Genomic DNA, 144,179 nt, shown 5'->3' with positions numbered 1-144,179 from the left:
AAATAGAAACTTTTCCCATGTCTTATCGAATCAATTACAGTAATGGGCAAGAAGCCGTTTTATATCTTGGATTTTAGTGCTGTCTTGACATTCGGGACCGGTCTGCTATTGCACGAAAGTTCAACTAATAAATTTCTTACATCATAATTCAAGTCTTCGTAGAATAAAGAATCCGTAATCAAATACATTTCTTGTATAATTTATGCATAAATATAAAGAATTAATGGAGCGACTTTCACAATACCACAAAATATAAAACTTTTCATAGGTATATGATTTATTTCTAAGATAAACTTTACTTTTACAAAAAAAAGTATTCTCTGACTACATATCCTTTAAAATGATATCTATCAGATGCGACCACACCAGATTTAATAATCAGTCAAATCTGTGCATCATTTTCTCTGTAACAAACTACTATGTGTTTGCCAAATTACATTACCAGTAGTTGATACACTAATCGTTAACAAATTTTGCAGCAATTTCACTTTATAGGTTATTGGAAAATATATGGTAATTAAGTTAGAGACACGTATTATTTATAAATTAAAAAATATTTTAAAACATTTTACAACATATACTCATAACTAATAACCAGACTTATTTGCGGGTTGTATTAGTCACACATTAATCACTTTTTTTACTATTAACATTGTTATTGAGCCAAATGAGCTTACAGTCCACGTACTGAATCCATATCCTTATATATAGAATACTTCAGATTAAAGACAATAGACAGCTACTTACAAGAACTGAAAAATTCAAAATTGATGGAATAACTATGAAACACATAAAGATGTCGCCATATATTGTTTAATAATAAGGTAACATTAAGCCTAATCGTGTACGACCTTTAGCAAATAACGTTTGGTATATGAGTCCAAATAGGTAGGTATAAATAATATATAGTACGTTACCCTCAACGATACACTCTCAATCTTAATTATGTTGTAGATGAGAAACCTTCGGACAATAAACCCAACACTACCCACTAAAACAGAAATACTAGGCTATATATAAGTTTAGTATAGTTAATAATACAACGGTATTATAATTACAGTAATTTTAACTTATTAGCTTTTAATAGCACAAGTATAATAATATTTACTATGAAATAAAGAAAAGGATTATGTTTAGTCGTAAGTGGTTCTCGTTATAAATATATTTAATCATTATATATTAATACCCTATGTTTATTATTTTAATTTATCATTATTATATACTTAAATCAGATTTTTTAATAAAGACCAAGCAAACAGCGATACTGTGATGCTGTTTATTCCTTTTAATTAAAATAATTATCAAAATTAAATTATCGAAATTGTTAGAATAAAATATGGATAGTAGAATTACCACTTTTGAGAAAACTTTAAAAATTACATCAGCATGTGTGGGTAGCACATTTCAAACATTTTCAGACTTGTGGTAGAATATTATGATCTACCAAACGTACAGTCGACCGCCCAAATCCAGAAACGCATAACCAAGTTCACTTAATTAAAAGCTTATTAACAATAATTGCCAAGTCATTCAAGAATAGACAATTACTGTAATGTCGAATAATGAATAGTCGGCGTCTGAAATATAACTTCAAGGACTTATAATGTCTCTACTTAAATGAAATAATTTAAGTAGAGTTATCATAAGTCCTTTATGATATAGCCTGTTTAATAATGTACATACCTACTTACTCAATTTTGCCGCCTTGTTTTGTAATGTCTTCACTCACACATTTATTGACATCAATCAATCTTGATGGGCAGCTGCCAGAAAGGCAAAGAAAAATATAAAATGCGAAGCCAGAGATATATCTCAGTAGGAACACTAGTACATCTTTACAAATCACCGAATAGGGACGAATACGTGAAGGTTCGGCCCTACCTCGCGCAGGCTTATGTCTCAAGAATCGTAAAATATTTCACGGATGTCGCACACCCCACGGCTTGTATTCAGATAGAGATAACTAAATGCGACTGAGGAATATTTTAAATATAATTTTATTGAAATATAGAAAAAAACTTTATTAAATAAACAGCATTTATTTATTTATTCATGAACATTTGAATGTTGATGATGGTTGATAAAATTAGTAAATTTACATATTGTCATAAGAATGTCATTAATAACAAACATGTTTGGATGAACAAGCATGTTTGGATCAAAACCATTTACAACATTGTCTAGCGATAGAATTAAGTTTTCCAGTTAGACAGACACACAAGACATCCATTATAGTGAAAATCACTAGGTATCAATTGTATGGACAATGGACTGTTTAGTATCTAGATACTATAATATATTATATATATTTTATTTTGTAACTTTAATATTATGTATACTTAAAGGAAGAACATATGCATATAATAAATAATGATAATGTATTTAGGTATGTACAAATATATTCCATATTTTAAGGCCACTTCTAGAACATCTGCAGTTCTTATTCTGAGTAGCACAGAAACTCCTTCAAAACGGAGGAAGCGCCCAATTTAGTCGGTAACTGCAACTGAATGTTACCATATCCGAGGAACAAGTGAAGATTGAGCTGCAAATGGTTTTCTTGTCGTAAACTGCGTGTCTTGTTATGTTCCCAAGCGCGCGAAGATGGATTTTATGGGACTATCTAGTTTTTACGTAAGTGAATATTTTTTATATAAAAAAACTATGATTATATTTTTAACAATAAAAAAATATTCAATTTATAACAGCAATAATTTCTAAATCTTTATTTATTTGAGTTCTCATGTTTCACTAAAACCTAGGTATTTATAAAGCATCATGTTTCATGTTAATATTACAGAAATTGAACCCGCGAGATCACTTTGCTATTAATTTTTTCCATTTAGATGTAGATTCATGAAAATTATTTTTTTATCGCCACTATTTTTTTCTTTTCAACATTTTTTTAAAGTATTAATAAATTTATGAGAATAAAGAAATAAATAGTATTAACTTAATTATGTTTCACTTGAAGATATAATTTCAAATATGTAATCGGTATTTTGTTATTGCTGTTGTAGCGAATATTGCATCATATCAAAATAGAAATTCAAAGTTTTTTATACATTAGACCAAAATAGTGGCACTTCTTGATGAAGATGAAAATATAAATCTATGTTAGAATACCAAATCGAGCGTAGGGCCAAAACGCCAAACAAGATTATTTGCAGTAACACATTATCACCCCACATAGTCCTGTATTAATAGACTCAATTTGTTATGAAATTTAAGTTTCACTGAATATTTTGTTAAATAATTATCTAATGTAACATTAGTACGTAAGTACTCATCATACTTTCAATAATAATAAAAAACCGTGAATATATATGTTAAAACCAAATTTATTACTGTCGCTTAGAATGTTGTTAATCTGAATGCATACTTTAAAAATACTAAAATCGAAATTATATAATTATATCATGTTTCGATTTCTTATATATCAATGCATAATAACAAATATAGTAATAGTGATATCAACAAAATGCATAAATGGTTTAGTGAAACCTCATAATTCAAAAAGAAAGCAGTGGTTTTATCTTGACTTCTTCCAGGCGTTAAGATTATCATATATTTAGATTTTTCCAAATTGTGCTATGAAAAATGTTAAACAATAGAAGTATGCACTGAAAAACATGTTATGAACTCTTTCAAACAAGTCTCCTAAAAATAACATAATTATAGTATATACTTTAATTATGTTATTTTTTATTACTGTAAATGAAAATTATACTTTTGACATGCTAACTAAAAGTTTTACGTTATTCTATTTATACTACATCTAGATTAGCGTCCTCAAGCTTTTTCGTTTGTTAAAATAAGTTATTAATATCACATATACCTTGCATAGGTATATGTGATATTGCATAGGCATACAATAGCTATCTATATACCAATATATGTACATGATAATATTATAAATTATATAATAAATATATTACCTGAATAGCTTACTTTTTATACAAAGAAACTACTTAAACGAATACAAAAATATTACATTAATGAAAAGAATAATCAAAAGCAGGTTCAAAATGAAACACTACCAAATACAATAATTTGATGGATAACAGATGCTAATGTATTTATGCGAATAATCTCCCAACAATTTCTAACAAAAATATTAAAATTTTCGAAGCGTTAAACGAACTACAGAGTACTACCAGTACTAGGATAAATCCGTTCTATCATAGCTGCTAGTATACAACCACCACAATAAAATCTTATTAGGATACGACGGATCTTGATTTTCGAAGTAAACCTTGTAAGAATTTACACCGTAGGCATATAATTTATTTATCTTGCATAATTAACTTAATCTTGTAAACAAATACATATAATATAGGCATTTATGAAAACACACGCTTAGTCTCACAATTATAGTATTGAATTATCTTGCGGTATGTCTAATTAAAATTATACCTACGCCCAATAACATTGTTTTCTTTCGTTTTATACTATTTTATATATTCTCTCTTAAAAGTTTTCATTAAAATCATGTGCATTGCGTAGTATAGACAATAAAACTACAGTACACAAAATGTCAGTCGGAAGCAGCGGAACATAAAAGTTTTACAATCAGATATATTTACACGCCTGCCTTTCATAAATTTTCAAAAGTGTTTCTACATGTTTTGATTTGGTATAAATTATATGCTTATCTAAATGACGAGAAAACTTTTGACGCACCCAAAAGATAGCTAAAGTCAGAGTTTGTTGAACACTTTAGTCAATAGAATGTTTATATTACGCTCGAACATAAAATCATTTGCGTGGGTATTTATATGTATAGATGAAACTTCAAAAGAAAACTTCGGCATCCTAACGGAAGAGGAAAACTTGTTCGAAATGGTTGTTTTAATAGTCATTTCAAATATGAGCATCACAAGTCTCGGGGAATTTTAAAACTTTAATGGGTATATAAACAATAACTTCCTTCAATCCTTTGTTATTGTAGATATACCGCAAAATTTAGTTATGTACATACCTACTGATATTATATTTTAAAGTACATATAACGCAAATATATAACAATGCAAGTCTGAAGTAGGAATTGTTGAAATAGGATTTGTTATATAAAAAACCGTCAAATAATATGGAATAACTCGCATCTCTCATTATACGATATGATAGTGCAGCACTGTACTGCTGCTACTTCATATTTGAAGAGACAGATACCCTAATAGTAGTGGTAGAAAAAATGCGTAGTGTTCAATGCTATACTCTTCCAATATTCTGCCGCATGCTTGACTAGACGAATATTCAACCAATCTTTCAGAATCAGAAGGATATAGATTAGACCCCGTTAATTGCCTATGGAGCCTAACATAGTTATTCCGGCATGTACACAAGTACCAATTAAAATTTGGATCTCTTCCTCTTTACTGCTACTGATACTTGTAGCATTAGAAAATTCGAAACATTGATTTGCGCTAAATGCTGACTATCATCGATTAAAATATTTTTGTAAATTATAATCTGAACTAATTAAATAGCAATGCTTCATTATTACATAGTATAAAATAAAGTCGCTGTCGCTCTCTGTCCCTATGTATGCTTAAATCTTTAAAACTACGCAACGGATTTTGAAGTGTTTTTTTTTTAATAGATAGAATGATTCAAGAGAAAGGTTTATTTATATAATACAGATACAACCGTGCGAAGCCGGGGCGAGTAGCTAGTATTACAAAAAATTCTAATTTCGGCAAGTTTAATAAATAAATCATTTACACGATAATACTTATAATACATAATGATATAAACGTACGTGTTCATGCAGTATGATGTTCATGGGTTTCTGGTTAATTTCCTTCAATTTCCGTCACAATTTGTGATATTAAAATTACATTAATTATTATTTCAATGACTCATGATGCTAGAATATTTAAGTAATTTATGAGCAACTGAAAAAAGCTTATAATAGTATAAATCGTGACAAGGTTAAAAGAAAATATAGAATACTTTCATAAATGTTATTTTGTTAATAGCATATAAAAATAACTTTGGATTTTGGTAATTGACTATTTTCTGAATAGTTTTAAACTCATTTCGTTCTATTTGAACTATAAATATCAACAATCATTTTGATCTTGACGACAACGCATTCAACGACTTCCATGCAATATACTTCAAACAATAAATATAACGTACCTAAAACAACAGTCAAAGTACATAAAGATTTTTGGATATTTATTATTCAATTACTCTTTAACGGTTGACGGATTTAGACAAAATTTTACATATTTAACAAATCGTATTCTATGTTAATAAGGAAACTATTTTTAGCCCTAAGATAGGTACATGCGTAAACCAAGCGTTTTAAAATGGTAACAAAATTAAAGAAATCGTTACTTATCACTGCGCTGTGTTATTAACTATTTTCCTGACCACTGTATCTTTTCTTATTTTGATCAGGTACCGCACAAAAAAGACTATATGGACACTAACTGCACGCCAGGTTTTCCGTGTTCTGGTTGTCCATTAAAAACACTGCATATTTTTCGTACATATATCATTTTTTCAAATAGTTTCCATGACATAAAATAAATGTTATATAATAAATACTTACAGTAGTCCATCAATCAAGATATTATGGAGAAACCTCATTAAAAGGTATTTTACTCAAAAAAACGTCAACCAAAATAGATTTAATTGCTTATGGATAGAGTTGTGATCCTGTCGAAATATTATTAAAACAAAATATGTGAACATTCATCAATTTTAACTAGGTCGTACTTTATAAAACACACACATAGATTGTTAATTTGGGTCACGTGAACACGCCACACATTTAACCCTTTTAATAGTTCATACTTATCGGGTTCAGAGCATAATATTAAAAATTATTTTAAGCTTTCAGTTAACGTCACGCATAAAATACCCTGTTGACATGAACCCGAAACCAATTTTGAAGGTCCAACAAATCTTTACCATAACAATTGGTTGATATAAATCATTTTGGTGGTATAATTAACCAGCCCTAAAACAGGCTCACGACCAACAAACGTCGATAGTGTAGGGTCAACAACTGAAAAACAATAAGAAATAGAAGAAAACTCATTAGTCACGCGAACTAGGCAAGGCTGTTACGTCCACTACGATCATTGTATTCGATATTAATTTTACATAAAAACTACATTTTTGCCGTAAAAAAACAATTTCACTAGTAACATAAAGTACTTTTGAATAAAATTTTATGACAAAAAATTGAGAACTCCTTATTCAAATTGGTGATAATATTAATGTTCTGGTGATATGGTAAGTAGAATCTTAGTGTAAATATATTTTTTAATCTTGACTAGACTAGTTTGACTAATGAATATAACACAAGTTTTGTACTAAAGATATTAATCTTCTGTAAGAATATTAACTATTACCAAAAATTGTAACAAAGTCCTTTTTTCTAGTTTAAAGAAGTAAGAAAAGAAACTGATTTACTTTATATTTTACTACACTTTATTAGTAGGATATATCAGGAATTTTTCTATAATGCATTACAGAAAAATATGACTTAATCAACAACATGAAATATACATAACCATTTTTGATACGACCTTCTTCCTTACCATATACACAGTCCGTATCGAGAATAACGCTTGCTAAGGGAAACATTAAAGTTGGTAAATCTGAGGGTAACTTATTATATAAATATGACCCTTATTTATAGTCCAAACTCTAGATTTGTTTCTGATTATACACCCTGATAAATATCAACTGTACACAGTTATTAAAGTAACTTCTTAAAATAAAATTTTATTGCGGTTTGCATTAACTTTTTATGCAGTTGGGGATTTTATTCATAGAATCAAATAAGTGTAATCAAAACATGTAATGCAACCGTTTCATTTATTTATATAATCCAACCATATATTTAAATAACTCTGGCTGATTGCCTATACGAATTTGCTACAGATTTTACTAAATTTCGATACAGTTTAACCTTGATTGAGAACATAAACTAATATCTTGTCACGCAAATAAAACTTGACAAAAAATGAGGGATAAAATTAAGATTGGGGCACTCATGTAATAAATTTGTTGATTTACAAATTTAGGTCTTTGATTACAAATAAAAGATACTATTTTAGCAATATTTTGACATTCTCTGACTATATCTATATTACTATAAGAAATAATATTAATATATGAATGTACAAAAATATTGTTATCTGTGGTAGGATGAAAATAATTTTTAAAGTTACAAATATAAAAATATTTAGTAAATTTTATGTTAAAACATAATCATTGCGTTTTATCATTTTTTCGCAATTTATTCCATCATTATTTACTTTGAACATTACTTCCGATTTAATATGAATAATTACCTACCCGGACGCCAGCCTATCTGTTAGAAACCGAACAATAGTAAAAGGTACTAATGCTAACGAGGTTTTAATGCTGAGCAGAGCCGAGTCCTGGCCTTATCATTATCTCGCCTAGTATAACTCATACGATAGCCTTATAGAGTGAGTGGTTTGCACTGACCGGGAGAATTCTTATGTATGTTACAAATGTAAAATCTACTTGCTGACTGCACTTGAAACTGTTTAAAAAAATTCTTCCACTTTGTTTTAATTTCCTTTTGGGTTGTGTTTTTTTTATTTTTCATGCATAAAAATGGAATGTGCAAAGTGCAAGGTCCTTTAACCGGAGGAACAATCGTCCAGGACATTTTATTATATTGAATAAAGTAACCGATTGCTAACGACTGCGTTTGATGTCTAAGAAATACTTTAAATCATGCTAGTTAATCAAAATTAAAAAAATTCTCGGATCATAGACATACAGTATTTTATATTTTTTGGAGACTGAAGCTGATTTTACAAAAATATAAAATTAAGAAAGAAATATACCAGTTCAGTTTCTTGCCAGTTCTGCTTTACTTAACAAGCTAGCTGAACTGGACAATAGAGATAGTGATAGTAACTTGACAATATAAATGGTTGAAAGTGACATATGATTGATAATATTAAATTAAAATTAAAATCTATACCATTCTCTTCATGAACAAGCAAGGAAAGTGACCGATGATGACTATTGAGTATAACGTTTGGTTCTTGAATCTCTAATTCGCAAGAGTTGAGAATTGTAACCACTTTTACTAAACTGTTTTTTTCCATATGTATTAAGAATTTTCTAGAATTAATTTTCAGTATTTATACTTTCTTTCACTGTTAACATTTTTGAAGATAGGGTTGAAAAATTATGGCTTCTAAATTGATTTTCGTAATTGGAAATTCATTAGGTTGAATTAAAAAATACATAAAAATAAAGATCTTTAGCCATATTTGCAAATATTAATTTAAAGTTTTTTAACCACATTTATTTATTATTATAGTTATATAATAATTAATTAATTAATTAATGCATGATAAATGCATTTCTTTTTGTATATATCTTTAGTAGTGAAATGAACTTCCGCAAAATAACACCTAATTCGATAAAATTTTTTTGTTAAAGCTTAAGTTAGCGTGTTATATTTTTCGAAAATATAGCTTATGAAATTGTAATAATACATAAGTTCAAAACCTATTAACTAGTATTATAGACTTATGAATTTGACACACAACTAAATAAATATCGCATTTTAAAGAAATTTTATGTTCACATAGTTATTCTAAATGAACATAGGGTTGATCTAGAATCATCTGAAAAGAATGTTTGATTCCAATGTATGCTAATTTAATAGCATAGCTTATTTACAGCCAAAAGTTAAGTATTTATTACATTAAGTACCTAAGTAGCTTGTTCATAAATAAAATTATTGTATAGTCTCTAATTGCTTGGTCCGCAAGCTAGACGTATATACCCCGTGAGGATTCTTGTACTCTTAGTATAAAGAGCCTTCATATAAGTAACAAATTTCAAGTATTGTATCTACTTCCGCTTTATGGTTCTGGAGATTTCATAATTAGTCGCAAGTGAGTGTGAAGCATTTGCACTGATTTAGTATATAAGTTATAATTTATTTATTTGTCAATTTAAAGCTTATTCGAAATCAGTTTCACTAGCTTCATTTTTAGAATATGCAAGTTTAATTAGATCTACTTAAAAATATTCTATTGAAATATTAGCGAACGAACATTATATTAATTTTATGTATTATTAATTATTTTGTTTATTTTAAGAAAGCTTGGGATATAACGATATTGTTTAAAAACTGCAATAGCTCAATATCTCTTCATGTTTCTAAGAAAACTCTAACCTTAACTTTATAGATGCATTAAATAGATGTAGAAACTTTAGTAAGGTACTTTATAACTTGAATTTACGCACGATAAGGACATATAGCCTCTTTTACATAAGAAAGTTCCACGCAATACTCATATAGGTAAATGTATCCAAAGCCAATATCGAATATTGATCATTTTACTGCATATAAATAAAGCGAAAGTGAGGTTTTATAGGCCAATACGAAATTGTTACAGCAATATCTTAACGTTCTGAATCTCTCTGATATTGGAGTGGATGAGTTACGCCGAAAACATTGGCCATCACACTTACGGCGGGGAATCCTCGCGTTTGTGGTGAATACTAATACGTTTTATTAGGAACGATGTCATATTTTACTATAAAAAAGATAACGTATGTAACCACCAATCCATAGTCATTATAATATTTAACAATAGTATTTTATATGATCTCTATATTTAAACTAACGTACCCTAGCTATCTTTATCATCATTGTCATCATAGCCACTCTTCAAACATTCCAGTGCCTAGTACTATAATCTCGCTAGCCGATAGGTAATGTAAAATTAATACAAAGTTTTCCTGTTCCTGCGTTAGTATTTGTGTTCCTTAAATCACCTCTTGCAAGAAGATGCGAAATATGAAAATAATTTTACATTAGACCCTTTATTTTAAAACAATCATTCTGAGGTATACTCCATTCCATTGCTTTTTATTCTTTTGTTTTCCACAATACATATATAGGTACATAGTATATTTTTGTAAGAACCTATTTTTTGCAGTTCTAGCGAAAGTATATATATATATATATATATATATATAAAAAAGTGTATTAACAATGAGAGTAAGCATAATATTTATATTTGTTTCATACAATTTTAACAGTGAAACTTATTAACATTTGGATCATATCAATATCTCTATTATTTAATAATTATCACATTTTATTTTTATGTGAGAATTATGTAAGACGCTGAAATTGCTACCAACCAATTTTACTTCGACAACTTATAGATGTTGTACAGAAAATATTGTAAACAACAAAATAATAAAAACAAAAATAAGCAAATGGTAAAACAAAACCTCGTAGATCTCCCAAATCCTCAAGGTGAGTCTCGAAAAAGTCTGTTACGGAAAATTTGTTTAACTTGAGTTGAAAAGGGGCAGATTCCCCCAGAACAAAAGTAAAAGATTTGAGAGACAGCTTTGAAGGAAAACAGCGTGGAAATCTTATTTTACAGCACTTATGTTTCAATTAACATTTGGCAGTTTTTCCGTCCTTTTACACGTTTTCAACGTAAAAGTCGTCTTGTTTCATTTTTATTTATGGTGTATTAAAAATTTTGGCATATTTTTTAAGTGTCAAACTTGAGGTAACAATTTATAGCTTTGAACTTGTTCAGTCCACAAATTCTAACTTCAATTCCTCTAATGACAAAAGTATCTATTCAAAACTATAAGTTATCGCGAAGTGTGGACAAGTTTCTGAACTGTGACGCGCGCTAATCGATTAATAAGATTTCACCCGCAACTTTCATTTTATACTACTACGAATTACGTAATAAACAAGGCAAAAATCATATTGCTTTAATGTACTATCTGATTTACTTACCTAATCACACCATAAATCGTTTTGTAGTACCTCGGTAGTACAGACGAAATCAACTTTATGTATAATACGGACGTATGTTTCAAGCACAGCTATATAACATAGAAAGAAGTTTTTTTTGCGTGAATAATTTCACCCGGACAGTGCACTATATGGACCCTTATCAAAGGCAATATCTTGTTACAAAACTAGAGGCATCATGTATTTAGGCAAGTTATATAAACGTTTATTTTCTCAACCATATTTTTAACCGATTTCAAGAAGAGAGGTTGCCTCATTTTTATTTCTATATTAAGAAATATATTTCTTGGGAATACAATACAAATTTATTTATAAATTTTATATCGAAATTATATAAAGAATAATACGGTAAAATGTAATAGTTCGTGATAAATAACGTATACTACTAAATACATGCTGACATTTAGTTTGGAAAAGTTGCTGCATAAACGAAAAATATAATAATATACTTCAAAAAGGTCAGGGATTTTTCTCGATATTCGTATAGACAAAGACATTATTTATATCTATACAATATAGTTACTCGTGGATAATGATATAAGTGTGTAGTTTCTTTTGAGCGATTTATAACTATTTGAACTATGTATGCAATTAGAAAAGACTGCGCGATCGAAATAGATCGAGGAAGATTCACCTATTTCTGCAGTCAAACAGCTTGCTGTGTATGTTTTATTTTCGTGTAATGTGACACGTTGATCTTAAATAAAAGCAACAGAGCAAATGCAAAGCAACGAGCTTATGTTTGATTTATTAATAATTTGTTATGGAACGTAAAGTCCTCTATTAATTGCTGAAAATTTAAATTACATGAAATTTTGCACAGAGGTTCCATGTACAATATATGTATATAAATAGTACGGCAAACTTTCACAAAAGATCTTGTAGGAAGGGGAATTATTTCGTGCAAGCAATGTTATAGAAGTAACTAGAGTAGCAGCTGATAGCGACTTAAGATACTTTTCAATAAGTAATCTAATCATTATACAAAATTATTATACTCTAAACGTACAGTATGATTAATGATTAATATAATACCAGACATTTACAATATATATGATCATTAGGTTAGTTTACTTCGTAAATATTCTCTATTTAAATTTTTTAAGCTCGTGATATACCCATCCAAGCTTAAATTAAGATACGCGTTAAGCTGGAGTGGATGATACAAGTCTAGAAACCAGCTTTAAGTGCACATAAAGCGGGTTATCCGTCGCCCGACTAGCCAGCGGTAATACTAGATCGTGTTCTTTTTAACGAGTCTCTTGTCGGCCATAATTCATGGCGCAGAAATAAAAACTCAACTTGCGAGTAGCAAGTCAACCGCAATGCCACGTTTCATGGAACGCATTGAATTCATAATCAGTCCTCAAAAATGTCAATGCTAAGAATTGTTTAAATCAACCCTATTAACTTGAATTGACATATTTTAAAATAAGTTAGTAATAACAGAAATTTATAATAGTTATAACATTTATTCTGCCCGTTTTTCATCTTTCAGTTATGATACAAGATTAGGTGTGTGTTTCAATACATAGTAGTTATTATCTGTTTCGATAACTAGGTTATGGGTCACTCCTCAACGAAAGTAAATTTACACGTTAGAACCGATTGATCACCCGTAGCCACTTTAATTGAAATAAATCTAGGAGTTATGTAAAATCTACCTCAAATTATTATACACTAAAGACATATTTAAAAAATAATATAAGTAATTAATATGTGAGAATTAAGATTTTCAATGCTGCCTTTAACGTATTTATAACAAAAGACTGTTTATAAAGTTATGAAAAGGGGAAAATGTGATATACAGAAATAAGTTTTCTACATTTCTCGTGCGTGTGTATCTTTGTTACGGATCCACAAGGAAATCTATGTAACCATAAAACATACTTAAACTTATAATATCCATGGGCTCAGTAAATAGAGTCGGTTTGGCTTCAGCCCAGACCAGTTTCAAGCAAGTCCAAAGGCTAAAAGGTGAACAGTATTATGCAAATTACCGTACTCTTTGTTCTGGCCGTAATGCTATTTACATTTTATTTATTTGCAACAATATAATGGTTGGGTTATTCCAGGCAAGTTCAACGTTATTGTTTAGAGCTATCAAGAGGATTACGTTCTGTCAAAATAATTACAGTGAGCCCATGTCAACATTTTTGCTTTAAATTCAATGAGTGGCTTTATTTTTGTTTCGAATAAATTATGTAATGGAAAACTGTGTGCTAGCTTTTTACTTTTTGTTGTGCAAGAAAACAGATTGTACACACGTAAAATGTACATCTCGACGTAGTAAATTCGTCTTGAGATTTACGAGCGAGTGCATGGCGAGACTGCAGTCCGCCACGTGCCAGATGGTCACCATGTTCCAAGTTGATATAAAATCTTATGTTAATGTTATTAGTGATATTGTAGAAATATAAGACGTTTTAATATTTCTCTACGGTATTTAGAAAGTATAAATTTTATTTACCATATAATAACGTAATATAATTTTGTAATATGTGTCTGTAGATGTAAATATTTGTATCTGTCATCTTAGGTCTTAAGGTTACAATATACTAGCTGTACACGACTTCGTCCGCGTGGAATTTAACTTTATTTGTCAATTTTTTTTTCTAAAATAAAGGTAGCAAATGTTATTACATCAGCTGCCTACCAATAAAAGTTCTATCAAAAGCCATTTCAGAGATTAGAGGAAACAAACAGATAGATAAACAAAAATTGTTATTTTTACATTTTTTGTCATATTTAATTGCAATTTTTGTCGAATTTTGTTTATAAATGTCAAAATAATTAAATAGGTAAATATTAAATGTTGAACATTAATTAAGTAATTATAAACAATTCATCATTTATTATCTGTCATTAGTATAAACAAGTTTGTTAACACGCAGCCGAAAGGGATCCGGCTTCTCTGAACTCCAAATCCTGGGGGATAGAGTACCTACACTCAATCTTATCGACCGATCAATTCATCTTACCCTATCTTCCGGCATCTTAACACCTCATACTTATATTTGTCTTGATTTTGTTAGAGTTTAATGATTCATAGGGCAACATATCCTATTACAAAAGTTATTTTGCCAACTTGACAACTTTATAACTATTATACATATATGTATATGTATGTATCATCAACTTTATTATCACAACAGTCGATTGTCGTTCCACTACTAAAGTTGGGCGTCCACACTTTTTTAATCTCGACACCTATGTCTAGTCCATTATTAAAAGAAAATTCAATTCTCTAGTAATCTATTCTTGTACCGGCAAGCTTCTATGTTCTACCTCATCTTTTCCTCTTTAGATGGGACTGAGGCTAGCTAGCTTCTAATACATTTGATCTGAAAAGCAATTTTATGTAACTGTTAAGTGTTTTATTAATGCTCTTACTTTTACTAGAAAGGAAGACGTTCGCATATTTTAGTTAAGCTAAAAATTCTTCTATTTTCCCGTTCCTTACTAGCCTTTGTTAGTCTCGCGTTGAAGCATAAAATGCAAATTGCATGCTCTCGTAGACCGCCGCTTTATACGTGGTCTCTAACATTATGTTCATATTCACAAATTATGACTTGCTTACACAATAGATTAGTGATTTTTATTTTGAAAAAAATAAAATATTATTATTCTTATTTTAGTATTGATTTGTTACGGAGTGTTTATAGTGTTCGTATCCTTATCTATAAATATAGTTAAAAAATATTTTTATTACAAGTCCATAGACTTTATGAAACTTCACGTAAATCTCTGTCATATCAGTGTGAGGTAATCAAACATACGGCTCATCTGTTGTTAAACGGCTAGCGTATCCTATGGACTCTTGATCTTCTCAAATCGACTACTATTAATAATATTATAAATGATAAATAAAGTTGATATCACTGTAGTCCGATCTACTTATGATCTCTGCCATCACAGTATGTCATTTAAGGTTAAATGGAGGCAGCAAAGATTGTAAATATATGGGGAACAATCACGATACAAACTGCATTGACTTATTAGTACCATCAACATTGAGGCTGTATAATAAAATTTATAATTCAGTAATTTAATATATAATCATACGGAAATATGTCAATGTCATAACAAAATACTAAAATATTTAGTCGTTTAAAGATCAGTAGTAGGAATATTCACACTTGAATTCACAAACGAGCGAACGAGCTGAGAAATCCGCGCGCCCTCACGTGGCGTACTCAAAACCTACAATTGCATAACAAAAACAAACACAAGTGCAGAAACGAGTCTTCGCTTTGTGTAGAATCCGTCTTGTCAGGTGAAGGAAGCTAAACAATGGTTTGAACAGTCTAACACTGCGGCTCAGGCCCCTAAAGTCTACCGAGCGAGACAATAGCAGTGCGAATATGGGCTCGAGAGAAACGTTCTTGTCTTGTTACCGTAGCAATATTGTTAGTTTTATGAAGGTTCTAAAAGAACCTTTTGTGCTATGTTTTTATAGGACTCCATCAGTACACAAACTACTTAAATTTGCTTTGGTATTCTAATACGCGTATCTATTACTAAATGCAAAATTATAAGCCATGTTTATATTGAAGTCTTCGTATAATCTTGTATAAAGCGATACACTGCATATTTTGTACGATGTCACTATATCTTCATAATCAAAAGTGGTATAATATGGAATAGATTTAGAAAAGTAAAGTACAATACCCTATGAGGCATAAAGCTTTCGATCAGCAATATGATTGAAAGGGACGTAACCAAACAAACACGAGAGTCGCGGACAATAGACCGAGCGGTCGTTTGCGCTAACGATTCGATACACTTTTGCTATTATCATAACAATGGTCAACTGTAAAGCATGCGCTTCAACATGCATATTTTGTGAGAAAAATTTCTAATAACGATTCACTTAATGTACAACCGAACTATATTATATATATCTGGTAGTATTTTATAACTCCACTTGAAAAAAAAACATTAGATTTTAATCAGTTTCAAATACATACCCATAGAGTGAAATACTCGTGTGTTATAATTGTCACTAGGTAAGCCTACCAAATAATTATAACAAAATGTCACTAAACTTGCATTGAATTATTGAGGCCATGTATAAACATTAGTAAATCTTTTTTTTGTAAATAATAGTATTTATTTTTACAGTAAATATTAAAAAAGTAGTAGTTAGTAAAATAGTAAGTACAACAAAAAAATACGTAAGTTGAAGTCAATAAAAGATTTCAAATGTAATGTGAAGAGAAAATTCTGGTAGGTATTTATTTATATCTCAATAAAGGCAATCATTACGGCCATTCTGATGGTAAATGATTAACGTAGCTTGAAACATCAAGGGCTTGAACCACACACACATGCCCATATCAGACCCATAAGAAATCTTTAAGTGTTGTTTTTTAAATCCTATGCTGTAGTTCCTAGAGACAAACTCCATATGTAGTTCACTAAGTGTATGTATGGAGGAGGAAAAACTCCTGATATCACACTATCCGTCATTGCTTAAATATCATGATGTGAGGATGAATTTTCTATTGATGGTGAGCGGTGCAATGGTAGACGTTAGCTGCTTCTCTATATCAAATAATTTCTCAGAATAGAATGCGTTATATTCTCGTATTCGTATTATACACAAATCGGGGCGCAATATCGTCTCTACCTAAGGAGTTCGATATTGCTTGTGAGTTCAGGATCAGTTACAATTCTCATAGCACAACTCGGAATCGAGGTAAAAGGAGCTGGAATTTAGATGCATCTGTCCATAGATGGAAGTACTCCAAGTGGCCGGAATTGCGACTTATATAAAACTAGTTTCTATTTCGCCATGTAAAGCCGTTTTTGTCTTTTAACTAACTGTTTATGTAACGGCCTTCATAAAGACTGTCATAAAATCTTAAGGCATCCGAATTATCCTTTCATAATTCCTAAATATATGATACTTTTCTGTAAATCAAAATGTTTTTATAATTATAACCGTACCTATGCATATTTAGTACTCTACTGTATTAATTAATGAAAACAAACCAGACACGTATCGTCTCCAGAGAATAATAAGTAATTCTAAAAACTATAAAATGGGACACTCCCGAAGGTGGGGTAGGTCCCGACACTGATGGTATACAGTTGAGTTGTTACGTGGCTGTTAAAACTTTAGCTGGCAATCCGATGCACAGCACGCGACCTAAACTAGGCATGATCGACATAGATAGGTATCAGATAACTGAAAATAATCGAGTGATACAGTCTTTACTTAGTCTATAGACAGAATTATAATAAATGTTAAATTTATATAAATTTAACATTGTCCTATGTTACAACGAATATCACTACCATAATTAATTAATATCAATATGAAACTCCCTAACTTCTGTATCACAGGTAAACATAAACATGTACACTAGTTGTTCATGTTATTACAGCGATTTCACTTAATTCTTTCAGGCATAAACCTTTAGATATTTGCTTATCATACGTTTCTAATACTAGGTTGAATGTGCACACTCGTCACGCTAGTGGGGGAGCAAAAGTGGATATAATTTTCAGACTGAATTGCCAAGGAAATGAACAAAGCAATTTCTGTATTGTTGTAGAGTTATTCGATAATAAACTGCAAGCAAGTAATTTACAAAAAAATTGCTTATAAGTAGTTCTTTACGAAGATAACTTGCACCTTAAAAATATTGATGTAATGTCAACTAGACATTGTTCATTAATTAGTAGAATATAGTATAGATACTTATATAGCAATATAAATTATTTATTATTATTTTATATATTTATTATTTATACTATTCTGTTATTGGTCAGAACGAGTAAAAATTAAAAAATATATATGACAAGGGTGCGGTCATTTTTCTATAAATATGTGAATTAGACAATTGTCATCATTTTTTTATGTACACTCTAGTACATACCTACATACATTACTAAGAGAAAATTAGGCAAGGGATAATAATTAAGAGGCTTTGACTCAACTCGCCTATATCTTAATATAATATCCAATGTCTTACTATTCTGTCGACATTTTGTTTTAACTGTAATAGGTCTAAACAGCAAATTATCATTACTAATTTCGCATAATATTAGGGGAATAATAGCATTATTATAGTCAGTAATTATAGTACACTAGAAGATCGATATGATTTCACTTCCAAGTTTCATACTGACGAATGACGTCCATAACTACACGTGTGCGTGACGCATAAACATGTGATTTAATAATACACCCAACATTACAACTTTTGAGTATTTTCATAATATGGAAAAAGACATCGTATGTTCCCACGCTTACATGGTAGTTAAGTAACAAAAGCCCACATATTAAGAAATAAAATATTTTTATTTTATATTTCCATGACAATATTATAAGTTCACCAATAATTCATAAAGACGATGTCAGGCTACAGCCAAGTAAATATTACTATTTAAGTTTCCAAATGCTTACAGCCTTGAAACGTTGTACTTTTTCATCGAATAGGTATTTAAATTACCGGTTATTTTGGAACCACTTCATTATTTTGCCTCATTAAGGGGCAATGTTATGTTTGATGTGGGCATGTAACAGTAACTTTTGTAACTATAAATATTTACTCATATTACATAGCTTTTAATTATGAACTTTCGTATTAGAATAAATAACGAAAACATTGAAGAGCATTGTGCTTTCCATTAACATATTTATATATCTAGGTATTGTTCACTTTAATTATGTAAATGTAATTAATTTAGTAATTCAGTCCTCTTAATTAAAATCTAATAAAAACTGATTTAATTAACAAAAAACCCATAGTTAAAACTTTATTTCATACTTTAAAAAACGAAAATTTTGCGTGAAAGTGGAGGTATTGCCTCCACTTCCACTTTAGAATATTTCAATAACACAGCCTTCAAAATGACCTTATGTGTTTAATTAAACAACCTTTGCGTGAGAATGGATTGGGCTAAATCTATAGATAGCTTGTTAAAGAAAATATATATTTTATATTTAACTTTCCATACGAGTATTCCTTGGTGAAACAATAAATAAATTCCAAATTAGTTTAATTATTTAAAATAAAACAAATTGAGATGCTACAATCAGATAGTTATTAGCACTTGAAATATTTTATTTAAACAATTGTTAGCGTTATAAATTTGATCTTAATTCTGATATAAAAAAATATTCAAATTTAGTAGTCGATACAGTTATGCACGTGACTAGTTTTATATCCTATTATTATGCTTTTTATCTAAATACACATAACCGACGCGATTCTTTGTTATTTTATTTGGTTATTGCTATATATATGTACATAGTTATAAATTACATAATTAAAATAAATATTATAGTTGTATAGTTTTAGAATTGTTATACTTTACTTAATATTTCTTTGCTGGTTTACGAATTCCGTAAAACTTACGGTCCATACAACGTTCATAATCATAAAGTACGTCAGTATTTCACTAACAAAAATACATTGTTACTTTAGTTACAAAGTAACATAACCCTGCTGAAAACTACTAAGCTAAAAGTTGCCAAAAATTGTCGACTTTACTGGTTATTTATTTACGTATGTGTCTACCTGATCATTTGCATAGCATTTGTACAATGTTAACATAGACGCTATTAATCAACTGACTAATAAAACAGATGTTTCCTTTTTAATTTGTTATTGTGACCGAGTGATTTCATACCACGATTTACAACCAAAAGGTTGTCGTGAGTATGAATCTGGCCGACACGAAAACATACTTTATGTGTCAATTTATATTTCTGACCGACTCTCCAATACAGGTAACACCATCGTCGCTCAGGCTCGTCCTTGCCACGTTGTATTCAAATATACAGTTCAACAAAATATCTAGTGTTGCGTTTCACCACGACGCGGCGACGTCGATAATTCAAAACAGTCGTAACGCTAACAGTATATTTGTAATTTTTTTTTCAGGATATACAAAGTTAATTGAATAAATATCTACAAAGTATACAAGAATAGTGATAGTATTTAAATTTGTCTAATAAAATCTTTAATTCTTTCACCGTTAAATAGTGAAAACAGTCATGATGAACTATGCAGACACTTTAAGTATAAAAAATTTACGTGATTGAAACAAATTTACCTGAGATAAGTAATAATAAGTAATATTCATACAAACCACTGTCTCAAGATATATGTCATGAAATCATATATATTGTATATTTATTATAGTTTAATATTATATTTAAATTGTATGATAATTATTAAGCTTATATATTTCGCTTTATTTATGTAATTATATAATTTTAGAAGTATATTTGTACGTTTATATATATATATATATATATATATATATATACACCTATATACATATTTTTTCTGTATTAATCTATTTAATACTTGTAAAATTGCACCGCCTTATTATCGCTGATCAACGCGACGGTTGACCGGTAGAGAATGCCATCAGGCATTAAGTCCGCCATGTATACAATTTTGTGTGCAAAAGAATAAATAAATAAATAAATAAGTACTTCAAGAATAAAGCAACAGAAAATGTCATCGTTAAAGCTTGTTATCTGATATCTTGATTATAAGGAACTCCAACGCGTCCTCTATGATTGATAGTGACACGGAAGTACTCTGTACCTTTCAGCTTAGGCACCATTAGTATCTGTTAAATTCTCAAATAAATGTGCCTAATACTATTTATATGTTATATTTGATATTAATCTAATATTAGAGAACACTTCATTTTTTAAGGTGTAATGTTTCTTAATGGTATTTACACTTTGTCTATAAAAAAAAATACTGGATACTAATCAAAATATTCCATTGTATAATATACTGTATACTATATACTATATACTGTATATATAACTGTTTTTGGCAATAACTAAATTGTTTACTAAGTTTAATAGAATTACAGAAAATTTCTTTTCATTAATGAATGCATTGTTTTACCTGAATGTTAACGTAAAGAAAACTTATTATACAATTTGCTTATTATATTGTTAGGTTATAGTATAATATAGGTTATAAATATAAGTGATATTGGTATAATAACAAATACGATTCTCTAAATGTACCTAAATGTATGTTATATGTTACAACATATACTTGTAACACATATAGACTGACATTTAAAATAGGTGAGTATTTTCCTACCGTTTACATTCCGGCGCAAAGCGTCGACGTGAGACTTCGTAAGTTAACGATATCTCTTGACACACCTCAAAAGAGTGTCACATCTTGCCAGGATACAAATAAGTGCGTATAAAAGTTATTTTTAACATGTTTCAACAACTGTCACTGTAGTTGTAGAGGAGTTTATTTATTGTATTTATATAGTTATAATTACATTTATATACTTTAGATAATGTATTCTTATTACACGTATCTTTAGCCTTACACATACATGTCAACAAACCAAACCAATACCTATGCACATTTTTCACACATTTTTCACAGTTTCTATTATAGTAAAATCTTGAACAAAAGAAAACCGCAGCCGAAAAATGCCATCAAGTACTCATTTTAAATATTTAATAGATTAAATAATTTCTTGCAGTTACAACTCTTAAAGAAAGTAATGATAAAATCAAGTAGTGTTCAACTATAATCCGAAAACCCGATTAGGTTAGTCGACTTAGGTGCTCAATGTTTATCATACATATTTAAATCAAAGCCGCCAGTAAAAGAGCTTAAGACGTCTCTTAGATTAGTGTTTCTTCAAGTTAGTTGAAATTTAAATTGACAAAAAATATATTTCTAATAGATAGCTGTGCCTTAAATAAGCCGTAACATTATACAGAGCTATTTTCCTCTTTTTAAAAATTATGAGTACAGCGTGAACATATACAACGTATTAATATATAAGCAACTTAAGTCTCTTATAAGTACGTACTATCCATATCGTATTTAGAATTTATCTGGTAGCTACATATTTCACTGTTATTTGTATACAGACCCACATCTTGACTTACTCCTTTGCTATGCACATTCGCGCTACATACTCTTTGAACTACAAGTAAATATCTGAATAAGAACCTCTGGGATTACTTTTTCCAGACGAATCCGCGAAATAAATTCCAAACTTCTATGAAATAATATCCTTGGAAGTAATAAACCAGAAAGTTTGAATATAAACGTTCTGGATAAATAAAACCAATTTTTCAATACAAGTCGTAAGATATAAGTACATGAAATCTAGATGTTGAATAAATAACTGGTTAATAACGAGTTGTAATACACTCAAACTGTACCGCAATAAAAAAAGCTATTTATTAGAGGAATAATTGTTTCTTAGCAAACTCTTTCATGATACTAATTATGATTTAATTATTAATGCAGTAATTATTAGAAGACTAAAGAAAGTTTCTAAATCGATTATATTACTTTTTGTATATGTTACGTGATATCTTTACATGATTAACCCGCGTGTTAGTCCCATAATAATTTTGTCGCAACACAATCGTCGGCTTCTTTTGTGGAACAAAATTTTAAATAATTCTATGCTCAAAATATAATGAAAACATAGTTTTCTTGGGTACTTACGTACACCAAAAAATTTAATTTGATAATTTAACATGATACCTAATTAACATTAGTTTGAATGAATAAGGTGGTGTTTTATGAATGCTTTTATAGAGGAATATTTATTCTTCTTATCATTAACACAAAAATACACAAATGTATCGTAGCATCTATATACAATAATTTGGAAACGATGAAACAGCGAACCGCCGCACGTTGACAAATTGCGACCAGCCCAACTGATATTCTACTCTACACCGTAGATTGGTGATAAGCGACCAATTTGAGGAGGCGCCACGACGGGGTACGGAAGTCGTTATTACAGTAGGCGGTGCGACCAAGTAAATTGCGCCCGAACACGCCATCTGAACGTGACAGCGCTGTCGAACACATTCCTTATTTGAAACGTCTCAGTTTGACATCCGAAATGTATAAGTATCGCGAATATTGGATACAACTACTACTAGATACGAATACAGATAATAATTTACTGTATTATTTACCTCGTAGCATTGAGTACAGTGCAATCTCTAGGTCTACGAGTCTACTGCGTTAGCTATGTTCAGTTTATTTCGTTTTTATTACTCTTTATTTTAACAGTCTCTATTTTTTTCACTATTGCCTTGAGTGGAAGTAGACCGCTGACGATGCCGCATTGTTGATACATTTTTCCGTTACGTAATACCCAATTAAAAATAGTACCGTCCCTGTTTTGTGTTCGGCATATAAGACATTATATTCAGTATATTTTCATGTACTCATGTACTAGGACAATGTCCATAAAACATATTTTTTTACGTACAACGTATTGATGTGAAGCTACTAAATGGTTTAGTAGCTACTTTCTGAAAAAATTTAAAATAACCATTTATTTAGTAAAGATTATTATTGAAATCTCTGGTGGTCGTAAAATACCTTCACTATACTATTAAACCAATATTGTAAAAGAAAACAGTACTGGTATAATATCATCTACAGGCAACGTTTTTCATAAATTGATCGAATACTGTTGTTTATAAATCACAATAATAACACATATAAATTTCCATTTAGAACGCAGTAATATCGGATCCATTCGAAAGAATTCTTAAATGGCGTCCATATATTTTAATTAGGGGCCTGTGCTCATGCTGACGTAGATAAGGCGAGTGGTGCGGTAACGATATACGAGTAGTACAGTTGCCCAGTCTCGTTGTGGCCACTTTTATTTCACATAATAACATATTAGGAAAGCCCCGCGGCACGCGGTCCGCTCGTCGCGTACTTTCGTTGCCCGTGCAAATAAAACTTTAACTAACGGCAGCACGAAACGCCAGCATGCCGACTTTTACATGAGTACAATATGTTTTTGTGAACAAAGCTTTTTCATATCAAATTTTTAAACAAATTTTTAACAACCATGATAAATAACTGGGAATGTTTACACTTGAAACTGTCTCTCAAAAGCTAATTTGTTAAACTTAGCAACACTGAATAATAGCTACCAGGCAAAAGAAATAATCTATTTTATTTTAACATTAACATATATAGCATAGTAGCAAAATCAAATCAATGAGGAATAGAATAAAAAGGTGAGAGATTATACATTTAAATGTGTAGGTATCTGTGTCTGAAATTGCGCCGTAAGTCCTAAGTGAATGGTCCGAACGCGGTTATTTTTTTTTTGTTTGAAAGCCAATGTAGTCAAGAAGAATCTTAGCTGCAATAATAAATATTTATCTATCCAGGCTATTATATTTATCTAAAAAAGAGGTCTTGATGGTAATACACCATCATGAGCTCTTTTTGTTAGACTCCATATGCATGAAGTTTAACTAAAATAGCTCATGATGGTAAAACGCCTGGATAGATAAATATTTATTTTTTATAATATCCTTTTTTGTGTCGGTTATTGAACACCTTTCGATGAGGACTGTCTGATACGCTAAATTACATGCTATTATTTCTCAATATTTTGATATACATTTTACATATTACTTATGCTTAATTTTCTGTTTCTGAAGCAATAGTTAGGATTATGATATAACTTCACTAGTTACGGAACTATGAAGAAATCAGTCAAACTTTTCTCTTTACAAATAAAATACAATTTTACTTGCCATTCATTCAAATATTCAGTAGATAATTCTATTCGTTTTGAGCATGTCCTTAAGTGTATTATAACATAAATATATTTACATTTACCACTACAGAACTAAACAAATTACATTTTATGATAAAATTAGCAGTCCCTAAATAAACTAAGGTACTAGAAAAATACAACTTGCTATTTGCACGTAAATGGATATCCATTTTAAGATCTGTTCTTAGAAATCTTACTAATTACATTTTCCTAATAAATAAGACTTCTAAACCAAATATAAACATTTTGTACCAACATTCACAATAATGAAATTAGATAAGAATATGCGGAACAGTGACTTACTCAATTACGGATTTTTTTTCCACTTCTTGTCTTTCTCTCTTGCCACAAATAAGCCCTAACTTTATCATTATTAACACTTTTGCAATTGTTACCCACTGGAGAACAAGGTTTTCTTGAAATTTCTTCCTACAGATTTAATAATTATTAGCTAAATATTGTATATGTATATATATACACGTATAGAAAAGACACATTTATATCTAAATGTAATAATAAAAGTATAAATTTTCCAGAAAATATTTCACATTAAATAATTCCAGCATGATTGCCTCACGTGTTGACAACAGACTTCACAAAGTTTCTTTCGAAGAATTGTCATGTCATATCCAATCAAAGTTTACGACACACATACAATTTTGAATAGGAAAGTTATACCGACGTATTTATAATTGATTAAGAAAAAAGAGAAGCGAGTATATATCATTTTAATGGTAATTACTTTTAACTAAAAAATACTAAAACTATGAACAATCTACTAACAGACTGAAAAAATAAAAGTCGTGTTAATACTGTTAGAATTCACTTCATTATTGTAGAAAAAATCCGATATTTTAAAAATATATTAAAAGAAGGTAGTTTGTTTTTAGTACTAATGAAGTACCCGATGTAAGGATTATTACGAATATTGTAAATAGCGCCATCTAGTATTTATAGACCAACCTACTACACTGACTTTGGTCTATAAATACGGAGGTCGGTAGTTGAATAATCCTCTTATATAATAAGCCGCGGCATTCAGTCGACGAGCGTGCCAGTTGTTTTGGATATTAAAGTGAATTGTATTAGCAATGGGTTTATCCCGGTCTTAGTTGGGGCTGGGGGGAAGCTGCAAGTAGTGAAGGTGAGTGTTAATGCATTCTAAAAGGGCCTTTTAAACCTACACCCGTGTCACAAGTCACGGGCGCTACTTGGGGTTTCCCTTGCGGTAGCCGGCTTCAAAGCCTCAGTCGTCCATCATAATTAGTGCTTCTTACAATACCTACTTTGCCAGTCAAGTGTTACCATTACGCACTATCTATAATAACACTATATAGAAACACAGTTATAGATGGCAAATTCCGTGAATGTATCGTAATGGCTTAAACCGTCATCCTAGTATTCACCCCAGAAGTCGTGAATTCAAATCAAATCGACACCAAAAAAACTTTTGATAAAACTCTCCCCCTGCCACATTGGATTCATATATGCTCAGCGAAATGTAGGCCGGTCGTGTTCACCTCGTCATCGACAGTTGACCATGCATCTGACTACCCCAGCTAGATTAACAGTCGTAATGATATTTTTAACGTTGGGAGTATTTTTAGGAAAATTAAAATTAATAAAAGTATAATATGTATAGTAAACTGGTGATAGTATATTTAACAAGACTTTAATCTTGTCTTAAAAAGCCCCCAAATATGTATGAAAAAGAAGCAACCATATGTTTAGACGGAATTAATGGTAATACCACAGATAACATAATATTACATAGTAATACGAAATTTTATTACATTAGAGGAGCAACGTATTAACATTAGATGCACACTGCACCCGCCACTTCTATCGTTGTTACGGTTATACTCGTACGTAGTAGAGTATACAGAGTACAGAGCACACAGCCCTTCACTCTCGTATCATCTACGGATGGGCGGCCGCGGTAATGAGGGTGAGTCCCGAGTATTACGACTAGGGGAGGTTACGAACTCGGGCGCAACTGTTTGAAGTTTTTACGCGTGTTTGCTCCTTCACAGTCGGGTGACTAACCTGTTTAACTATAGAAATATATATTTCACTTACTAAATAGAATCAAACAAAAAAACTTATGGTCTCTTACAATATTCAAAAGACATTTTGTCTTTCTATAATGCTATAGTTATTTTAATGAAACTGATTTACTGACACCGTACATCGGTGTCAGTAAATCAGTTTCATTAAACCTATAGTTCCATCGTAACTGTCTTCATCATATTCTTACCCAGTTTTCAGACATTTCTATACGACTAAACGAAGGATCATTACACGACCATTACATTAAGCACACGAAAATATGTAAAAAAACTGCAGTCATTTATTCATGGTATACATTGCTATCAAATTATAGTTAAGGTATTGATTTATTAGGACCAATGACTATATTAAACAATCAATAAAAATCATTAAAACAAAACAACTTGTAGCGCATTCTAAATTTAACCTCAGCGATGATACAAATTTTCGGCCGATGGAAATGTTTGACGAAATTAGTCTCTGGCTCAGGGACTATTAGCATGTGATACCTGTGATATCCTATCCTAGTAGTCATACCCATTGTCCTGTAATTGAGCCACTTCCTAATTTCACCCTACAAACGATATTTCGTTTGTAGGGTGCAGCTAATTGCTTCTTAGCAGAAATAAGTATTATTTTTAACAAAAAACTATTTCATACTCTATAGCCGATTAGAAGATTAGAAGATCTAAGTAATTGAAATTACTAAGGTCTTATACTAGCACCAGTTCAAGCATTTAGCGACATTATCAATTCTATGGTCATGATATGCAATAGATAAATAAGTAGAATGTATGCATGCAATAAACAAAGGACATAAAGAATATATTAAGAACATATGCAGGTATTGTTCCAGAATAAGGCCCTTATTGCTGAAATCCATCTTATCAAGACAACCTTAGGGAAACGGATTTAAATAACGAACAGGTAAGTAATATGCGAACATGAGAAAATTAAAAAAAATAACAATTATATAAATCTGACGGAATATAAAAATGTATGTAAAATAATAATAATAATACATTAAACTAGATACACTTACATATAGATTATAAACTACATACATACATATTTATTATAGTAAAATAAAATAAACTGAATTAAAAAGCCGTACTGAATGAAATTTAAATATTGAGGACGAAATCATTTACTTGTCATTTAAAAATATCAATGGACTTTACAGTAATAGTCATAGTTAACGAGTTCTATAACTTGATATCAGTTACAGTAAAGGTATTGCGATAGAATTCAGTGGAATGGGAAGGAATGGTAATCTTTTGTGAATACCATTCTCACACATACCATTAAAAATTTCAAATACTAAACATTACGATTTTGTAGTTAGTAGATTTCGTAATTTCAAACAATTAAGTAATTCAATAATAAACAATCTTGAATGCATTAAACAGTCTTCGCCTTAGTACCTAATTTGTCGAAATAACGTCGACCATTAGAATTGATGGAAAAAAATTCTCGGTTGAATAGCGTACATTAAACGACGACTTCCGAATTCACCTACGTCGATGTTATCGTTATGAAATATAAGTATTGTAAAGAAAAAATATGAATAAAAAGATTTTTGAGATTGCGTTTACTTTTATAACAATTAAAAATAAAAACAGATACCATTAATTTACAATATAAAATAAATCAATAAAATCATTACAAACATCCATATCTAATTGTATGACACGTTACATACATAGTTTAAGGCCTTTGACATAGTTTAATTATGGTTTAAAAATAGCAAATACACTGTGCGACTGTGTGGACTGCTGCGAGTAAAATTTCTTTCAAGCGAAGATTGCGGAACCATTATCTTAACATATAATTTTGTATACTATCATATATTATCTTTTATATATTTTTCTCTTTAGCATTAAGTTTCTTCATTTTTACTACAAGGCGAATCATATATATATTTTTGTATCTATTGTAATATACTTACACTGTCGGCTGTAATCACTATTTCATTGTCAATCTGACAATGGTCATATAATTATTTGTATGGTATATTTTTGTATATATATATGTATATATATATTTTTGTGTATATTTGTAGGAATATTTATGTATTTACATGTGTATATATATATATTTATTCATGTATATTCTATAAAATATTATAATATTGTTTGCACCGCCAACAACTTATCTCTGCACAACTCATGGTTGACTGGTAGTAAATGCCATTAGGTGTTAAGTCCGCCACATGTACTTTTTACCTGTGTATTATGTGCATTAAAGTTATTTAAATAAATAAATGCAAATGAAATGAGATGAACCTAATATTAACTAAGAACCGAACACTTCCAGTTATTCTGTATGTAAATTTAACCTTATATCTCCTGAATATTATTTATAGTTGTGACAAAATTAACCGAAGACAAACTTCACCGACGTCGTCCAAGTTTAACTACATCTTTTAATCACCTAATAGCTACCGAACCGTTAGATGTAGATTAGGTTATTTGATGTTTCATATCTACTCAACATTATCGAATGTCCCTAGCCCAGAACAGAAGCCCCAAGTGAATATAAAGCTTAACCCTGCGTTCACCGATATTGACATGTGTGGTCCTAACTCACAAACCAACAGGTACCTATATTTTACCAGTCCAACGCCTCCGTATCTCATCCACATCGTATAGACGCCACACCCTTCTCATTTGTCAAATCAACAGAAATATATGCGTGAGAACTCACAGATTGATGGGGTGGCCTAGATTGAATTACATCTCAGTATAACCTGACGAGGGTCTAACATTCCATACGGATGTATCAACTAACAAGAATAACACGAGAATGAAGTTGGATATCTGATAAGGAGTGAAGATGTTCCATTTTGCCACAAATAATCCGCACTAGGCCCATCAATCATCACATACCTTTCTCAGGTATTGAGTGGCATGCTTTTAAGAAGGTTTTTAATTTTGATGAATTTTTTAAGTAAACGTAACTAGTATTCAAGCATATTCCCAGCATAGCAATATGCTTGAATATTAGTATCCACACAGATACTACTAATATGAAATTTGTGTAAATGAGTATAAGTATACAAGAATAAAATCATAAAAATATATATACCAATTCGAATATATGTATAATATGTTATCTATGAAATAGACAAATAAACAATGTCATTTAGCCTGTAACCTGCAAACGGGATTGTAATCCGACATCCTATCTGATGGTAAGTGACAACCGTCAACAATACCGTGGACATAACTCATCATGTGATGCCCGTCGTGCGTTTCCATTTCGTAGGATTAAGGTGTTATGCCTCCGTAATCTATAATTTCACTGTCATATCTCACTCTTCAACCGAAATATATAATATCTTACAAAGCAAGAGCTTGGCAGGAATAGGTGAGACGGAGGTAACACGCAGCGGATTTGTACAAAGTCTACCTTGATAAAAATATATAATTATATTTCTCATAGATATTTTATGATTTCATGTAACGGTACTGTTTGGAACGTTTAGCTCACGCCAGTTCGTTCATCCCTGATTTAATCTTTACCAATATTTAGGCGCAAATATAGCAAATAGTTACTGCAAGAACAATCTCTCGTTTCGTAGTAGGTATTGTAATCTACTAAGTTGTGTCGATATGTATGTATACGCGCGAGTCCGCATCTGATGGTATTATGCACGCATATGATAAAATAATCCTGAATAATTTTTAGTTTTTATTTAATTTTGTAAGTAATATTGAATAATGTTTAGATATATATATTAAGTTTGCTATTGTAATTATAGAATTTATAATTATAGATTTTAATTTTATACAAACAGCGTTTAGCGTAAAACTACAATATTTGTGGTAAAATTTAAATGTTGTATGCATTTAATTTACCTGTATTACTTTTTTTTATCATAACGATAGGCATTATATAGAAATAAGTCTGTAAGACAGTCTTTCCGACTGTAACAAAAGTATTGTAATAAATTGCAAATTATACAAGGGTGCGATTATTAAACAAATAATGGATGAGTAAAACAATTAAAACACGAACCTAATATCGACATATTCAATCTTCAATAAGTAAATAGAGATTATCTCAAGTGTACCTATAGTTTAATCGGATGTTTATCCAACTAATTGGATTTTCCTTAGCCCCTCCCCACTTCCCTTTCCACAGTATCTGCTCTGAAACTGCGCTTATACACCAAAGTACAAAAGTTATATGCTAACTAGGAGTTCAAGTTCATACGATATTAATGTTCCTTCAAATAGAAAACAGCAAACTCCCATAGCATAGCGTGTATAATATGATAACAATTTTTATGTCGGTATAGGTAGATATATATTTGTTTAAATATTTATATATTATGTGTATAAAAAAGAAGACAAACTAACATTACCTAAGTATTATATTACACTATTTGTTCTCTTTTGAACTATATTACACATTATGATTCTTAAACGTTTTTAATTACATGACACATATGTGTATATGACACACACAAAAATATACCACCTACTCAGAAGGCTATAAATACCAGACAAGTAGATTTCTACTCTACCAATACCACAACATTATTCAATTAATTCCTAGAATACACTAGGGATATATTATGCTTTCAACAGATTTAAATAATCTCGCATATCGGTATTGGAAGGATTAAGGATATGTACTAGGATGAAAATATACAGAGACGAAGGAACTTAATAGTCTAAGCATGTGCTTAGTGAGTTCCTAAACTAGTCGTTGCATATTCAACGAGTGATTTGCGTACGTAAGCAATCGCTTATGTACATAACTCGATATTCGAGCCACTGGTTCTATATTACACAACTATGTAAAGAAACATGTAGGTAGATTTCCATTGTAATACAACGATAACTGCGATATATACTCTCAAGTCAAGTTGCCAAAAGAGAAATTTTATTTCTGTAAGAATATGATATACAAAGCAGATATTTCCTTAGCAAGAAATTATTTTTTCTGAATCAGTCATGAACAAATAAATGCTTAATTTATAGAGGTATCACAAAAAGCTACTATGTAAGCACCCACTATGTAAGCTTGTACTATAGGTTTAGAATATTATTTTTTTGTAAAAAAATGAGTATCATGAAGACCTTAATATATAAAGAATATATTTTATTAAATCGCTTCGAAAGAAATGACCGTGCCATTTTATTGGTTCTCTATGGGTTCGTGAGGCATTTCAATTAATTTTTCTCACTTGATCGATTGGCCCGCGCGAGTACAAAGCAATTACAACACTGAACGTAACCGATAGCAATTAATTTGTTTTCGCCTCAACGCACAACCGTCCGAATCGCCCTTTGTAGGCGTCAATTCGACGCCTTTTATATTAAATTGGTGTTGGTATGTCCCTAAACGTGTTGATGAAGAATTCCAACTGGCTCAAATAAATTTATCTGGTTTTTACACTGTTTACTCCAATATGTTATTGTAGATGAGATATCAATGAAAGCTTTTTAATCATTTACTTTTAGCCATAATCGTTAATATAAGCTGTAGTAATTGTTTTAGTACATTTATAACATGTAAAATATTTATGGAGCTATAATTACGTTTAGTCGAATGGTTATTTGATTATTCTTATTTCGAAATATTATATAATATAATAATCGTTAGTTATAAATTCTTAATTATAATTAAATAAACATTGAATTGAACTTATATAAGTACCTACTTGTAATTATTATTACAATTCTATTTCGATGTAAAACAAACCATCAAAACAACCTGTTAAGCAGATAAAAACAAGTATTAATTAACCCTTATTATTTTCAGAGAGGTTTTCCCTGTTTTGTTCTGTTCAATTTATTTAGCTATATGTTGAATTTGTCCTTAATCCTATTTTAATAATGTAAAATCATTATTAACATTAATCAACTACACAACTCTGTATAGTCTATAGATCACCATTCATGATAATTATCTACGAAATTTGTTAATATAATTAAGATACATTTTACAATATACAGTTATTACACTTTCAAAATTATAATAGTACTGAAGTAATTTTAATAGATTATAGGGTATTTGAGAAGTGAGCTAAATAGAAATTAGTAATATTACCTACTCTATATGTACAACCCCAGAAAAAAAACACTCCTTACGATCTTCAGTTGGACAGAAATTTTGCATACGTTACACATGAGATGAAGTAAGCCGATTATGTAATAAATATATCTATTAGTTGACATATGACATATGTAAATTAGCCAGACCATTAAGCAAGTAAGTGAAATATACTCAAGGTTTACATATCAATTCCTGTTATAAGCAAAAATTCAACTAATATTAGAAACCAAGAAAATATAAAGGTATGTTGTTTTTACCAAACAGTTTTTAGTATTAATAATTCTAATTCTACTTTATGGCTATAAGCATTGAACTTACTGATTTTATTAAATCGGTATTTCTATTTCAATATTTGTGAAACATTTTTCAAGAACTTTTCAAATTTCAACTTCAAGAGCTTTATCCTGGGTACAAAGTGAAATTTAATATTCATGAGGTAGTCCAATGATAGAAGTGAAACAAGGTTTATAACAAAACTATGCAATTCCATAGGGTTCAGTTTCCTTAGTCCTATATGATTACTAGTGTACCAAATATTATTCATGAAGTTAATTAATGAAGAACAAAATAAAATTTATTTTGCATGTTTTAAAAAAATGTTTTAACAACAACTACATTTTATTTTCTTTAAAGAGAATATGCGTTCAATTTACTTAAACAGCTAATTTTGTCTCAATCTTGACCTTTCTTTAAATAATTCGTCGACAATTGAATTTTCGTCTCTTTTGATATTTTTAAATTCGACATTTTTAATTTCAGTTGTTTAGATTTGTCTGCTCGTCGCTGTCGTTGTAAATATTATATAGATTATTATTTATATAATATTATTTATATAAAATATTGTGCAGTTGAATACTACAATATTATATTTACATTGACTGTTTCTGGGTAATATCCCAAATTTTACCTCTATTAAATGTAATATCAACAGTTAAATCTACAGTAATTTAGTGTTCTTACACAGTAAACATATATAGAATAAAACAGTCGAAAAAGATCTTAAGTATCTTTGTAATGGATAAATAATTACAGATGTTTATTTTGAGACTAGCTATTTTCGATGAATAAATTTAATTTTTAAAGTGGTACAAAAATAGTAAAGCTTTGTAACGCTTTGTTGAAGTACTATAGTCAATATTCGATGTTACTGTTGTCCATAAGACTTTAACACAAGAAGTGAATCCAGAGTTATCAGAACGAGTACACAGGAAAAAGTTATGATTATCTCTCCCTGTGCCTATATTAAAGATAAGTGGATAGATAGAAAATAATAACAATAATTGAGTAATAAATAATCATATCATTATAGCCTCATCGCTGATACTTTTGTTGACACAATATACGTATCAGTCCTATTAAGCAGACTCGGGGTAACCAAAACTGCTTAAAAAGTCTTGCGAAAGAAAAATATATAGGTAAGTATCTACTGTTAAGACTTATTGAAATAGCATAGACAAATATATTAATCGTGTGTATTTTATAATGCGTAACAAAATACTTCCCATTCTAAAATATTGTATTTCCCAGAAGTAATTTTCATGTAAGGTTAGTAATGTATGTGTAAGAAGGCTTTAGTTGGAGTAAATCGGGCCGCAATATTTAAAACAGCTTTCATGCCCGAGAGAAGACGGGCTTTCACAAGACTGGGAGAAATAAAGAGCTCTAAGATTTACTATTCAACTTATACCTTACCCATATAGATTGTAGCAAAAACAATTTTTTGTATGCCATTTTATACTTACACAAGTTTAATAATAATGACCAACACTATAAAATATGAGTAGATACCAAATTATAGTATCAAACAAATATCTTATACCTTTCGAGTTTATTTTAAATGGTCAGAAATGGCAGTGAAATTACAGGGTACTGACCAGACCATTCAATATTAATTTAAGTAATATTGAATGGTCTGGAAAGCCCAATAGTCGTCTGCATGGCTCCTCCAAAAGCCACAGTCTGTTTTCGTATATGTTGTTGGACTTTATTTCATACAATAATTTAAATCAATATAATAATATTTTAAATCACAAAAATGGAATACTCTATCTTGTCCTAACTAATGTACCGGTAGAGAACGTATAAAAGTGTACCTCACCATTAAATATTATAGATCAATATCATCCACCTCTGGAGCTTGCATTGTCATGTACATCAGGCCGGATTATTTAAGCGCTAACAATAGCATTAGATTTAAATTTCATAAAGCTAACTATGTGCAAATAATTGATTATTTATTCAAAATATGTTGGACAGAGCAGCTGTCAGATTGTGACAATGTAAATCAGATGGTTGGGAGATTATATGCGATTTTGAATTACACTATCCGGCAATATGTTCCCAAATATGCACCTAAATCACAAAAATATCCAATATGGTATAACAGTGTACTTATTCAAAAAGAAAAAAATAAATACCGCTTACTATGTATAAAATATAAAAACCCACTAGATAAAATATCTGATCAGATTTTAAAAGAACGTTGTTATAGATATTCGAACTCGTGTTATAAAAACTATTTGTCTGGAATAGAATCGTCCATTAAAAATAATCCTAAATTATTTTGGTCTTTTTTAAAACAAAAACGTGATTCTAAAAGTTCATACCCATCCAAAATGTACTTTAATAATATTATTGCAAATAATGGTATTGATATTTGTAACTCGTTTGCCTCTAATTTTTCTTCTGTTTATAAACCTCAAAATGACAAAACAAATAATTACGACCCACCCCAATACTTAGATCACAATAACAATTGCCTAAACTCCATTCTTTTTCTGAATTAGACCTGAAACGCGTACTAAAAAGACTTGATCATCGCAAAGGAGCCGGCAGTGATGGCATACCTTCGTTGTTTGTTACAAAATGTGCTACAGTTTTAGCTTATCCCCTCTCCGTAATTTTCAATAAGTCTCTTGCAACCGGTATTTTCCCTACAATATGGAAAGAGGCTCTAATCATTCCTATTTTCAAGTCTGGTGTTAAATCTGATATAAAAAATTATAGACCCATATCCATTTTACCTATCTTTGGAAAGGTGTTTGAGTCCCTGATCGGCCCTATAATCTCCTGGCATGTAAAAAACGTCATCCTGCGTCAGCAACATGGGTTTATTAAGGCCCGTTCTATATTAACAAATCTTGCATGCTTTGTGTCGGATGTGGTGAACGCTGTTGACTCTCGTGCATCTGCAGACGTCATCTATACTGATTTCAGCACGGCTTACGACACCGTAAACCACGACATTCTGGTAAAAAAATTATCCGCTTATGGGTTTTCCGGAAATTTTCTTGATTGGTGTTCATCGTACCTCACCAATCGTAAATCTCGAGTAGTGGTAAATGGATTTACCTCAGAGGAGTATATAGCATCCTCAGGAGTCCCCCAGGGATCCCACATCTCCCCTATCTTATTTAATCTCTTCATTAATGATGTCGCGGATTGTTTCACAAATTCACACATTTATTTATATGCTGATGACTTTAAAATTATGAAAATTATTAATAATTCATCTGACTGTGACGAACTACAAAAAGACTTAGACAGATTCTCCACATGGTGTATATAAGGGATGAAAATAAAAGATATTGCGTAGTTTAAAACTAGGACGTGCAACAAGCCGCGTTCGCGTTGGTTGGTGGGAAGCTACTAAGCAATTAGGTGGGGAGGCTTGCATACGGACAGTACGGCGGGTCATTGCACATACCTGTACCTTTAATAAAAATCATACGTAGGTGCGTAATACAGGTATACATACAATTCTAAACAATAGGGCAAAACAAGAACATCTTAAGAGGAACATGACATAAAAATATACAATAAATTATATATAAGTAGTGCGTCGCTTACACTGCCTCCTTAGTGCTAACTTGGTTAGCACTATCCTCCCGTGGGGATAGTACAGCGACGCGTGTAACCGGCCGGCGAATCAAACCCGTACGTGTACGCACATCAACAACACGAACTCGCCCGTCCGCGCCTGCGTGGGTCGCACTCACTATACCATGTCGCCAGCAGTTACGATCTAGATTAGGTTCTATAATAATGACGTAATCACCTACTTGTAAACACCTACATTCTTGTGTCCATTTTTGACGAGGGACCAAGCTTGGTAAATATTCTTTTAGCCAACGGGCCCAGAACATATCCGCCAACCGTTGTGCCACTCGCCAACGTTTTCTTAATTGCAGATCAGTGTCATTGTACTTGCCGAAACATGGACTAGTTGAGGAAGTACCTATCAAAAAATGATTAGGTGTCAACGCTTCCGGATAATTAAGATCAGATGACACGTGTGTGATTGGACGACTATTTACTAGTCCCTCCACTTCCGCTAATAAAGTAGCTAAAGTGTCGGGATGTGGGGCGCGCTCTTTTAAGATTACTCTTAATGCAGTTTTTACTGTACGGATCATCCGTTCCCATGAGCCGCCCATCTCGGGAGCTCCAGGAGGAATGAATTTCCATTCGATTCCGCGTATGGTTCCATCGTCACGCAAGGCATCGCTGTTGAGATCTGCCAAGCTCCGTTTCAATCCGTTGTCAGCCCCTCTCAGATTAGTGCCGTTGTCAGAAACTATGACAGTTGGCATGCCTCGTCGAGATGCCATGCGTCTAAGGGCCATTATAACAGAGTCAGTCGAGAGATCCACTGTCAGCTCAATATGAATTGCTCTAACAGTGAGGCAAGTAAATAACATGCCATATCGTTTATGTCGCTGACGACCGACAGTGACCTCGAGAGGGCCGAAGAAATCCACGCCTGAATAGCTGAATGGACGCCTATTATGTTGCATCCTTTCAGCTGGAAGGTCAGCCATACGTTGTGGCTGTGGATCCGCGCGTCTGTAACGACAGAATAAACAACGCGAAGCTATTGAGCGCACAGTTGGTCTAAGCTTTAAAATCCAAAACTGCTGCCTCAATTCGTTCACGACAAGTTCATTGGCTCCATGAAGTGCTAGTCGGTGATAGTGCTCAACTAATAAGCGTGTTATTCTGTGCTTACCGTCTAAAATGGTGGGCCTTCGAGTAGCGTGTTCAACACCTACTACTCTGTCGATACGACCTTCAGACCGTAAAATAACCGAGTCGTCAATATAAGGCGTTAATTGTAACAGACGACTTGTAGGTGGTAACGACTTACCTTGTTTTAATAAGGTTAATTCGGAAGAGAAAGAATCCTGTTGACACTTTTTAATGAGAAGCTGTTCTGCCTTCTTCATTAAATGAGTATCAAGTTGTATGTCTTTACGTTGACATCTTCTAATAAATAACAATACTCTTGCGGTGGCACGCACGAGAACGATCCATCTCGAGATATTATCTTCATTTGGTAAAGATAAATCTGAGCTGGTCTCGTGACTGCATGTACCGACCGTATCTCACACATTGCATCTTCTGACTGTTTACTAAATTTGCGGTCTACGGGCCACTCGTCCTCCGGGCGGCGTAAGTACGATGGACCTTGAAACCAAACGTCAGAATATGCAAGTTGAGAGGCGTCCTCTCTGGTGGCTACGTCTGCCACGTTAAGGCCAGACGGTACATGGCGCCACTCGCAGGACTTGGTCAACTCATCCAGTTCACCTAGACGATGTGCAACGTAAGGCTTGTAGTCACGTGGATCACTGCGTAACCACTGCAATACTGTACTGGAATCAGTCCAAAAATACCTTTTTGTAGGCTGAACATGTTTATGATCGTTACATATAGTGGTAGCGAGGCGCGCTCCGAGAAGCGCACCCTGCAGTTCCAGCCTAGGAACAGACACAGGTCGCAGGGGAGTCACCCTGCTTTTACTAGACACAAAACAAATAAGTACATAACCGTCTGAACGAATAAATCGCCAGTACATAACAGCTGCGTACGCCTTTATAGAAGCATCACAAAAAACATGCAATTGTGTCTCTTTAATATAACAATTGTCTAACTCATTCGTACTAATATTAATACATTGCTCGCTTTCATAACAACGTGTCCAGTCGCCTGTATTAGCGTAGCACCGTGGAATGCGTAGCGAGTGCAGCTGCCGTAAATCGCATAACCAATGGATCCACCGTGCATGTTCGTCGGTATGGATGCGGCAATTCCACTCAACTCCACTGCGATGTACATACTGGAAAATAATTTTCCCTTTAATAATAAAAGGAGAAAGAAAGCCATGTAAATCGTATACCGACATAATAATACTCAACATTTTAGCTTTAGTGGGTGGTTCTGTCCCGTCTAAAATGTTTTGCGGTATGCGATCTAAAGATATTTTAAATCCGAACGTGTCGTCGCTCGGATGCCATATCAAACCCAAAGTGCGCTCACTTGTGTTCGTAGCTCCGAGTTTGAACTCGACTGCAGTCGGCGCAAGCGCCTCTAGCGGCACGTTCTGTAAAACGTATTTACTATTGCTCGACCAGCGTGTGATTTCAAACCCAGCCTTACTCTGTATATATGTTATTTCGCGCAATAATTGAATAGCCTTACTTTCACTATCACAAGAGTGTAAACAAACGTCCATGTAGTGATTATTTACAATGACGTCCACAGCTTCAGGATACTGATCCTGATATTTCATTGCATTTTTATTTTTTACATACTGGGCAATAAATGGTGAACTAGTAGCACCAAATACCAAGCTTTGCATTACACAAACCTTCGGTTCCGTTTTTCCATCTGGCTGCCACAGAAAACGTAATACGTGCTGGTCTTCAGGACGAATTTTAATTTGAAGGAACATATCCTTTATGTCTCCTATTATAACAAACTTATGTTCACGAAAACGTAACATGATACCTAATAATGAATTATATAGGTCAGGGCCAGTGAGTAGAAAGTCATTGAGACACATACCCTGTACTTTACCTGCACCATCAAATACTACGCGTAACTTGTCCGGTTTATTTGGATTTTGAACCCCAAAGTGTGACAAGTACCAAATGTGACTAGCTGAGAGTTCAGAATCATTAAGTTCTCGAGCGTAGCCGTGCTGGAACAGCTTGTCTATCTCCCTCCTATACTTATATGCGTAGGCGCAGTCTGTAATCTCTCTCGTGCATACTCATAACTATCAGGCATAATAAAATTATCTTTAACAAACGGTAAACCAACTTCCCATCGATTACCTACATTACGTGCCGTGTCGTCTAATATACGAAGAGCTCTTAAATGTGCCGTATTCTCACGTCTTAAGGTCGAAATTCCTATTGCATCTATATCGAATGACTGCTTAACTAAACTATTTAATTTGCTAATATCGCTTACCTGTGACTCGGTGTGAGTGAGATGGAATGAGTGACCATTCGAACGCGAGTGAGTGCGACCAAAACAGCCGTGTATGGACCAACCTAATCGACATCGAGTCGCATAAGGTTCATTTTCATTTCCATGCAACATCTCTAAAGGAGCAAGCAAAAAATAATTATCTTCTCCGATCAGTAAGCGAGGCACTACACATTGTTTACAAACATAATTTTTTACGGGTAACAAGTGTTCACAATTAATATTATTTATGACAGATAAATTTTGTTGAGGCAATTTTAATTTATTTACTTGGCGCAAAGTTATATTATATTGAACATTATCAAATCCAGATATTTTTGTACATATTTTTGGAGCGTCTGACTGAAATATTTCAATACCAAATGCATCAATGAATTTTATTGAGCTACAATCTACACTTTTTATACCTAACTGAGTAACTAACTCTCTGTCGATCATAGAAATGGATGCACCGTCGTCTAATAATGCATAGGTACATACATTACCATTGGGTCCACTGAGATTCACTTTTATCACTTTGAGTAACACATCACTACGCTGTCGACAGACGGGGGTGGACGAGCGCGGCTCGTGCGCCGGCGCCGCGGCCACATGCGCCACGATCGTGTTATCTGCGTCGGCGGCCGATGTTGATGATTGTGCCTCGACAGTCGGCTTCTCACGTGACGTAGTAGGCTTTTTATAATGAAGTAAGGGGTGGTGCGCGAGTCCACAGTTATCAATACCGCACATAGGTGCCGTGCATACGGTTTTATCATGTTTACTAGATAAACAATTATAACATAAGCCTTGCATCTTAGCATATCTCCACCGGTCCTTTCTCATAGCTCGCTTGAATACTCTGCAATCGGTTAGGAAATGAGCGGACTTGTTACAAAAGTTACAGAATATACTATCTGGTTTCGATGTAGTGGTAAAAATAGGTCGACTGTATCGTGATCTGTCATCAATCTTTTTGTGGGGTACGGACTCTGATTTTTTATACTGTGATACTCCCACAACGATCACCATCTCAGCTTCCTGCTTTAAAAATGTAGCCAATAACTGTAACTTAGGTACATCACTTGATAGTCTTTTGTAAGCATATTCTGTCCATTTAGTTATAAGAATACTGGGCAACTTGGATATAATTGCAGATAATAATTCTGGACTGCGTAAATAATCTAATTGATTGAGTGCAAGTAACGTTGCAATGCAGTTATTTATTTTAACAGAAAAATGAATTAGGTCATGATGATAAGAAGTAGGTAATGGACTTAACTTTCTCATTTGTGAAGTAAGGTGCTGTATGATGACATCAGGGCGCCCAAACCTCATCTCTAATGACTGGATTACAAATTCTGGTGATGTGTTGCCGATCAATAAGTCAGTGACGGCTTCCTTGGCGTCACCTTTCAGGGCTCGACGTAGTCTCCACAAATTTTCAGAATCACTAAACCGGCATGTATTAGTGGATTCTATATAAGCATTTTTGAAATGCAACCATTCTATAGGGTCACCACTGTATGATGGTAACTCTCGTGGTGTGGACAACCGGGTCAACAGGCGGTCATCCTGCTGCGTAGACGAGGTAGTCATGATGTCCTTCAATGTGTGAGCTAGCTGCAAGATACTATCGACGGGCATCTCGGGAGCAGGAACATGGCTTATATCCTTAACATTAGCTGCCAGCCCTGCCTCGTTCGTCGTTGCTGCCGCCTCTGGAACATCAATTCCTGTCGGCTGTATGTTGCTCTGCTCTAACCACTGTTCCACATGGGACTGCGCCTTCCTCCGGCTGCTAGTCCTGCTTATTCGGGATGGACATCTAGACGCGACACCATCGTCTTCTTCAAGCATAGCCAAATCGACTTCCTGCTTTTTGTCGATCAGCTCCATCTGTATTTTAGCTTTAGCGTTGGCAGCTTCCAGCTCCAGTTGCTTGCGTCGAGTTAACGACGTAGATTCTTTGGTAACAACCGATTCATTCTTGATAGTATGACGCGATGTAGACATTTTACGGTCATGAACAATATCACTGCGAGCCGTGGGTTTAGCGGGGCTCGGTACTACCATGCGGCTTGAGCCGAGCACATGTTCACTAGCACTATCTAACCTGTCGCACAACTTATTGCGTTCTTTTATTGTGAGTTTATCGCGGGGAGGTGTTACAAACATGATTGTACTTCACTGTACACTGGTGTAGATTTGGATCGAAGGATCAGATTATAAGGGATGAAAATAAAAGATATTGCGTAGTTTAAAACTAGGACGTGCAACAAGCCGCGTTCGCGTTGGTTGGTGGGAAGCTACTAAGCAATTAGGTGGGGAGGCTTGCATACGGACAGTACGGCGGGTCATTGCACATACCTGTACCTTTAATAAAAATCATACGTAGGTGCGTAATACAGGTATACATACAATTCTAAACAATAGGGCAAAACAAGAACATCTTAAGAGGAACATGACATAAAAATATACAATAAATTATATATAAGTAGTGCGTCGCTTACAGTGTATTAAGAACAAACTATCTTTGAATTAAAAAAAATGCAACTTTATTCATTTTTCATGTTAAAAAAAACTATTTTAATTGATACAAGTTATGTAACAGCACATTAACAGAGGCAGAAGTTGTACAAGATTTGGGAATTTACATTGATAATAAGCTACATTTCAATACTCATATTAATCATTTAGTAACAAAAAGCTTTAAATTATTGGGTTTTATGTTGCGGAATTGTAAACAGTTCAAATTGGCGTCCACTAAAATCTCCATATTTAACGCGCTTATCAGATCTGGTCTAGAATACTGTTGTCAGGTATGGACCCCTTATTATATGGTACATAGAAATCGCATAGAATCCATACTCAAACGTTTTGTCTGGCACCTTTCTTATCATAGCGGAATGGCAAAGGAACTAAAATCATTTAATAAACGTTTGAAATATTTCAAACTAACGAGTCTCGAAGACAGGAGACAGTTGCTTGACGGTGCATTCTTCCATAAAATTATAAATGGTGTCCTTGACTGCCCTGCATTGCTAGAACAAATAACTATAAACGCACCCTATAAATTACCTCGCAGTAAAAAGTATTCCTTATTTGCAAAAAAGCAATTCAGAAGCAATTTGGGACACTTCTCCGAATAAACATTAATAGACTAGAAAATAACTATAATATTGTAAGCGAAGAGTTCGGATATTGACGTGTTTTCTGGTTTCTTCAAATTCAAGTCAACCATTCAAGAACACATATTGAAACAAAAATCAAACCCGTTTCATTAAAACAGTTAAAATTAAAATTAAAATTTTAATATTTATACACATATAAATAATATAAAAAAAAATAATAAAAAAAAACAAAATATATATAAACTAGAATAAATAAAATAAAAAGATAAATATGTATACATATATAAACTTCTGTAAACATTTACGCATGCCGTGGCAACCAGTAATTAAGTCAACACTATATACCTGAACTTTTTGCATGTTATAATAATTATAACCTCATGGTGTACGTCTTGTTGGTCGCTCAGATAAATAAATAAAAATAAATGAGCGACTATACCAATAACTTATCAAGTCATCAGATTCTTTGATATCAGTTTATCAGTTCCATAAACTGTAATTCACAACCTTCACAGTTTCAATTTTATGTACTATTTTAATAATACTCATGTAGATATTAGATAAATATTATGGAAAAATCAAGTCTACATATCCAATCTCAGGACAACTGGTAGGTCAGCAAGAGTAGTTATTACCCGGTCAGTCGAACACGTATATCGGAACACCGAGTCACGAATAACGAAACGAACGTGTAATAAACCGAAGACGTGATATCTACCTTCCATTAAATAATACTTTCTAGGCGTATTTTTGTTAAATATTAGGTACCAATTTAGTATGTCAAACAAAATAGATATACTGATAATCTGCATAATTTTACTGACTTTCGTGTCTCATTGTAATTCGAAAACGAGAATTTGGGTTTTCTAATATTTTCAATTCAATTATCTAATATATTTTATTGTTTAAATTTTATATTTTCATATAATAGTAACAAATAATACATATATGAGTATGAAATTTTGCACACTTAGTTTATATAGAAAAGGAGAGCAGACTACTAATATTTTATTACAATTATGTATACATAAAAAATATATTAAATCGATAAAAACAGTACACTCAATAACATGTATTTCACACATATAAGCATTGAAGGTCTTTGACAATGGAGCCTTAATAATGTTCAGACTTATGATTTACAGTATCACTTAGTATAGATTTCATTTTCTATACATCCATTAGCCCTCTGATCATTAAAGACCTTAAATTGATCTGTAAATGAAATATGACTGATCATGAAATAAATGCTCAACAATCAATTGTTCGACTTACTGAAGATTTATAAATTGGTGTTTACTGACGCCAATGTCAATTAAACAAGGGCGTAACAATATAAAACAGGAGATAAAGGGCAATGTTAAAGCACATCATTTATAAAATGAACACGAATGGTACCATAAACCGGAATCATGAAAGTTTATACCCTGTTTTAGTTAAGGGCGAGTGGACCATTCAATCGTGACGTAAAAAATTTACGATCACACGTCAAGAGAAACACCAATGAGGCAGTAAACAGTCCCCTTCCGATACTTAAGTACTTGTAAAAGTTCATTAGCAATTACTGTCTGCCTTGACGATTGCGTCATTCAGGAATGCAATAACATGTTGTGGTCCTTATTTAAATTAGATACCTGTTTACATTATATCGACGTCTAACGCATAAAAAATATTGAAAGGGTATCAAAATTGCTCTTCTTTGTCCATGGCTTGCACCATAGTCTAGAAACTATGAGAGTTTAGCTTTAACACAGAACGTGTTATCTACTGTAGCTATTTAAGATTTATTGACAATGACAACATATTATTTACTCATAATAAAATCCTGATATAAATACCGTCTCGAAGTACAACAATGAGTATTATTTATTAATTAAAACACCTTCTAAAACATTTTTACTATTAATATTAAATATAGCTATTAAGAAAAAACGATTGCAGACCAACCATTTATTAGCACAGAAAACTATAATCATGATCTATTGAATGTCTCAAGGTGAAATACTTTTACAACATAACGTTATTTCTTATAATAAAAAAATGTGGTTATGTTGAGCCCAAAACGTTCACGAAAATCACGTACGAAGTACGACATTGCTAATGAATTTTTATTTCATAGATATACTTCATGTTGTTGTAATGCCTAACACTTCATTTACAATTTATGTAATATGCAGGATTAAGTACTACTTATACTTTTTATGGATGTTTATAAAATTTCACACGCCTCCGATCACGGTATATGCTGCCCACCAGCGTATACAGCATCCGTGGATAGATGCTAATAATAGAATAAGGATGAAGTCAGATCAATAAGCCCATCGTAACAATATTGAAATTTACAACAATCTTTTGCAAAGGAGACCTCGTGGAGGTCGAACTAAAAAGGCTTTATAACTACTATTAGAGCAATTGACTCACTCACTGACAATCGCCCTTACCAGTAATTATATTTAAATACTCCAAATTTTTAACTCAACCTAGACGTGATATCGCCGACATATTGCGGTTTTTCTTAAGATTCCGAATGAATTTTGGAAATCACAAATTAGAAATGAAAATTACCTATCTAATAATGCATCAATGTGGAATACTAAACTGTAACTATTTCGAATTTAATTCACTTATATACAATATAATATAATATCATATTTTATAATATTTCAGTTAATAATTTACTACTTATATGAGTAGTAAATGGAAGAAGAATGTTAGTTAACGTACAAGTTTTTTTTAACGTGGAGAAAATCTTTATGTGTACCTACAATCTTGTGGTTATAGATGGTAAAATCTGTTAAGATTTTACTGATTTCAGTCATAAACGAAATTAATGTCCGCCAAAATTCCTCATAAAATGTACATATTACGCCGTACAGGTACACGAGATCGAATAGTTTTTTGAACCAAAACTCGTTTAAAAGCGGATATTGCATTCGGGAATGCTCCAGTTAGATCGGCACATACAATGTAAACTATTGACTACATTGTGCGTCTACTACCTTTTAATTCTCCCAACTGTTAGTACACCGACAAAATCAAATTATCATTGCCTGAAGATAATTACAATAGATAATTTTGTTTACGATATCATAAATACTCACAATAAGTACCTGATATAACTTTTATTCATATTTTTATTAATAAAGAGAGTAATGATAAATAGTAAAAATCAATAACAATAGCTGGCAAATGACGGCATATTGTATTATTGTGAAATATTAAACTAAGTAAAAATGTCAAATATACAGTACGTATCAATATGTTAAATATTTTAATAGAGGAAATAGTGGTAGTGTTATTCGTTCATTCATCTCATATATTAGCTCACATAATATAAGAATATTTTAATAACGGCTTATAGTACAATTTTACTACAACGGAATTTTCAAACGATAAAACCTATTGTATGAAACAAATTCGTCTAAAACAATTTCATAACAGTCAAAAATAAAAAATATGTTGTTTTTTACTTTAGATTTCTTCATCATTGTGAATGAGAACATTCGATAAGAAAATAGTAACTTAGCTTAATAATCAAATTTTTAATTTGGCCTCCTTACATTGGTTATATCTTTGCCCCGAGAGACTATAATACGTGTATGTGCCTAAGACTAATTTATTATTTTCATGTTTTTATTTTTTCGCTTTCTGATGCCTAGACGAAGTGTATCATTTCCATCTTGGCAGAAGAACAGTGACGTAAATATGACGACTTATTTACAAGTAGATTTTATAAAATATATAATACTAGCTGTACCCGCGACTTCGTCCGCGTAAATAATGAAAAAATATTTAACTCAATTAACACAATATAAGTCAAATAACCGACCGACGATCTGGTCAAGATCGCTGGAAGGCATTGGATGCGAGCAGCGCAGGACCGATCGTCGTGGAGATCTTTGGGGGAGGCCTATGTCCAGCAGTGGACGTCTTCCGGGCTGCGATGACGATGATGATGATGAAGTCAAATAAATAAGTTTCATCGTTTTAGCTTCAAAAATGATAAAAAGTAAAAATAAATCTTTAATCAATAGGCTAAAAAATAAATTTCAAGCTTCTAGCTTTAAACATGACGATACATCTATATAACCTTGGATCTACCCTTTCAATCCTCTTGCAACCCTTTTTCACATTAAAAAGTAACCTATGTCCTTTCTCAGGATCTAGTCTATCTATGTCTGTTTCAAATTTCAATTTAAATCGACAAACAGACAAAGTTACTTTCACATTTATAATATTAGTAAGGTATTTAATAAACTAACCCTAAAAAGACAAAGAAAAAAGTTTAATCATTCTAGCTTCCACAACCACACAAACAGCAAATTTCCACAATAACTTTCATTCTCTATTTTATTTTACTACCCCCCCTCCCCCTAAGAGTAAAAATTTTACAACCATTGAATGTCATATTTATTGATATTTAAACAACAGCCTAAAAATGAGTCTCAAACTTCTAGTTTTAAATAATGACGATTCTTCCATACAGCGTACCATTGCAACCCCCTTACAATCCTTTTTTCACATTCAAAAGTACCCTATATTCTTTGTCCGGGTGTAAACTAACTGTGTACCAAATTTCATTTAAATTTTTATTTTGTTTTGGTAAGACTGACAGAAAGACAAACAGAGTTACTTTCACAGTTATAACATTAGTGGGGTATTTAAAAATCTACCCCAAAAGAACCAATGAAAATAGTTTCATCGTTCTAGTTTCAAAAATTAGGAATTTACATAATAACTATCATCCCCTATTTTATTTTACCCCCTTAAGGGTAATTTTTTTACAAACAATGAATATCATATTTATTTATATTTAATCAACAGCCTCAAAAATAAGTTTCAAGCTTCTAGCTTCAAAAATGACGATTTTACATAAAAACTTGCATCCCCTATTTTATTTTACCCCCTTAAGGGTATTTTTTTTTACAAACAATGAATGTCATATGTATTTATATTTAATCAACAGTCTCAACAATAAGATTCAAGCTTCTAGCTTCAAAAATGACGTGTTTACATTAAAACTTGCATCCCCTATTTTATTTTACCCCCTTAAGGGTAATTTTTTTACAAACAATTAATGTCATATGTATTTATATTTAATCAACAGCCTCAAAAATAAGTTTCAAGCTTCTAGCTTCAAAAATGACGATTTTACATAAAAACTTGTATCCCCTATTTTATTTTACCCTCTTAAGGGTAATTTTTTTACAAACAATGAATGTCATATGTATTTATATTTAATCAACAGTCTCAACAATAAGATTCAAGCTTCTAGCTTCAAAAATGACGTGTTTACATTAAAACTTGCATCCCCTATTTTATTTTACCCCCTTAAGGGTATTTTTTTTACAAACAATGAATGTCATATTTATTTATATTTAATCAACAGCCTCAACAATAAGTTTCAAGTTTCTAGCTTCAAAAATGACGATTTTACATAAAAACTTGCATCCCCTATTTTATTTTACCCCCTTAAGGGTATTTTTTTTACAAACAATGAATGTCATATGTATTTATATTTAATCAACAGTCTCAACAATAAGATTCAAGCTTCTAGCTTCAAAAATGACGTGTTTACATAAAAACTTGCAGCTCCTATTTTATTTTACCCCCTTAAGGGTATTTTTTTTACAAACAATGAATGTCATATGTATTTATATTTAATCAACAGTCTCAACAATAAATTCAAACTTCTAGCTTCAAAAATGACGTGTTTACATAAAAACTTGCATCCCCTATTTTATTTTACCCCCTTAAGGGTATTTTTTTTTTACAAACAATGAATGTCATATGTATTTATATTTAATCAACAGTCTCAACAATAAGATTCAAGCTTCTAGCTTCAAAAATGACGTGTTTACATAAAAACTTGCATCCCCTATTTTATTTTACCCCCTTAAGAGTAATTTTTTACAAACATTGAATGTCATTTTTATTTATATTTAATCAACAGCCTCAAAAATAAGTTTCAAGCTTCTAGCTTCAAAAATGACGATTTTACATAAAAACTTGTATCCCCTATTTTATTTTACCCTCTTAAGGGTAATTTTTTTACAAACAATGAATGTCATATGTATTTATATTTAATCAACAGTCTCAACAATAAGATTCAAGCTTCTAGCTTCAAAAATGACGTGTTTACATTAAAACTTGCATCCCCTATTTTATTTTACCCCCTTAAGGGTAATTTTTTTACAAACAATGAATGTCATATTTATTTATATTTAATCCACAGCCTCAAAAATAAATTTCAAGCTTCTAGCTTCAAAAATGACGATTTTACATAAAAACTTGCATCCCCTATTTTATTTTACCCCCTTAAGGGTATTTTTTTTACAAACAATGAATGTCATATGTATTTATATTTAATCAACAGTCTCAACAATAAGATTCTAGCTTCTAGCTTCAAAAATGACGTGTTTACATAAAAACTTGCAGCTCCTATTTTATTTTACCCCCTTAAGGGTATTTTTTTTACAAACAATGAATGTCATATGTATTTATATTTAATCAACAGTCTCAACAATAAATTCAAACTTCTAGCTTCAAAAATGACGTGTTTACATAAAAACTTGCATCCCCTATTTTATTTTACCCCCTTAAGGGTAATTTTTTTACAAACAATGAATGTCATATGTATTTATATTTAATCAACAGTCTCAACAATAAGATTCAAGCTTCTAGCTTCAAAAATGACGTGTTTACATAAAAACTTGCATCCCCTATTTTATTTTACCCCCTTAAGGATAATTTTTTACAAACATTGAATGTCATTTTTATTTATATTTAATCAACAGTCTCAAAAATAAGTTTCAAGCTTCTAGCTTCAAAAATGACGATTCTTCCATACAATCTTTCATCCCCCCTTTTAACCCTTTTTTCGCATTAAAAAGTAGCCTATGTCCGTTCTCAGGGTCTAGACTATCTGTATACCAAATTTCATTCAAATCGGTTCCTACTGAACTTTTGGCGTGAAAGCGAGACAGACAGACAGAGTTACTTTCACATTTATAATATTAGTTTTTGCCGCAGCACAAAAATATATTTTTATCGTTTCCGTACAAATAATAATTTTACAGTATTAATCTACAAACCAACATTTTGTTTCTTACAATCAGCTAAATAATTTAAATAGTTCCATAATATATGGCACAATGAAAAGGTCATTTATTTTATAAAAAAGACAGTTAGTTTTTATTTTAGTGAAAAATAAGAAAATTCTATTTTGATACAACAACCATATTATATTTATTAATACCTATACTTTATTAATTTTGTGTTAATGCTTTTTAAATAAACACCCATACATTATTTCTGTATAACCTACAAAAATGGGTAAATAATTTAATTTCGGATAGTGGCACACAAACGTAAAACAAATTAATAAAAAAAATCGCCAAATTTGTCTCGCAATCGGCCAATTTCAGGTTTAAAGAAAAAACACATACATATACGATTTTATCATAAAAAAGTGTCAAAAAACAATATTTTCACTAAACGTCAACGTCATGTTTCCGGCAAGATCTTTCGTTTTACATTATGTTATCTGTGGTTTTGTTCTCTGTGATGGATACCTTATTGGCGCAAACGCACGCGATGTGTTGATTGGTTGTTAGCTAGTGAAATGAAAAGATGGCGAATGGCGCAAACGCACGCGATGTGTTGATTGGTTGTTAGCTAGTGAAATGAAAAGATGACGAATAAGGATTCAACCGCATAAAGATAACCTTGTATTTCCATTTTGAACCCCTTACAACCCTTTTTACGCCTTAAAAAGTAGCCTATGTCCTTCCTCGGCGTCTAGACTATATGGGTACCAAATTTCATTTAAATCAGTTCAGTAGTTTTGGCGTGAAAGCGAGACAGACAGACAGACAGACAGACAGAGTTACTTTCGCATTTATAATATTAGTAAGGATTTATTGCAATTACAGAACTATAGATATGGTGTCAGAGTTGCAATTATGAGCCCAAACAGCCAATGTGGAAGAGTCCAGATTATTTTGCAAGGGGTTATTTTGCAAACAGCATATGAAATTAAGATGTCAAATTTATTGCCATTAATTAAGAATACATATATCTTGTGCGACTTTTATTTATTCCATAGTAAAACGTAAAACGTAAAATAATATAAATTAATATAATACAAATTGAAGTCTCAAACATATAGTGTAGTGCCACAATACCAAATTTTCCTCTAGGTATCTGGAAATTTCCACTTCTCCATCATAAAGTGATGAGATCTTAAGTAGAACCTTAGAGTAGAGTTTATTGCTAAAGGAGTCACTACATGTAGCACGCCTATTATACAAAATTTCAATAAATAAAAAATAACAGTCAAACTTGACGCCGTTATTATATTCATATTTCTTATAAATTCAAGCAATTACTCTAGTTATCTATTTGATTTGTATTTCATTCAATAAATAAGAATATTATTGTTATAAGAATTTATTATTATTGTGAAACTAAATAGATATATCCTCAAATTTGTGTTAATGACTGCATACATATAAAAAATTCAGTCATAATTTACTGTATAATGTTGAGAATAAATTATTCTATTTACATTGTTATTTGAACGGTAATCATTTCGAAATATTATATATTACGTATGTATGACCTAATACTCACCACAGCCGTCCCTAAGTAGCAGGCACTTATCTCATAAATATACTAATCTAATCGCATTAAAATTTAAAAAATGAGTTTCCATTACGGATATATGTTAAAAACGACAAAATATGGAGAATTAAGTGAGGATTAAGGCTCAAGCGGTCAGAGGCGATCCTGCACTCAGGTAAAATATTAAATGTTTGGGCAGACGGTAATTAATAATGCGCTACATACTACAGCCACCGCACCGGTCGTCCCTCGGGCGGATATAACAGAAAAATTGCCGGATCAAGGCGAAACCCGATTAAAATTCTGTGAGCAGTTAAAAAGTCATGTCGCTTTATAAAGTTTCAGTCGATAACGTCACAAACACTAAGTAAATTATTGATTATAAATATTTGGTAGATACCTACATCACTACATGTGCATATTCTTAGAGTAAAATATATAAATATGTAGAATCTGCCTACTGCACCTACTGTAGAACCAGCCAGAGAAGTATAGAGCTAACGAGAAGAGATAAAGCTAGTTATTTTCTGTTTTTATTCACAAGTATTAATTATGAGTAATATTTTATGTAATTGTATGTATGTATAATACGACATTTTTATTATCGATACTAACAAATAACATTATTTTCACATTATGAAACCAGAAAACAGTAACCTACCCCAGTAATCGTCGCTACTCTATGTAAGTAAATACATTTGGTGCCATATAGTATCAATTCCACAATTGTTAAAACTAAAGTCAAAAATAAAGATATACTTTTTATCTAAACCACGCGGCCTATAAAATTTGTTTTGTTCTTACGCCTCTTGTTCCATATGGAGAATATTTTAATTTATGACCATTCTTTATTTTCAAATCAACATTTATCTTGTTATAATACAGTTAGTACTTATATAAATAATCTGCTCAAGACCTTATCACGTATGTTTACAGTTTCTGCGACAACTAACCATTTTCTATACATAGCGCAAACATTTGCAAATAATATACTTCAGCAAAACCAAACATTCTCGAGATATGAAGAGTTTCCTAGTTTGTAAACAAAATGGAAATCCCTCCATACGATTCGCAGCAAGTATTCGACGCATAGATCGATTTAATAAGTCAATAAACCTCCTTCGATTGAGCCAATCTCATTTTACGAGTCCCTTGACTGCATGATCAGACATCCTGTAAGAAAAGTTACTAAGGTTACATGAATCTGCAGTAGGAACAATAAGTGATTTAGGAAATAGCCTACCCGCCGCTTTGATCCATTTTTGAAATGTTGAATCATATCTCTAATCTTTGGTGATATAAAAAAAATATTTTAAATGGAATAAATATGGGTTATAGAAAAAAAACAAATACAATGAAATATTGACAAAATAATAATAATAACAATCACAGGACAATTCACGCAGCGCCATCTAGACCCAAGTTAAGCTAGCTAAAGCTTGTGTTATGGGTACTAGATAACTGATACAAATACATAGATATTATTTTTTTTCGTAAATACATACATATTATACATAGAAAATACCCAGACCGATACAAACAATCATACTCATGAATACAAATGTTTGTGCCGTGCGAGGAATCGAACCCGCGACCATCAGACGTAAAGCGGTGTGCTAGACCGCTAGACCACCGAGGTCGTCAAATAAATAATTGTCTAGTGTAAAGGCTTTTAAATGCTTATTATAAAGGTACTATAGATATATGCGTGTATGTATACTAGATAATATATACGAATATTGAATGAACGTTTTACAATTCAATTATTATTTTAATTTAATTCAGAAGTGCATGCGTAAGTAGTAACTGAAACTGACGGTTTGGAATCCTTATTATCTCACATGTAAATAATACTGTTCATACAAATACGGTTACTTATAAAATATCAGTCACAAAATCCACTCAAAAATGAAAATGAAATCTAATGAGATTGTTTGGGCAGGAAATGCTTTGGAGGCACTTCTTAAAATTGAATTTCCTTATCTTTGTTCCGACTATCCTCATTTTGCAGTTGTAAAAATATGAACTTACTTAACGTGAAGTTTAACACAAATTACTTTTCATCTGCCAAAAACCACATGTAACTATGATATTAATAGATAAAAACTGGTACGTATAATACATAAACGTGTTGATATAACTGTTCTGTTATATTAACTACTGTTCGTATTTGTATTACTGTTGGTCTAAAAGAGACCTGAATAACGAAATTGCTTTGAAGGAATAAGCCTTTAAAGCCTGTGTTGAGCGCTTTTATCCTATTAACATTCTAAAGTTGAAGTTGTAATGAAACTGAAAATTCATGATTCAGAAATCTATTGTAGTCTAACCTTTTAGTTAGTTACATTCCTTTCGGAGGTTGAACAATATCATGACAATTTAAATTTTTGAGGCTATTCCTCTGAAGAACAAAGTACTGCTACAGACAAATCATATCCACAATTTCTTTAACCAGGATAAGTATATAGATATTATAAAAAATATTTTGTAGAATAATTAGCTGGAATACCTATATACGAGTATGTCATGTATACATATAGCATAAATGTTTTTTTAACATCGATAACAAATCGGGTTGGTTTAATTAAGTTAAATCATTGAAAATTATTATTTTCTCTGTTGCTTTAATGTTTCTTTTGTATATATTAGACTATCCATACTAATAAATTGTATAATTTTTTTTTATTAATTATATAATTATAATGAGTAAAAAACAGTGCATGTGACATTCTTTGGGAATAAAATAAGTTGTAGGTCGAGAGCTCTGTAAAATTGAAATTAAATTCTTGAAATGCTATATTAAATAATCAGCTTTCATATTTGTCAAGTACAAATTTGTTATAAAAGGGAGTGATAGCGCGAGTGTGGTACGGTAGGTAACGTCCACTCGAGTCCAAGTGGCAAGTCAAATTCTCGTGAGCATTCGTTTGATGTACTATTCATACCGCGGCCTTGTCCCCTTATGACCTTATCAGATCTATTTTATTAAAGTATTTTAGCAATTAAAATATTCTTTTCACAGTGTTCTTATTTTTTATACAGAAAAAGACATTAAATTGAGTCAGTCATGTAAAAGGCAAAATAAAGCAGAATTATGATAGAAATTAAAAAAAGGCACGCATACGTTTAGATTTAATACCATCCTGATCGTCTGGATGAATGGCGGTTCACCACAGTGCGGTTTTCTAGAAACACTTTGCCACGCACGACCACACTGTGGAAATGCCCTTCTAGCAATGGTATTTCCCAACCGATACGATATTGAAACCTTCAAGTTTTTCTTGAAGGTTTTAATAGCTTATTCCTTTTTAATATGCTTACAACGCACTTGCAATTCCCCTGATATTGCGGGTGCTCATGGGCGGCGGTAATCACTTGCCAACAGGTGAACCGCATGTTCGTTTGTCTCCTGCTCCTGTCCTATAAAAAAATAAGATTAGACAAGTATAATTTGATGATCTCGAAAATTGTAAAGAGATTGCCGTCAACTAAAATCGCCATTAAAACAAGTAGATTGTATTATCTACTTGTTTTTATGGGTTAACTCTCACCGACTATTAAAATTTATTTGAAGGATATTTTTACCCGACTACTGCGAAACAAAAAAAGGATCTTAGTCCTTTTTTACCGGTACGTATATCTTTTAATCTATTTGTTCATAACTTCCAAACTGCCTATGAGAATAAAAAAAAACAAATTAGGTATCATTAGGAGCGTTCTGATTGTCCGCTGATTATTATAGACGTATGTAACTTTATAACAAAATGAAAATGGCGCACTCTAAGGACAGGAAACAATAGCATTTAGTTAACATCGGAGACATGATTTTCTCAAATATTCCCAATTATTTGGTGCTTGCAAACAAACCCGATGGCAAAACTTAGAAATAAATAAATACAAAATTAAATATACCTACAAATTGAACCCATTCATATTATACCCAACATGGTATGATTATATATATATACTTAAGTAACATAAAAATCATATATTCATAAAATATTCTATCTCTGAATCTTACTTTTAGTTCAACCTATAAATTCATGTATGTAGGTATAAATTGGCTGCAATTGTTTAAAGATTAACAGTTGAAGAGAAGATCATTAGAGGCCTCATTTCTCTTATTTAGTGGGAACGTAAATGCACGCCCATAGCGATTACTTTAACACCTAAGACATAGTTAATGAGGCAGGGAATATTTCTCACGAAAGGCCCCTTAAGAGCTAATGATTATTTTTATTAGTCATGAGCATTGCCATTGATGTAAATATATACCTACTTCAGCAAAGAAAAATATTTTAATCTATTTTAAAATATATTTGATCAGTATTTTACATGTCACCATTTCCCTTCATCAGTGTCGAAACTATGGAGCATAACAGCGTAAACACACTACAGCCAAATATTGTAGAACTGTTTTAAATTTTCAATAAATTGGTAATAGAAAAAATGTTGTTTCAAGTATCAATGTAAGTGATAACCGTCGCCTACATACCTACATGATCAGCACTACGGACATCACTTTATCATGTGATACCATTTCACGTTACTTACTTATATTATTGTTGTTTTTGCTTAATAAAACGAGCTGTGGCCCGCAACTTCTGCTTTTTAATATAAAAAATATTCGTCTTCGTGATACAATTAATCTTTATATGAAATTTTATTAAGATCTGTTGAGCCGTGAAAAGTCAACAAATGGACAGAAAAAAACTACAAAAGTGTGCACATTTTTTTTATCCTGGACAATCGTCATACAGTTATTAGTCCCATATACCCTCATAGTAGCATAGCTTAGTATTACGGGTAGAAGACAACTAAGATGGAAATACTTTAATATATATTTTTTGTAACTACATAAAATCACCTAAACCAATACAAACAACAATAATATTTGCATCATGCGAGGAATCGTACCCACGACCATCGGAAACAAGGCGGTTTGCTAAAAACATACTTTCTACATTTTCATTTTTCTTATAATTGAGTAACCAGTAGTTGTAATACCAACAACTAATTCAATTTCCAAATCAATAGCAAGTAATTAATGGTCTGACAAACGGCTGAAAAGAATCTCACTATGAGTGTTTAAATTTACTGTTTGATTTGGTACCCAAATAATGTAATCCAATACAGAGCTGAAATGTTTTATCATTGAATAATACACATTTAAACATCTTTACCAACTTTCCTATTTGTAATGTTAGTATATTAGTACATAGAGTTTGACTTGAAGTTTTAGATAAAACAATAGTCCTATTTTAATATTGCTATCACCAGGGAACCAAAAGTAGTGGATACAAGGTACTTAAGTGCAGAGACAACGTGTTGAATCTACAAACTTTCATTTCTTATTCGGCGTGGAACACTAAATACGAAATGTTTAATATTAATCGCTGCTTTCCCTTATTTATTTCCCAAGTTACACCTTGTTAACTTTGTAAAAGGTCGCTGGGGAAATATGCTTTCTTGCTCTGAATTTGTTTCTTGACCGGCCATGCGAGAGTTTAGTACTTATTTTTCATATTCTATAAAGAGATACCTTTCATGACCGTTTGCCAAGGTTTAGTGCTTGTTCAGAAATCTTTTTATATTCTTACCTGTTGATCTGAATATTGTAAACATATTTTCAACAAATACAATTTTATATTGTTCTAACATACATAATATAAACCCTACCAATTGTAAAACTGTATTTTTTTTTCATTCTTGGTAAAAATATTATACTATGTTAGTATAGGGAACTCCTATACTAATGCTCACCATTGCTTCTCATTTTATATACTCAAATCGCCTATACGTTCACAAAAGTCTTGATTTATTTCTAAGGAACAGCAATATTCGTAATATTAATACTAGATTTAAAGACCAACTTGATGTCAAGTAATCCCAAGTATAGTTTAGAAAAAGTCAATAGGTAATTCCCATAAAAGGAATTGGTATAAAAATTTACAATAAGATACCAAAGGATATACTGGAATTACCTGAAATAAATTCAAAACATCTGTTAAATCATATTTACTGAGCAAAGCCCTCACTACACGATTACTTCAATGACGAGCGTGCATGGCAATAATTGTTCATGCACGGGATTTAAATTTAATGTTCGACATAGATACCTATATAAATATACACTGTAAATTACTGGTTTTAAAAAAAATAAGTAATTCAATTGAGTTTCTTGCCAGTTCTTCTCAATTGGATCTATATACTGAAATGGACGGTAGAGAAAAAATTATAATATACAAAAATTCATGATCATAAGCGGCTAAAATGTTCTACATGAATAAATTTTTTAATTTTAATTTGTAAACTGTGTAGGTTTTGGGTGTATTGTAAGGTCTCGATAATGTAGCGATATAGGTACTGGTCGCCGCTTACCACCAGGTTGGCCATCTGCTATTTCAATTCCTTGAAAAAATAATGAAATAAGAAACTCATTGGTAGTCCACTCAAAACATTAATATCTACTACTTTTCAACCTAAATAGAAACACGACGGAAGGCGTACAGTTGGATATAGATAATAATACACGTATACCGACATGACAGGCTGATATGGTGATTATGTCACAATTTTAAAAATAGGATATAAATAGTGTTTTTTCAGTTATTTTAAGTAGGCGTCCATTTAAAGTAGGTAACTAATAAAGAACAATACACGATAAGTAATTTATTACTATTAAATTAACCCTTTTAACATAGTTCATTATATGTCCTTCTATGATAAAAATGTTTAATAAAATTAATTTGTATTACCTATTATTATCTATATGCTGAGTTCATGATTTTAATTAGTGGATGTATTTAAATATAGTTATAGCTACAACCTAGTTGTAAATTATATCTCAGTCACTCAGGTCTTATCTTTTTGTAATATTTTCTTTATCAAAAAATATTATCTACATTACGAATAAAAAAGATCTTCCGACTGTATTATGCTATCACAACAAATCATCGACCCATTAGTGGTGACAGACTTATTTCGCATAAATTATCGTTTGATTTTAATTTTATAGTTTTTCCTAGAATTTTCTTTCCCTGCATATATCTATATGTTTGTGATTATTATTATTGATGAAACGACGTGTAGGTAAATAGACACTTCATGCAGAAACTGAACTGGACGTGCCCTGTAGGATCTTCCACAAACTTGTATTGTCTCTGACTGCGTAACAACAAACATATAATATCTATAAATAACGATATACCTACTTCAATCAAATCCAGAGCACCGCTAAAGAACAATACGCAGTCGAGTAGAAGTACCGAGTCTAAGCAGAAGACTATTTATTATTCCAGACAAAATAATATGTAGGTACATATGTACTTACAGTATCTACAATACAAAATAATCCCAATACACATATCGTAGAAACCATATTCACACTATCCACTTTTTATAGTCGAACTATAAAGTAAATTTAACTTTGGTTCCGTTTGCCAAAATTCTCATACATGATAGTGGATGGGAATTGGGATTGCTGCACATCGTGGCCCGGTAGCCGGCTGCCATGGCTCGTAAATACGCAAAAACTTGCTGCCAAACTTCCGCTGCACTTGTTTATGGATACGATACTCGGCGGGCCAGTGGGGATCTATTCGAATAAATGATGGAACTGATACTAATACAGTTGAATACAATTATTTTTTATCTTATTTAATAAAAAATGTTGAAAAAAGTTTTTAATTTATTTATGGGATGACTCTCCAAATTATGAGAAAAGTGCCGTGTAACTTTTCCAATTTAGGTTTGAATTTTATTAGAAATAAATATTACTTCACCAGTTGATAACTAACACAAAAATAGGTTTATTACAATTATCTATTAGGTATATGTTGTTACATAGTGTCTAAAATGTAGGTATATAAAAAAACCACATGACATAACCATTATTCAAGACGAAAATTAAAATCTGGTCGAAATGACACGACCCCTGGCCAATATATATTGGGGAAGTTAGAAGAGTACCTATAAATTATTCCATAGGATTATTAATGTTGGATTTCAGTAATATTGACACCTGCCTGGCTGACTGTCCCGAGCTTGCACTGAGTGCTGGGGCTTAGAGAATTAATGTTTAAATAGCCGGGTATGTCTAGGCCTTTTTTTGCACCTACGCTTTGTGATCATTTTAAATCTATCAGTAAGTATGTAGATAATCTTTTTTGACGTATGTATTTAGTTAGGATATGCAGGGGCGGATAGTAAAATTGTGGGGCCTTGGGCTAAATCTACTTAGGGCGTACCTAATTATATTACTCAACTAAAAAACCCCGTTCTTTTCGATAGACGCGTAGTTGCATGAGTTGATTGATCTCAGGGTTACCAACTTTATGATAGGTTTTTTAACGTTCTAGATATTTTTTAATAAGGTACCTGGGTCGAATATGGCCACGTTAAGGTTTGACACTAGAAATAACGTATTTTATAACAACGAAAAGATACAATTAAATATTTATTTGATAACGTATTTATTTAGGTAATATATCGCGGGCACGGAAACACCTAGAAACGGATAAGTTAGGATTTGTGTTATTTTTTTTAATAGTTGGGAAAATGGCCATATTTCCCACAGTGTATGTGAATATGGCCAGGTGATGGCCATATTAACGGTATGAACTGACTATAAAGGTAATTTCTATTTGCCAGGGAACTTAGTGCTATAAATAAAATTAATTTATTGAAACAATTTGTTTAATCAAATATAGGAACAAAAAAAATCAACTCAAAACAAAAATAATCTTTTACATTAGTAATTAAGTAACTAATTGAACCTCTGTGATAACACAATTTGAGACCATATAATCTTAAGTTTGCACTCAGTCTTAATCTTAATATTTCATTCTTTACTCGCATTTCATGCAAATAAAGATCTTTTTATTATTGGATGTAAGTCCAACACATCCTTCATGGACGTATGAAGCACATTTGATGCAAAGTCTCATGTCGGCGACTTCATCTTTATCGCAAACAAAACAATACCAACTTTCTTGGGTACGAGACGCCAGCTCCTTTTCTTTTTGATTACTAAGAAGTTGTTTCCTTCCTAACTTGGATTTTTCTTTTTCTATTTTTCTTTTCTTTTTCTATTTTTCTTTTTCTCTGTAAGATATCGTCGAAGTGTTTGTCTGGGAACTTTAGTGTTTGGCAGAAGATAAAACCTTCATTTCACCACTTTTGACGACTGCTATTGCTGATTTCATATCAAATTCTGACCAATTTCCTCTGAGCTGTTTTGTATGTATGCATCATGGAGCCATATTCTGTAAGGAAAAAGAAATAAATAAAATTGAGATTGAATTGGTAGATGATAGAATTGGTGCCGAAAATATGGCCACTAAGTGGTCATATTTTCAGTCGTACTTAATATTTCACTTAAAAGATAAAAACTAAAAATATACAAAAGTAAGCTTGAGAATGAACATATACATATGAATTATGAATACTAATGACAAAAATAGATTAAATGCTCTTAAGTAAAAGTCAACAAAAACAAAGAAAATCATCGAAACTTACGAGTGAATATTTGTATCCGTGACACGTGGTTTCACTTCGACTGCCATTGCAGGGCTGCAGGGAAGATGGCAGCGACGCATTACTCACACGTAGACGTTTTAACGTGTATAAATAAAGTTGTAAATGGCGCCATAGTTTTGGTCCTGTAGGGGTATGGCCATATTTTCAGGCTGGCCATATTCGACACAGGTACCTTATTCTAAATATCGTTTCAGTGGGGACTGGGGGCCCCTTTGTATCCTCAGGCCTCTGGGCTGCAACCCAAAAAGCCCTTAGGTAGATCTGCCCCGGAGGGTATGTAAAATAGTAATAAAATAAATGTAGGTTGTTTTAGTCCGGTACATATAAATGTAACAATAATTTTGGACCTAAAATTTTTAAAAGAACAATCTACCTTAATTGTCCTCGTCTTAATCGATTTCTCCAATGCATTTAACACCGTTGATCACGACATCTTACTCGCCATCCTTGCACATCTTGGGATTTCATCATCAGTTGTTAAATGGTTTGCATCTTATCTTCGTGGTCGTCAGCAGGCAGTTCGTATGAACCAATCTTTGTCTGAGTGGTGCGAGCTTGTTGCTGGCGTTCCGCAAGGCGGTATATTGTCTCCTTTACTTTTTTCTATCTTTATTGATTTTATCACTACAAATCTCAAATGCTCTTACCATCTATATGCGGATGATCTCCAGGTATACTCTCAAGCTATAGCTTCTGAGCTTGGTGAGGCCATCGATCATCTCAATATTGATCTTGATCATATTCTTAAATGGTCCGAAAAGTACCTGTTAATCCTTCCAAGTGTCAAGCAATAATCCTTGGAAGCAAACAACAACTTTGCAAATACTATGGCACTTTGCCTCCAGTTCTCTTTAATAATCAATCTATTTCCTATACTGGTCATGTTAAAAATCTCGGTTTATTGATGGACAGTACTCTTAGCTGGAACAATCACGTTAATGAGATCAGTCGAAAAATTACAATGGCACTGCGTAATTTATATAGGCTTAAAAATTTCCTCCCTATAAATACAAAAATTCTCCTTATCCAATCCTTAGTCCTTCCCACCCTTGATTACGCAGATGTGTGTTATACATGAATGTCGACCTTTTAAAAAAATTGGATCGTCTTCTCAACAACTCTATCCGCTTCATTTTTAATCTCCGCAAGTTCGATCATATTTCTTCTTATCGTTCACATAATGGCTAATCCGTTACCGTAGAAATGTACGTATTCTATGTACTCTATACTCCAGTTTATACGATCCAAATTCTCCTGATTATATTAAGAGTAAATTTCACTTCCATGGGGACAACACCAATCACGGTATTCGCTCTACTAGAAAATTTTTACTTCATATCCCGGCTCATTTATCCGGTTTCGTCCACTATTCTTTCGCCGTTCAGGCTATCAAACTTTGAAATGACTTCTTGATATCAAAACCGCTACGAATAAAATTTCTTTTAAACATAAACTACGGGAACATTATCTCAATTTGTAACTTTTTACTACTCTCTTCTATTTCTCTTTCTTTCACTATTTTTCCATTCTACTCTCTATGGTTCTGTGACTGTCAGACTATTGAGTATCTAGTATATATTTATTTTATATATATATGTGTGTATATATTTATTTGTATATATGTATAATATAATATTTGTATATATTTATGTAATTTATGATTGTATTCCTTAGATATATATTGTATTTATCATTCTGTTTATATTTTGTTGCTTTTTATTTATCATTTATTATATTTGCACCGCCAATATTTACTCTCTGCACCACCAATGGTCGACTGGTAGAAAATGTCGCATGGTGTTAAGTCCGCCAAATGTACTTTACTATATTTTGTATATTGTGTGCATTGAAGTTAAATAAATAAATAAAAAATAAATAAAATGGCACACTACCTGAACTTCAAGAACCTTTTCGTCAGAAGATATGGACAGATATTTAGTAGATATACCTTCATATAACTATATATAATTTTAACAATCAAATTAATACATGTAGGTACCGAAGACACCTAGATAATTTAGAAAAATCACGATAATACTCGTAATTACGCTACAGCTAATGTGCGTTTTAACATAGCAATCTGATATTGTACGTAGTATTTTTAAAAACATACAACACTCATTTTGTCCCCATATGAATAATTAATTAACGATGTAGACTATGGAGTGAGTAGTTTGACGAAGTATTGATGTATAGAACGCACCTATGTAATTTTCGGATATAAGCGTCTATACAAATTATATATATATAACTACTCAAATATCACTTCGGTAAAATAATTTTTGGTTTAATGAAATCATGAAGTTGCATTGTACCTACATATACTACATTATAATGTTAAAACCAACAGAATAAGGTAATCAGCATTGTAAAATCTATGAAACTTTAAATGAGAACTGCAGTGATGTACTCTACCTCGCTACATAAAACTAAACTTTTTACTACATCGTATAATCATAAAAAATTTGGCTAAACAAAGCCAGTAGGTACATATATAGGTTTTATACCTCAGATATTGGTACATAGTTGCTTTTAATGCTTGTAAAAGAATCTAAACAGGTAATGCCTCTATTACACTAATTACGTCAACTATAATTCAATTTATTGAATAAAGTAACATTTAATAAGAAAGTACATACTCAATTTCATAAGTAGGTACCTAGTATGGATATCTACATATATATATCACACAGTACGAGTATATACTGTAACAGCAACTTCTAAGTGAATAAAGAAATCATAAATTTTCCAATAGGTATATATTTTTAGGCGAAATTCTTATGGAAGTGATTGATAGTTGCCTGGTTCGGACATTTCCTAGAATGTCATGACTAATAAATAATACTAAGCATTGCACGAGGTCTGTGTAGATGTATTCCGAATGAACAGTACAATAAAAGCTTATTTGCATATAAAATTATTGTTTTACTTCATTATATTCTTATATTCCGCCTTTCTGGCTATTGACCGGGTAACTCTTGTATAATAAATCCGTTTTTAATTCAATGGCACTAATTCGAAGTTTATGTACTCGACGAACAACAATATAGGGAAGAGGAGATTAATAAGACTTCTCATTGATTAGCAATATACCCCCCCCCCCCCTCCGTAAAAAACGTCGTGACTAATTCCTTGTGAATTACCACAAATAATCAAAGTGAACAAAATTAAATATTTTTCAAAAGCTTCATAAAGCGTGGTCTCTTGACCAATTTAGTATGAGAAGCTAAAAATTTATTTTCGGAATTGTAATTTATGTGAATTATTTTTACCCTACCTATATCACCCTGTATGATTACGAATTTACCGTACACTACGAGATCTTGACGTGGAGTATAATTACGAAAATGTATCATATTCATTAAATGTTAGTACCTAATGACAGATAATAGACTTTAAAAGTGAATATCTTTTGGTCTGTTATTTTAAGTTTATTTCAGTAGAATTACGAAAATATTGGAAGATCAAGGTTCGTCAATCATTTCATGAAATAATGGGCTTTCATTATTATACTTAATCAATTTTTTTAACCTTTAACATAACGAAATCACTCATCGCTCCATGATAGAAATACATAAACATGCCTATGGTTTTCATATTATTCAGCAAGGTCATATCAGAAAATGTTATCATTATTCATTGCTAGTGACGTTAACAGGCTCTTTATTTATAGGTATATAGGTATATGCTGTATTTTTTTTTTATAACACAGGGGACAAACGACCATGCGGCTCACCTGATGGTGAGTGATTACCTCCGCCCATGAATACCCGCAACACCAGGGGAACTGCAAGTACGTTGTCGGCCTTTTAAAAAGGAATAAGCTCTTTTCTTGAAGGTTTCAATATCGTATCGGTTCGGAAATACCATTGCACAAAAAGTTTCTAGAAAACCTGTGGAAGACCGCCATTCATCCAGATGATCAGGATGGTATTTCAGTTTCTGGCGGGTGGTACGGTGGTGAAATTCAGCAGCTGGTATTAATCCGAGCAATTCCTCAGAACACTCCCCGTGATATATGCGGTAGAAAATGTACAGAGATGCAATATCACGCCGCAAAGCCCATTGGCTTTGCGGCGTGATTACCAATGATTCTGGCTGCTCGGTTCTGAATGCGGTCAAATGAAAGTAGCTGGTATTGTGGTGCTCCCGGCCAGAGATGAGATCAGTATTCCATGTGCGGCCGGATCTGCGCCTTGTATAATTCCAAGCGATGGGCCGCCGTGAAATACCGTCTCACTCTACTGAGCACACCAAGCTTTTTTGAGGCTATTTTAGCCTAGTCCTCCAAATGACCGCAAAACTGAACTTCACTGGATATATCAACGCCAAGGACCTCGAGATTTGGCTTCACATCAAGGAGAGTGTCTTGAAACTGAGGAGATACGATAAATGGATTCTTTTTAGCGGTAAACGCGCAAACTTGTGTCTTCTTGGGGTTGAATTGAACACAATTTTCCTGACCCCAGACCGAAACTTGATGGAGTGAAGTTTCGATTTCGGACACAAGTTTGTTCCGGTAATCTATAACTTTTGCCTGCGACATATTAGCATGACCGCTGTACAAGGCATCTCCGGTACTGTCATCAGCATAGCAATGAATGTTGTTGATTTGTAACATGTCATTGATATGCAGAAGGACCATAGTCGGAGACAGCACACAGCCTTGTGGAACACCAGCATTCACAGAGTGTGGGTCGGAGCAAGCACCATCCACAACGACCTTGATGCTCCGATCAGCTACCCATTTGCATAACTTCGCAGGTAACCCGAAGGATGGTAGCTTTGAGAGAAGAGCTTTGTGCCAAACCCGATCAAAGGCCTTCGCAATATCCAGACTAACAGATAGGGCCTCCCCCTTACTCTCAATAGCCTCTGCCCATCGATGTGTCAAATACACTAGAAGATCACCAGCTGAGCGACCCTGGCGAAAGCCATACTGACGATCAGAAATCAACTGGTTCACTTCTAGGTATCGTAGGAGTTGACGGTTGACAATCGACTCCATGGTCTTTGAGAATAAGGAGGTGATGGCTATGGGCCTATAGTTAGCTGGATCTGAGCGATCTCCCTTAGGGATCGGATGAACCAAAGCCGTCTTCCAAAGTTTCGGGACTACACCTGTAGAGTAGCAGTACCGGAAAAGACGCGTTAGTACCGGAGCCAACTCAGGTGCACACATCCTGAGCACAATAGCAGGAATACCGTCAGGCCCACTCAACTTGTGGATATCAAGGGAGAAAAGAGACTTACGTACCAGCTTTTGGGTAAATTTTACCTCTGGCATAAAAGTCTCACACCGCGAGATGACCGGCGGTGATTGCTAAAAAGAGGCCCAAGGAGATCGGCCTTCTCTTTAGCATGTTGGGCCAACGAGTTATCCTCTCTGCGCAGTGGTGGAAAAGATGGCTGACAGAAATTTCCCTGAGCAGCTTTGGCAAGAGACCAAAAAGCCCGGGATCCAGATGGAAGACTGTTTAGTCTCTTACCAATTCTGCTGATGTGCTCCGACTTTGCTGTGGCTATAACTCTTTTGAAGGACCTGGAAGCGGAGTTATACTTCCTTTTATGGGCACTGGTATCTGGATCACTCGACTTCACAGCTGCAATCCAGGCACGGAAGCATTCCTGCTTATGGCGAGACGTCGATCTACAGGATCCGCCATACTACTACCGACAGGTACCTGGGAATTTGGAATAAACATCTCCTTTCCCTGAAGTACTACATCGGTGACAGATTCAGCTATTACATCAGGATCGTCCAGTGCGAAGCAAACTCGCCCCCATGGGTAAGATGCAAAAAAACTTCGCATCACATCCCAATCTGCCGACTAAAAATGCCAAACACGACGTCGACCAGTAGATCGCGGCAAAGAAGGACGCGTGAGAGGCACTTCGCTCTGTATCAGACAATGATCAGAGGATCTCAGGTGGAGCTTCCATAGAGATCTGATATCCGTTCGGATGAGAAGTCAGCAGAAGGTACAACAGTGAAGGTATATGGTCAACAACATCAGGAATTCGCGTAGGCGAGGATACCAATTGCGTCAAACCATATGCCAAAGCAAAGCCATGAACAGATCTCCCCGCATAGTCGGTGGTACGTGAACCGAGTCATTCAGCGTGATGGGCATTAAAGTCACCTAGAATCACGACCTCAGCGGAGGGAATCTGTTGGAGCAAAAAAGGATTTTAGCCATTTGGACGTGTTCAATGAGTCGGTCAGTTTCGGTGTTACCGCTATGGGACCTGTATAAGCATGCATAGATGCGGGGGTGGTCATCGCAATCTACACGCAACCATAAAATGGACAGGTCAGTACCTTCAAGTGTACCAAGACGGCGACAGCAAATATCCTCTCTGACATAAGTGCACACACCGGCCCGTGGAATAAAATGGTGTTCCAATTTATATCCAGGGTAAGTCATACGACATTTCGTCGGGACAGGATATTTGCGTCTCCGTAAGGAAGAACAAAGCCGGCCTCGCCGTGTCTGGTAGGTGGTGGTGGACGGCGTTGAGATTGGAATGAATTCCCCTGATGTTGCAAAAACTGACTCTGAGCAAGGGAAATGCCGATGGAGATTTGCTCGGTTTCCTGTTGGCCAAATTGAGCGGAGTATTGCCCACCCCAGAATACGCAGGGCAGCCTGAGTGTGATATCTCAGAGGTGGATTCTCCAGTAACACAGTTACTGGTACCACCCTGGGGTAAAAATCTCTTATATTCCGCTGCCCTGGTATGTAAGAAAGGGGAGGGGGAGGGGAAGGAAGTAGGAAAGGGATAGGGGGAGGGGAAGGGGCATCCGGAACCCACAGCTCACCATGCGAAACGCGATAACGCTTAACGCCGGTTTTCTGCCGTGGTGTGGTATTTCCCGGTTCGAGCGGCCCAATCGGGCTGAACAACTACGTGTGGTCGTACAGCTTCGTCGTACAACAGAGAAATATAATAGTATATGCAATACTTAACACATCAAGTACCAATACAATTAATATTTAAGGAAAATTTCACAATAATAATTCCAATGAATACTTATTACAAGACTACATAAATTTTACAATGAATTTCGTTTGAATTTACTATAATTAGTCTTATTCTTGCAGGCTAAACTAATTGTTATGTTTGCCCACACATAAGTAATATTTGTGATTGAAAGGAGTAGATGCTTTTATCTCAGTCAATCAATTGTCGCAATCATAAGTACTAAACCCCGGGTAAATTATTGTTAGGTATATAATAATTTCCTAACAGCACTCTACAACTTTAATTTATTGATTATTGACCATTTATTTAAGAATTTAAGATATGACATTATTATTGGATGGCTTGATACATGAAATATTCATTCTTAACTACATATAATAAAGGTAATGGTGTGTAAGGTGGTCGGACAAGAAATTACCCTGCACTTAAGATCACTGTCTTATCTACAACCGACAATATCTAGATAATATAGTTAATCTTCTGGAAGATTAAGTTATGTATTAAGGATAAAAAATGTTTGACCACCAGCGTTCATAGCTGTAAAATAATTTATCTTATCTGCCATTATTACTATTTAGATAAAACTCATTTTATTATGAAAATAAATTCACAAATACATACACAATAGTATTCAATAAACTTAATAAGCGTTACACGGAGGTACTAATATGTACTAAATGTAAATGTAAAGATGTAAAGATGGGTTGAATTGAAATTAAAATTTAATTAGTAGATAGCCTCCTACTCATTGATTATAGGTTCCTAGGTATTCCCTTCTATAACCTGAATGATTATCCAATTCTATACTATCGTTTTTAATATTATATGGGAGACAATTACTTTATGTTGACACAGAAGAGTAACTTTAATTCATACTTGTGACATATTTTTAGATTTCATACTTACTTATGTACATCAAAACAGAGAAACCAATTTTCCTTTGAATTAAACAACCACATGAGACATAAAACAAATATATTATACACTAGAGAAACCTCATTTAATCATAAAATTAAATCACATTCACTGAACCCATGTGATTCTCCCACAGTCTGTCTTCGTCTCCAACAACACATCAGATCAGATAATAATGTCACTCCCTGTGCACTAACACATATATTGCTAGACATGCTAATACTGCAAACTGCAAAAGAAAAATAATGTGTGTGAGATAGAAAATAATAAAAAGAAATACACAAAAAAAGGAAGTAGTATGCAGAAAGAATAAATTACCCTAAATTTTATTCAAAATATGAATAATTTAAAAATGTGTTTATATTAGAAATTGAAACATCTGAGATGTTTAACACTTGCAACACTTTATCTTGCCTTACCAAATTAAGTTATTACTTATTTTTTGTTGTGAAGGAACAAAGAAGATATATATATAATATATAATTGCTGCTTCTCTAGTTTGAGCCAAGGGTGAATAAAAATAGATGCTACTATTTTAGTTACATATATATTATTAAAGAAATATGCTATTTTTTTATCACACAAAACAGATTACAGTCAATACAAGAATTTATTTATAAGCATATAATTAGTTACAAAACTGAATTGTAATCCAACACTATGTATGCCTAAATATTTCAATAGACCTAGTGTGAGTGATTTAGTTTTATTTGGCAGGTCACTTCAGTGCAAGAAAATATTAAAATACTGTCTGCATACTACATTTCAATTTCAACAATCAATTATTTATTTTCCTTATTCTAAAATTCCACTGCATAAGAGTGGGTGTGAATATTATATATTCACTTTTTCATGAATCCAGATATATTGTATAAAATTTTGTACAATAACAATAATATAATTAGTAGCCCAATTTTTCTTTTTCTGGACAGAGTATTCATTTATGTGTATTATTAAGAGCAAATGGTAGCAATGTCACAAAATAAAAATCCTCACTATTCTTAGAGGGTAATAATAACAACCCCCATTATATCCATCCACTACATGGTACTTGTAATATGTACCTATTTTATTTACAATTCAGCATTAAACATTAACATAATTAAGCATTAACTAAGACATTATCCTAATTCTATTAACCACATAAATAATTTACCATTGAATAGATATAATTACCTTAAACTTTGGATATTCATTCATGTAAATTGTGACCATTCCTACATAAGGTAAAAAGCCTCGTGCACGACCTACTACATCCTTCTTTGTCAACCATAATTGTCCTTGTGCATATAAACCTCGATCATCAACACTATTGTTATCACCTTTGGTAAGAAATTTTACTGTCCCATTGTTTCTGTAAAATGGAAAATATTTAACTAATTAATGATATAAGTTTAATAAAGTTTTACATCTAATAGTCAGTTCTTTAAAAATTCATATCAGAAATATTTTTATTTATTTATGTTACTTAAATATACATTTATTTATGTGTATATGAAGGTTAATCTCTGGAACCAATTTTTTTATAATTTATTTATTTCAGGCAACTTAACCTACATATACAACATACATAGAAAATAATAAAACATAAAATAAAATATTCTTATAGAATTTTTGGTCACCACAATCACTATTTCAACCTCCCATAGCAGCAGCGGTTCACAACTCCCTTTGGCCTATAATCTTCATGGAAATGGACAGCATGTGACCAACCAAATTAAAAATTAATTTAGTGACCATTATTCCATTGGAACCTAGGCTTTACTATGTAAGTATATTGTTCAACCCATGTAAAGTTGACATGGGTTTCTAGTTTATTGATAATAAAGAAAATACTAAAATCAAAACTATACTACCAAGAGATCTTGTCTCTCTACCCAATGTGAACTTAACAACTAATATTATGGTAGCCAAGTGCATTGATAAAGGTTTTATTTTGAAAGTTTCTATTTCTTGCACCTGCCTGGTTATCCTAATCACCACTTACATCATAGAGGCGATGTATTATGAGTCTGCTACAACAAAGAAAATATTCTTAATACACTGATATTATATCAATTAACCACAATACCAATAAAAATAAACAATGTACTCACTTTTCATGAAGTTTTAAAACTCTGTGGACTATCGGGATATCTCGTCCCTCTACTTTAAAGACTACAATTTCACCGACACGTACGGGTTCCTCCGGGTAATTGGTCAAAAACAATAGATCGCCTCTGTGAAAAGCTGGTTCCATACTACCAGATAGTACAACAACTATCGGACTTTCACTGCCAGTTACCACCATTAGACCCTTCCATATCATCAATGCTGACGACACTATCATACCAAAACTTAAAACTTGGTAGATAAACTGAAATTGAATTAGATGAAAGTATGAAATACTACCGGTTGGCACTGGTAACGTCATCTGAAAAATTTTGCGTTTATTACCTGTCTTTTGTTCATGCGCTTCACATCATCAAATAAACTGTCCAACATCTTTATTTTTTAATGTGTTTCTCAGGAATAATAAAATATTAAATTAATAGTTAACCGTATTGCTTAATGTGGAAAAACGTTTTCAGACGGACAAATTCGTGTGAATTCGTGTGTTGAGTTGTAAACTCGTTCGTCCACTTGTCACTCAACTCTCAACAAACACGTCAGTTGTATTTTTTTTTTAATATTTTTTAGAGTTCTAACTTGGATGCTATTTTCTATTTAGTTATGCTTTGATTATAAATTATGTGCAATGCTGTGACGATTTATATTTATCTACATTAACCTTATCTAATAAATGTTTGTATTTTTAAAAAGTATGTTTATTTTTAATACAGTCACAAGTCAACGTAACGTTAGCATTTTTTAAATCACAAACCCAATTATAAACTAAGTAAACATAATATTGTCATTTTATACTTCAACTAACATTATTTTGTATCATAGTTTCTGGTAGGCTACTATGACCGAATAAGAAACAATCCTTAGGCAAATAGCGAGGTATTTGCAATTATTATCATAACAACGTAGTGATTACTTACTTACGGAAAGGTATTATATGGGAGTCTTAAAACTAACTTAAAGCATCTAAGCTCCGCTAAGCTAAAACACATTTGTTACAATCGATTAATTAAAATTTGTTGTGTAGCTGATATTTCACTACATTTTTACATATATTATCAATAAAAACCATTAAATTTTTGTCATAAATAATTATTTCATCCTTATTTAATTATTAGGAACTTACATAGAGGAAACCGAAGACAATAGCTGTATAGGTCGAATCATTTGATATTTATTTAATAGTACTTCCTTAGTGGATATAAGTATTTTTCCCCCTGAAATAAGAAAACCGAAACAAGAAAAATAGGAAGAATAATACTATTCTGTGTGACGAATTTCATCTATAAATGTATCTGTCTATAGAAGGGGGAGAGAATAGCTAGTAGTAGTAGACCTCCAAGCAGTTCCCTTTGACAACCATCGTTATTTTTGATGTCTTTAATAAGCGAATTAACTTTTCAGGCAATTTCACCTAGATTTCTTGGTTTTTTTGTGATATTGGAAACCAGTACCTAGATTTCATTTTTTTTTTATTTAGGTCAACATACCTATTAAAGTAGAAAAAACATAGACGAGATTTTCAGTAGCTGTTTATCCGCAGATGTTACCCGCGACGGTTTATTTTGTTTTTAACAATCTGTATTCACCTTCATGATCAAATTATCTTCACGTTAAATTTTATTACACGTTTACAATTTAGTCAAAGTAGTTACTTGGCAGGCCGGTAGTCAAAGTTTTGTATTTCAAGAATAAAGACGTTTGTGTTGAACTATGTCTGATACTTGAAAGATTGTTCGACTATATAGCAAAAAATACTAATCCAAAACATTGTACATATAAATTCTATTTTTATTAAAAAACACTTTCAAGTTCAATAAAATATCAGTAGGTTGAGATTTTAATTTTATTTACCGTGACATATCTACATCAAAATTTTCAGCAAATTTTAATTTTATAGTAATGGTATTTGGAGTTGTTATGTCAGCTACCAATATATCACCACCATTATAAAGACCTAGCTCAGTTATTTTCTTCTTTAAATTATCCCTCGTTCTCTCTTCAATGCTCTTAATTGAGGACATATACAATGTTTTGTTGCGACCATTAATTACAGTAGTAATACCTGAAACACAATTATATGTGGGTAATGTTTCATATCGCTAAATAAATATTAAATAATTAAATATAAAATTTCATGATTAGTTGCATAAAATAAAATATATATTTCAAAAATCTTACATAAGTTAATTCTTATTGATTTTCATACTTCCTCTTATTGTTTATAGGCAAGAAACATACATATATAGGTGTATTGGCGGTATTATTCGCGTGGAAGAAGTATATCTTTAATAAATAAATAATTCAACACATACCTGGACTTTTCATTAAGAAAGCTTGATCTTCACAGAGTTTATCATAAATCATTTGGAGTGTGGCGTCTGCTTCTATTTCCATTACACGTGTAGTATTACTACACGCTACGCAATCAGTACGCCGCTCAGCCGGAAATGTATATGAATATACACCATCAGCCATATTTAACACCATATAGTTGTTCATATTTATGCAGCATGATGAAGCCAACTTGAATACCTGAATAATTAAGTAGAAATATAATGCTTACATGCGACAATGCGATGAGAAAAATGTGCCCAATTTAGTGATAGTACTTTGATAATTAATCAAAAAAAAATTGGGATGACTGAAATCAAAATCTGCATTTTACATTTAAATTAAATAACTATAACAATGGTCTCAAGGAACAGTATTCTTTTTAAATATTTTATAATATAAAAGTAATTAAGCATTCTTTAATACCTCTGTAGCACAAGCAGCAGCAATTGTAGCGTTAGTACTGGCTACAGCAGGAATAATGTTTTTCAGTACACCTTGTGTTAGTCTATATGTAACATTTGTAATTCCATATTTGAGTGCCCTCTCTTGTGCTTTCTCCAACACCCAAGCTACATGTTGGGGGTCGTCGCCATCAAGCTGTGTTGTCTCACCCCATGGATTTTCTTTAGCCCATTGCAAAACTTTCACATATTCAATACAATGCTCTGGTAACCTAAAAATAAAATATTCATTATACTCCTGAATGCTACTTGCAGGGACTGATCTGATCAGGTCTTCTGCTACTAATTAAATTATTACTTTTGATGTTTGACAAAGGTTATAATTTATAGCTGAATTTCTTATCAGGTCTTCTTAGCGAAAACACTCCAAACTGACGGTAGATTTGACATATCATAAGAGTCTGTAATAGACCTACATGAATAAATATATAATATATTTTAATGGGATTATTTCTAAAAAGTGGGCGCCTAAAATGCTTGACACACATACGAGGATTGAAAATCTTATGACAAAAATTAGAGATTAAAAATGACTCTTGAAAATAATACTCCTAGATCCAAAAGTGTCTCTAAACAAAATTTGATAAGTAATGGATTTAACATAAAAATGTAAAAGATAGGCATAAAGGATGTTCTTTCAGATTTATGATATTAGATTAAATTTTACTGATGCCTCACAAGATTCTAGATAATAATAAAAATACTACATTTGGTAGTAGTAATGTATGGCCTATGTGATAGTAAAACGTAACCAGCACATAATATGCACATAATGTGAACAGCCTATGAACATCACATTACCATGTGACTCTCGTTATGCCATATTCAAAGTCTTACTTATCTATTTTTGGCGCCAAGCTGCTTGCTTTGTATACTGTTTCAGTATGCATGGTATGATAATGGCAGTGTAATGATAACTGATGAAGGCATGACTCCTTAGGCCTCATCAATAGCAACACATGACAGTGGCATAGGTCTCATATGATGAGATAATTTTCATGTACCTATAGGTGACAGTTATCACTTTCCATTAGCTTGTTTACCATTGTAATCATATAAAACATAGATCAATGTAATCTAAAATAAAATTAATTATTAACAGAAAAAATTTATTTCATTTTACTTCTGTTAATAATTTTTTTTTGTTATAGTACATAAATATTTGGTTAAAATTACCGTGGTGTATTAGCAATAGTGCATAGTGGAAAAGTCTTTTGAGGTGGATACAAGTCCAATGTACACTCTATACAAGCACTCATGCCAGGTAATATAACTCGAGCATTGCCTTTGAAACCTTCAGTGCCACCATCCACAAGTGGTATGACACTGCTTTGATCCAATGACCCTGTAACAAGATGTATTACAGAAAAATCTTAGATATCCACTCCCCACTTTCAATAACATAGTAATTTTACAATTTCTATGTATAGTTTTGTCTTAATCATTACGATTTTTTGAGACTAAACATAAAAGATGTTATGTATTAATATAATAAAACAGAGGATTAGTGTAGTTAGAGGAGTATATGTCACAAAGTAGTATATTAATTACAATTCTGAAAAACAGAGTTTCGGTATATAGCTACACTACAGTATGTTGCGTGGCAGTTACTTTTAGCTTTTTTAAAGTAAATGGTAATTTTGGTAAATTAATAATCACTTTTTTCTAATTTCTATTGTACATTAAAATACACACTGTATGAATGTCTATTTCGACATTAAATGGTTTTTATATGGTAAATTCTTTAGTAATACATTACATATTTATATTTAGACTGTTAATTTATTCAACTAAATGGGTATAAATATTATTACTCACTATCATCATTATATTGCAGTAATGACATAAGCATGCCATTAAGCCAACGTCTTGCTACTATGGAATCCAGACCACATACAACTATGTGAAACTGTCTGTAGAAACCATCATCAAATTCTTGGATAGAACAATGATGGGCTACAGCTTCACAACCAGGCACTCTATGAATTGCAAAAAAAGAATTCTCTATTAATCTCTATAATTAACTAGCAACATGGTTAGCTTCTCTGGGATAATTTCTTGTGTTGTTCTATATGTTAACACACATGCATTATATATAAACATATAAACCTTCCCCTTATATCATTTTATCTATAGCTGAAAACTGTATTAACCTCTGTTGTGTAATTTAAAAGATATGCACAGTTACTTTGGTTTATACACTATATATAAAGATAAACAAGAAACAAATAATATTGCTTGGAGCATCTCCCTGTATTTAAATTATAATCAATTTTAAAATTACACACCTCTTATTAACAAATTCAACTGCACATTTTGCCTTTGATGAACCTATATCGGATTTTCTAAACAAAAATTGTCTGTTCAAGTTTGATAATTCTATGGTGTCCATATCCACTATGTGAATCTTTTTGAAACCCATTAATGCAAGGTCTTTCAACAGCTCACAGCCAAGTCCTCCAGCTCCAACCACAAGTATTTTACAGGAATTCATAATAAAATCTAGTATTTCAGCAGAAGGCTCAAAGTCAGGGTGACAAAATGGACCAGGTCTCTCTAGGAGTTTCCTTATATTTTGCCATCTTCGCTGCTGATAATCTGATGTTAGGGTTTCACCAGTTGTCATTCTATAAAATATATAATTGTATATTATTTTTTAAAGTTAAGGTTGTATAAAGATTAATGATATAGTACATTATTGCAAAAACAACTTTTTCTTCACAGTAATTTCAGTAATTACTTTCTAATGCTATAAAATTCAATATAGAAAATAATGTAATTTCCTATATTAAGTTTTATAGCCATTTAATTTTAATCACCTAATAGAGAATAAGAGTCATATTCTTAGTTTCTTTAATATACTGATATTGTAATTTATGCCGGTTATTAACAGTATTGTTAAAATAAAATACAGCAAGAATAATAAAGTTTTTATCAGTTTACGGCAATTATTAGGTGCTAGAAAATAATAATTGTCATAACTTAGTGCATAGTTATACGCAAAAAATAAGAAATATTTAAATAAACACGGGACCAGAAAATTACAATATTACTTGAATTGTAGCTTGCACAAACACATTACCTGTTTATTAAACTGCTACTGAAACCGTATTTGAGTAAATTAAGCTAGAATTTAATTGTATTTATTAATGTTAAGTTTATCAAAAATCTACAAAATTCACGAAACCGAAAAACTGTAGTAAGAATATCGATATTCATCAGATGTTATCGATGTTTACTGGAAAAACATCGACATTTTTAATATTTTCTTAAGTCCTTTTTAACATTATATAAATCGCCGAAGCTAAAAGAAGAGAAAAAAAACATTATATAAAACAAGAACTCAAAGAGTAAATAACAGAGGAAGTATCGTAAACCGTAAAGTTTATAAGAAAGTCATAGGAAATGCAGTCATATAACATTATAATGATGATTAAAATGCGATGTACTCCATACTCGATCACAAAAAAAATGGTTCTTTGAAAAGCAAAATGATACATTCAAATATAACAAAGGTAATGTGAGGGGAAGGGAATGTTTTATGACATCACTATTTTTTTAATAGATGATAAATAATGCTGCACTTATGATTTACGCTGGCGGAGCAGCAGTGGAGGATGATAAGATGAACATGAGAGTCCATCATAACAAATTCACCAGAAATTTATCATGAGTGCTTCCAGAGGGAACAGCGAAAACAATGGCAGTTCACCAATTTGTCATTCTGCACATCGATTCACCATCATCATCATCATCGATGTTTTGTGTTTTCTAGTATGGAGCATACCTAGCTTAATTGTATGAAAAGAAAAAGCTATTACAATTTAATGTAAACCCGACTTTTTTGAAACATTTTATTTATAAAAATATTTATCAACTTCGAAAATCAATTTAATAATTATCGATGTATATACATAACAATTTATTCTTTATAATGTATCACAGTTTTTAGTTATATACTTCTAAATTTTTACATTTACCATACTAATGTCATTTATAACTGGTAAACTGTGTGAAAGAGATAGAATCACTTATCAAAAGATCTCGATGGCATTCATTTCTTTCTTGTGAAGACTGAATAAAAATTAACTTTATTCAGTATCAATAAGATTTAAATTAGTTTTACCGTTTTATATGGTTCAAAACCACATGCCAGTTACTATTGTTGAAATTCTCTGTCTACAGAACTGTTACGTATTAGTCCTATAACTATAGATACCTACATAGATATTCATTTGTTGAAAATGGAGGCGTGATGGAAGTGCATTTGTCGGAAAAGCAGGAATTTCATGTTGTCTATTCCGAGTATTTCCAGGTAAGAAAATGAATTTGTATATGTGTATCGATTGTGGGAGATAACATAATGTTTCTTTTTCATCACTTTGTATTCATAATCTGTACCTTATTGCTAAAATTTAAGGGAGAGACTACGACCTAATCTTTGTAGGTATCAGACACTTTATGTTGTGACCATGCTCGATATATGAGCAATTTCAATGAATTTTTAGATAAATCTGAGCAGACGATAAATTTGTACTATATTAATTGAAGTTTTTATAAATATAGTATTGAAAGTACATGTTATGGATTTCAAATATTACCTCATTGCAAACCAACTTAACCAGCTTTAACCAAATCTGTAGTAGGTACATACATTGAAATAGAAATATTACCATGTAAATTACACTTACGTTGTTTCTTGTTAATATGTATAATAAGTAATAAAAAGAAATATTAGTGAATACTACCAAGCTGGTACCTACTTAAATGTATTTTTTTCTTGATAGATGTCAGAATGGCTGGCAATAAAATGAATACAAAGGGTAAAGGTAAAGATGATAAAGGCAAATTTAATAAACCCATAAATCAATGTAATGAAGAAAGTGAAGATATTGATTTTTCAGTATTAAGGAAACCAATACATACAAGTATTACAGGCCTAGCCCAGGCCAGAAAAATATTTGACTGTGCTACTGAAGAAGTGAGTTAATTTACCCATTACCAAAATTTAAAATAGAAATATTCATTATTTATTATTATTATTTTATTATTTACATTGTTATTACAATGTCAGTTAAGTATATAATTGGTAGACTTATTCACAAATTAATACCTATTACACTTACAGGTATTCTACCTGTAGGTCTTTATTTTTATATTAATCTCTATTTACTTTTTTCAGCTGAAAAATTTGCTTTCTTCTGAATGTGATATACTGTATGAATGTAAAGTATGCCGTAACATATTTAGAAGTTTGGCAAATTTTATATCCCATAAACGTATTTACTGTAAAGAAACATTTAATTCTTCTCAACACAGCCAATTTGTCAACCCTATCTCCACAGTAAGTTTGATTATTTGATACTTGTTAATTACTGGTAATATACTATAACTTTTTAAGGCAAAATAAACAAATGTCACCTTTATTTATTGCCAACTAAATAGAGAATATTTAAGATATAATAATAGTGAATATTCACATAAAATTTATTGAAGGAAAAATTAATTATAATTCAGTAAAACAGGAAATGTATACTGTATTCCATACTATATACATATAATATACTTATTTTTTCAAAGGTTAACGAAATATTAAAAATTAAACGTTTGGAGGAAGGATACCAACAGTCATTGAAAGAAAAAAATGGGACAGAAAATATGGATATGGAGACTGTGGAATATGAGGACAGAATACCTTTGACAAAGGATTTAACTACTATTATGGAGAAAATTACTAAGAATAAGGGAATCCGTCAGAATAAATTAGATCAAAATGTAGTGTTACAGAAAATTGCTGGGAGTTCTGTTGCTGTATTCCAAAGTATAGACTATTCTGAAGAAAAGAACTTTGATAAAATGAGAGCCCAAGTCCGTATTATACATTTATTTATTATTTATTAGATAATTAATTTTAATTTTTAAGACTCAATACTTACATCTCATATTTGTACTAGTACAGCTTAACCTACATACTCATTGATTAAGATGAACATTTTTCATGTCTTACCAAATATTATTTGTGATTGGTAACATCCATTTAAATGATTTGTCTATCGATTACTATGATAAACTTATGTTTATACAATACTTGATTTTCATGTACAGGTAAATGAGTTGGATGAAATTCTGTCAAGGGATAATGCAATTCTACAAAAAGATGGCAAATTCAAGACTCAAATAGCTGTCCCAACAGATCCAGATAATGTAATACAAATAAGTGATGATGAAGATAATGATACTAATAGTATTCTGAAATGCAAAATTTGTAAGTCTTATACTGTACACCTATATTGTAATAGTGTAGTAGTATGGATATTACTGTATACACTGTCTAACATCACAAATTAATAAATTATATATAGTTGCATCTTATTATCTATTTATGTATTGTGTGAATATTATATTATAAAATATATTATATTAATTATTATAAAACTCTACGTATAAATTTCCGAAAATCATGTCATACATTATTAGTATATATTTAGGATATTTATTTAGGTAAGTAACTTTACCTACTACCTTTTTTTAATATAAGGGGTGAATTTCTATTTTAATTTGTTTAATATTTTTAATTAGTTATTATTTTTTCAAGCACAATTTAACTTACCTAAACATACATACTTTAGTATCTGGAATGTGTTTTTTTTTAAATACATAATTTCGTTAAATAATTATCCAAAACGGTCTCATGTATACAAATGGTGGTACTGAGCTAGGATTGAACCTGCAACCATAAAAAAGTAGAACAGTGTTCTATACCGCCATTGATATAGTTGAATGAATAAATATCTATAATTGGAATAAAACATTTTCTTTACTTATAGGTGATCAACAATTTTCTACGCAGAAGACTCTAAAGTTCCACATGAAATATAAACATTTAGAAAGTCGACTGGTTTATCCATGCCCTGATTGTTTGGAAATATTCTCTACATCCTGGAGTGTTTATCGACATCTGTTCAAAGTGCATAGGTAAATATGAGCCCTGTAAATTGTGTGTACTAATGCAATAGTAGTCATGTATATATATATAATAGTGTATAGTCGTCTACCATTCTAGAGCTTGGAACTGCTTGTAGGCTATATGCCAGTATATTTTGTAACATATGTGATGCTTATGTCTACCATTTTCAGGTGGGCTGTGGCTCACCAAATGAAATAAGTTGTCTAGTGTTTTTATGTACTCATGTTTGTATTTTGAAAATTATATAATGAAAATATTTAGACGATAGTTAATTACATAGCTAGAGCATACTAATTTTATTATCGCTAAGAAAAACTATTCTAACAAAAATATGTTACGTCTAGAAAAACTGCCGCTCAAATAAGAAAGCTACGTGAATCAATACAAGCAAAGGCGTTCAGAATGAACAATCCTCCAGCTTTTTACGAAAAACGTAAAAACATGAAACCTACACCTGTTCAAAAAATCTCAGAAGAAGAACGTTTGGATCAAGAAAATCAGGTAAATCTAATAGTAGCAGTATACTATATACAGTTAGTGTGAATCGTTGCTCAAACAAAACACAAAATTCTTTACATTCTGGATATTATAGTAGGTACATAGGATGGCAACGGTATTCATTTATTAAGTGATCCCGATCTGTGTGCTGCAGGCATGGATGGACAACATGGAAGGTGAGGGCGAAACTCCACGTTGCTTTGGCTGCGGTAGGAGTTTCGAGCGGCGCGCCGCGCTCGCGTCGCACACGCACACGTGTCAGCCGCGCTCGCGGGCCCTCGCCCCGCCGCCCGCGCGCCGCCCGCCCGAGACCAAGAAGATCGAGATACAGATCCGCAAGGACTACAACAAGGGGCCGCAAGCGAACGCCTCCTTAAACATTCCACCCAAACCTGTCGATACTAATGGTAATTTTATTTAGTATTCCTACGACTAATATGTCTATACTGAATCAGTATTATACTGATGCAAATTTTTTTAATGTTCAGTTACAAAATGAAGTATTATAATATAGATATTTTATTAAGATAAAAAATTAGGGCTGTCATTTATTCATCTATTCATATTTAATTTCCTATATGTGTTTTTTATCCTAATATTTTATTAAGATTAAAAAACATGTGGCCAAATGTGAAAATGATTATATATATTGTATGATTAAATTATTCTGATATTAGCATTTTGGTTAGAGTGAACAAGTCAGGCAAACGAAATGTGAGTGTCAGCTCTTAAAGAAAAGGTTTGTTGTTAATATAGTTACACTTGATAGTTGCTCATGTATTAGAGGGACTATAGAGTTGATGTCTTAATATTTTGTACTCCTACAATACCAAATATGGCTAAGACATAGAATTAATCAATTTAAAAATGCTTTCATTAATTTTCATAACACAAAAAGAAATCAGTGAGTCTGAGAAATATGATTAAACTGGATAACATTACTACAAAATAACAATTAATGAATCTATTTTATAGGACGCTGTCACACATTCTTTTTCTTCTATTTGACGTATCGGATCAATCTGACCCACATAATTGCATTATTCTAGCCTTCACTTGCTAGATTTTCACGATCCTCTATAAACTCTTCATTAATGATTAGGTATTCTTAAAAAACCACACTCACGTAATTTAGAAAAATCTCATTTTTTTTCAGAAAATAAAATGATTTCTGAAGGTCAGTCACCAGTCAAGGCTAATAAAACTGAAGAAAATCTTACATCAGGTCAACAATCAGAAGAAACCACACCAAATAAATCTGAAGATGATCAAAACTCTGATAATAAATGTAGATCTCTAGATAGTGAAAGACCAAAGCCAATTTTTATTCCTAAAATGTCAAAATTACCTTTTGCTCATCAACCCGAGAAAAGCAACTTAGCAGCATTCAAACAAAAGATACAACCTGATATTGACATATCAAAGAACCTATGCAAAAGGTGCGAGATTCAACATAATAATATACAAGAACTATATGACCACATGGCTGCTCACTATAAGTGGATGCGTTATGCTTGTAAATTGTGTAATTTTAAGAATTATGAATTTGAAAAGCTTCCAGAACATGTCAAAACTGTTCACAAATTAAAAGGTGATACAGATTTTTATTTTAGTACCGTGAAGGCTATTGATGGTTCTGAAGCATTGGAACTATCTGAAGTAATTGATGAATTAAATGATAATAATGAAAGTCCTGATTCTAGACGTCCTAGTAGATGTTCCAGTGACTCGAGTCGTTTATCTGATGATAGTTCATCAAGTAGTACTAGAATGGAAGCAGGGTCCAAGAAGAGAAAATTGAATCAAACTAGAAATCAATATTCTAAAAGGAAAAAGGAAACTGTAAATAACGGTAAGAAGTTTTTTTTTTATCAAATTGAAAAATTTTTTCATACCTATATGGTTGGATGGATTTGAGCTGAGCGTGGACGTGAGCTGATACTGTTCAAGTGTCATATCGTAATAGAACATGCGCTGGATATGCTCTCGATTTTAGTTAAAAATAAGCAAGGTTGTATGTATGAAACATGTGAAGAGCAGGGTGTCGTGGCATAGCAACGAGAGCGAGAAAGATAGAATTAATAAAATTTATGTAATACATGCCCACTCACCGCTCTTGCGACGTCTACCAGAAACCTATGTCATGCTGCCCGAAAAAGCAGCGCCACCTACCGGGTGTAATTTTATTTTCGGGCCATCCAGGAACTCATTAAAATATAGACACAAAATATCCAAATCCATCCAATCATTTAGGAGTAGTAAGATAACAAACACAAGTACAGTAAAATTATATAAATTGATATAATTTAATGAGTAAATTCATATTATATGTTTGTACATAAATAATTAGTGATAAAGATGATATTGCTATTATTATACATATTTATTATTGTTGTCTTTGTTTTAGATGATGATGACGAGCTGAAAGCTGATGTGCCAATGGAGACTTCATTCCCAGAAAATGATTCATCTTCCACAATTAAAACTTTTGAAGAAAATTCTTCAGATGTGGAAGAGCTCGATGAGAAGATAGTCAAGAAACCTATTGAATTAACTTCATCTGTAGCTTCTCGTAGGCCTATTCGTAAAAAAACAAAACCTAAAAACGAAGACTTTGAGTATGATTTATCAAATTTATTGAAAATGGAAGCCCAAGGTTATAGAGATTCCCAATCAGTTGCTAATGCCAAATATACTCAAAGCAAGAAACGAACAACACAAGAAAATCAAAATTATTATGACAATGCAAATAAAGATTGTTCTGGGGCATTAGCTATGCTATCTAAGGCGGCTGTAGGAAAAGCATCTGCACATATGAAAGCCACAAATTTTTCTGCGAGTATCCAAAAGGAGACAAGACCTTCAAATATATTTGTTCGACCTATGTTACCTAAAATTGTTTCTAAGTGTGATAAATTGTCACCTAAAAAGGATGTCGATTTTGTAAAAGAAATACCGAGTTCGAATAAAGATGTAAAAAATTCGAAAAATATTACAGAAGAACCTGTAAAAAATAATATAGAAGATAGTACAAAAAAAAGTGAAACCAGTGAAGTAGAAACTCCATTAACAGAAACCGGTGACAATTCTAAGTCGAATAAAGATGAAAAACAAGCAAACAAAGCCTTATGTGAAACAATTAAAACCAATTTAAATATACCCGCAGTTGTTCCTATAAAATTTCGTCGTCAGAGCTTAGAAGTTATTAAAAATCCTTTAATCAATAAAAATATCACTGATTTCACAAAAGCTGGTATGAAAACAAAAATTTTAGTCATAAAGCCTATCAGCAGAAGTAAAGATGGAATAACAGCTGCAAGTTCGCCTCTAAAATTCCAAACCATAAAATTGAAAGATCCTTCTAAAAATGCTACAGTAAACGAAATTAAAACATCTGATCAAGTAGTAGTAGTGAAAGTTCCCAAAGTAGAATGTGCAACAAAGTCTACAACTGCGTTGGATACCATTAGTAACAATGCAAGTGAAATAAATGGAAATGTAATCACTTCTAACAAATGTAATGAAAACGAAAAGCCAGATACTACAAATAAAATAAGTGACCAAATTAATTCTAATGAGAATCTATTTAAAAAAGATACATGTGTTAAAGAACAGTTAGTATCCAAAACAGATACAAATGTAGTTAAGAATGAGATTTTAGATAATCAATGTAAAAACAAAATTGTAAATGACGATGATATTTCGAGATAAATTCACCATCAGTTTTCCGTCAAAAAAACGAACAGAATTGTACTGTTACTTTTTGTTTTAATTGTTAACTTAGAAAATATTACAAATATAGTATCTAAACTAGACATCTGTGTTCGTTCTAAACTGCCCTGTGTTCACAATCCTCACAACTGTGTGGTGAGGGCTAAGCGGCTAATTTATTTTTATTCCCTATCGTTTAGAGTTTTACTTCTTTTTCAGGGGGAGGCAATTGTTAATAATAGCCCTGTTACGAACATTGTAATAACCTCCTCACGGTTCCCCATGGAAACTGTCGTGGTTAATTCATGGTGAATTGATGCCACGTTGAGTTAACTAACCCCATTTCAGGTTCATGCTGTCATCCTCCACTGTTAATTTAGATGGGTGCATCAGTCCAGTATGATGAATTCAAAAAATCTCTATCTCTGATATATTTGTTCTTGACTACCCTTACGATATGCTGAACATAAAAGCATGTAACAGATACCTATCTATCGGACGGTTATCTAACATAACTACTTAAAATGAATATGTATATTAGTGACGTTTGTAATTGTCTTTACATCTTCCTGTCCTTATTTCTTTCTGTCCTTTCATATAAGTCTTTGATTAAATGATCCTCACTGCTCCACATGACAATAACTTTCAATCAACATCAAACTCGCCGGTACTCGTGAGTTAACTCATTATTTCGAGGGGCAGGGGCCCGCAAGATTTTGAGTATTAGAGACTACTGTCCCCATTTCCACCATGGGACAATGTTCTATATCAGGTAAAATTCACCACCATGCCATCCTCCCTAGAAAGTATTGTTTAATTCCTAGTAAAATTGCCACGTGAAACTAACCTGAGATCATTTCGTCAGCGTAAATCATTAATGCGAGTGGCGCACCGTTCCATAAGCATCCAAAAAAAACACCCATTAGTGAATATGGTAAGTGGTAGTGGCTACAAACATCAAGTTATTATGTAACGCCTGAGAGGTATCTCAGGCGTTACATAATAACTTGTACCACACACTGTTGCCATTCCGGAACACTAAGATCTCATGTCAAGCCACTTACTATATAATTTCATAGCTTATCTTTCCCGGCAACTGGAATATCTTACAAAGCAAGATATTTGACCATGAAAATAGAAGACAGTGAGGTATCCACTCGGAGATCTTACAAAGTTTACCTCGGCAATAATAATAGTGATCACAGACCATACAGACTGTCTAATAGCGCCTAATAGTGACCTAGTATCTATGATAACTGCATTATTTAAAAACTTAAATATAAAATTGTGTTTTGCTATCTTTCCATAATAGCATAAACTTAAATGGCAATATAGTTCTTATAGAGAACAGGTTCTTCACCAAATGTACCCGACATATTTGGCTTGTGATTTTATCACTCATGATGGACTCTAATCTAGTATAGGTACTTTAATTTTTCGGCATGTGGACTTGGAACTAATCTTTCTGACTAGACTAACTTGATAAACTACTGAATTTGATAAGTAGGTAATTTATATTCTTCAAAAAAATACTCCAACTAGCCAAACTTAGTAATGGTCTTTCTCATATGTACTCAGTCTCATTATGGATCTACAATATATGTGAAAAATCAGTTCAGTAGGCTACATCGGTCTGTCATTGAAAATATCTGTTACGGGACATGTTCAATGATACACTCCTTGTTCATACAAGTTCATAATAATTCTTAATAATAATATGCATATAAAACATATATCAACTAGCAAAACATGCTGGTTATTTAATTATGCATATCAATGTATCATAGATAATGAATTACATAAAAGAGAACACATTTACACCTAGAAATGAAAAAAGAGAAAGCTACAATAATAAATATATTTAGGTATATATATATATATATATATATATATATATATATATGTATATATACATGAATATATGTAATACTTTTTTTTATAAATTAGTACCTTCGTGGTAGTTAAATGTTAGAAAAAAAGAAATAAATGATTAAATATTACTATTTATTTAGAAATACAATTACTGTCTCTTCCATCCATAACAATGATAATTAAGCATTCTTAGCAAGGGTCTCAGCCTTTGCAACAACTTCTTCAATGGGTCCAACCATATAGAAGGCAACCTCTGGTAGATGATCATACTCGCCCCCGAGAATCTGGGAGAAGCCCTTGATTGTTTCCTCAAGAGGTACCAATTTACCAGCATGTCCAGTGAAAACTTCCGCCACTTGGAAAGGTTGTGACAGGAACCTTTGGATTTTACGTGCACGAGCAACAGTCAGCTTGTCTTCTTCAGATAACTCATCCATACCCAAGATAGCAATGATGTCCTGGAGTGATTTATAATCTTGGAGAATTTTCTGAACGCCACGTGCAACATTGTAGTGCTCAGCACCAATAATGTTGGGGTCCATGATACGGGATGTGGAATCAAGAGGGTCCACAGCAGGGTAAATGCCTAATTCTGCAATAGCACGAGACAATACAGTGGTAGCATCCAAATGAGCGAATGTGGTGGCAGGAGCGGGATCTGTTAAGTCATCAGCTGGTACATAGATGGCTTGCACAGATGTAATGGAACCTTTCTTTGTAGTGGTAATGCGTTCTTGCATAGTACCCATATCAGTGGCTAGAGTTGGCTGATAACCTACGGCAGAGGGAATACGACCCAGCAGAGCAGACACTTCAGATCCAGCCTGAGTGAAACGGAAAATGTTGTCAATAAAAAGTAGTACATCTTGTCCTTCTTGGTCACGGAAATATTCGGCAACAGTCAATCCAGTTAGAGCAACTCGGGCACGAGCACCTGGGGGCTCATTCATCTGACCATATACCAAAGCTACTTTGGATGTTTTATCCTTGAGTGAGATGACACCAGACTCAATCATTTCATGATATAAATCATTGCCTTCACGGGTACGTTCACCTACTCCAGCAAATACAGAGTAACCACCGTGAGCTTTAGCAACATTGTTAATCAACTCCATAATCAATACAGTCTTGCCCACACCAGCTCCGCCAAACAAGCCAATTTTACCACCTTTAGCATATGGAGCCAATAAATCTACAACCTTGATACCAGTGACCAAAATTTCTTGTTGTACAGACATGTCGACGAATTCGGGAGCTTCAGCGTGAATAGCAGCGGTTTTGTCAGTCGGAATGGGGCCACGTTCATCAATGGGTTCTCCGATAACATTAATGATACGGCCGAGGGTCTCAGCTCCCACAGGAATACGGATTGGCGAGCCAGAGTCATTTACAGGTTGACCACGGACCAAACCTTCAGTACCGTCCATAGCAATGGTGCGGACAGTATTTTCACCCAAATGCTGCGCCACTTCGAGCACGAGCCTTGGTGTACGATTCTGCACCTCGAGAGCATTTAGAATTGGTGGTAGATTGTCTTCAAATTGTACATCCACGACAGCGCCGATAACTGCAACCACCTTACCTTGTCCTTTGCCCGCTTTGGCTGCATAATCTCTTTTGCTGTTAACGGTGACTGCAGCAACTTTCCCGCATTCATTGATGGCTTTTTCGGCGACTCCTTTAGCAGCTAAAAACCCGCTTCCAACTCTACTTACTGCCCCCAACATTTTGAATTAAATAGAGCACTTGGGCGAAAAATTAGAGACAACGTCCGCCCGAAATTATGTAACCTTAAATTTCCAATAGACAAATCAATAAATTTTTCCAGTGTTACCAACTTTTGTCGGTGTTTAAGTCAGTCACAGTTATAAAAGAGGCGAATTGGTTGACACATTAAAAATGAAACTATAATATATAAATATTATTAACAATATTACATTATATTTATAATAAGAATAGTATTAGATCCCTATCAAAATTTGATTGGTATACCAAATAGTACTTTCTCTTTATAAAAATTTGGTAATAAAACATACATTTTTAGTCTAATCAAACATATAGTCATATAATTTATAAAAAGATAATTTATTTGGTCTATGGATTGTAATCTGATTCCAGTTTAGAGATTCTCCTCCCATGTTCTTTCGTGGTAACGCCAAAAATTCGCGGTGAATGAATGTTGAATCGATACATCAGAAGGATCAAGGAAATACATCAGGTTTTTAGACTCGTTGAAAAAAGGAGAATTGTATGGAAAGAAACTGTCATATGGCTACACTGTCTGTTTGTGACTGTTTGACTGAAAGGGAATATCCAGAGCCGAAAACTACTCATAGAAAAAAAAAACAATATAAGTTTTCTCCAGGGTGTATGTCATTTTATTTGCTAATTTTAAATTACTGAAATGAAATATTTTATTTTATTTACATAATGTATAAAATGCGTTCTTTGTCTCGCGTAAGTAAATGTTTGAAAACCTGAATTTAATAGTCCTTATTAATTCTCACATTATTTAGACAACTAAAAACTTATCAATATCCCATCAAAAACTTTGAAATAATTATAGATTTATTAGATAATAATATAACTTACAGACTGCGCGGCAACAACATATATATTTAAAAAATATTCGAGTCCAATCCTGTGTTCATCAAGTCAGGCAACCGCAAAACGATTTCAGAAATGTGAGATTACAAAGCACTGTTGCAGCTGAAGAAGGCTATATTAAAAAATTTATGAAAGCAGTGGGTTGGATGGACCAGTCCAGAACAGTGAGTTCATATTTTGCATCACAATATATTACCAAATTGTGTAATAAAACTACACAGTCTATATTACATATTCTACTGTAGTTGATTATCTGGATTAAAAATAGATCCAAGCCATTCCTCAGAATACATATTAAGTAATCCTGAACTTTCTACTGTTTTATTTATGATATTACATTTTCATCATAATGTATGATGAGCATTAAACCTAAATATTACATAAAATATCAGCAGTGCTGCAATTTTTTCAATATGTTTGCTATACATTATGTACTTCAGTTATAGTGTCAGTTGATACATGGCCTATGATAATAAATTGTGCCACTACAGGAAATATAAGTTTAAATGTATAAATATCAGTTACTGTTTTGAATTGTATACAATATATGTAAAAATATCTTAGAAATATTAATCCTTTCCCTGTTGTCTATGCCATAATAGATAGGATTATTTTGTAATATGATAATATAAAAACATTAAAATAAAACAATAAAATATGCAGGTGTTTAACAGTTCTGTAGATGATTTGGAATAATGAATAGATATTTAAATTATAGGATTACAAATACGATATATATTTTCAGCGTTTGAAACTAACTGGATATTTTCTCTATGAGTGTGTGCCTGACAAAGTGGCATACAAGGATTGGTTTGAAAACTTGGAACTCCCAGATACATTTGCATCATGGTTTATTATAACAGAACTACATGTTTGGATTCTCATGGTGCGCTATATGGCAGAAGATATCACTGTATCAAAGGCAGAAAAAAATAAATATATTAAGGGTGATGGACATTTTGTTAGAAATTGTATAATAGAAGCCTTATGGGCTGATGTTGGAAATAAAATAAAATTATTAGAGGTAAAACATTATTATTTATTAAAGTGGTAAATATGTAATAAGTAACTAATAATATTAGAAATAACCCATACATATTATATTAATTACACATTAAATTTAAAACAGAAAGGGTAATTATAGATTGGTGGTTTGTTACATCTATTCCTGTGTAAGTGTTTTTTTACTAATTAACCATACATGAAAAGAAAACTGAATGAGGGGGCAGTAGAAACTATTATTATCTAATGAAAAATAGTAACTATACCTCCTCTTTTTCAGTAAATTTTATCTCACAATTTTAAGAAACAATATACATATAATATATTAACTTGGCTAACATTAAAATATTCATAAGTTTAGTATGTACACAAATTTCATTTTGAACTATCTGAATAGTAGAACTCTGAAATATATTGCATATTCATAATTTTCTCAGGGAGCAAATCCAGCTATAGCTAGAAAACAAGTATCAGAATTATCAGAACAATTTCAAGCAGCACTTGTTGCATATGATGAAGGACTCAGCGATGATAGAGTACTTGCAGCAGCAATTTGGAGAAGATTTTATTCACTTTCAGATGATGCCAAAGCAGAAAATGTTGAAAAAATAGTGAACTTTATTAGACACCAGGTTATTATTAGAATACAGTTATTACTTTGTTATAAATTATATTTTTTGGGAGACAATTCATTTTGGTATTATGAAAAATATTTAAGTTTGATGCAATTAATATTAGTAGTATTAGCCAAACCACTATATACTACATAGTTAGGCGATGTCGTAGATGTAACACTACATAGTCAGTTTGCTTACTATTGCAATAATATATAAAAATTTACATAAAAAATCATGTAACCTGAGTTGATTGTTGCTGCAAAAATATTTTTATTCATAAAACGATAATCAACTATTCTTTTTTCAGGTATCTGTTTTAGATAAAATTCCTGGTCAAGATTTGAAATGGAAACCAGATATTGCTTGGTTAAGTATAGTTAATCATTAGCTATGTGTATAAGATATAGGTCATTGTTAGTGTTGATAAATAAATTTAAAGCCTATTTATTTAAACAGTTTTTATTTGAATATACAAAAAGTAATCAGTTGGTTGAATAATATAAGTTCCTCAGTTCCTCACATCTTTCTCGTTCCCAAAGCACTGTGACTACTATTTTACAAAGATTATTAAGTTTACATTCAGTGTTACAAAATGGCCACCTATTGTCACTTAATTTAGAATAAAAAGCTATATATAAATCTAAGAGTCTAGTTTCAACGGGCATCCTATAAACTAAATCACTGATTGAAGCCGCTGATAGGTCTGTGATTCCAAATGAAGTTCGCATGTCATAAAGTTGGAACCAATGCGGGCGGAGGTGCGGTGTTAGATTAGCTTCTGTTATATTGTAGATATAATTCACGATGTTTTCGGGTAACTAAAAAATACAGGCAGGTTATTTTACTGTGTTCTTGGTCCCCATTTTACAAGTATAATAAATAAAGATAAATTTTGTTTTCTTAATTTGGGTACCAAAAATACTTACGAAAGTTGTCGAATCGAAATCGATTATTTTATAATTTAGATTGTAGTCACTGTAAGTAGTAGCACTACCGCCGCCCCATGCCACATTTATAGGTGTGCCATCAGTTAAACTGTAGAATACTTTAAATTCGTCTGAGTGGACATGTCCATTGAATTCAGCTGTAATTGTTGCTGAGAATCTGGAAATTATTTGTGTAGTTATGTATAGGATTAGTTATATTGTATATAAATGATGAAAGATGAAGAGATGGAAACTTATTTTATGTCTGATATAGCTATAAGAGCACTATAGTGACTATTCTGCTCACTTGAGTGAGCAGAAGAAATAAGAATGTACTCGTTTTTTATTTATATCAATATATAAGGTGTAATCATTTGTGAACTGTGTATATCAATTTATGATTTGATTACATAATCAGGATAACAAGCAAATTACTGCTTTCGTGAAAGTATAAATAACTATGTATACTATTTAACTGTATGTAAACATGACCGAAACCTTATTTTAATGTAGTGATATATGCGATGTTTTTTCTTAAACGGCGTATATCCTCGACTCTCACATCCCACTCCAGTCACTCAGTCCAGTTTACGAAGGTTTGAACGTGTAATCACGTGGGACTAATTTACTAACAAGTTGTTTTTATAAACTCTTGTTTCTAAAAATATATCGCCCAAACAAACAAAAATAAAATTAATCTTACGCCGACTTACGGATATTCGACTTACAAGGTAATGGATCGGGTCTATCTATCGCGTCAGTAAGTAGTATTATTTATAATTCTTTATTGCACCAATATTAAAAGTAGATACATAAAAAGAAAATAATATATAACAATACATTAAAGAAAGAAGAAGGTACAGAAGGCGGTCTTTTCGCTAACGCAATCTCTTCCAGACAACCTTAGAAAAGAGAGTATTATATAGGTCATACCTGTTAATGATTTTATTATACTCTCTTGTCCAAGTATAAATAAGGTCATTTACTCCAGCTGGAAGGTGTGTCAATATATGTACTTTCTCGCCAGCTAGTTCAGCTTTGTGCAGCTCGTCAACTAACCAATCCAAGTGTTTCTTGGAATCCGCGGGATCGCATGCTAACCACCTAAAGATACATAAAGAAACTATAGATAGTATTATGAGATCATGAAGGTTGAAGAGTCTACAATATTTTTTCTTGGAAATTAGATAAGGCTGTAAAAACTAGAAATAAATAATGAAACCTAAATCAGTAGTCTTGCAGTATTTATTACATTTTCACGAGAAAATGACTGAAGCACAACGGATTTCAAATGGTAATATAGCTAGTACCATTTTTTGACTCAAGGGCGAGCGGCGATGCAGTTTTATAAGCACTGCTAATGTTATTATTTTAACATAGACTTATATAACAATTGTTATAGAGACGTTACATGATACCGGTATATATAAATATTGATTGGCATACCTCCCAGAATAAAATAGACAAATATCGGAAACAATGTTATTGGTTCGTAAACAGTTCAGTTTTAATAAAACATATTAAAAATCTATAGAACATAAACATAATATATGTCATACAAAAATTGTATGTATTAATTTATAGTATTAATAGTTATACACTTATTTCCTTACCAATTGAATCTGTATGCCACATTATTATTTAGCGAAATAACTCTGAGTCCTGGTCTAGCCACTATTGAGAAGTCACCGCGATCAAGCAATGTTACTTTCGCGTCCTCGGTTAAATAATGATCCCATTTATTTGCTAAGGCTTCATAAAGCCATGTCGTATTTAACTTCTCACCCGTGATATATGAAGGTGCGAATCTAAAAGAATATATATTTTAATATATGACGGTTCCCCAAACCTCGTGTGTGTCAATCGAGTTCGCATGTATGTTTCGAATTTTTCTAAATTTATTATGTACATACATAGGTTGTTGTTACTGACGTACTGGCCATATAGTTTTATATTGAAAACATTTTTGTTTTGTAAGAATTTTATTATATATTTTTGTAAAGAGAACATTTAGTGTCGAATAAAGATTGTGACGGACAACAACATAGGTCATAACTAAAAAAACCTTTATTTGTCTAGTAGTACTTACTTTTAGCACAATGTATTATTTTTACAGTCTGAGGCATCGCTTTTTTACTGGTACGCTGCTGATACCATTATAAGCTTAACCTAGTTTATAGGTGGGTCAGGGTTTAAAACTCACTTGAACTCAATGATTGATAATGTTATAACTAGATTAAGTGTTGTTAATTAAAAGTTTAAAAACAGTAATATCATGTACATGTTACTTTTATAATATTGTTCGTTCTAGATTATTATGTGTCGAAATAAATATTATTATTATATTCATTGGTACTCACTGGTTTGTAGGTTGGGCTTCATGATTACCAATAACAGGTACGACTAAAACGTCGTCACCAAAAGTTTTCCTTATTTTATCTATTAAATACAAATTCATATTATTGATCAGCTCGTACGATGTTTCCCAAACACCGTGATCAATTGTATCTCCAATGTAATATATAATATCTACACCCTGAAATGTGTAGGTACATTTTGTAAATATAATTCTAATTTGGATTGGATCCGCACGCACTTACGAGTGAATATATTACTCGTAGGTGCATGCATAATGGTGCGCCCACCTGCGCTAACGGATTGCTCTGGAGGATGATAAGATGAGCATCAGGTCAGGTCATCGTGACAAATTCATCAGGAGTTTATCACCAGGGGAACCGCTTGGAGATCAAACAAAAGTCTGCGTAGTAAACCACTCATAGGATACAACGCTTTCCTCTATAAAGATACTAGCTGTGCCGGCGGTTTCACCCGCGTGAAATTCATAGCCTGTATGTTATTCTGATGTATAAGTAATAAGTAATAAAGAGTAACAAACATCCATCCATACTCACTTTTTTTTTTCACAAGTTTCGCATGTATAATATTATAAAATAACTTAAATATATTTCGTTTACTTACTCTATGGGTCTCTGCTATGGTCTCAATGACATCGTCATATGCCCACAAAGGTGTATCACAGTCTCTATAATCACCCCAATAACCGGCTGGAGATGTATCTCTAGTATTTGCGTGTCTTGTTTGTGATAACATTCTTTGTTGCCTAATGTCTGATGCTACACTTAAATTTAGCATTACATTGCCATCCACGTCTACAATACTTCGGTCATAAAGAGACTCGTCCACATTAGATCGGTAAATATAATTTTGAGCAGGCGATTGGCCAAACCTGCAGCATACTGGTTCATCACAATTTGCAACACCGTTAGCCTCATAGAGTGGGTCAAGGTGTACATCCGTGATCACGGCTACTCTTAATGGTCTTGGGTCGATTTGTGGTGTCTGAAATTAAAACAGTACCGCAGTAGTCATTTGGTATAAAAAAAGGACTATTAACGTCTAATTAATTATTATAATAATAACACCTCAAGGTAACTTTGTATTATTACGATTTCATCAACATTATTCATTATCAGATAATAACACCGTATGACAACCACTAAATACATTTTTCTACCAATAAAATTATCTAAACCGATTTCAATGCCAATTAGAACATCTGAAAAGATATCCTTTCTAACATAAAAATTATGTTACAAATCGGTTTGGAAATGACGGAGTTCTAAAGTAACAAAGTTTTTAAAGTAAATAGAATCGAATTGAGAAAACCATTTATATTAAGCTGTTAAATATTTGAGTGCTACTCAAACTGGCGAGTGAGCCATGCTCATCTCATCTATAGAATTCATCTGTTATGACCCACGTAAGAGGGTAGGGACTTCCATTGTGCATACAACACTGCAGGAATTGTTTGTTATTTATAAACAGATTAAATTTGAAAGGTATTGCGATTATCTACAATCCATAACCATGTCCGTCAAGTTCAATTATAAGGAGATACTTACATTAACTGACTCGGGTCGGTCGGGCAATTGGACTTCCCATTCAAATCGTGGATCAGTTATAGGACAAAAATTACTATCAGTTGCTGTTTGGAACACTAAGCCACAAAAGGTTTGTGGCGTTGCTTCGGGGACATTTCTAATGATATGGGCGAAGATCGGCTGAAAGATATAAATATTTATTAATTAAGATTCTTAAACCACTACAAACGTTTCATTCATCACTAACATGTGAACACGTCGCAAGCGCTTTTTGATTTGTATTGAATCGAATGAACGATTCTATGTTCATCCATTAAAAAAGCTGGGTAACAATTTCGCCAGAAATTTTCATTCCCACAATGTAGGTAAGAGTCGACTAGGAGAGCAAAAATTTATGCTTTCGGGAATTTTTTTATTCGAGAATCCTAATGGGATATAGCTTTTCTATGCCAATACCAAATAGGCTAAAAAATAAAAAAATAATGCTAATCCTAACAACAAAATCACAACTTTTTATTTGCAGCAGCATATAATAGCTAGATATTTCTTACTTATCTAAATATTGTCTAAGAACGTTATCTTGGATAGGTAGGGTAAGGAGGGGTATTGCCGGTCACCTAAGGAAAATATAACAAAAAATATAATAAAATCAACTTTTTATTTCGGAATTATTAATACAACATAACTTTATGTATCCTTCTATATTTATCACCATTAACGAGATCAATATGTTTGAAAATAAAATAAAAATAAACATTTAAAAAAAAAAGGGTTTTGACCGGTATTGCCATGTAGTGGCGGGTAATGTCGGTCACTAGGATGGCAATACCGGTCAAGCATTTAGCGGCATAAATCGCAGATGTATCCTTCGGGTGAGTCACAACCCGAACACTCAGCATGAGCTCAAAGCCCACAACAAACGCACCTATACCACAATTCACTATTGTGGCCGTAATCATGGCATAGAATGCACTTGTTTTTTATATCGTTAGTGTCGTCATCATCCCGTACGTCGGTCAATTTCAATTTCTGAATTAGATGAACTTTCATTATTTTTTTCTTGTAGCAGTTTTCACTCCTCTTTTTGGTCGGGGGTTTAAAAATAACTCTTATTTTTTACAATAAATATCAACTACTAATGTACTTGTGTACTGCCTTGCGGGTAATACCGATCAGCGTGACCGGCATTACCCATCTATGATTTTTTCAGGTTAATAATAATTTAAGAAAAAAGTTATTGCAAATTGCTTTAAATATCTAATCACATCGATAGCTAGATGACTAAATCACAAATAAAAATATAAAAAGTTAACGGAATATGAATATTTTGATACTTACGTGTTATTATATCCTATGAAAAAGTTATAACAAAATATCTAGAAACAAACACTCGTCTAGCTCTCAATGATGCGTGGTCGGAACTGAACGGGGGTTGGTACATCGGGCGAGGGAATAATCAAGCCACCGTCTTTGCATGTGTGCGTTCGGGCAAACTAAATATTTTGCGAGATAGTGTGCTGACCGGTATTGTCGCCTGACCGGGATTACCCGCTTTTACCCTACAAAATATAGCCTGATTTATTTACCAATATTTATTAGCAACGTGTCTTCATACAATTACAAATTAGGTGATTGATACATGATAATAACTCGATAAGACGTTATTGTTGTAGTATGATAATTATAATGATGTACAATTGTTTTTTCAATATAAGTAGGTCTAAATAAAATCTCAGGTGCAGCCAGCAATGACTGTGTAGACTAGCTAAAAATAAACAATAATATTTGATACCAACATATTTTACTATTAGGTTGTTTGGCCGCGTTATATTTAATTACGAATACACTTGAAATACAAAGACAATGCAATTTAAATATTTAAAAACGCGTGTTTGCACATCTCATTTTTATGAATAAAAGGGCATCTGTAGTTTTATTCACGTTTAACTACCAATGTGATGGAGAAAAGGAATGTTAGTAATTGGGACACTGCTAATAATATACCTACCTTATCAGGCTGACCTTACTCCTGGAAACCGTGATAAATTTATGGTGAATTCATTACAATAGGATTACTGACCTAACTTCATCAACATTATTCACGGTTTACGATATCTACGTTTTTTAATTGGATAATAATGGAATGGTGCGATTTCATTATCATCAATTAAAAAACCTATATATTAATATATGTATATTTACTATATTCAATGCAACAGCTCCTCTGCAGACATTATAATTTTCAATGCCTAACGACGTGCACAACGTTGTTATAACATCCGTAGCTTCTTCTTCAGTTTGGCCTTCTTGTATTATTTGAAAAAATGCACCAATAGCATTTCTACATACTATACAATCAATACTCTGAAACATACAGTAAGTATAATTTGCAATGCGTAAATATTTGAGGATAAAGTTTCATCAACCAGTCATGAACCCTGGAAAATTCATTGTTGTTTTGTTTCACAATTAATAGAAATACTTTTAAATACGTTTTTGTAAATACATACAGAAAACACATAGAAAACATCCAGGCCAATACAAACAATCAGACTTATGCCTAAAACTATTTGTATCGTGCGGAGAATCGAACTGGCATTTGAAGTTAACCGGGGTGCTAAATCTCTAGATCACCGAAGTTCTCTAAACTTATCTACTGTATAAACAGCTCGGTGTAATTAGTTTGAATACGTGATCGTAAATTTCCAAATTAATTAATAATTGATAGAAAAAAGTTAAGTATGCAATCTACTCGTATACTTGAACATACGGAAGAATTTAAAATTATTATACATAATGCCTATCACCACGCACTGCATACATGACGGCATGTTTTCTTAATATTAAACATAATCAGTGATTATACAGGCATAAAACATTACTGAACCTCCCCTTTGTTACCTACTTTGTCTTTTGATCGGTGACTTTAAATCCCTAACTGCTATTCACCTACCATCACAAGCACAACACTAATGAAATAGTGAGACACCTTCATAATATACCATTAAAAAAACATTATATATATATACCTACTATTATAAAATAGACGTAATTTCTAATTTCGTCTTATCATGGCAAAGCTTTCGTAATCCAGGCCTCTGGTAGCCTGTAGTAAAGTTTTATTATATAGAATAAGCAACGAGGAAATGATGCAGTCAGCAGTGGGAGAAGTTTTTAGATTGATATGATGACAGACAATGTAAATATTTTCGATTAACTTCAGGTTGTTTCTATTCTGACGTTATAAACATACGATTAATTAAATAGTTGATAAGAAATGTAATATCATGATGTTTGTTTCCACCTTTACATAGCTGATTGCACGTATTATATTTGTAAGTATTTATTGAGAATCACAAGTATGCTGATGCCTAGATACAGGTTGTATTTGATCCTTATCCAATTGTGATCGAAATGTACATAATCAAGCTGTCAATTTTATAAATACCTACCTCACGTAGGTATTTGGAAATTTAGAGAAGTACTGCGACGATTCTGGCATCACTATAAGCAGCTCGCTGACCTAACTGGAGTTTCCAATATTGGAGGAGATGATTTGACAAGACTGCTTGCGCTTATAATATAATAACTAGCATAGACGGAACAATTGATGACAGACTGATACAACAAACGGCTGACGACTAGGTATTTTGTAAATAAAAATTTATTATAGACAAGATCTCGCTTTTATTTTATATCAACGACAATCTTTAACGGTCCGACGACCAGCAGACCTTTCAAGTCCTAGGGGTAAATCGTTACAAAGTTATAAAACATGTAATTTTTATATAACTATGAGTAGATACTCATTGAGTAACTTACATACAAGTAAAAATATTATGTGTGAATATTGATTAGGTAAAAGCTGTATCCTATGTTAAATTTGGAGTAACATTTAAGTTAAGTTTTAAGTATCCCTGTAGGTATAGAATTTTTTATTTTAAAAAAAGAGCTATTAAAAATTTGCTACTGAGGATACGTGAATATATAACTACTTATATAATATTAGTATTCTGCACTCCTTTTTTATAGAAAATTGTAATGAATTCTTCCGTTCATATAGATAAACGTGTGAAATTTCATTTTCCTCCCTCGACACAATTTTTGTAAAATGGTTTTTGCGTCACGTATTAATGTAATAATAATGACACTCACCAGTCTAGCAGCACTACGATTTTCAAGCGATCTACTTGTTATAGGTTCAGGTCTATAGAATATGTCAAATATTGCATTTAACGAAGCTTCTTCGGTTTCGTTTAACTGATTTAACATATACTTTTTAAATAATGTTTGGCTTTCATCTGTAATAAAGAAAAACGGTAAAGTGCGTGTTGGGACGCAACTATACCTACCTATTATCCATCATAAGGCGTAAACCAAGCGAAATAAAAAAAAAATAAACATTATATTTTTTCATATGTTACGAGATTTTAAATTGTAGGAAACTGAGAATAGCAGTAGTAGGTTCTCTAATTTTGTCACTATAGTTTAGTATTTTTTACTTACCTAGACTTACAAGTTGCTTTGCTGTACTCGAACATATTATCATAAATAATAACACGAAAACCTTCATGTTGACTGATCAATCGTTCGACTCTGAATGATAAGAAATACTAAAGTAATCTGGCTTACTTAGTCCCGTATCTACGCGAAATTATTTTTAATGTAAGTTATGCAGATATGTATCTAGATTGTTTTATAATTTACAGCTAGTATTGTCGATGCGGGTTGTGGAACGCGTATACGGTATTATATATATAATAAATGAAATTTATGATCGTCCATAAGTAGCATGAGTCGAACACAGTTTTATATATCTGTAAAATAATCATCTCATCTCAGTATTATCTTGTGATACAGCATTATCAATAAAACATCATGTCCTCACTTTTTCCTACGTAATGTATTTGCCCAGTTACACACTAATCATTTTTGTACCTACCTAATAGAGCTTGATTAATAGAAATAGGTACATCTGATTGAAAGGAAAACAGCCTATACACGACAATAAAATCAGGGGTAACGTAAGTAACGTAACGAATTAGTAAATTGGATCGCTTGATGTGTAACGAATCTGGGTCGATTTACATGTTTGGAGTCCCGCAGACTCGATTTTATCCCAACCAACACTGCTCCAATATTGATTCTGATTTTAGAGTCGTGTGTAGACAGTTTTATAAGGTTCACACAAGGTATAACATGCATTGCCTAGACATTGATAGTAATAGATTCCTTTTTTTCTAATACTCTTTTTCCAATGCATTGCGGGACAAATGGCTCCATTGTTCGCAATTTCGGGGCCACCTCAACGTGATTCGCCTGGAAAGCATTGTGATTAAATTCTGGTGTATTCACCACGATGGAAATTTGGGACTCGTAGGGGGGTACACAACACTATACGCCCATCATCTACTCAACAAAATGTATTTAGATTGTACACATAAAAATATTATTGATTGAATTAAAAAGTTTAAATCATTGAACTATTTCGAGTATTTTTGGATTCATTGTTACCAAAAACTTTAAACCAGATGCTATGTATAACTGATAGTACATAATATAATCCACTCGTAAAAGTGCATTCAGATGAAAACTTTACGGAAGTCGCCACACATATACATTCATCCTAAAGAAAAAATAAACAATAAGGGTCTAAAATAATAATAAAAATAGTACGTACATAAATATTATATTTTATATAAAATATTTTACACTTCACTCATTTCAACATCTTCAATAGTTAAATCATCTAACATTTCAGCAAGTGTAATGCGTGGTAATGTGGGGTCGATCTCATCAGTATCCACAGCAATCTTATTTACATCTTTAAATATATTAATATTCTGCCTAAACGCAGGATCTTCTTCTAAATCATCCAGGAACTCGTTATAATCACTGAAACAAAAGTATGATATTTAGCATGTATATCAATATAATCAAACCCAGTTATGATCGGGGCAAAGTTATTGACTACTAGTTGTAACCTGCGACGTTGCCGCGTGCATTTGAGTATACATGAGTACGTGTATTTGTTTGTGTGTAAATAGGTATATCTTAATTACATCTATGTAGGTATGAAAATTTCATTTATATCGGCATGTTTAGCTTCAAATAGTACAATATGTTATGTAAAACATATTGTTTTTTTACCACAGGAATGTTCAACGGTCTGTTGGTGGTATTTGTGTTTTGTGATATACAATACCACAGACTTCATAGAATATACGTATGCCCTTTCTACAAATATATCTGATTATCGATCGCAGAAGCTGTCAAAAATGTCGCTAGCTTAATATATTGATAAAACATTGTAAGGTTACGATATTCTATTTATCTGAGGTACAAATGAAATTTTTAATTTGGTAGAGATAATTTATATTAACCAGTTTTATCATTAATTATCTTATAAAGACATTTAAGAAAATATGTGCTCTATACAATAAAGAGATATAGACATGATGTAAATAATAATTAGGAAAGGTGATTTATACCGAAGTAGATAGATCGAAATTAAAGACGATTCCACTAGCATGGTGATGAACTAAGAATAAAATTAATCATTCCATGCCAATAAACTCGAAATAAATTTAGAAACTAAATCTTCTGGTTTTTTTTTTCGGACTACTGTCATGCTGTTAGCCGCAGCTGGTCTTTACAGCTTCACCGGACGTTATTCTTGTTTCATTGTAAATCTTCTGGTATAGTAATAATAGATGTATGTCCTACTCTTAAGGGTAGAGATTAATGTGTTGTATTAAGAAGTTAATGTGTGAATATGGTTTGGGAATGACAATTCTTACTCATTAGAAGAGCTAAGCCCTTCATGTAGCTCTTCAGCCATATGCTTGAGTTTCCAGTTACGCGCCCGCCTCCTTGCTGTTCTCTCTCCATAGTGCTTCTTCACTAAAAACACATCCGGAACCACACTGCGATCTAACTTGTCGAAATTTGCATCATTAACGTTTGTATTGCCGAGGTTGTATCTGTAAAAATGTCAAGTTTAATTTCAAATTAGTAAAGACGACACAACATTTCTTATGTACCAATGCCAATACATATCGCATTTAAATTGCTTTTGACCTTACCCTAATACAGTATCGCCTGGCTTCAATATATGACCAAGATGAGTCTTCGTATGTATTGAATTAACATCTAATCCAAGTTCACTAGCTCTAACAACCCAAACATCTGCGACAACATGCTTACTTGATACATTCCCTTGTCCGGGAAATGATTTCTTTTCCTAAAAATCAAACTTATGTGTGAACTTCAGGTCAGCTTAGACTGATGAAAATGCAAATTTATAGTGTGATTTAACTTTTGTATAACAATAAGGGGCCATCCAAATATTACGGTAAAGTGAAGAGGGTAGAGGCTTGATAAAGTTTGACACTGTATAACAAGGGGTTTGAGAAGTCAATTTAATATCAACTGTATAAAAATATTAATATTCAGGACTACGGCCAGTGGTCAGAGTAATCTTAGATTGTAATGTCATATTTCAATTTGAGTATTAAAAGACGAAAGTTTTTTTTACTATATTAAAATGTCACCAGCAGTAATGGAGGCGACAGGTGTAAAATTGCCTGAAATTAATGTGACGTGATTTACGAATGGCCTAACCTTTTTAATACCTATACGAATATTTTTTTTAATATTCATATTATCTACAAATAATACAATGTACAAGAAACTTACATGCTCTTTTAATATATCTATGTCCATTACTATATATTCCACTAACTGCTTCGGATTACATATGGGGGTGAATGGATAACGCCAGTACACCGTGGAGGACAAATCGCATACTGAAACAAATAAATAAATTTGTTTACCTTTATAATTTACTGGTCTGTATTAACGTGTTTATATACGATATACATATGTATTAGTTTATATACTAATGATAAAATATGTTATTGTGTTGTAATTCTGGTGAGACATTAGTACTATATAAAAGAGGCACATTTGTTTTTTATTAATTGTATTGGCCTACCTGTCCTTAAAAGTAAGTGGAAACCGTCGCCTATATACTTGAACACCACTACCGACATTACGTTATTATGTGATATTTGTAAGACCACTCAAACGCCTAAATACTTATTTCAATGCAAACTGCTTGGCGACTGAAATAGATGAGACACAAGTCCAGGAGGAGGAACCACGCTTTACAGCATATTTTAAACCTATTGCCTGTTTACTTCATAATGTACAACATTGTCAATTCTACATATTACTTTTTCATGTGGGAAAAATATGGTACAACACATGAAGGTGATTAGATAAGCATTTTTTGGTGGAAGGAAATTTCAAATGTATTTTTTTTAGAATAAGCTTCTTTTAAAAAAATAGTACTATATAATATATATAATATTTTACTTGAGAGAGAATATACTTTTACTACAACCATTTCAGGTTGCGTTTTTAGTTTAATCTCGTGATGACATGATCAATTATATTATTTGATTTTGTCACACACTACACACAGTGCCCGTATGATGGAAATTGTTGTAAATAATCAAATATATAAAAACTTCATCACTCTCATGTTATGATTTTTATAAATATTGTTTCATTAACAGAATTAAATGCGAGTGTCGCCATTATCTTTAGAAATGTTAATTGGGGTCGCCACTATATTAAACTATCAGGGCTCATCAGGGCCATTTTTCTCACACAAGCTTTCCGAAATAAATATGGTGAAGGCAATGGCGGCTGGTATGAGAAAGAAAATACATTTATGTGCGAAAATTCGTGTGGTGCGGAATGCTCGTTAGGTGAACAAGACCTGCCAACAAGCACTACATGTTAATTAAACATCTCATAAACTCTTCATAATGGTTGTCACCAAACCGCTCTGAAATGTTTTGACTGATTTTTATAAATTTTTTGGAGTATATTTGGTTGGTCTGCAAAAATGGTTGTAGATTATTCTTTATATATGTTGATAGGTGTGGCCATATCCAGTAACAATTTATTTGGTACAATAATGTGTGCCATGTCAGCTAGTAAGTGTAAAATACACTAAGAGTACAGAAGTGGTGCATATAATATATAGATATAATGTAGTAACAGGAAAAAAAAACATACCTTGTCCTGTATTTGCATCAATGAGGTGAATAGTGCTGGTCACTCTATTCACCAAACATATGGGTGATATTGACCCCAGTTGATGTGTTAACTTCTTTGGAAGACACACAATACTGTCCTTAGATAATGGAACTATTTCAATGCTAAATGTAAACTTATAATTGTATATATTACTATGAATGTCGTGGGATATTAGCTTCTTGGAATGTTGGCATTTTATTGGTAGTACTGATTGCACAAAATCAACCATTTTACGGGCATGACTCTCTGTTGCATAAAAAAAATCTAATCCATCTAGAAATAATAATATGATAATCTTATATTTAAAATTAAGTTAATGTACATACATATCAAGTAAACAATATAACTAATCAAAGTATTATTTATACATATAAAATCAATGCATTCTTAAAGCACATACATACACAATAAATGTTTATAGTGGTATGCTTACCCCCAGGGGTATGTGAAGTTGCATCAAGGAGTATGTGCGGCTATCAGTAAAACAAACATACACACACACTCACAAACTTTCACATTTAAAATATTAGTGTCATTGCTACAATTAGCAACATTTAAAGACAAAATAAATTTAAACATGATCATACACTGCCACTGGTCCATATGATTCTTCACACAGTAGGTAACAACTACTGTGAATTTAAAATGTGCCCATAGTGAATCACAATTTGTAAATAAACAGCATTAGTAGTTTCTGTTGCTGTAGATGTCCAAACATCCTCATATACATTCACAGTTATAAGTTATTTGCATATGTATTTAATAATATAAATTTGAATATAATAAAAGTGAACTAGCCTTGTTATTTCTAATAATTAAGACAAAAACTATTTTTTTTTTCTCTTTATAGATACTAACCATGCTTTGGCTTTATACCAAGAGTATTCTCATGTGCCTTATGTTTTAAAATTAACTGTTCTAAATAATAAAAGGTTTTCCTGTTATTTGCACGTTGTCTTATTTGCACCAAAGCTTTCCAGTAATCCTGAGCCTCTGAACGATGGCAGGCATCACACATCTGATGTTGTATGGTGAATTCTACAATGAAAGTCTGTTGAAGCACTGCTCCACCCATGACTTCACCCTGTACTGTGAGTTTAACCTGAAAATATCTATATTTTTGTATATACATATTTACAAAACATTCCAATATAAGATAAGACATATCATAGAATTCACCAGATTTCTGAGCTGCCTAAAATAATTACAAAACCATTGCAATCCCCCAAAGATATTCTTATATTCTATTTATCAGAATAAATCCACAATTCTTAATAGGAAACAAGGTAAAGTAAGATATTAAGTTGAATGTAAACACATAAACTGTGTAACAATAAGTCAATTACATGGCATGATTGTGAAAAATAATAGGTTTTTATAATATTGCCATACATTTGTTAGACTTTGTCTATGTGATTTGAATTAATTTTTAAAAATAAAAAAACATTTTTAATAGTATTTACCAATATTTGTTTATTATAAATATATTGACAAAATAAAGATATATATTCTCCAAACTTTATCTATGAAACTAAATAAAATTTTGATCATTCCAATTCCCCATAACCATTTAAACTTGATTAGATTAGCTTATATAAGCTAATTTTGGTGTTTTAAAGCTACAAAATTAAGTTCACCAACAAATTGCATGCATAGATGTGAAGTGTTTGAATTTCCCTTTTGAACTTTTAAATAAAGCCATACAATATTCACCTTTATTCTCTTTGAATGGGGTTCTGTCCATGCAAATCCAGCATCTATTAACTTAACCCTGTTCAAACCTTTCAATCTTTTCAGACAGAGTGCAAGAAGTTCTCGAGACTCTAAAGCACACACTATCCACTCTGCTGGAGGCTGCAAATATCTATTTTCAACAAAAAGCAGTATTAACATCTATGTTATATTAACTACTATGTTATATGCATAATTTTCAAAATCTTTCAAACACATTTCATTTCTTACCAAGGAGGAAGATTATAATATTTATTGATTTTGCAATTTGTCATATGGTACCAAGATCATTTACCGCCAATTGAGTCCCATAATCTTTTAAGTCTTATTACAAAATACTATGTACTATTACAAATTATTCTTACCTTTCGCAACCTCTACAAAAGAAAAGAGTAGCTTGTTTAGGAATGCCTTCTGTGATGTCTACATGAGCCCGTAAACATGCTACACACATATTTGATGGATTTGCTTCAATAGGCACTGCACACTGACAGCATAAACTGAAAATAAATTTAAACTATAATGAATAAAGAGACATAGGGAGACTTGTAAATGGCCCCTATAAAATCTAGGTTGATATTTGTTACTAGGAAATTGAAATCACTGTAGTACTATAATATATACTATAATAAAATAGTTACCAAATGGCATTCCTACGTATGTTAGTATTATAGAACTGTACAGAAAATAAAACAAATATTGGAATAAAATGACAATCAATTTGGCATATAAAACGTCAAAAAATATAAAAGAATGCTACAGCAGTAAGAATAGAATTTTATTATATGTACAACTATTGTATGAAAACAGAAATAATATAAATCATATTATAGTATATAACCTATAAAATTTAATAGTACGTACATTCGTGTGCTGTTTGCTGATACATTTTCTGACGATATGTACTCCATTATTCTATAGAAATATATGTTAACACACGAATATTTTCAAAATATATATTGTTAATCATAAATAACTAAAAGATAGTATAAGACCGATTATATATTAAAATAAAAATATGCAATATGGGATATGCATGGCGAATAGAAAAGAACAACTTCAAAAGTATAGTGAACGGATGGATTTTTTTTATTTGTCATGTTTTACGGCTCTGGATACAAACCCTATTAATGTTTATAGTGTTGCCATTGGTGATGTTAATTTTATACGGTTTCATATTAATATAACCCACACGATTTATCGGATTGATTCGATGCTTGAATAAATAAAAATTTGTATTTCATTGATTTATATCGATTCATTTCTAGAAACATTGAATCGATAATAAAACCGAACGAATTAAATTGGCGTCAATTATAATTTACTATCGGCAACAAAATTCTTTAATTTTAATAATAAATAATCCGAACAATAAGTGGTTCCGTGTTATTGTGAATTTTGTGATAATTGACAAAATTTGTAGGGAGAAGCAGACTGTCATCTGGCAACAATGGTTCCAATCCATTTGTACATTTTGTGATTTGAATTTCGATCAGGCAACTCTTCAATCACCTCTTGGTCTTAGTTCTTACGTAAATTTCATTCTATAACTTTTATACAATTTTTCTTCGAATTTAAAACGAAAATGTTTTCTTCCGTCTGTAAAGCTGGCCAATTGGCCACGAGGGCGGTAGTTAACAGCACGATAGATCGAACGCCTCTAGCTGCAGGAATACTTGTGAACAAACGAGAATATGCAGCTAAGTCTTCAGCAAAGGGCCAAGGTAAGGTGGTCGCGGTTATCGGCGCCGTAGTAGATGTTCAGTTTGAAGACAATCTTCCACCCATTCTAAATGCCCTCGAAGTTCAAAATCGATCTCCCAGATTAGTTCTGGAGGTGGCGCAACATTTAGGTGAGAATACCGTACGTACAATTGCTATGGATGGTACAGAAGGATTAGTTCGTGGGCAACCTGTTAACGATTCTGGTTCGCCTATTCGGATACCAGTGGGCGCCGAGACTCTTGGTCGCATCATTAATGTTATTGGAGAACCTATTGATGAACGTGGCCCTATCCCCACAGATAAAACAGCTGCCATTCATGCCGAAGCACCCGAATTCGTAGACATGTCTGTACAACAAGAGATTCTTGTAACTGGCATAAAAGTTGTTGATTTGTTAGCTCCATATGCCAAAGGAGGGAAGATTGGTCTATTTGGTGGTGCTGGTGTGGGTAAAACAGTATTAATTATGGAACTTATTAACAATGTGGCCAAGGCTCATGGTGGTTATTCCGTATTTGCTGGAGTGGGTGAACGTACTCGGGAAGGCAATGACTTGTACCATGAAATGATTGAGTCTGGTGTAATATCTCTCAAAGATAAGACATCTAAAGTAGCATTGGTATATGGTCAGATGAATGAACCACCTGGTGCTCGTGCTCGTGTAGCTTTAACAGGTTTGACAGTTGCAGAGTATTTCAGAGACCAAGAAGGACAAGATGTACTACTTTTCATTGACAATATATTCCGTTTTACCCAAGCTGGTTCAGAGGTATCTGCTTTACTGGGTCGTATCCCATCAGCTGTAGGTTATCAGCCCACATTGGCTACTGACATGGGTACCATGCAAGAACGTATCACAACCACCAAAAAGGGGTCTATTACATCTGTACAAGCCATTTACGTCCCAGCCGATGATTTAACAGATCCTGCCCCTGCTACCACTTTTGCTCACTTGGATGCCACTACGGTATTATCCAGAGCTATTGCTGAACTTGGTATTTACCCAGCTGTAGATCCTCTTGATTCAACTTCACGTATCATGGATCCTAATATCATTGGCGCTGAACACTACAATGTAGCTCGTGGTGTACAAAAGATTCTTCAGGACTATAAATCTCTACAGGATATTATTGCTATTCTTGGTATGGATGAGCTGTCTGAGGAAGATAAGTTAACCGTTGCTCGTGCTCGCAAAATCCAAAGATTCCTATCACAACCTTTCCAAGTAGCTGAAGTATTTACAGGACATGCAGGAAAACTAGTACCCCTTGAAGAAACAATTAAAGGTTTCTCTCAGATTCTGAGAGGCGAGTATGATCATTTACCAGAAGTAGCTTTCTATATGGTTGGACCTATTGAAGAAGTTGTGGCAAAAGCTGAAACACTTGCAAAGAATGCTTAAGTAGTTAATATTAGATATAGGGGAAATGAGCTATGTGATTATTATTACATAATATTTATTACTTATTTAAACTGCCAACCCAAATTACTTGTGGTATTCATTATGAATTACAAAACAACATTAAATCGTGTATCAATATAATTTTTGTTTTCTTATTTTCTTTATTTCCAATTTCCTACTAGGATGCATACAACTAAAATCCTAATCAAATATGCCATGTTTATTTCATGTTATAAATCCCTATTGAGTGTGAATGTCAGCATAATAACATACAAATATTATAAACGTAATTAATGATTGGCCCCGATGGCCTTGGCTATATACTATGGTAATTTTAATTATCAACCCAATATATTCTTAAAATGGGGCATGGGTCCCAGTTTCGACAACCATATTTTCCGGTCCAATATGACAAGTAAATTGTCGTCACTTCCGATATATTTTGTGTTATCGGTGTTCCTATTAAGGAAGTGAGAAATGCAAAACGACACGACTTTATGGGGCCAGTAACAGGGGTCAATGTTAGTGATAACAAACTATGGGCGTTACTACTTAGGGTAGAATAGAAAATAATTTATTCAAATAAACTTACATTGAATAGTCATTCCATTTTTTTTAATCTACTATACTATACTATTCGGAAAGCTGTCTCATCACAAGAAGAACAAGCAAGAAACTTGCGTGTTGCTCTTTTAAATAATTTTATTATTACTTTACATTTTGAAGTAAGTGTGTGAATACAAACCACCAATTAGCACTAATTCAATTAAATACTCAAATAGAAAAAATATTTAATATATAACCAACTGGTTAAACAATTAATAAGAGGAAATCGGTCATAGTGATCAGAGCAGACCAGTCCCTACAAGCAGCACCCGATCACGAATATGACGGATGAGCCAGCCATCACTGCGCTCGACCATATTTTACGGAGTCCAATGACCCGGCCCACCACGCCACCACTAGTCTGGATATTTTAGTGAGCATGAAAAACACACTCAAAACACTAGACCACGTCATAGCTACTTACAATTGCCATATGATAGTTATAGTATTCACATTTTACATAAGAATGCATGCGGCAATCAATACAAAAACCGCTACGCTTTCATATTTCTAAAATAATTAAATCAAGAAAGCAATGAGAAAAATAAATTGTAACATTGTATGCTAATAAACGAATTATTCACTTGATATGTTGTCATCTATGAATTCGTCTATCCTCTAATAGACTTTCTTACACAAAAATTCATTAATATAAGATTTGAATTGCCTCTCTGTCAGATTTAGTGCAGATTATTACTAAATATTTCGCTCATTATTTGGTCAAGGTCACTATTTTACGCGGACGAAGTCGCAGGTACAGCTAGTTTATTATAAAATCTTACGCAATTACCGTAGAATGAATTATTGATTTTGTGCAAACGGTATTTAGGTAAAATTAGCTTATTTTTATTGCGTAAGTTTCTACTTGGACAGTCTTTGAGTTTTTTAAAACTAAGTTCTTCAGTTATCATGTATACCCGATACATGATATTTTCATAAATGTATTGTGAAGTAAGGATGAGGATATTTGATTCTTTAAAGCATTGACGTAATGACTCTCTTGAACCCATACCATAAATAGAACGTATGGCTCTCTTTTGCAAAATAAATATAGTATTTATATCGGCTGCTTTACCCCACAGCAGTATGCCATTGGACATTATGCTGTGGAAATAACTAAAATATACAAGTTTAGCCGTCGCCACGTCTGTTAATTGCATATGCAGCAGAACTGAGTCTACTGGCCAATTTTGAAATATGGGGTCCCCATTGTAATTTCGAGACCACTGTTATACCTAAAAAAAACTATCATTAACGTCATTAAGCAATAACTGTGTATTTATTAGTCTTACATTAGGAAGTGTAAATTTTATACTTTGTTTTGCTGGAATTTAATAATAGGTTATTACATGTTAACCAATTTAATATAGCAGACATAGCACAATTTACATTGTCTAATTGATTACTTTGACGTCCAGTTTTAAACACTAACGAAGTATCATCCCGCAAACAGCATATCTGCAATTTTCTCTACCATAAAGGGAAGGTCATTTATGTAAATTAAAAAGAGAAAGGGGCCTAAGATGTGTGTTCTTGTAGGAATGTCTAAAACTAATAAATGTACTGCCCACAAATATATGTTGGTGACTGGCATTTTGTTTTACAAAGCATCTCTAGAAATGTACAAATAGGAAATGAAACATGAAAATTATTAGAACATTTGCAGGTAAATAAAATAACAAAATAAAATTATTTGTTGTATTCAATTCTTATCGTTTTCCTCCTACTCTTGGAGCAGACTTCTGACTGACTTTAGCAGCCTTGGCTTTAGGAGGAGCCTTTACTTTCGTTGGAGGAGCCGTAGCCTTCTTTGCCGCTTTTGTTGATTTTTTCTGTTCTTTGGCGGCTCTGTGAAAAATAAAAATATTTCATTGAGTATGTTATATTTATTTTTTTAATAAGTCGTAAATAAAGTGCAACAATGAACACTTATCAATCATTTATTAATGTAATGGACTCCTGCAATATAACAGCTAATTGGAAAAAATACATATTTGCTCTAAAATGTGAGCTACTTTTTTTTAAAATTATTTGTATATAATTGTTACAAGCAAATTAAAAAAGCTACAGCTACAAATCCCATGTCTCTCAAAACATGCTATTAACAAGACTATATATATATCTCGAAATTATTGGCAGTAATTAGGATAAAGAAGAGATTAGTTTCTTATTGACAACAATTTCCTATAGCATCAATGGTTACAACCTGCCTTTACTACAACTGCATTGAAAATTTAATTTAATTCATGAATAAAAGTGAACTTCTGGTGGATGATAGATGATAACATGAGTTAAATTTATAGGTAACAAATTATAAAAATTATGAATTTTGGTTTTATTTTAAGCCACAATATATATTTTATTACATAAATAAAAACAAATTAGAGACAGGAGTTAACTTTAGAAAAAAAAATAAAAAAATAACAAAATAAGATCCTGAAAACTTACTTGATAGCTTGTTCCCTTTGTGCTTTGCGCACCTCAGGTTTCATGTTACGCTTGGCCATAATGTCACTGAGAGAAGCACCAACAATTGCACGTTGGAATTTTTGTGTCCTTCGGGTGCGCTTCTTGGCTTGCTCTTCCTCTTGGCCTTTCTTGAATTTACGTCTAAAAATATTTTTATTATTATAATTATACTATATCAATATACTATAACAATGTTTAATTAATGTCATATATTACACTTTTTTTTATCAGTAATGTTTAACATCTTCATACATCTCAAGGTATGGTGAGGTTACCAGTACTGTTAATTAATCAGTTACTTATTAGTAATTGTAACCAGTTCTTTCTTAGTATATGCCAGCTTCATAAAAATTAACAAGGTATATGAAAATATAGTTTATTGAATTATTTGTAGATTGACTGATACACATTCATTGTCTGTACTTTGGCAGTAGCAGGAATTTACTCTTCAGAGCACTCCTCTCATAAATTATAATGTATGACTTTCTATAGGAATGTCACTTGACCAAGAATTGGTAACTTAGCTTTGACAAGTTTCTTTATAAGAACAGATTGGTTAACAATTTTACCATTTAAGATAAGCATCCTTCCATAGATTGAGTTTTAAGACAAAAATATAGCATACCTATACAATACTGTCCATGTTACTTTGCGAGGATTCCTCCTCATAAGATGGGCCGCTTCACATTTTGAATTCAGGAATGTGAATGTCTGAAAATTACAGGTTTAAATTGTTGTAGTTTTACAGAAAAGGCATTTAGAACTATATTTTTCAACATAAATAAATGGAGAATTTTGTAATTACTTAAAAACTCATTTACAAATATTATTAAAAAGTTTAAAGCTATTAAATCTACATACAGTACAGGTATACGTTTGACTGAAACCATTAATACTGCTAATTATACATTACTTACTTAACTACAATTCAATATGCATTGATTGGTATCTATCTAATAAGTATGATTTATTAAGTTATATAATAATAGCTTATACATTTAGAAGCTATTATTATTACTTAAATAAAATCTGGAGTTATTATTTAGATTTGCACCATATAGGGGCTACTGTATAAATGTAATCTTGTAAATAACTTCAAATTATTTGTACTTTATTGTGTACAAACAAAAATTATAAATATTTAATGTCTGGGCATGATATTTCAGAAACTAAAACTATACAGAAATTTAGGTTATTGTATGTATTTACCTTGCCATCCACCTTAACCATGGTTTTTCCATGGCCAGGATAGATCTTGTAACCACTGTAAGCGCAAAGGCCGATCCTGAAAATAAGGCATAACTATTATTTCAGAGTTCTGTTATGTCATTATCTATATTTATTATTTTTAGTAAACACATAGATTTACAAGATTTTATAAGATTCATATTAACAAAAATGAATAACGTACTTCATTGTGAGAGTTGTCAATCAGAAAAGAATGATTAAAAAAAAACAGAAGTTATTAAAAAAAAATAATGTGTTGCTAATACGCAATTTGGTAATCGTGCTAAACTTGATTTTTTAATAAAGATGTTGTAGAAGAAATTTTATAAGTGTTAACTGACTGACCTTTTTGTGTTTTTTTTTATTAAGAGTATTTTCATTCAATACATTTTTTTTGGGAGCTTAGCGATGAAATTTGATACCAAATAGTAATCTGGTAACACTGGACATAGAGATATCACATTTCCAAGGCCGTAAAATCACATTTCATCACAGAACACTATTATCTAGCCAAACATAAACTTCCTCTGGTATACTTACTCTTTGATAAACTCTCTCTCTCTCTCTCTATCTCATCGAGTATCACTAACAGATCCAGGAAGACTTTCAATAATATAACTATTTACAAATAACGGTCTAGTTATAGAATATTCTGCAGCTTTTCTTTTACATATCAGAAAGACTTATTTCTTTCTTCCCGATGTAGCTGTCAAATTAACAATGTTAATTATTATTCTACATAATATATATAGGTAAATATGGCGAATAAATTTTATGCCATGCCGTAATAAAAAAAACAATAGTCAAAGTGATTGTGATTATTTGCTTACGCTGCTTCTTTGCTTAGTGAAAATTAACTTCATAACTTGATATTTATAACAATTGTACTATAAATACTTTTCGCCTAACGACAAGATAGAGATTATCATCTACATTTTTGTTCCTAAGTTATTTGAAAACTTATGTAATTTAAATTAATATATTGAGCATTTCATACCATGATTTGTCCCGACTTTTTGGAATTTCAGGTTTGTATTAACTGTCTTAATAGTTTCTTCAATATTTCCAATAAGTATCAACTAAATCCTTATACTTATTAAAATTTTAGCCACTGACGAATGCAGACTAATAACACTTATAGTGTAGTGTAAACAAAAATAACCTCTGTCTTCACCCACAATTTTGTATTACCGAATTTATTCATTAAAATATTGACTGTATTTTCTAGGATAAGCTGAAAAAGATGCGATCACTTGATGATAAAATTATTTATGCACTAAATACATCTATACCTACAGAATCGTTTCATAATAAAGTAAATATTACAACAGCTTGCCAGGATTTATATTCAAAGATAAATAAAGTACATACTGAAAGAGAAAAAATAATAAAGAACTGCATTTTGGTCACAGCAGAATCTGTAAAAAAACTTAAATCTGTTAGAGAGGAAAGACCTGATGATTATGAAGTTATCAAAAATTTAAAGACTGAACAAAGAAAGGTATAATACCTACTATTTAATTTTTAAAATATTAATTATGTTTTCAGTATTTAATAAGCTTTAATTTAATTAAGTAATAAAAGAGTGTGTTGTGATTTAGAAAATCAAATGTACAGTAAAATTCCTTACTATGTGTGTACAGCTGTTCACATTTTGTTTGTCCTGCATAAATGGTGTTAATTTATATATTCTTATAATTTCAGCTGCGCCTATTACAAACAGAACTTAGCGTTGAGGAAGTCATAAAAGAAAAAACCAATAAAGTGTTCACAGATAGCTGTAGAAGTTACTTTAAACCTAATGATTTATGAGAATAGAAAAAGGCTTGTAATGGTACATTATAGTATACAGATGTTAGTTGTTTGAATAATGAAATCATACAAACAAGAATATGCCTTTGATTGTATTTCACCTGCTACATAAATAATTTTAATCTATATTAATTAATTAACTATAACATCTCCATAATTTTATATTATTCAGTTGCTATTAAGGGATGAAACAAGAATTAAGATAATTTTACTTGCTTTTTAATAACTTACTACATCACTTATCTAATATAGAATACATCTCTTTAATACACTATGTACATGGTTATATATTGAACATGATTTATTACAGTATTTAGACAAACTAATTCTTATTTAGATGTTGGGTCTTGTTTCTTAATGTAATCTTCCTCATACTTTTTGTGCCAATCTATATTCATCTGGTGTACAGATTCACCTCGTTTTGCAGCAGCTTTGCCAGCAAATATTGCACCCAAACTGGCGAGAGCAGTTAGAAGCATGAGTACATTTGCAATTTTAATTCTGGCTTGACTACGCGATCTCTCGATTAAATCAGCACTAAAACAAAATACATAATAAATATTACTTTTGTAGTATCCACAATAATATATAATTTGTGAATTAAACAGAAAATTGTTTATTAACAAATATATTTTGTTAAATTTCAAGCACAATCTGAAAACCTATAAATATGAATTTACGATGGAAAAGAAAATTTAAAACTTATATAAAAGCTGTACGTACGATACAAAGCTAGGGATTTCTTCCTTGGACTTGTATTTCTTTGTCCAAACTAGGATAAACTTCTGGAACTCAGATGGTCTGTATTGTGCACGGGCAGAAGATTGGGACGAAGATGGTCCAGAAGTTGATGGTGTACACATATTTCTTATTACATAACGCGTGCATAATCGAATCGAGAGTAACTTAATCATTTTTTAAAATATAATTGGGAAAATTGTAACATTAATAATCAGATTTCATTATCAGACCTTAACAACACAGATCATAGAATGCTTAGAAGTTTTAGAACTTTAGCTAGAGTACAGAGTATAGATTTGTAATTGTAATTTTTGGAGATTAAATTTTACTTCGTTTTTACAGACCACAGATAAAGAATAAAACCTAAGAACAAGAATCAAAACTGTTCTATATTTTTATAATTAGGTGTATCAGATACAACCATAAAAAAATACTCCTACTACCAAGGAGCTTCTAAATATATGCTGAATATTTATGTCAAACTAACTATAGCATACTGTTGGTTTAATCTCTTGGATCTTGGACTCTTATATCCATAGGTAATTTTTCGTACAAAACTTTTTCTCGTCTGAGATCATACAAAAATGAATTAAATTTTAATCATTTACTAGCATAAATTACTGAATATATAATACAGTTCTTATCAGAATGTTACATGGTGCAGCATCCTCTGACTTTAGACGACGCGCGAATCCAGAGTCGTTCATTACAATTATCCCAAGATTATGAAGTTTCCCGTACAAATACGAGATTGTTCGGCATTGTACGAGGATTTTTTCACCATACCAGTATGTACGAAATCTTAACCTACGACTATAGGTCAAAATACTAGGACATATGATGTGAAAGAACTAAATTGAGCTAATGTACTAGATTTCATGTGATTATTTATTTCTTCTTAGGAAAACTTGTTTTATAGATGGCAACCCTGGTTAATAACAAAAAATAATAAATTTTTCATGACGTGATTCAATTTGACTGATCGACGATATTGATATATCGAATAATTTTTTGTACATGCATTATAATAAAATTATTTAATTAATAAATGGTCGATTGATTGCTTATATATCTAATCTCCATAAACATAAGATCTTAATTTCACCTCCTAAACACAGTAAGTTTAGTACATTTTACCATTTCATTAATTGTCTATTTCACTGTTTCCACAAATGTATTTACAGTCTTTACAGATTTTTGGTTTTTATACACTTAAGGTATCAATATAATACCAATACAAGTTGATAATATCAATATTATATATTTTTATTAATAGTATTCCGACAGCAAAGTTATTAAGTACATTTAGTAGCATGACCATTAATTACTTTGCATTGCTAGTTATACTTCAATGGGTATTGTTAAGTACGACTGATAAATAACATTATTATAATTGTTTTTGATTTTCAAACAAACTATTACTGTATTATTTTGATTTGTCCTTAATTCTGAAAGCAAGTCTATTGTTCACAATACATTTATTTTTTATTAATCTTTGTTTCTATAGAAACACAATCTTTCGTCTGTTTGTTATTATAACTTTATTTAAACTGTGTATTTATTTCCCTGTACATTTTACTTAAAAAATTGAGGATCAAAGAAGATAATTTTAAAATAGATCTCAAAACGGCCCATTATAGGCCCAATAACTCAGTACAAAATAACATTAGTGGTTACACTCCTTTTTAATATTACCAATTATTTGTAAATGATAATTTTGAAAGTCTTGAAATAGAAATAATATTTATGCAAATAAACTTAATATAAGCACTTTTGAATAGTCAAGTTTTTTTATTCTACCGCTTATTCGGAATGCAGATTCATCACAAGAATAATAAGCAGAAACTTGTGTGTTGCTCTTTTAAATAAATCTTGATTTACTTATATTTAATTAACAACAAGGATTAGGCATGCGACAATCAATATAGAAACCGCACCGCAATGCACTCCGTCTCTCTGCTCTCTGCTCAATCAGATAACATTGTCAGCCCTATGAATTTTAAGTTAGATATTTTCTACAAAAACATTATTATCATTTATAAATTCTTCAATTTTTTTCTGGCAAATTGACTACAGACTTTGGGAGTTTGTTGTAAAATCTTACGCAATTTCCATGAAACGAATTACTGACTTTTGTCAAACAGCACTTAGGTAAAACTAGTTTGTTGACATTACATAAGCTTTTATTAGTGTAATCACCTACTTTTTTAAAACTGTTAATGTTTTTCCTGGCATACATAATATTTTCATGGATGTATTGAGAAGCAACGGTGAGGATCTTCTATTTTTAAGGAATCTCATAGAATGTATATTTGTGATAAAATTTATATATCCAATTTTTACATTGAGTGTATTCAGAAATAATATGGTTTTGATAAGAACTGTCTCATTTTACATTAACTTTTTTTTTCTCATCCATGAATAAAATCCTATGCTTGATGTCTTTTAAGCCTTCTATAGTTTATCGGCTCATGTAGTGTTCTTGCAAAGATATTAGTAATAAGAGCATATAGAGGTTGTCTAGGGGTGCATCTATACAATATCTATATGCTCTTGTTCTATGTTCTATTTCTTTTCTAACCATTCTCATTCTGTGTACTCTCAGTTTTTCTGATGAATACAGGTGCAGCAGTTATAGTTTTGAGTGCTTTATTTTGAAACTGTTGCAAAATCTTTAAATTGGAACTTAATTGGTTATTTTATGGTTTTATAAATGAGTGTCTTCTTTTCCATGGTGATGTGCGATCCTCTGCCTGTCAGCCAGTTTAGATTTCTGAGTCATGTATTCAACTCATTGCATTTTTATTAAATGTGCGTTTTCCACATTTGATTCTTATTAGAATGTATGCCCAAATATTTTGCCTAGGCTTGATAGGATAAAATATCATCTCCAGGTTTAATTTGGTAGACACTTGCCATGTACCGATTTGCTGAATTCGCTTTAATTTTTACCCTTTTGATTATTTTTTGACGCAAAACATATCTTATACTTATTCTTTCTGTCATGGTGCAATCTATGTTTATGCATTAATTTTCATTAATGTTAATTCATCCATTTTGGTACTGAAAGGTTAAAATCAACCAGTCTGTTATATTTTCGCATTTATAATGTTAATACTTTATAATATTAGTAATAATTAATTTTTCCTTAGTGTTTACAATGTTTACAAACACTAGATATAACTGAGATTATTCAATCCTTTTATGACTTATTGTCAAACATTTAAAAATTAGTTGTTAAAAACAGAGAAAATTACCATATATATGAAAATATTGTTTTTAATTAGATGTCGGGTGGTCACAAACATCGCTACAAGAATGTGGGGTTAAGTGCGGACGAGTTACGTCGTCGTCGTGAAGAAGAGGGTGTTCAGCTACGGAAACAAAAAAGAGAACAACAATTGTTCAAACGTAGAAATGTTAATCTCCCAGCAACCAATACACCTGATATTGTTTTACAAGTAAGTACTGTAATTATATGTTTCTTTTTATAAAAATTATCACAATATTAATTTGACTTATGTCAGTCCATAGAAAAAAAAGGATTTGAAAGTATTTGAATATTGGTTAAAAATGGTGAAGAATGTAAAGATGTAAGTTTGTAAAACTCTTAAGTCTTAATTTTAAATTAGAATTATTGTGCCAAACTTGTTATCAAGAGAACTGAAATTCTTCTTCCTTGATGTTAAGAAACCTGAAAAAAGAAAACTAGTCAGGATAATTCTGTATGTAGTATATAGGTTTATTTTTAAATATGTATTAACATATAATCTCTGCTGCTATAGTTATGTTTAAATTACTTATGTGAATTGCACAATTTTTGTGCATTAAATATTAATTCCGATATCGCGATAATAAAAAAACATACAAGTGTATCAAATATAGTAGTAATGTTAATTTTTTTTATGGTTGTATAAATTATCCATTATATTTTCAGGATGATATGAATTTATCTCCAACTGATGATATTACTCCAGCCATGGTGGCAACTCTTTATGGTGATGACCCCCAAGAGCAAGTGCTGGCTACACAAAAATTTCGTAAACTGCTTAGTCGAGAGCCCAATCCGCCTATTGATGAAGTTATACGGACTGGAATAGTTCCAAAATTTGTTGAATTTCTGACAAATAGTGATTATCCTAGTTTACAGGTAAATAGTAATCTTGTTTGCAGTTCTAGTTTTGTGAGAAAAATCTGGTTGGATCCTCAGTTTAACATATTTCAGCTGTAAAGCTGAAAATTAAGCTGTGTTGCAGTTTTAGGTTGCCATTATTAAGCAGTGAAATGTAGATAGGATATGTGACATTTTAGTCTTCAAATTGTAAGGCATGAGTGGTATCACAGGTATCAAATGATAATTTAATGTCTGTATTGCTGTTCCTATATATGTATATAGGCAACGTTTGCTGCGTATCTGGTGAGCCGTCAGCTTGTTTTCTAAGTAACCTACATAAAAAAACCAAAGATAACTTTTTGCTATTACACTAAAATGTATTTAATATATTATTTCCAGTAAAGAATTTATATTTGTATAATCATATATAATGTATTGATATAGATTAAAGAATTTATAAATTATGATAATGTTATCACGCAGTATGCCTAGCGTACGTCACTTACGTTTTCAGAGCTTAGGGTATGCTGTGAGGGTATGCACACTATTGTAAAACATATCTGGCAGTTATACTTTACATTCTTTGCATTATAAGACAGCCTCGTAGGCTGTTCGGATCCGGCTAGAGTAATACAAGATATACATTTGTGATTGAAGTTCGAAGCGGCGTGGGCGTTGACGAACATCGCGTCGGGCTCGTCGGAGCAGACACGCGTGGTGGTGGAGTGTGGCGCGGTGCCTGTGCTGGTGGCGCTGGCGGCCAGCGGCGCGGGCGACGACGTTCGCGAACAGGCCGTGTGGGCGCTCGGGAACGTCGCCGGCGACTCGCCCGCCTGCCGCGACACTGTGCTGCAGGCCGGCGTGCTGCCGCCGCTTATACAGTCAGATTTTTTACGCTTACACCTTATTCACATACATATCATGGACATTTATATCGACGGGCTCGGTAGTCTAGCGGTTCGATTCCACGCATGGTGCAAATATTTGTATTCATTAGTATGATTGGTTGTATTGTCTGGGTGTTTTCTCAAATACATAATACACATATGTTATGTATTTGCAAAAACATATATAAGTATTTATTAGTTGTCCAGAACCCATAACAAAAGCTCTGCTTACGGACTGGATGGCGCTGTGTTAATTGTCCAGGGTTATTTATTTATTTCAATAGCAACACAACAGAAGTGAGCCTTGCCGGATGGTTGCAAGTTCGAATCTCGCAGAGTATAAATATCTGTATTCATATCATTATGTAGGTATAGGCCTGGGTAATTACATATTGTATTATGCACATATTAGAAAATGAGCATGTCATCAGTTTGTTATCATAGAACCACACTCTGACTAGATTGTCCTATAGGACTACTTGAAATAGTAGACTGAAAACTACAGTGTGTGCAGAGTATTATGTGTATTTTTGTGTAAGAAAATATTCTAATTGTGTGTATTTTTGTGTATTTTTTTATTTTTTTTTATTGGGTTGTTTGGGCTATTGTCAGATGTGTAGCACCTGTAGCAAACCTACATAGTGTGTGCCCTTTTCAGAGTTCGCTATTAGACCCGTCAGTGAAGGATATTCTTTGTTTTTATCTCCTCGGGAAAGAAAACTTTCCATATTTCTTTATGCATTGTGTGTGTGATTTCCTTTCTCTTCTATTTTTGTGTAAGAAAATGTTCTAATTGTAACTGAAGTATTTGTTATATTTTCAGAATATTAAATAAGTACACTAGACTATCCATGACAAGAAATGCGGTATGGACATTATCAAATTTGTGTAGAGGCAAGAACCCTCCAACGAATTTCGAAGCTGTAGCACCAGGCAAGTTTATTCTGTTAATGCAGACAATGTGCTTTTACTTCATTATCTCTCGAGTTAGAATATAAAAAACATAGGTTGTTTTTACTAGAGTAGTACATTAACTTTAGTAAATTTCTTTACACTAAAAATTCCACTAAAGTACCATATCAATACCAGTATTAATAATTACAAATTTTTGTTGGGATAATCTTTATAATTTTATTCAATATGTAACTAGGCTGTCCTATATTAGAATAAAATTATTAGCCCCAACAATAAACGACATTTGACTAATATTTTGTTGTATTTGGGCTTTCACCTATAAAGTATCTAGTACATTTAAATTAAGTATTTAAATATAATTCTTGGTTGTTTGACTTGATGTACAGGATCAGGATCAGGATTTACAGACAGTCGTTCGTTCTATCCATTGCCTGAGAACGGCTCTAACATTACAATCGTTCAATATATAGGTATCCCAGTGTTGGCGCGGTTGCTTCATCATACCGACGCGGATGTGTTAAGCGACGCTTGCTGGGCACTATCTTATTTGTCTGATGGACCAAACGAAAAGATACAGGCAGTGATTGATGCCGGTGTCTGCAGAAGGCTTGTAGAGCTACTTATGTAAGTTGCATACTATAAACTTTATTTATTTTCGTATATTATTATAGGACATAAACTGTCTTATTACAAAAAGATAAACCTGATTTAGCACTAGTAATAAACCATTGACCAAAGTATTCCTTATTACAAAAAAAAGTTTATCTTTAAACCGTGATTCGTCTATGGCCTGGCCTAAAGTTAGACCTGCGATGCCCCTAGTTTAAGTGGTCTAAATGCAAAAAGTCAAGTCAAGTAAGTTGTTGTTATTTGAAAAATATCTTAACTAAATTTAAAATTTATTAACTAAAAATATTTAATTTATTATTTTTATTATTACTAATTTTTCGATAATAAAAATATATGAAAGACGTTATTTGTTATTTTTTCACTTTATTGACTTTGAAATATCGCTATTCGAATCGGTCCAATAAAAATATCTTGCCGTTCCTTTTCTCCGTGTAGGACTCCTACTTGTAATTTAAAACTGATTTTCAGGATTTTTTTTTAATAGTAGGTACGTTAATAAATGTTATATATTAATGAAATAGTTATAATGAAGACATAGACAAATACAAATAATAATATTTTTATTTTATACATTTTCCTTTGAAGTAATATTATTTTTGATCATTGCAGTTTTCTGATAAAACGGAACGCAATTGTACGCTAACAGACACGAGTGACTGATTTCTGTATGGAATACAATTAACGATTTAACTGTAGTACTAAGTAGTCCTCTCTTAGATATGGATTCGTAACAATGCTTGGCTTATTCCAAGTATTAACTTTAGGAATGGTTTAAATCACGACTATTTAGACCACGTTTCATTCGAGTTTTTACAGATTTTTTGTAATAAACAGTTTAAATACTAATAAATATTCAAAAATATGTCCTATCCATATTTTTTAAAATACTAATAATTTAAATGCTTTGTTCAAAATTTACATATCGATTTTTGTTGACGATGTTTGTAAGGGGAGATTAAAATATAGTAAACCGGCATATTACAATTCAGCCTCGCAATAACGTAATAAGTAATAAAATAATAAGACTTATAAAGAAAGAAACTTCATTGAATTTATATTACTTGAAGTCAACTATAAATGGAAGCAATAATAATCTGAGCAAAAGCATAAATAGTTTTATAGAATGCACTAAGATTTAATAGCTTGTAAAATTACAGCATTACCTACCTAAAGTCCTACTTTGGCAATGCTAAGTTTTCATAGCATTATATTTGTTTCATTAGTCCAATATACTTTTTACAAAATTATAATGAATACTTTTATATTTAGGAAATAGGTATGAGTATTTCTTAGATTAAAGTTTAAACTATTGTATAATAATATTTTTATATCTCATGTTTTTAAGTTTTTAATTCTCAGGCATAACAAGTCAACGGTAGTATCGGCTGCATTACGCGCCGTTGGCAACATAGTGACCGGCAATGATGCACAGACACAAGCGGTGTTGAATTGCAACCCATTGCCCAACTTACACACGCTGCTCCGATCTAGCATTGAAGCGCATCGGAAGGAAGCGTGCTGGACGATTTCCAATATCACGGCAGGCAATGCTGTGCAAATACAGGTATCTATTTTTACAAGAGGAGCCACTTTTTTATGTATTACATGTAGTACTTACTTTCTATAATTCTGGACCGACTTTTAATATATATATTTTGTAAAGTTTATTACCGTCTAGCTTACATATTTATTTCGTAATGGTTGTCATTTAGTAAAGATTAAAGTTGTAAATTGTCTCAATAATTGGATTTGTAATGATATATCTTGTGGTAGTATCGTCGCATTTGTGTTTTTTTTTTCAGGCTGTGTTAGAGGCTAATATATTTCCAGCCTTAATTGAAATTTTGAAACAAGCTGAATTCAAAACGAGAAAAGAAGCTGCATGGGCGATAACTAATGCTACCAGTGGAGGAACCCAAGATCAAATTAGGTAAGTTATTTTATACTTTTGACTTAAAATTATTGACTTAAGGTAATTTAATGTTATATATATCATCTTAAAACAATGGAATAGTTAGTAAATTACGGTAAAGTTATTTTAAAATAATAATTGTACCTAATTGCCATTTAAGACCAATGCATAATATCACATGATTACTGAGATAAATGGTAAAATAATCATCTTTTTGTCGTATAAGTTGTATTTAGGATTATGTATATATGTATAATATATTAGTTCATCCTTAACAATCACCATATTGCTAAATAGATTTTTTTTTTAGATATTTAGTTGAGCAAGGTTGCATACCACCTTTGTGTGATTTATTAACTCTAACCGATGCGAAAACGGTTCAAGTTGCTCTCAATGGCTTAGATAATATATTAAGAGCTGGTCAGCCATCGGATCAACATGACAATCCATACGCGGCACTTATCGAGGAATGCTTTGGTAAGTATAAGTTTACAGTAAGATACAAGTTTTATGATTTGTCTTTTGACTACATTTGTAGTGTTATTACAAATTATCCATGTTGAATCTCTAACAATTTATATACCGTGCAAAACGCCGCCGTATTTGGATTTATGGGCAATTATGTAACATATGACTGTTGAAATATGAAATCATTTAAAAAAATGCGATCAAGTAAGGTTACCGCAACATAAATCATTTCTATCGATAAAACACTACTATGAAGTTGCGGCGGAATATTGTAAATCTTTAAAAGTAATTAGATATTATACCTTTAGTGATATATTGCGTTCAAAAATTACAAAATATACTGTTCACTTGTTCTTTTATTTTAATTTTATTAATAGACATTTAATAAAATAAAATAAAGAGTCCTATTCTAATGAAAAAATAAGGTTAATAATTTTGAATTAAAAGCATATTTTATACAAACTATTTATAATCATTAATAATATTAATCTAACCTACAAATTAAATTTTCTTTTCTGCTATAGATACCGTGCAAAACGCCGCCGTATTTGGAATTAATTTTGTTATCAGTGTTAAGTATGACCAGATAGTGAGTCAGAAATGTAATTTGAAACAAAGATCTTTTTTGGCAACTGGATTCAATCTTACAACCTTTGCGGTCTTATTACAAAAAATCTGTTAAAACTCGGACGAAACGTGGTCTAAATGGTCGTGGTTTAAACCATTCCTAAAGTTAATACTTGGAATATAGGCTTATTCCATTATTACGAATCCAGATCTAACAGAGGACTACTTAGTACTACAGTTAAATCGTTCATTATGTATTCCATACAGAAATCAGTCACTAATGTCTGTTAGCGTACAATTACGTTCCGTTTTACCAGAAAACTGAAAAGATCAAAAACAATATTACTTCAAATAAATATGTATAAACTAAAAATAAATTTATTTCTATTCATCTATGTCGTCATTATAACTATTTCATTAATATATAAATATTTGTTAATGTACTATTAGGCTGAAAATCAGTTTTAAATTACAAGTAGGAGTCCTATACGGAGAAAAGGAACGGCGGGATATTTTTATTGGATCGATTCGAATGGTCACTATTTCAAAGTCAAATGAGTGAAAAAATAACAAATAACGTCTTTTATATATTTTTATTATCGTAAAATTAGCTTTCAATATTTTTAATTTAGTTAAAATATTTTCCAAAAAGCAACAACTTACAATACAATTTTTAAAATGGAGTTTGACTTTTTGCATTTAGACCACTGTTAAACTAGGGGCATCGCAGGTCTAACTTTAGACCATAGACGAATCACGATTCGAAACTTCATTTTGTAATAAGGAATACATTGGTGAATGGTTTATTACTAGTGCTAAACCAGGTTTATCTTTTTGTAATAAGGCCGTTGGGGTCTTAGTGTCGTGTGTAAACTGTCCCCTACAGATATATATAATAATATACTTAATTATATAAATAAACATGTACTGTATGTAATTTTGTCTGTTTTTAGGCTTTCGTAATATTTAATATAAAAAAATATATTTGTTTAAACTTTTTAAATTATGTACAAATTAAAAAGATGTGCTAATTTTAAATTTTATGACAAAATAGAATTTTTACAATCGCACGAAAATCTTGATATATATCAAAAATCGTTCGAGATAATTGAGAACTACTTCGGATCGGAAGAGGAAGACGGTCGGTTAGCACCTACAGTCTCCTCAACCACCGATCAATATCAATTCAGCGCTGATCAGTCGGTGCCTATGGGTGGTTTCCAGTTCTAATTGAGGCCTGTGCCCGCGCTATAGTGATGAGTAATGTCCCCTTACTTTTCTGCTTGGTTAAGTGGCTTATAACACAGTAACATGAAGAATTTATGTTTCGTTACCTGAATATTCAACTGGTTTTACTTTGTGGATCAGTTCAATATATATTTTACATAATCAATTTATTCCTACATTAATGCTTTATTGAGACCTTTGTAACTTAAAGCTAGTATGTAATATTTGTAATTAAAATGTTTATTATCATTGACACTTAAAAAGTGCTGTACAGGTTGTTGATTTCTAAATTTAGCTAAGTAACGCTTATTAGTTCGAGATCTGTTTAAGTTTTTTAATAAACGGCAAGTACACTGTATTATGTACATTAAATGTCCTACTACTATTTACAAGCATAACATAAATTAATATACCTATCTATTTAAATTTTGTATTAAAATTAGAGACTCACAATAACGAAGTATGTAAATGGACTAGTCATAACAACTCTTAATTTAGATAATGAAAACTACTATTGAAACAAAGCAATGTGTTATTGCAGACAAAGATTTGTTGCACATTGTAGGTATTGTTTGACAGCCAAATGTTACTTTGGAATATTCGGGAATATTATGTATACATATTTAGCCCTGTGACATTTATTGTCATTAAAATTATTTGTAATATATTAAATTTCGTATATGTCATATATATATGAAGATGTATATATACAAAAGGCGATCTGCAAACTAAGCAGTAAATGCAGATAACCTAGTAAATCATTAATCAATCATTTCTGATATAGACGAGTAGATCATGTATAACCTTTTTGTAAAACTAGCGACTCATTTCGTTTTTGCACGTGTGCAATTATTGTAGGGATCTCAATTTTATTTATTAAAATTCAGGCCAGTTTAGTGGTTACAATCTGCTTTATATATTTGAACACATTTTTAAAATGTGTTAATAATTTTGTAAGTTAAACCTTTTCTTTTTGTAATATTAGTTTAGAAATTGTTTTAATTTTATAATTTTATTAACGTTATATGTTGGTTATTTTTTGCAATCAGCAAATTTACTTTTACAATTCCATCCTTGCATTAGAGATTATAAAGTACTTCTCACTCATGTAAATTTTATTTTTATAGTACCATACTTTAGTTGGTACTTACTACTTATGTATGTTACTTTGGTTTGACAAAGTAATAGCTTGTTTTATAGTCCAAAGCATGTTAAAGTTATGAATGTGTGACGGAAAATTAGATTCTGCCTAATTCTCTTGTATTATTTTGTTATACTACACATTCATTACTAAGAAAATGTTCAGTTACGTCTTTGTCTAATAAATTTATTCAGTATGAAATGTCATTATATAAAACACAGAATATAGGTAATTAATGACAATTATTTTTAAATGCTACGTAACCCACTGTAATGTTTTTATGCTTTTTTTAATAGATGAGATCCTTATCACCTACAATTAGACCTCCGAAAATGTTGCGCATTATTTCGGTTACAGCTTGTATATGCATAAGTTTAAATTACTTTACAGATCTGTAAAGTAGAAATGTATATACCAATAAAGTTTTTAAAAAACACTCAACTGGAAGGTAATTTTATAATTGTTTGCACTTTTTCTGTATAGAGTATACTACTATGTGTATGTAATATTAATGAAAAACTTGCAATATTTCTTTGCTATTGTAGATAACAGTGTATCTAGTTAATTTCTTTTGTAGTTGAAATATATGTATTTTGTTTGGCTTTATGTCAATATTTGTTATCTAAAAACATATATATTGCCTTGCGTAAAGTTATTATTTCTATTGGTCATATTACACATTGGTACCAACACTTTACTGTCTTTTGTTTGATCTGCATTTCATCATCTCCATTTTAAAAATAACTCACTTCGAACGTTCGATGTTATTGCACAATCAATTTTGAGACTGAACCTATTTTTCTATTTAGCCTATGTCTATATACGCAGTACTTGTTATTATTATAATAAATATCATTTTTATAGCTTACAGTTAATTTTAGAATGGAAGTAAACTACAGTCTGGCCATAAATACTGATACAATTTAAATAAATAAAGTATAAAATTTGAATTTGGAATGTGCCACTGTTGTGTTGTGTTTCACTTTCAATCTTATTTTCGCGGCAATCAGGTGCCAAATAAATATGTTATATGAAAATGAAGTGGGGTGATAGAGAGAACCGAATTATTGGGATTGTATTATACATGAAGGTATGAAGTCAAATACAATTTTTGAACTTCCATCCGCTTGGTATTTTGTGTACTGGGCTATTGATAGGTACAATAAAACTTCTGTTTGTGGCCGTTCACGCAGTGTTCGTACGAATGGCAATCAAAGCAGTAAAGGAAAAAAGTCTAAGAAATCCTGTTAGAAAGGAAAAATTCTATATCGCGAGATGAAGATAGCTCCTAGAACTATATCGTTTATTTTAAAAGAGGTCTTACGCCTTCCTTTAAGAGATGCACTGGTCATTATTTAACTGATTATTTAAAAAAGAATAGGATGGTAAAACCAAAACAACTATTTAAGCGGTATGGTGCTTACAGTTTTTTTTACAGGTGAAAATGTTTTTACAATTGAGCAATATTTTAACAAAGCTATGCTATGCATATATTGTTATGAAGGAGTGACTGGGTTATATTTTTCAAAACATCGGCCCAAGTGTATCAAGATACCATCCTAGATCCTAGAGAAGGTTGTTAAGCCCCTAAATAACACCATATTTAATAACCAAGAATGACCTTTCAGCAACACTCAGCGCCAGGTCATAAAGTTCTATCCGCCCAAGCTTGGTTGGAAACGAGCGCTCCGAACTTCATCAAAGCTGATGACTGACCGTAATCTACTACTGGTTATCTAGTATAACCAGTTTTAGAGAGTATGGCTTGCTCTAAACCCTATGATAATTTGGAGAGACTCCAAGCGATCCTTAAGATTGGCAACAATTTTCCCGTGGAAAGAATTCGAACTTCTCTTGTTAACGGCTAGTTATAACAAAGTTTAATGAACTGTATGGCCAATGGGAAACATTTTGAATAAGCTTTATCTAATTTTAATATTTATACAAACACTGTACTAAAAGTAACTTATGCAATAAAAAAATACAGGTAATATACATGGCAAGACTATGTATAATATATAAACAAAATTTATTGATAATTTCAATAAATTTTCTTTATATGTTAAAGCTTACGCATTTTTGAATGGATTTATTTAAAATAAAGAATCCTCTATTAGCGAGTCAGAATACCGATTTATTTCTTTACGTAGTTTTCACAGTTCGTTGCGTTATGTAGGTATATACGTCAATTATCTATATCTATACATCTATAGGTACATATAAATAAAATTGGAGTGTCTGTTTGTAATATTAGAATCATCGTTTATTACTACATGCATTTGAACGTAAATGCGGTACATACACCAAAAAACATTTTTTACAATTTTTGTTTGTCGGTCTGTTTGTTCAGGCCAATCTCTGAAATGACTGGACCGATTTTGACGGGACTTTTTTTGGCTGGTAGCTGATGTAATAGGGAGTAACTTAGGCTACTTTTATTTAGGCAAAATAAAATAAAATTCCACGTGGGTGAAGTCGCGGGAACAGCTATTTATATATATATATATATACCTAAACGCATTTTGATGAAATATTGTTTATTTATTTCAATGGATTCCTGAATGATTTGAAAACATAATTGGACCCTGGATGAGTTATGCTTTTCTGTTAGATACGTTTGTAAATTCGCTAGTAAATAAATAAAATATACTGTTAACAAGCGTAAATGTGCCGTTTCGTAATTGAAAATAGCTTTACCCTGTACCGACCTCACCCAAGCAAACCGCTTGACGTTTCCACATAAAATGTAATATATATATACCTAAACGTTATATATTTGAAAACATGTATTTTGTTTATAATCAATATGTCAAGATCTTATTGGTCATAGTGTAGTTTTAGTAGTTGTAGGTACACGTATTTTGATTTGTAACGATAAATTTCAGTTTTGAGATTTAAAATTCTAAATATTATATATATACAATATATTATAATCTAATGATATCAAATAAAACTTGTGCCAAAGTACAAAAGTATTAAAATATAAGAAAACCTATAGTTAATATAACTCAAATTCAGTCGTAATATTCAGTCGTGTTTAAAAATTTACTTGAAAGTAGATGAGAAATGTATGATTTATTATATAGATTCTCTACTAAGTAAAAATAGTGTATAATAGTATGATGATTTTATACATATTTTAATTGTGTTCGTGATTGTACATACCTTCTTTACATTAACAATTTATTTATTTTGTATATGATTCAGTTCTGCTTGCGAAGTCATTTTCACATCTAAATAGATTTATGTCAGTCGAATCACGAGTCTTCGTTTCGATTGTGGTCCAAATTACATTAACTTTAACAATTTGTCGATTCATGAGTCGGTAGAATGATCCAGTGTGCGAAAAAATAATTGCTCTGTCTTTGTATGTATCTACAGAGCTATATTTTTTTTTCCCGTTAATTTTGCAAGAAACCGGTCAAATGTTCGCTCATCATAATTGAATCGCTCACTTGCTTTCTATATTGGAATAATAATTTGAACCAGCATGTCGACCTGGTCTATTAGACAGCAAATTGATTCTCCTACCATGCTATGCCCATACCATTAAAATATGCGTTAGCTTTTAAAAACACATTATCTTTGTAGAATTTATCCCAAAATGACATTCTTTCGTAGAATGGATTTCTACCTTTTGTTATATCTGTACCTATATTAATATAATGTAATTGATCCTTATTTTCAACTGGGTCCCATGTGACTTGTAACAATGGATCGTCCTGGTCAGGAGTTGGATTTCTGAAATGATAATAAATCACAATAACAAATTATATCAGTATGAATTATTTAGAAATGATCATTTGCGTTGTTCAGTCAGCATTTTAGTTGTTCAGTGTCAAAATTAATCGCTAGCGATAGTAATTATTTATTTATTCGCGTTAAACTTGCGAAATTAGTTACTCATACATTATTTGTCTTGAGACAGTGTAAATGGTAACGAGTGTCTATGGTTTCTATACTTACCCAGCAAAAACACAATAAAAACTGTTTTACCTAAGTTGTACTAATTTATATGATGATAGGTATATTTCTTTATTTAAATATAGTGAAACTTACCCATGTTTAGCAAAATTAGTCCACATTTTGACCATTCTGCTTCTAGTGATTTGAGAATCGCGACTTCCTTTACATTTTTTGGAATCAAATTTGATTTGAAATATAAATCCAAGTTCAGTGAAATGTCCAGATAAATTTAGTATTTCTAACTTCTCCGGAACTTCCCATTCGCCAGTGCAATTAAGTATATAGTAAAATATTGGGAATTCGGGCGAATATTCACTATGTAATCGTACAGTTTTATTTAAGTAATAGAGGAAATAGTAATCACTCATAATTTGGTGATACTGTTTTTTAGTTTTTTCTGTGAGACTTTCAAAATCTCCTAAATAAAACTTTAAAATCTGTTCCCCAACAAGTTTTGATTTACTTTCTTCAACACATAGGGATCTCGGCACTAGAAATCCAGCATTCTCTTGGAGTTTTTCTAGATTACTTTTGTAATAATCCCATTTAATGTGGTCTAATATAGAAGCTTCCGTGTTATTACTTCCAATTATAAAAGGCACTTTGTTGAAGTTTCCTGATTTTATAATTATGAGCGGAGTTCTGGTAAGAAATGCTGCTTGGCCTTCAAATTCATCTTCTATGCATGGTTTGAAAACAGCATCGAAAATATCATTATGGGGTGTATCGTTTAAACGACAATTTAGATTATTAAATGCATTTATAATGTCATGGGCAGGTAAACATCTTAATTCTTCAATAATTTCATGTCTTTCTATTTTTGTTATTCCTAATTGCTGACAAAGCTCAGTTGCCGTCAAAGATGGGTTTAGTGACAAAGACCAGTTATTCAGAGCACTAGCACTTTGAATTATAGCCTTATGAAATAAACCTTTCGCCATAGGGGACAACATCATGAGATGTACTATGGATCCTCCACTGTTACTTCCACAAAGTGTTATATTCTCAGGATCACCTCCAAAACGACTAATGTTCATTTGCACCCATTTTAATGCTAGAACTATATCTTTTAGGCCACAGTTACCAGGTGCTGTGCAATCATTAAAAGAAAGAAATCCAAAAGGACCAATTCGAAAACTGCATGTTACGAACACTACACCATGATTGGTAATTGTGGCAGAATCGCAGAAATCAATTATCCAATGTGAAAAGATAACGCTATTAATCCAGAATATAACTGGTAAGGGTTTGGAAGGTTTTAGATTTGGTGTCGATATCTCGATATAGAGACAATCTTCTGATCCCATTTTGCCGTCTTCGCAGGAAAAGAGTGGTACTGGTGTTTCTTGTGTACAGTCAATCTCTTCTGTCCATGGATCATTAGGTACTGGCGGCTGAAATTATCATCTTAATTAGTAAATGTAGGCAGGTTTATTAAACTTGTAATAATGCGGATTTATTATAAGTTTAATAAACCTGCCTGCATTTGGCGCTCTCGTGACTTTAATACTAGGCACTTCGTGGGGATAAGTTTGCTGTTTTTAATGAGTAGGAGTTAGGCAGTGCAGGTAGACAGGATTTTTATCAAATAAAAAAATATATATCCATCATCAAGACTTTTAAAATAGAAAATATAATAATAGAACTTAACTAATAAAAATTGTGAGAACATAAGATTTAGCAAAAGTCCTAGTACGAAAGTACCTACTAAGTATAGTTTTGGGTAAATATCCAAAGATATTAGACCACATAATAACATTGTTATATTGGTGGTATAAGGTTGTTCTAGTTGCATTTTAAAAAAATATATTAATATAATTTGGGACATCCATTGCAGTCTCAGTATAACTTCATATTTAGTACATTACAAACTCTGATTACGGACTGTAGCTTCTATTGTTTGTAGTTTGTTTCATAATTCTCAGTGTAATATATATACCTATACTGGCCTATGATAACTGACAAGATTGCATCGTTTGTTTTTAATTGACGAAACGCATTAAATGGTAGCTAACGGTATATTTCCGTTGGTGGGGCACCATTGGATGATGAAATCTTTGTAATTGGAAGCATAAAGAGGGTAATACCCATTCAGGGGCGAAAGGAAATTCTTAGTAATGTGGACAGATGATCTTATTGCTAACAATGTACCATGTCAGGTTGACCTCCACGCGGTTCTTCCTGGTAACCATTGTGATAAATTTTTGGTGAATTTGTCACGACGCCGGGTTAACTGACCTGACCTCATGCGCATCTTATCACCTAACATTGGTGCCCCATTAGCGCAGACGGGTGCACCATTCCGTTATCATCCATAAAAAAAAGACACGTTTATTACGAACTTTGCAGCCAGCGTTTCGTAAGAGAGGGAAACGGTAGAATCATAGTTGTTGGTGACTGAAATAGCAGAGACTGAAGTAGGGACCTTTTTTTTTATTTCTATATCATTCATATATTTATGCCCTACTTTAAATGTACGTGATGTATGTACGTAAATATTTATTTCATCGCTTATTTAAGTTTTCAAATAAATAAACGTAAAAAAATATGTCATGTCATGACGATAAACTATAAAAATTATGCAAATTTTAAATAGAGGCGCACGTTATACTATTCAAGAAGTCTATCGGTAATGTATTAAATTATATTTACATGATTAGCTATATCAGATGCGATAAAATAGAACGATAGTATGATTTATATAGTCATCTGTTAGTCTGAAAATACCTAATAACTAACCCAAACGTATGTATTGGTTTAAATGAAAACTAATCATTTAAGTGTAACTAGGCAAGCGCATTAATTTCTTTGATAAATATTTTAAATACAATTTATAAATAAATCGACTTACCAGAAATCGTAATGACCCTAGAGGAGGTTTTCCGTACGGTATCCCTTTAAATTTATAACAAATTTGTTCATCTGTATCGTCCATAAAACCACGAACTGGTCCATCTAATGTTTGTATGACACAATTATATTTCTCTGATGAATTCATGTTATTGAGGCTGTAAAAATTAAACACTCGAGCCGTCAATAACGAATGTTTGAATGTCACGAACCACTAAAATACACTGATAAGTGGTATCATGTTTGATACCACTATGCGACAGGCGTCACCTATAAGTAAACATGAACAAGTTTGAGATAGTTAGGTATACATAGATACGTACTTATACTTAACACGAATCAAGTATTCATCGATCTCCACCTATTACCAGTATCAAGAATTTGAGAATGTAATTAGATAGCCAAGTTTATTAAATCATTATAATGTACTTTACTAGTCCATTATCTTAACAAGGTAATTAACAACGTTGACATTAATCCAAATTTTTTTATAAATAGACTCGAAATTAGCTATAATTAATTATATTATACTGTAGTTTACAATCAATAAAAACATTCAGCTGATTTAAAAAGTTGTACAATAGACTATGCAAGTATGAAATTATAATATAAAAAAAATATATAGGTATCTTAACGTCTGTTTTTTATGATGACATGGTGCGCCCGCTTGTGCTATCTGTAATAATACCTACCTACGTGGGTTGTTACCAGTGAAAGATATTTTGTTTTAGAATGAAGTCAGATGAGTTTGCTCTTCATAATAAATTTATCAAGAATTAACCACAAGGCTTCGTGGATGGCCACCCGCGGAGGTTAACCTGATATAGTATATTGCTATTAATGGGGCGACCAGTTCCCAGTACCTACTAACAATTTCCTACCCCACCCTTTACGATTATTATTCAATATAAGATAGTCTAAAGCATTGCCAACTGTCGACATACTAATGAAACCACATTTAATAATAATCATAATATTAACAATAATAATATTTAATAATAATACCAACTGGAAATTAACACAGCGTCTAGTCCCAAGATAATCAGAGTTGCTTGTGTTATGGGTACTAGACAACTGATATAAATACATTTTTTTTTGTAATTAGCAAATACATAGTGTTGTATGTGTATCGAATCAAACAACGTTTGGATGACAACTGATATATTTAACTAATAGACCTATCTTCAAGTTCTACAATAATAGTTATTTGTGAATGTACAACATACCCACTACAACTTCCCTCTACAATAATAAATTTATATTCACTAGACATCTTTTTTTTTTATGTAAATTAGGAGTACACTGTATACAGTGTGGCTACAAATATTTATAAAACATACAAACTATTAACTATCCCATATTTTTATTACAATCTTATTATTTTAAAATCAAATAGTTATTAAACATGTTTTAGAATCAACTGTAAACAATGAGCTGTAGTATAACTATAATATTAGACTAAGCATTGATGAAATAACAATATGTATGAATTTAATTAATTTGAATTGATGCATGCAACACATTATAATCAACACTTGCTTTCCTTTTTTTTTGTTTTATTATACGATAATATACTGTATGCACACAGATGAATCAGTATTCATAATTAGGGCTACCTAATATGTTGAAGGTATATGTATGTATTATTACTTATTATTAGCATCTTGTATATTTCTATTGACAAACAAATCGTTCGGGTGACCTTACTCGCGTCTAGTGAATATAACTTTATTATTGTAGAGGGAAGATGTAGTGGGTATGTTGTACATTCACATATAACTATTATTGTAGAACTTGAAGGTAGGTCTATTAGTTAAATAAATCAGTTGTCATCCAAACGTTGTTTATATTGTATCATAGCATCGAAGTAACCAATCACGGGCAATTTATTTTTGCTTATTTCTCTTAATACTGTGGCACACTTACTGTTTTAAATCAAAGCCTTCTGTATTAATAAAATGTTTATTTATAGAATCTTAATCAACTAACAATATTAATTATAGATATATGAATCATTTGAGCACGTGTCTATCACTTTCTGAATGACTTTTCTTCGCTCGCTATTTTGACAGTTCACCTGTCATCGCCTTACTTTTCTTTATTTATGGTATGGCCATAGATATATTCAACACGTTGTCTTTTTACAAAAATAAAGAACTATTACGATGCAGCAACAAAACTGAGTAAAATATTCCAACTGAATAGAAGTATTACAAATTTACAATATTAGACAATATAACTTAAAAATAAGCATTTAAACTTTACCCTCTACATAAGGATAACTGATTAAAAGGCTAGCAAACATATTCATTTAGATATGTTGGTTTTCTTGTTTCTCTTTTAGGTCTGCTTGGTTTGTTGTCTGCAGGGGTAGTTGTTTTCTTTATAGGAGAATTGGTCGTTGGTTGAGGAGACAACAATTCATCTTGAGAACTAAAGTAATCTATTGAAGGATCAGCAACTGGTGATGAAAGCACCATAGCTTCTGAAGAAACGATATTTTCGCCAATGTTTTGCACGTCTTCTAAAATGATATTTTCTTGAATATTTGTAGTCATATCAGTGATATCTTGCTTATGGGGTTTATCTAATGAATTTGGTAAAAATGGACGTATGTGTATTAAGTCTCTTCTGTAAGTTGTCCCATTTATATCAACAAGATATGATCGATCTGAAATAATATCTGCAATTATTCCTGGAGTCCAAGATTTATTTGAAGATGGTTGAATCTGAACTACTACGGGTTGTCCTATTTCTAATGTAGTTGCTTTTTTTGCTTTTTTATCATGAGAGTATTTGATCATTTCCTTGTTACTCTTAATAGTTTCTGCTACATTTTTGATTACATTTGGTTTTAGCAAATCTTTAATAACTGGTAAAAAACCTCTTGTTCTACGTGAAAATAATCTTTGTACAGGACTAGAGTTTATTTTGTTAGGAGTATTTCTTAAGCAATGTAGACTTGACCAGAAATCTTCTCCGCTTTCTGTAGCTTTCAATAGCAGTTTTTTTGCTATTTTCACTGTTGCTTCAGCTTTACCATTTCCTTGAGGGTGATGGGGAGAAGATGTTACTTGTATAAAATTCCATTTTTTACTAAAAGCTGAAAATTCTTGATTGATGAAATTAGTTCCACCGTCCGTAATTACTATTTCTGGCACACCGTGACGTGAAAAATTTCTTTTACAGGCTTCTATTACTGGTTTAGATGATAAATCTTTAAGCTTATCAATTTCAAAAAAATCCGAGTAGTGATCAACCGTTATTAAATATTTTGACTGTTTTCCATTTTCATTGAAGAAGAAAACATCCATAGATATTATTTGGAATGGATATTCAGGTATTTTGTGACTTTGCATAGTAAATTTTTGTTGACTTGGTTGATGTTTTATACATGATGTGCAACCTTTAATTAGGTCCTTAATGTCATTGGACATAGATGGCCAAAAAATTGCTTCTCGGGCTAGCTTTAGGGTATTTTCGATTCCTGAATGTGCCTTATGCAGTTTATTTAACATTTTTTCTCTTAAACTTTCAGGTATCACTATAGCCTGGTTTTTTAATATAAGACCGTGGTAAAGAGTTAACTCACTTTTTAAGTTGTAGAATGATTTAATAGCATCGGGAATATCTTTCAAATATTTTGGCCATCCCTGTAATAAATACTTCTTTAGGACTGTCATGTTATGATCGTTCAATGTTGCATTCTCAATTTCTTGAACACAGCTGTCTGATATGGGTAAGTTTTCCAAAGGATTTATTTTTGCTATAATTTTAAATATTTTCATATTTTTTGATTTATCAATATCTTTACAATCTAAATAAAATCGAGATAATGCATCTGCCATAATGTTTTCTTTGATACAAATTGCAGTTCTAGACTATATCTTTGTAACATTAAAAGCATTGATTGAAGTCTTTTTGGAGCATGAAGAAGAGACTTTTGAAAATGTTTAATAATGGTTTATGATCTGTCTTAATAATTGTTTTTTTGTTGCCAATAACTAACTGATCAAACCTTGTGCAGGCGAAAACCACTGCGAGGAGTTCCTTTTCAATTTGTGCATATTTCCTTTCAGTGGGTGTCAAACATCGTGATGCATATGCAACTGGTTGATTTTGCTGGAACAATGCCACACCCAGAGCTCCTTCACTGGAATCACATTCAATGACAAGTGGTTCATTTTTGTTATAATATTTCAATGTTTTTAAGTTACATATTATAGACTTCAGTTTGTCAAACTCTTTTTGGGCTTTTTTATGCCATATCCAAATTGTTTTTTCATGTGTCAAGTGTCTTAGATATAATGATTCACCACTCAGATTAGGGATAAATCTACTAAGATATGTCACAACACCCAGAAACCTTTGTAACTCTTTTTTGTTTTTTGGTATTGGTATGTTTGTGATTGATTCAATTTTAGATGGATCTGGTTGAAGACCTTTATTAGTGAATATATGACCATAATATTTTACAGATGTCTGAAGAAGTTTGGTTTTAGCTTTGTTTAGTTTACAATTGAATTTAACTAATCTGTCAAATAACTGTTTCAAGTTTTTATTATGATCTATGATAGCTTCAGCCATTGTATCTCCAACTCCATACACAAGCAAGTCATCTACTAGCGCTTCTACTCCATTTAATCCTTGAATCATTTCACTCATTTTTATTTGAAAATGATCTGGTGCTGAAGCAATACCAAAGGGGAGAACCTTCCAACGGTACTTACCGAAGGGAGTCCAGAATGTAGTAAGCCTGCTGCTTTTTTCAGATAGCTTTAAATGCCAAAATCCCTTTTTAATGTCTAAGGTAGAGAACACTTTAGCTTTTCCTAGTTCTGGTAATATTTCTTCAATTGTAGTGAACTGATAATTAGGTCTTTGTATAGCCCTATTCAATGGAATGGGATCTAGGCATATTCTAAAATTGTCTTTCTTTTTAATGATTAAAATATTGCTTACCCACTCTGTGTGATTATCTTCTTTAGTGATTACACCCTCCTCCTCTAATCTTCTCAATTCCTCCTTCAACATTGGTCGCAGTGCTATAGGGACACGTCGAGCCTTCTGAATTACTGGTGGTACTGCATGATCAATTTCTAGATCAATTTCACCTGAAAAACTCCCTCTGCCTTCAAATAGTGATCCATATATATTTAATATTTTGTTTGTTTCTTCTATGTCATGGGAGTGACTTATAACTTCCTTGCAAAATTTTACAATGCCCATGTGGATGCAAGCCTTACATGACAATAGAGGAATATGATTATCTTCTACAACTTGGAATGTTAGAGAGTAATTGTTTTTATTAGTTTGTGTTTTTAGCATAATATCTATTTCCCCATGCACAGTAATATGGTGTCCACCAAAACTGAACAGATGTTTCTTAGTTGGTCGTATCTTTTGTTTAATATAGTCTTTGCCAAACATTTGTTGGGCATTTTGAAGACCAATAAGACACTCATCAGCAGCTGTATCCAGGAGGCATTCTGTTGTTTTCCATTTATTATTGACTAAATAATTTAGTACACATTTTGTTGCACTTTTATGTGTATTATTTGTAATTTTATTAATAATATACTCAATATCTGTATCCGAATCAGTCAGATCACTGATATCATTGTCAGTCACATTCTTCACCATCTTTATTGATTTCTTTTTTTTACACACTTTATCCAAATGGTTTCTGCCCTTACAATTTTCACATTGTTTGCCCCAGGCTGGGCATAATTCCTTTTTATATATATGAATATTTCCACAAAATTTACATTTGCCTTTTTTAATCTTTTTTTCTTCTACTTTTTTAATTTCTGAAGTAGATGACACAGACAGATCTTTCATTTGTCTATCAGTGGCTTCAGCTGCACGGCATAAGTTTATAGTTTCTTTTAATGTTAAGTTATCTCTCTTTAACAATTCTTTTTTTAATGATATGTCTCTTAATCCTAAAACAATTTTATCTCTTAACATTTCCTCTTTAAATGTTTTATAGTCGCAATCTTCAATTAATTTTAATAAATCTGCATGGAATACTTCAAAATTTTCATACTGCATTTGTTCTCTGCTTAAAAATATATATCTATTGTATATGATGTTTTTTTTAGGTACCATTTTTGAGCTTATGCTATGTAGTATATCTTCAGCCGTTTTTGTTTGTTTGTCTATGTCTGTAATTCCGAAATTACCATATTTTTTTAAAGCTTCCTCACCTATGGCACTAAATAATATACTAACTTTTCTTGGTTCTTGGTCGGCCGACCATTCCTCCATTTGTGTAGCGCGACAATAGTTTTTCCATGACGAATAAAAAGTTTTGAATGCATCTTCAGGATCTATATTTGTTTTTATTGGTGATGGCCATGGTACATTTATATTTTGCGCCGGTCCCGGTTGCGGATTTTGTATGAGTCTTGCGATTTGTTCCTGCATAGACCTCAAGAGCACAGTTTGTTGTTCAACTATATTTGCTAGAGATGTGTCCATTGTGCTCAAATTTCCGCTGCCACCATGTTTTAAATCAAAGCCTTCTGTATTAATAAAATGTTTATTTATAGAATCTTAATCAACTAACAATATTAATTATAGATATATGAATCATTTGAGCACGTGTCTATCACTTTCTGAATGACTTTTCTTCGCTCGCTATTTTGACAGTTCACCTGTCATCGCCTTACTTTTCTTTATTTATGGTATGGAAAAGGAGATGGACGAATATGGGAAAAAAAAAAATATTTATGGTATGGCCATAGATATATTCAACACTTACTAAGTTGACATTCCTTAAATCCTGCATTATTATAAGAAAATAAAGACATGACAGACGCATCGGCGCCACTATTTAATTTAAAGTGTAAGTTTACACCATTCACTATAACATTTTCATACCACGACTCGTACTGTTTACACAAAGTGTCTATACTAATATTATACAATAACAACTCATTATTCTCTTTGTACTCAGGGGTGTCAGTTACTTCTGTCACTTCATGTGTAAATTTTATTTTACAACATTTCGCGAAATGACCGATTTTATCACAACGATAACATCTCATTGAAAAAGCCGGACAGCGATCACTAACCTTGTGCAGTAAATTAGATTTAGTACATACAGGTGAACCTGTATACCGGCCGCGGCCAGCCGCTCCGTTGTCACCGCTGCGCCACTACGGTTGTAGTCCAAATGCGTGCCTCCCCGACGTAGCCAGCACCATCACCGCCGCGAGTCCTGGCATTAGCACCTGGGTTGTACCACTGGTGTAGTCCTCGTTTGCCTCGTCATCTGCTCCACACTGATGTTCGGTTGTCGACTGCAACACGCCGCTGCCTGTTCAGTAGCACGTTCCACTGCACGACACCACTGTATTGCCTCATCCAAGGACATCGATGATTTTGCCAACAGTTTTTCTCTCATTTGAGCATCTTTAATTCCACGTATCAACTGAGTTAATATTAAACTGTTTTTTAATAATCCAAACTCACAATTCTTTCTTTTTATTTTTAAGGCACCAATAAATTTATCAAAATTATCTTCAGCTTGATATGTTTCGAAAAATATGTGCCGTTCGTAATTAACATTTTTCTTTGGGTCGCAGTGTTCACAAAATGTAATGCATAATTTTTCATAATCAAATTCAATATCCGGTATATCTAGTTCTTCAAAAATTTCTCTTCCATATTTTCCAATAACATGCATGAAAAGT

General features: G+C 32.0%; 15 protein-coding genes across 16 annotated transcripts; 5 read left to right on the top strand and 10 right to left on the bottom strand.

The window, feature by feature from the left end:
• Positions 1 to 37,362: 37,362 nt before the first annotated feature.
• LOC131841729 (uncharacterized) lies at positions 37,363 to 38,742 on the bottom strand. The gene has a single exon (XM_059190050.1). The coding sequence runs from the start codon at positions 38,740 to 38,742 to the stop codon at positions 37,363 to 37,365; it is 1,380 nt and encodes a 459-aa protein (XP_059046033.1).
• A 31,273-nt stretch (positions 38,743 to 70,015) lies between these two features.
• On the bottom strand, positions 70,016 to 72,553 carry LOC131841787 (signal peptidase complex catalytic subunit SEC11A). Its single transcript, XM_059190113.1, has 4 exons — positions 72,409 to 72,553; positions 72,069 to 72,328; positions 71,149 to 71,326; positions 70,016 to 70,201 (listed from the first exon to the last, which is right to left on the bottom strand). The coding sequence occupies exons 1-4, from the start codon at positions 72,454 to 72,456 to the stop codon at positions 70,151 to 70,153; spliced, it is 537 nt and encodes a 178-aa protein (XP_059046096.1). The 5' UTR covers positions 72,457 to 72,553; the 3' UTR covers positions 70,016 to 70,150.
• A 1,354-nt stretch (positions 72,554 to 73,907) lies between these two features.
• On the bottom strand, positions 73,908 to 78,554 carry LOC131841779 (NEDD8-activating enzyme E1 catalytic subunit). The gene is made up of 7 exons (XM_059190104.1): positions 77,959 to 78,554; positions 77,165 to 77,503; positions 76,695 to 76,855; positions 76,053 to 76,221; positions 74,839 to 75,088; positions 74,394 to 74,613; positions 73,908 to 74,143 (listed from the first exon to the last, which is right to left on the bottom strand). Exons 2-7 carry the CDS (start codon positions 77,500 to 77,502, stop codon positions 73,929 to 73,931), a joined length of 1,353 nt encoding a protein of 450 aa, XP_059046087.1. The 5' UTR covers position 77,503; positions 77,959 to 78,554; the 3' UTR covers positions 73,908 to 73,928.
• A 527-nt stretch (positions 78,555 to 79,081) lies between these two features.
• Positions 79,082 to 86,156, top strand: LOC131841762 (uncharacterized). Its single transcript, XM_059190085.1, has 10 exons — positions 79,082 to 79,191; positions 79,664 to 79,857; positions 80,059 to 80,220; positions 80,457 to 80,744; positions 80,982 to 81,141; positions 81,704 to 81,851; positions 82,188 to 82,344; positions 82,496 to 82,748; positions 83,498 to 84,193; positions 84,749 to 86,156. The coding sequence occupies exons 2-10, from the start codon at positions 79,672 to 79,674 to the stop codon at positions 86,050 to 86,052; spliced, it is 3,354 nt and encodes a 1,117-aa protein (XP_059046068.1). The 5' UTR covers positions 79,082 to 79,191; positions 79,664 to 79,671; the 3' UTR covers positions 86,053 to 86,156.
• A 1,883-nt stretch (positions 86,157 to 88,039) lies between these two features.
• On the bottom strand, positions 88,040 to 89,754 carry LOC131841805 (ATP synthase subunit beta, mitochondrial). Its single transcript, XM_059190136.1, has one exon. The coding sequence runs from the start codon at positions 89,649 to 89,651 to the stop codon at positions 88,104 to 88,106; it is 1,548 nt and encodes a 515-aa protein (XP_059046119.1). The 5' UTR covers positions 89,652 to 89,754; the 3' UTR covers positions 88,040 to 88,103.
• A 536-nt stretch (positions 89,755 to 90,290) lies between these two features.
• LOC131841808 (ubiquinol-cytochrome-c reductase complex assembly factor 1) lies at positions 90,291 to 92,622 on the top strand. Its single transcript, XM_059190139.1, has 5 exons — positions 90,291 to 90,381; positions 90,519 to 90,695; positions 91,277 to 91,555; positions 91,971 to 92,165; positions 92,458 to 92,622. The coding sequence occupies exons 1-5, from the start codon at positions 90,355 to 90,357 to the stop codon at positions 92,536 to 92,538; spliced, it is 759 nt and encodes a 252-aa protein (XP_059046122.1). The 5' UTR covers positions 90,291 to 90,354; the 3' UTR covers positions 92,539 to 92,622.
• Positions 92,544 to 102,707, bottom strand: LOC131841804 (sphingomyelin phosphodiesterase-like). Of its 2 annotated transcripts, none has more exons than XM_059190135.1 (10): positions 102,659 to 102,707; positions 101,134 to 101,279; positions 99,181 to 99,342; positions 97,000 to 97,158; positions 96,056 to 96,436; positions 95,437 to 95,612; positions 94,690 to 94,884; positions 94,010 to 94,180; positions 93,077 to 93,254; positions 92,544 to 92,968 (listed from the first exon to the last, which is right to left on the bottom strand). In XM_059190135.1, exons 2-10 carry the CDS (start codon positions 101,248 to 101,250, stop codon positions 92,633 to 92,635), a joined length of 1,875 nt encoding a protein of 624 aa, XP_059046118.1. In that variant the 5' UTR covers positions 101,251 to 101,279; positions 102,659 to 102,707; the 3' UTR covers positions 92,544 to 92,632. The 2 variants fall into 2 exon arrangements, with proteins under 2 accessions (XP_059046118.1, XP_059046117.1); XM_059190134.1 differs by lacking the exon at positions 102,659 to 102,707 and adding an exon at positions 101,485 to 101,782.
• On the bottom strand, positions 102,659 to 108,880 carry LOC131841806 (60S ribosomal export protein NMD3). Its single transcript, XM_059190138.1, has 9 exons — positions 108,685 to 108,880; positions 108,186 to 108,320; positions 107,803 to 107,953; positions 106,948 to 107,191; positions 106,069 to 106,362; positions 104,677 to 104,786; positions 104,064 to 104,221; positions 103,779 to 103,961; positions 102,659 to 102,873 (listed from the first exon to the last, which is right to left on the bottom strand). Exons 1-9 carry the CDS (start codon positions 108,729 to 108,731, stop codon positions 102,687 to 102,689), a joined length of 1,509 nt encoding a protein of 502 aa, XP_059046121.1. The 5' UTR covers positions 108,732 to 108,880; the 3' UTR covers positions 102,659 to 102,686.
• Positions 108,881 to 109,295: 415 nt separating this feature from the next.
• Positions 109,296 to 111,094, top strand: LOC131841707 (ATP synthase subunit beta, mitochondrial-like). Its single transcript, XM_059190023.1, has one exon. It carries the CDS (start codon positions 109,406 to 109,408, stop codon positions 110,945 to 110,947), a length of 1,542 nt encoding a protein of 513 aa, XP_059046006.1. The 5' UTR covers positions 109,296 to 109,405; the 3' UTR covers positions 110,948 to 111,094.
• A 2,143-nt stretch (positions 111,095 to 113,237) lies between these two features.
• Positions 113,238 to 115,523, bottom strand: LOC131841753 (large ribosomal subunit protein eL24). Its single transcript, XM_059190076.1, has 5 exons — positions 115,434 to 115,523; positions 115,232 to 115,307; positions 114,648 to 114,733; positions 114,002 to 114,163; positions 113,238 to 113,401 (listed from the first exon to the last, which is right to left on the bottom strand). The coding sequence occupies exons 1-5, from the start codon at positions 115,436 to 115,438 to the stop codon at positions 113,263 to 113,265; spliced, it is 468 nt and encodes a 155-aa protein (XP_059046059.1). The 5' UTR covers positions 115,439 to 115,523; the 3' UTR covers positions 113,238 to 113,262.
• Positions 115,524 to 115,748: 225 nt separating this feature from the next.
• Positions 115,749 to 117,188, top strand: LOC131841709 (protein MIX23). Its single transcript, XM_059190024.1, has 3 exons — positions 115,749 to 116,277; positions 116,478 to 116,750; positions 116,954 to 117,188. Exons 1-3 carry the CDS (start codon positions 116,248 to 116,250, stop codon positions 117,059 to 117,061), a joined length of 411 nt encoding a protein of 136 aa, XP_059046007.1. The 5' UTR covers positions 115,749 to 116,247; the 3' UTR covers positions 117,062 to 117,188.
• Positions 117,189 to 117,267: 79 nt separating this feature from the next.
• Positions 117,268 to 118,230, bottom strand: LOC131841710 (UPF0389 protein CG9231). Its single transcript, XM_059190025.1, has 2 exons — positions 117,785 to 118,230; positions 117,268 to 117,598 (listed from the first exon to the last, which is right to left on the bottom strand). The coding sequence occupies exons 1-2, from the start codon at positions 117,973 to 117,975 to the stop codon at positions 117,391 to 117,393; spliced, it is 399 nt and encodes a 132-aa protein (XP_059046008.1). The 5' UTR covers positions 117,976 to 118,230; the 3' UTR covers positions 117,268 to 117,390.
• A 503-nt stretch (positions 118,231 to 118,733) lies between these two features.
• On the top strand, positions 118,734 to 130,589 carry LOC131841711 (importin subunit alpha-7). Its single transcript, XM_059190026.1, has 10 exons — positions 118,734 to 118,919; positions 121,090 to 121,263; positions 121,740 to 121,952; positions 122,574 to 122,797; positions 123,627 to 123,736; positions 124,189 to 124,342; positions 125,708 to 125,912; positions 126,151 to 126,278; positions 126,571 to 126,741; positions 128,318 to 130,589. The coding sequence occupies exons 2-10, from the start codon at positions 121,090 to 121,092 to the stop codon at positions 128,523 to 128,525; spliced, it is 1,587 nt and encodes a 528-aa protein (XP_059046009.1). The 5' UTR covers positions 118,734 to 118,919; the 3' UTR covers positions 128,526 to 130,589.
• Positions 130,590 to 132,629: 2,040 nt separating this feature from the next.
• Positions 132,630 to 136,722, bottom strand: LOC131841771 (juvenile hormone esterase-like). Its single transcript, XM_059190097.1, has 3 exons — positions 136,481 to 136,722; positions 133,723 to 135,023; positions 132,630 to 133,404 (listed from the first exon to the last, which is right to left on the bottom strand). The coding sequence occupies exons 1-3, from the start codon at positions 136,625 to 136,627 to the stop codon at positions 133,191 to 133,193; spliced, it is 1,662 nt and encodes a 553-aa protein (XP_059046080.1). The 5' UTR covers positions 136,628 to 136,722; the 3' UTR covers positions 132,630 to 133,190.
• Positions 136,723 to 138,773: 2,051 nt separating this feature from the next.
• Positions 138,774 to 140,327, bottom strand: LOC131841728 (uncharacterized protein K02A2.6-like). The gene has a single exon (XM_059190049.1). It carries the CDS (start codon positions 140,325 to 140,327, stop codon positions 138,774 to 138,776), a length of 1,554 nt encoding a protein of 517 aa, XP_059046032.1.
• Positions 140,328 to 144,179: the final 3,852 nt, after the last annotated feature.

This window comes from Achroia grisella, unplaced genomic scaffold (assembly GCF_030625045.1).
Source record: "Achroia grisella isolate CSIRO2021 unplaced genomic scaffold, CSIRO_AGI_Agris_v1 utg1920, whole genome shotgun sequence".
NCBI lineage: Eukaryota > Metazoa > Arthropoda > Insecta > Lepidoptera > Pyralidae > Achroia > Achroia grisella.
Note: the sequence above shows the minus strand (reverse complement) of the source record. Positions and strands in the feature narration are given on the sequence as shown.

Coding starts and splice junctions, on each gene's coding strand:
- LOC131841787 (XM_059190113.1), bottom strand. CDS start 72,456: ATGTTGGACAGTTTATTTGATGATGTGAAGCGCATGAACAAAAGACAG. Junction 72,329..72,408: donor AGCGCATGAACAAAAGACAG/GTAATAAACGCA, acceptor ATTCAATTTCAG/TTTATCTACCAAGTTTTAAG. Junction 70,202..71,148: donor ATGAATATCCAAAGTTTAAG/GTAATTATATCT, acceptor TTTCTTTTGCAG/TTTGCAGTATTAGCATGTCT.
- LOC131841805 (XM_059190136.1), bottom strand. CDS start 89,651: ATGTTGGGGGCAGTAAGTAGAGTTGGAAGCGGGTTTTTAGCTGCTAAA.
- LOC131841710 (XM_059190025.1), bottom strand. CDS start 117,975: ATGATTAAGTTACTCTCGATTCGATTATGCACGCGTTATGTAATAAGA. Junction 117,599..117,784: donor GAAATCCCTAGCTTTGTATC/GTACGTACAGCT, acceptor ATTTTGTTTTAG/TGCTGATTTAATCGAGAGAT.
- LOC131841709 (XM_059190024.1), top strand. CDS start 116,248: ATGATTTGTCCCGACTTTTTGGAATTTCAG. Junction 116,278..116,477: donor CCGACTTTTTGGAATTTCAG/GTTTGTATTAAC, acceptor TGTATTTTCTAG/GATAAGCTGAAAAAGATGCG. Junction 116,751..116,953: donor TAAAGACTGAACAAAGAAAG/GTATAATACCTA, acceptor TTATAATTTCAG/CTGCGCCTATTACAAACAGA.
- LOC131841728 (XM_059190049.1), bottom strand. CDS start 140,327: ATGGCAGATGCATTATCTCGATTTTATTTAGATTGTAAAGATATTGAT.
- LOC131841762 (XM_059190085.1), top strand. CDS start 79,672: ATGGCTGGCAATAAAATGAATACAAAGGGTAAAGGTAAAGATGATAAA. Junction 80,221..80,456: donor TTGTCAACCCTATCTCCACA/GTAAGTTTGATT, acceptor ATTTTTTCAAAG/GTTAACGAAATATTAAAAAT. Junction 82,749..83,497: donor CAAACCTGTCGATACTAATG/GTAATTTTATTT, acceptor ATTTTTTTTCAG/AAAATAAAATGATTTCTGAA.
- LOC131841711 (XM_059190026.1), top strand. CDS start 121,090: ATGTCGGGTGGTCACAAACATCGCTACAAGAATGTGGGGTTAAGTGCG. Junction 121,264..121,739: donor CACCTGATATTGTTTTACAA/GTAAGTACTGTA, acceptor TTATATTTTCAG/GATGATATGAATTTATCTCC. Junction 126,742..128,317: donor ATCGAGGAATGCTTTGGTAA/GTATAAGTTTAC, acceptor CAAATTAAAAAG/ATGTGCTAATTTTAAATTTT.
- LOC131841806 (XM_059190138.1), bottom strand. CDS start 108,731: ATGGAGTACATATCGTCAGAAAATGTATCAGCAAACAGCACACGAAT. Junction 106,363..106,947: donor TGGTATAAAGCCAAAGCATG/GTTAGTATCTAT, acceptor TATTATTTCTAG/ATGGATTAGATTTTTTTTAT. Junction 104,222..104,676: donor TAGATATATTAAAAGAGCAT/GTAAGTTTCTTG, acceptor TTTGATTTTTAG/GAAAAGAAATCATTTCCCGG.
- LOC131841804 (XM_059190134.1), bottom strand. CDS start 101,551: ATGAAGGTTTTCGTGTTATTATTTATGATAATATGTTCGAGTACAGCA. Junction 97,159..99,180: donor GAGCTGTTGCATTGAATATA/GTAAATATACAT, acceptor TATATCTTTCAG/CCGATCTTCGCCCATATCAT. Junction 92,969..93,076: donor ATTTCGATTCGACAACTTTC/GTAAGTATTTTT, acceptor TGTATTTTTTAG/TTACCCGAAAACATCGTGAA.
- LOC131841779 (XM_059190104.1), bottom strand. CDS start 77,502: ATGACAACTGGTGAAACCCTAACATCAGATTATCAGCAGCGAAGATGG. Junction 75,089..76,052: donor ACTATTGCTAATACACCACG/GTAATTTTAACC, acceptor TTTTATTTTTAG/GTTACCAGAGCATTGTATTG. Junction 74,614..74,838: donor CTGCTGCTTGTGCTACAGAG/GTATTAAAGAAT, acceptor TTAATTATTCAG/GTATTCAAGTTGGCTTCATC.
- LOC131841707 (XM_059190023.1), top strand. CDS start 109,406: ATGTTTTCTTCCGTCTGTAAAGCTGGCCAATTGGCCACGAGGGCGGTA.
- LOC131841753 (XM_059190076.1), bottom strand. Junction 114,734..115,231: donor TGGTTAAGGTGGATGGCAAG/GTAAATACATAC, acceptor TGTAATTTTCAG/ACATTCACATTCCTGAATTC. Junction 113,402..114,001: donor CAAAGGGAACAAGCTATCAA/GTAAGTTTTCAG, acceptor TATTTTTCACAG/AGCCGCCAAAGAACAGAAAA.
- LOC131841771 (XM_059190097.1), bottom strand. CDS start 136,627: ATGAATTCATCAGAGAAATATAATTGTGTCATACAAACATTAGATGGA. Junction 135,024..136,480: donor TAGGGTCATTACGATTTCTG/GTAAGTCGATTT, acceptor TGATAATTTCAG/CCGCCAGTACCTAATGATCC. Junction 133,405..133,722: donor ACTAATTTTGCTAAACATGG/GTAAGTTTCACT, acceptor TTATCATTTCAG/AAATCCAACTCCTGACCAGG.
- LOC131841729 (XM_059190050.1), bottom strand. CDS start 38,742: ATGAAGAAGGCAGAACAGCTTCTCATTAAAAAGTGTCAACAGGATTCT.
- LOC131841808 (XM_059190139.1), top strand. CDS start 90,355: ATGTATAAAATGCGTTCTTTGTCTCGC. Junction 90,696..91,276: donor GGATGGACCAGTCCAGAACA/GTGAGTTCATAT, acceptor ATATATTTTCAG/CGTTTGAAACTAACTGGATA. Junction 91,556..91,970: donor ATAAAATAAAATTATTAGAG/GTAAAACATTAT, acceptor TAATTTTCTCAG/GGAGCAAATCCAGCTATAGC.